A 144,179-nucleotide genomic window follows, 5' to 3' on the forward strand; every position below is an offset into this window, starting at 1 on the left:
GAACTTGAATTTCAAGTCACTGGCCCCTGTGTGCTTGTTCCATGTGAATAGGTTTCATCTACAGAAATAATATTAATAATAATAATAACATATCTAAAGCTTATCTAGGGTTTCCAGAAATCCTTATGTTATCCGAGAGGCCCATTTTGTCCACAAAAATTATGATTTCCATAAGATCTTTGGTCTTGTACTTTTTGGAATATTGTTCTCCTGGATGGATATTTTAGAGTGGTGGTTTGCCAACAGTGGCACTCATGAATTAGACTATCAGCGGAAAATACGGGATCCTAATTGGCCATGGCCATCTTCCATAAACGCTAATACAATTAGGAACTCTAATAATCATGTTGAGTGCGTTTCCCAGGAATTAGCGTGAGCTACTCATTTTGCAGTGGCAGCATCCGTATTAGTGCAGCAGATAATTGCATATTTCATAAGAATCGTTCAGATAGTGAAACAAGCATGAAATTTTGCACAAGTGCTCTTTAAAGTTCCTCTATCAGAAAAGGGCGCTGGCCACGCAAAAATTTAATATGGCGGCCAAATTCCAAGATGGCGGCCAGTATCGACAGATTTTGGCTAATTTTTTCACTAGAATGGCATGTATTTGCTTCTAGCAATATGGTAAAAAGCTCTTCCATACTATTTCTTGTGAATATTATGTTTCTGTAGCTTCCCAGTACAGTTTACCTTTAAATATGGGGGCTATATGGCTGCCAAAAAGGTAGAAACAATAATTATAATGAGAAATAATGCCCGTTCAACAATTATCGTTTTAAGCATGGATCTTGGTTTCTGTGGTTTTAGATCCTAATGAGGCCATCTCTTTGAATAACTCATCAATTTTGAAGGAAAATTAATAAATGTAAAAGAGTGTATGTCTGCACACAACCAGGGCACACTGGTGACATCACTGCTGTGTAACTCAGCATGGGGTTCAGTGCCAGCTAATCCAGCTTTACTAATCCTGTAGTCTTAGACTAGTAGTTGTAGTATAGTTTAGTTTAGTGTCCCAAATGCTTTCTAACAGCCCCAGACCAGCTAGGTTAGATAGCCGCACCTGAATAGACAGGATGTGCCAGCGGGAGAGCCGAGCTAAGGGTATGGGGGCTGTACATGATGGTTCATGTGTACTTACCCGGATGGTGTACAGATCACACGGGACTTAAATGGCACTGGATGAATGATCGGGCTAGGTGTAGGGAGACCGAACCTAGTTGAATCCCATACAGGAATGTGTGCTTTGTTTAAGGTGGTAAAAGGATAACCCTCGGCCTTAATCAAAAGTGAAATCATGGCAGAATGTGATGCCAATCCAATATTGAGCAGTAGAAAAACAAACTGAGTTTGTGTTGTCTTTGTCAGAAGGACAAAAGAGGTGAGCATGACATCACCTCCAAGTCATCATGTCCTAGACCATGATGGTACACAATGCTGGCAAGGAACATTCCCATGTTCAGTGAAATTAATGAAATGCCATGATAATGGATCCAGCAAGGCTGGATGAAGGTGATGGCATAGAGGCCACTCAGGAAAAATGCAGCAAAATACCATGTGAACTGTCGCTTGTTGTTTAACAACACTAAACTGGACCGTGAAAGCGACAATCCAATGACCAGACCAGCAACACTGAGACTAGTCGTGCAAAACTGCGCCGAACCAGTCATGACAATGAAGTTTGCATTTTCTGTGAGAAAGTGGCACCTGCATCTGATCTCAGACAGGCTAGTACTAAGGGCCTTGACTTGAAATTGCGTGAATGTGCAGAGATACTTAGTGATGGCAAGCTCCTTGCTAAGTTGACTGGTGGGGATGTCATTGCACAGGAGTTTAAGTATCACCATGCCTGTCTTTGTGCCCTCTACAACAGAAAAAGGTCCTACCTGAGGAGCCTTGAGAAAGACCAAGGTAGCACTGAGTCAGAATCAGATGTGTATCCACTAGTTCTGTCAGAACTGATGACATACATTGTTGAAAACAACCTTTGTTCAGATGATCCAGTCACATTTCGGCTAGCAGATATTTGCCACCTCTACCAACAACGTCTGGAACAATTAGGTGTAGAGTCACCAAGTGTAAATTCCACGAGACTCAAAGACAAACTTCTGGCAGAAATTCCAGAACTTGAGGCTCATAAATCTGGCAGAGATGTATTACTTGCATTTCAAAGGATGTGGGAAAAGCACTTGCTCAATCATCTGATCTTTCAGAGGCAGTTATCATTGCTAAAGCAGCAAATATTCTCAGAAAGTCTATACTTGATCATCAGTCACGGTTTGATGGCACATTTTCTGAGGCTTGTGTACGAAATTCTGTGCCTCCTCTCCTGCTCCAGTTTGTAGGGATGGTTGAGCATGGGGCTGACATCAAGTCACAGTTACGATTTGGAGCATCAAAGTCAGACCAGGCCATTGCACAGCTCATGCAGTTCAACTGCTACTCCCCGATACAAAGAGGGAGCAACAACTCATAGACACTCCAAAGACAGAGAAACACCATTCCCAGTCTACATGGGACTCTCAGTCTATGCCAAAACCAGGAAGAGAAACCTGGTTGAAATGCTACATCAGTATGGCCTCAGTATCTCTTATGACAGAGTACTGGAGGTCTCTGCACAGTTAGGAGATGCCACAGTTAGCAAATATGTGGAGGTGTGGTCTGTCCCCCAGTACTGCGAAAAGGGTTGTTCACCACTGCAGTGATGGACAACATCAACCACAACCCATCTGCAACTACTGCCACTACCTCCTTCCATGGAACTAGCATCTCTATATTTCAGCACCCCACCAAAGGAGAACACTGGACAGGAAAGACAGCAACTAAAGTTTGCACCTGAGAAAGTGAGGTCGGTACCTGAATTGCCGGACACATTCACAAACATCTCACCAGCTTCCTTTCAAACAAAGAACCCTGTGCCACCAAACACTGCAATACCAAAGCCACCCACAGATATCTTGGGGCCACAGCTTGCACTGGAGTATCAGTGGCTAGACAAGGTCATAGTCACCCAGGAAATAGATGATGCAGTGAATCTGACGTGGTCAGCTCATCACGCTTCAATGAAGAGAAGCCCAGAATTTGAAGTAACCATAACTTCATTGCTTCCTCTCCTGCGTGATCAGGCTCATTCTGTTGCTACGATCAAACACGTGATGCAGAAAGTGCAGGATGTCACTGATTTTCTGAACCCTGGCCAGATACCCATAATCACAGCTGATCAGCCAATCTATGCCGTAGCAAAGCAGGTGCAGTGGCAGTGGCCTGATCAGTATGGCGAAGACAAGTATCTGGTAATGTTTGGTGGTCTGCACATTGAGATGGCAGCAATGACATCTCTTGGTACTCTTCTTCATGGCAGTGGTTGGACAGGAGCTCTGGTGGAGGCAGGAGTTGCTTCATCTGGAACTGCAGAATCCTTCCTGTCAGCTGCAAGTGTAACCAGGACACGGCAGATGCACCAGGTTACAGCCTCTAGTTTGTACAAACTCCTGAGGACAGCATACACTGACTACTGTGCTGAGAAAGCAAACAACAATGAGCAGGCATTAGAGTTTGAGGAGTGGTGTGACCTTCGAAGACAGCAGAGTCCACAGTTCCACTTCTGGCACATGGTGTTGTCTATGGAACTTGTGATATTCCTACTGATCAGGTCCTTCCGTGAGGCCAATTTTGCCCCTCTACTGCCAGGCATTGCATGAGTTGATACCCTACTTCTTTTCCAACAAATACAAACTATGCTCGTTGGCTGCCTATTCACCTCAGGGACATGCTTACCCTAGAGAGTTCACACCCAGAGTTGCACAAGGAGTTCAAGGCTGGCAACTTTGTTGTGCACAAGACCAGTCGCCAGTTCTCGGCAATGGCTCTTGACCAAGCTCATGAGCAGACCAATGCCTTTATAAGGCTGATGGGAGAACCATTGGGCTGACTGAAGATCCGTCAGCACTCAGAAGATGGATGGTGGCTGGCCCAGAGATCATCCGCTTGGTGTCTGCATACGAAACAGAGGTTCAAAGTAAGGAGTCTAATGAGCAGACAACACACCATGAACAAACACCTCATGCGCAGAAGACATTCTTGGAGAGAGTCAGCAAGCTGTCATTGGCTTTGCAACACTTGGGAAGTCCTTTTCAGGAAGAGAGCCAGGATCTGTATTCCATTGACAACAAAGACATTGCCCACCCCAGCTCAGCAGAACTTCTACAGACACACCTTGACAGAGGCCGCACTAAATTTCAGAAGTTTTCAGACTCTTTGGCAAACAATGCAGTCTCCTTCTATGAGCCGATAAAGAAGAACAGAACTGACTTCTTCAGGCAAGAAGCTGCTCCTGTAGAACAGTCAAAGCAGAAACTTCTGAAGGAGGATTGCCAGCTTTTCTCAAAGCTATTTATATCCTGTCAGAGCCGTGAATGTGATCTGCAGGAATTCTTCAGCACGAGAATCAAACATTCCCAGCTTCCCTTAGTGAGGGTGGTAGGCTGTACACATGTCAGAAGTCTCAGCTGACCTCGGTCCTGGAGAGTCATGTTACACTAGAAGACAAAAGAACCAAAGACTGATGTCCTCATTGTAGATGGATCAGCTTTGGTCCATGCCTTGCCACCAAAGAAAGGAAAAGACCTTTGAGGGCTATGCACTTTGCGACTTCTTGCCTGTGATACAATCCTATAGCAGCAAGTACACATCATCACATCTTGTATTTGATGTATACAATACATCCAGCCTCAAAGCTGAGACCAGGCTCCAACGTGGTCAAGGAGGAAGGCGCAAGGTGACAGACAAGAACACAATTCCATCCAACTGGCGCAATTTCCTAAGACACGATGCCAACAAGACAGAGTTGTTCCAGTTCCTGGCAGACAAAGTTGCCCAGATGTCTGCCACAAATGTTGTCATTGCCACGAAAGGGTCTGCTGTCCTCAGCACTCATGAGGCTAGTCTTCAGGGACTGGAAAAAAGTGCTCTCATGAGGAAGCTGACACCGCATCTTTCTCCATGCCAAATATGCCACAGAACATGGAGCCAAGACCATCACGGTTAAAGCAAATGACACAGATGTTCTTGTCGTTGCAGTCAGTGCTTTCTCCACTCTCCACAATCTAGGGCTAGAGAAGCTATGGGTGGCATTTGGCCAAGGCCAGAGCCTGCGCTGGATTGCTGTGCATGACCTGTGCAACTCTCTGGGCCAGGAGAAGGTGAATGGCATGCTCTTCTTCCATGCGTTCACAGGCTGTGATACAGTGTCAGCCTTCCGGAGCAAGGGCAAGAAGACCGCCTGGCAGACATGGAACATCTTTCAGAGGCCTCCACTGTGTTCTCCAAACTGAGTCACTACCCTCTCAGAGTGGAAAGAGTGACCTGAAGGTCCTGGAGAGGTTTGTCATACTTATGTATGAAAGATCCAGCACTGCTGGCACTGTGGATGAGGCTAGACTTGATATGTTTGCCAGAAAACAAAGGGCATATGAGGCCATTCCACCAACCAGGAGCTCTCCTCCAACACACCAAGCGTGCTGCGTGCCAGGCTGGTTGTGTGTGTGGGGCAGGCCACCAGTGTCAGCCACAGCCAGAGAACCCTGCTGAGTGGGGATGGCAAAAGTCTGGTGAAGCATGGCAAGTCCTCTGGACAACCAACTCGCCCTTAGCCAAGAGTTGCCAACAGCTTACCAAATGTGGATGCAAAGCAGGCTGTCGGGAAAGGTGCAAGTGCTACAAGCTGGGTCTTCCTGCACAGCTCTGTGCACTTGCAAATGTGAAGTCTAGATAAATATTGCCTCTCTTCAGTAGATAATCTAGCTTGAGCATCCAACGTGTCATGCTATGCCTACCTTCTTATCCTCAATTTTTTTCAAAGGTGTAGGTTGAGAGACCTATACATAGATTGGTTGCATTTAGTCCGTATTTCTCTTCTTTTCTTTTTATGGTTACAGTCTTAGACACAATGTTGTATGTGACCATACCATTACTATTTCAGTTGAAAATAGCATATTAGTTAAACTGTCTGATCACATGAATATACCATTAAATAAAAACAGTTGGTCTCTATGTCTGCTAGCGCTGTGGATAGAAAAAAAACTTTTATGGCAACCATTTTGTACGCCATCTTGGTTACAATTCATTTAGTAAGGGTTTTCAATAAAAATGTGGTATGGAACATTTTATAACCTAAAAGTCGAGGTTTAAAAAAAAAAACTGGCATATTCCATCCAATAGATGCTCCCAAACCAGTGAATCTCAACATAGATGGTGGCCATTTTGAAAAATAGCCGCCATCTTGGATTTTCAGGTGGCCAGCGCCCTTTTCTAAGAGAGCGTAGTCTTAGGAATGTTTGTGCCAAATTTCATGCTTGTTTCACTATCTGAACGATTTTTACAGCAATCTGCTGCACTATATTCTGTAGAGGGGACCTGAATTTGCAGTACCTAGGATTTTTCCTCAAGATCCATTTTTCGTATTTTAGAGTTTTTCTGACTCTCTACTATTGCTTGTGAATTCTGTGTGCTGAATTTCTTTATTAATTGATGTATTTTCATCTGCTTTTCTCCCTTTCCACACACAGGTATTCTGTTCTTAGGAAGCTTGCTTTGCCAGCCAGTGGCTTTTTATTCTTGTTGCTTATGAATGTTTGCGTACCAAGAAGAATGTTAATGGTTACAATAGGGTGTTCAGTCGTGTATATGCTTTGCCATTCATTGCAGTCGCAAAGCAGTATTTGAAAACCAACACACTCAGATTTTCTTCTGATTTTTATGAAGGCTTATCAGCTTACGAACCTGAAGTTCAAGGTATTTGTAGTAACCATATAAAAGAATCAAATAGGCACTGTCAGTTCTGCACAGAAATTTGAGAACAGATAAGCACAAGAACTTGCAACAGATTAGAACTGGATAACGATGGTATAAGTAACTTGCTTCATCTACACACACACACACACACACACACACACACATATATATATATATATATATATATATATATATACTCGTATATATATATATATGTGTGTATATATATATATATATATATATATATATATATATATATATATATATATATATATATATATATAAAACATATTTTCCTCATGTGCTAGAGTTTGCAGGCAGGAGAGTGGCTGGTTTGATGTAAAAATGGGACTGAGACAAGGGTTTGATAAGGCTACATGATTGTTTATTATCCTGATGGGTGGAGTGATGGGAGGTGTTAAGGAAAGGACATGAAGTTGGAATATGAATAGTGTGAAATGGCTGATGTTTGTGGGTGATTGACTGAGGACAGTGAGGAGGAGTTGCAGAGATACGTGAAAGAGTTTGAAAGTGTTTAGATAGGGGATTAAGATGGTATATTTGCACTCACATATCACGCGTTCCGGTGATTTCAAGCACAATGTTCAGTAATAACCGACACAAATACATATTTGTATTTATATGAAAATTACGGCAATTTACTCATTTTAAACGGGATTTTCGTTATGTTTTTTCATAGTTCATAGACATCCTTCACACACACACACACACACACACCCACGCGACATACACACACACACACACACACACACACACACACATATATATATATATATATATATATATATATATATATATATATATATATATATATATATATATATGTATATATACATACATACATACATAGACATGCATATATATGTATATATTATATATATACATATATATATATATATATATATATATATATATATATATATATATATATATATATATATATATATATATATATATAAATTATATATATATGTGTGTGGGGTGTGTTTATGTGAGTATGTATGTATGAATGTAGATGCAATGGCGTTTATGTATGTACGCACATATAATTTATCTGACTGCCGTTTTTATATAATGACCACCTTAGAGAGAGAAAGAGAGAGACAAAGGCAGCCTTAAAATAATGATTATGGAACCAAAGAAATTTGTGATGTTAATGGAGATCATTAGCGACTCTCATTAAAACTTTCTCAGAAAACATCAAAGTCCTATTTCAAGTGCTTTTAATCACCCGTGTAACTGCTGTCTGTCACGGTAAATTCATTACAGGATTTCCAGTTCCCAGCGCCATTTTCCCGAGATGTAACCGAGGACTGGGACCTTTCCCTGAAAAAAGTGGGACGCCATATCTTAGAAACTAACCATAGAATTTTCTTGAAAATAATCTCATTATGTTTCCCACACCCTAATCTCGAGTGGGAAACTAATCTAATTTAACGTAACCCGACCTAACCTAACCTACCTAACCTAACCTACCTAACCTAACCTAACTAACCTAACCTAGGGCCATGGCGAAAAAAGGGGCTGGTGCAATACTGGCATACATCTCAGGAATTTGCTTCGAGGCGGCAACAATTTTCATCAGATATTTTGTCTCTATGTTGATGCTTGACTCGAGCAGGGGTTTGTTCGACGTGTTTACAATGAGGTACTTAATATTTAACAGGAGTAGAGTACTACACTCCTTTCTAGTGAGACTGTGTTCACAAATTATAATACTAAAGATTCGCTTTAACATAAATTAATTCAGGTTTCAACGAATGCCCAGTATTTATTGTAATAAACTATCATAACCAATGAGTCTTAACTTATATTTCAAATTAGATATAAAAATAATGCATGAATGGGTCGATAGCCTAATAACTCACAGGGGCACTTGAGTGGATGTAGGTTAGGTTCCATTCACTACAGTCACTTCCAGTTTAATATTATTATTATTCACAACATGAACTCTATTCATACGGAACAAGCCCACAGGGGCATTGACTTGAAATTCAAGCTTCCTAAGAATATGGTGTTAAATAGAAAGAAGTAACAGAAGGCAATTGGAAATACGGGAAAAAATGAGATCAGTTATTAGAAAAGAAAAAATTAATTAACAAATGAATAAATAAATAGATAAAAATATAAGTAAATCTTGAACTTTTGAAGTTCCAATTGCACGACATCCTCAGGGAGGCTGTTCCACGGTTGTTCCACAGCCCAACGGTGCCAGGAATGAGGGACCTCTGGAACTGAGAAGTTCGACAGTGAGGCACATTTACTGCATATTGATGCTGCTGTTCAGCAAATCTGGTTGCTTTCGGCAGGAAAAGAGGTCAGGTAGAAATTCTGAATGTGAAAATATACCTTTTGAAAAATTAACAACTTCTGAATGTTAAAATATACCTTATGAAAAATTAACAAATTCTGAATGTTAAAATATACCTTATGAAAAATTAACAAATTCTGAATGTTAAAATATACCTTATGAAAAATTAACAAATTCTGAATGTTAAAATATACCTTATGAAAAATTAACAAATTCTGAATGTTAGAATATACCTTATGAAAAATTAACAAACAAGAGACCATTCGTTGATGGTCCAAATCATAACTGCTTAAATTAGGAAACAGAAACATACCACCACCAACCACTTTATCTGAAAGAGATAAATCTCAGGCAGAAGTTAAGTTAAGTATATATCTTAGTTTAGCCAGCCACTGAGCTGATTAACAGCTCTCCTAGGGCTGGCCCGAAGGATTAGATTTATTTTACGTGGCTAAGAACCAATTGGTTACCTAGCAACGGGACCTACAGCTTAAATATTGTGGAATCCGAACCACATTATATTGAGAAATGAATTTCTGTCACCAGAAATAAATTCCTCTTATTCTTCACTCGCCGGTCGGAGATTCGAACTCGCGGCCAGCAGATTGCTAGCTGAGAACGGAACCCACTCTCCCATCGAAGAACTGTCTCTGGCAGAAGCAGACATCCACACCGAAGAGCAGTATTCTAGTAAAGGCAGGACAAATGACCCAAAACAAGTTGCATTGATTTCATCACTGTTATAAAGAGATCTTTTACACTCACAGTTGATCCCTGATCCCCTCTACCTGCCGAGAACAACCAGATTTACTGAACAGCAGCACCAATATGCAGTAAATGTGCTTCGCTGTCGAACTTCTCATTTCCAGAGGTCCTTCATTCCTCACACTGTTGGACTGTGGAACAGCCTCCCTACTGAGGATTTCGTGCAATAGGAACTTCAAAAGTTCAAGTGAAGATGCAGTGCATTACTACCCGAATACTAATCTTGCGTTTTAAAACATTGTTATCTATTTATTAATTTATTATTAATTTTTTTCTTTTTTAATAAGTGAGATCTCTTCTTTCTGTATTTCCCTTTGCCTCCTCTTACTTCTTCCTAATGAACACCATATTCTTTGGAAGTTTGAATTTCAAGTCAATGGCCCCTGTGGGCTTGTTCCATATGAATAGGTTTCACCCTCTGAATAATAATGGTAAATATATGAGGCATTTCGTACAATACCTAACTTTTCGTACGGCATTTGCTGAAACTTTCATTAGATGTTTCTCAAAAGTAAGCTGCGGATCAAAAGTTACATCTAGAATAGTTACAGCTTCAGACTCATTCAAAAGAGTCCCATCCACCTGAACGGGAGGATGGGGCGGAAAATCTGTACGAGATCTGCTAATCAATAGTGTTTTCGTTTTACTGGAGTTCAGCCGACTGCACCATTGAGTAATCCGCTCCATGACAAGAAAAAAAAAACTCCTTGTGTTACCGTTTTCACAATGTGGTGAATATCGGTGAAGTTAATTAAAATGAATATGTTCGTCTTGAAAGCGTCTTAAGTTGTTGCTTTAGCTTTTCTGATTTATGTTGCTGTTTATATAAGTGTATTTGTGTTTGAGGTTGTAACTTGATTCATGCGGTTTTCTTATACTTTTTTTCTTTTAATATATGGGCATACACCTTCTCCCTTAATATTTTTGACAGTCGCTATCTATTACCCGTACCTTTATACGATGGAACACTTATTCTTTCATCAATTTCTCTGTCATCTCATAGTTTCATATTCAGAATCGTGCCATTCCCAAGTATACTAAGTAAGTCTGTGTCCCTATATTTCTTATTTTAGCCTCTTACTCTTACTTTTCGTATTGTGTAGCAATTATTCCGCCCATGCATACCTTCGAAGCCTTTTTCATTTACAGACCCTTTCAAACTGCAGTCAACCACTCAATCCCATCAGCTGTTGCCTTTTCTTACTTCTGCCTTCTAATTGCTTTCCTTGCGTCCTTAGCAATCAGCTTAAATCTACAGTATATCAACATATAACTATTTTATATACATATACATATGTTGTGATACTTGGTAATCACGTACACAGTTTATACCAAAAACAAACCGGATAATTATTTTATATACATGTACACATGTTGTGATACTTGGTAATCACGTACACAGTTTATACCAAAAACAAACCGGATAATTATTTTATATACATGTACGTATGTTGTGATACTTGGTAATCACATACACGGTTTATACCAAAAACAAACCGGATGATTGTTTTATATACATATACATATGTTGTGATACTTGGTAATCACGTACACAGTATATACAAAAAACAAACCGGAATATCAAAAGCCTTGAACACCTTGCCATGACAGATGCGTCTGGTGCTTTTTTTTTTTTTTTTTTTTTTTTTTTTTTTACATATGCTGAAAAAGAGCATTCAATTCTTACCGCACAATTATCCATAAAGTTTAAATGCATTTATCCACCACATTAGAACTAGAACTTCTAAGTTAATGGGAAAAGTTATTAGGCCAAAGTTAACAAGCATAATGAGTTTTTAGAATTTCTCTTGAAGTGTTTCTGGAGTTAGTACAGGCAAGGCTGGTGGCTGTTTTTAAACTAATTTTGCTTATTCATTCTGCTGGCTTTTGTGCCAGCCAGTTTTTGGTGCCTGTTTCAGCAACTCGTTATTTTACCAGAAATTTATTATTTTCAGTATTTTATGTAGAGTTTTATGGATACAAGGCGATGTATAAGTTAAATTATTGTTATTTGAAAGAAACTTTATATCAAGATTTTCAAGTACAAATAACCTAATTTAGGTAATGTTTTTTCCAGCGCCTGTGACACAGTTGGTCTTGGCTGGCTCATAGAATGAAATTAGTCACTAAATTCGCACAGATTTCACGCAACGGAAATTCATTCAAAAATGGCGCCAAAAAGATGAATAATCTCGCACCTTACCTGCCGGCTTTTTCGAGACTCAGTGAAATCAATGGCCGGCGGCAAATTCCTGAGATGATGCTAGTATTGCACTAGCCCCGGTTTTTTTGGCCATGCCCCTAACTTAGGTTAGGTTAAGTTGTTGATGAAGAGTAATTTGGGTGTGGCAAACATAATGAGATTATTTTCAAGAAAATTCTTTGGTTAGTTTTTAAGATATGGCGTCCCGCTTTTTGGCAGGGAAAGGTCTCGGTACTCAGTTACACCTCAGGAAAATGCTGCCCGGCGCTCCCACTAAACTCCTGCATTTTGTTGTAAAATTCCACACACCAAGAAGTCAGTCATTCATTGATGGTGACCCATCCAAATAACGACGAGACACGAATACTGCATAGCTTTGCAAATCAAGCGGCCGGCGGTGTATGGATGTCAGTTATAGACATTGTTTTTATTATAGAGAATTAAAAGATAGGAAAGAGAGTTGTGATCGTTTGTAAACAAGTTATCAAATTAGATGACCACGTTTTCATCAAGATCACGCACTAGAATGGTAAAACAGCGAAAACCAAGAAGGGCTTTGTTAAACGTATTTCAAAATAATATTTTATTATTTAAACGAAAGATTTATAATAGTTTTGATCCAAATAAATAAATAACTCAAAGGAAAAAACCTAACTATAAAGGAAAGGTACTGACACCCAAGAACTGTCGCCATATCTGTACGTAATGTGTCTTCATGTCATTCGGATGAAACATTTTACTCTGCTTTCGTCACAATAGGAAAGGGCTGCGCTTCATAAAAGAAAAGAGAAGCGAAGAAAGAAGAAGTAAAAGGGGAAAAACCATTCCTTCGACTCGTAGAGTCAATAATTGTTGGTCTGGAATGTCGCTCACCATTTGCGAAAAGTTAGATGGCGCAAAACTTATCCTCGAATCTCATTATCGTCTTGGCTTGGGAGGTCCCGCGTGGCAAGAAATACTTTGTTTACTCTGTCGGAGCCTATCTTACTCACTCTTCTTATTCTGTCGCAGTTTTCTGGGCGATTATTCACCCTTTCCCTCCAGCAAATCACTCGCTCGACTTGTTTCTCTGTGATTTTCTTCGGTCCTCCACTTTCTTTAATTTACGAAGTTCTTAACTTTGCGTTCTTTGTTTTCTCTTTGCTTCAGTTGACGGAGGTTACATACTCCTTTTTCTGGTTTTTTTTATTTTTTTTTTTGCTTGTTTTTTTATCTGTCCACAAGATATTTCAAATTTATTGGTGGATTTCCATAAAATTTTTGAAGTTAAGGATTGTGGGTCTATGAAACTTGATTGCATTTTGAAGTGGATCCGTGTCCGAATGAGAGTCAATGATTTATTTTTTACGGCGGAGGTATGCGCTCTTTGGTGGCTTCCAAGTTTCCCTCTTAACGCTTGGTCTTATCTTCTTTGAGATGCATTACCATATTGTTTATTTGTTGTATTTCTTCTTAGTTTTGGTTTTCTGTAAAAGAAAACTATTGCGATGACTCTCTTGTCTGTCTGTCCGCCCTCAGATCTTAAAAACTACTGAAGCTAGAGGCTGCAAATTAGGATGTTGATCATCCACTCTCCATTCATCAAACATACCAAATTGCAGCCCTCTAGCCTCAGTACTTTTTATTTTATTTACGGTTAAAGTTAGCCATGTTCGTGCGTCTGGCACCGGTATAGGTGCCCAAAAAAACATGCCACCACCGGGCCGCGGCTGAAAGTTTCATGGGCCACGGCTGAGAGTTTCATGGGCCGTTCCTTTACTGAAAACTCGATTGCGCCGGGGAAACTTCGGCGCATTTTTTACTTGTTTGTTTTTGTTTTGTTCCCTATCATTTAATCATCATCTTAAATTTGTGACATTTAATTTTGGAGGTTGATTGAAAGATAACTTCCACACCTTCATCGCTCTCTGTCTTATTTTTTCTTCGCAAATCTTACTTCAGAATGATAAATAATCTCCAGTTTGACGGTCTGATCTTAGAAGCACTCTTAAAACACATGCTTCCTTCCGCCAGCTTTAAAAAAAAAATGACCTGTAGTAACTCTTAGTGAGTCCCTGAGGCCAAAGGAGAAATCAAGCGAATTTACCAAATGATAAATTCAGTCAACTTTTTGTGACCTCCAGCCACCTTGATTGAATTGAGCTTCGCCAACAACACCCCCCAGGAATGGATGACCAGATGTGGATGAACGCGGGTAACAACATTCATTTGGTAAATCCTTCCGGTGAGTAACTTTTGGTGAAATGGAATGGAATATAGAGTTTAGGCCAAAGGCCAAGCGCTGGGACCTATGAGGTCATCCAGCCCTGAAAGGAAAATTGGAAGTAAAAGGTTACAAAGATGTAACAGGAGGAAAACCTCGCATTTGCACTAAGGAAACAATCGTTAGGAGGGAATGGATAGCAATATGGAAGAAAGAGAATATGAATGAGGCACAGTAAAAGGAATGATAAGGGTTGCAGCTAGGGGCCGAAGGGACGCGGCAGAGAACCTTTAATAATGCCTACAGTGCACCCGTTGAAGTGCACTGATGGCACTACCCAGCTACGGGGTTAACTTTTGGTGGACATCTTTGGAGATATGATCACTCGTCTCTCTGGAAATGATCCAATCTTTATTTTTTTCACCATAGTTTAAACGGAGGTTAAGGAATGAAATTAGGCAAACCTGCACCTCGGCTACGGTAACCAAAAAGTTTTTTGTTGATCCCTACAACTAGCTTAGGTGGATAAAATAAAGCCTTATTGTATGGAAGTCTGAGATTACATACGTTTTTAAGGCGTTTAGTGGAAAGAAATAGAATTATTTTCACCGTTCTTCCGAAGGTGTTGCTCATGACTGTACAGTACTACACTGTTGAATGCATTTCGAAGGGGATTTCCTCGAAACTCCATTACTGCATGTGGATTTATTCCGAGTTAAGTGAACCTCTTTGCTGCTTCGGGATTGGGTTTTTAACAGCAGAGCTTTTGTAAGTAATGCTAAGTGAGCTCTGCTTTAGGCATTGACAGATTTGATGTATGTCTTCATGCATCAAGAATTGAAAGTACCCTAGCCCTCGTTCCTCGTGTCAATTTGTTTTGTGCGTTCAACTGATCGGATAAAACAGACAGCGTTGCCACCGAAGTGCTGGGTAATATTTCATGTCAGGACTTTATTTTATTCTGTGTTTATTTACAATTATTTTCTTCTGTGTTTATTTATAATTCTTCAAGGTGTGTGGGTTGTTCTGTCACCTGTCATCTATGTCACTGTCGATTCCTTACCTTACTACCACTTCATAATTTACTGCGCGTAGGTTACACTCAGCCGAATGTTTCTCAATATTTAAGAGTATACTGTTATAATCCTTGACTCGGAGGTTTCTCATTTTTGTTATTTCAGAATAATATCAAATGCTACCACAAATACAGGTGTTCTCCGTTGGGTGATGGAAATAGTGTCACAGACTTCAAATCACTATTTCTAACATTCTTTAATTGAGTGGCTGGAGGTCAGGAACACCATGGAATTTACTTTCTTGAGCTGGAATTGATGATCGTTTTTACCAACGGTTGCCTTTGTATTAGGCTATTTCTAAAAATATCCTCCTTGCCCATGTATAATAAGCTTTATTATTCTGGACTGATCATTTATTTTTTCTTTATGTTTCAGCTTAATTATGCAAAGGGTTACGTGTAGATTTTTACGAAAATCTTACCAAAGGTTGCCTCTTGGTAGAGATAGGACTGTAACTTTTTCGTTGGATGGATGGTGTTGGGGCTTTGCAGTGTAACGTTTTGGGAGCCGAGACACTTTTGGGATGGTTAGGTTGCCCAACTTTTTCGGAGGTTTGCGGTCTTTAAACGCTATTTTTTCATCGAGGATTTTCCGTTATCCACTAAAGCGCTTGTTTCACTAGATTTGAATGATAATACTCTTATATTTCAAAGAGCTCACAGTGTTACTATAAACTGCCATACGTCTTTATTTTTTTTTTCTTACGTTCTTTTGTGTTTGTGCCTCCCGTTTTCAATCTGTTTTTCATTATTTTCCTGTGAAATTCGCCATGCTTCATTTTCTCTTTGCTACAACTTTGTTCGTTCACTATATTAATGATTTTTTTTAACATTAAGCCGTTTTCCGTTACAGATATGCTCTAGAGTAAAGAAAAGATATGGTCGCTAAAACATTCATACTTTAATTGCTAAATCACAGATGAAGAAAATTTCTGTAACATTGCCTGTTTCAAGCACTTGCCCAGAAGGCTCATCAGCAGTGCGTCAAACGCACATGACACCAATCACCTCTATCTTGCACGCATTCCCTTGATTCCAGGATGTTGAGGCCCTTCCTTTCAGCACCTGTTTATCAAGCCCTTTCAAGGTCTTCTCGCCCTTCTTCCTAACATTTCACAAACCTCCATTCTTCCACGTGACAAAAAACCTTAAGAACACTGATTCGCCTTTTGACACTTGTACCAGTCCTGCATATCTCCACATATCCCACCCATTCAGTTCTTCTTATGGCACATTTACTACATAAAAATTCATCTCTACAGCTTCTACATTTTCCTTTCATTCGCATTCACCATTCACATTTCATTTCAAAGAGGAGAGTTGGCTTAACAGTCCCCGCATACATTCCAACCTTGGCTTTCATGGGCACTCCAAGTTAACCCCCCGTGTTTGCACAATCTTAGTACCTTCTTTGCTTAACTTATTCTTTGACGAACTGCTTCTCTCATCCTTTCCGTCATTTGAAACATCTACTCCCAGATGCATGTTTTAATTAACTACTTACATTTCTCCACCATCCAGTTTAACATTCATCGCACAATTGTCCTCGTTCCCATTTGCCTGCCTAACCTTACTGTCTCTCGCATTTACCCGCAGCTTTCTCCTTTCACAAACATTTTCAAACTTTCATAAGTCTACAGTTTCTCTTTAATATCGCCAGTTAGTACTGTACCGTCAGTAAACATCGGCCATTCCACACTCCGTTCACAACCCATTCTCTCACCATACAACATTGCACCTGCATCTGTTGTTCTTTCTAAGAATTCTCGTTTCATTCCACCGTCAAGGATATTAAACAGCAGTGAAGACATAACGCATCCTTGTTTCAGCTCTATTTTTACACCAAACTAGTTACCCTGCTACCTACAAATTCCTGCTACCTACAAAACTCGTTAATACATACTTCACTTCCTCCATGAAACCCCTTTTTCCATCCATCTCATTCCACATTGCTTCTCTGTCAGCTCTATCTTAACTTTTTCTAAGTCCATGAATGCCACATACAGCTTTTTCTCTTTGCTTTCAAACTTCTTGCAAAACTATTTCATAGCAAACCTTTCATTCACAAATACTTTCCCTCGCATAAACTCCCACTGTTTTTCCCCACAAATCCTTCTGTCGTCTGTCTTACCACCTAAATTGAAATCCTATCTTACACCTTCTTGGGTATGCCAATTAATATTAAACTTCCATCATTCTTACAGCCTGCTCTATCACTTGTATCCTTAGACAAAGAAAAGTTATTCTTTTCACTCATTCCTTCAGAACCTTTCCCTCATCCATACATAAGTTACACCCCCTTGTCAGCCAATCATATGCACTTTCACCACCATATTGCCGCATCTCTCCCTGGTATCTTCAGTTTTCAGCCTCTTGATTGCCTCCTTACATCCTCAAAAAAGCATTCTTAAATGTACACTAACCTCCTCTACTCTCTCATCATTCAGTTTTGCCCCTCTTCTACTTCCACATTCATCAGATCCTCAAAATGTTTACCCTGTTGACCCAAGATTACATTTTCGTCATACAAAATCTCTCCATTTGCTTCCTTTAACCTTATATCCATTTGCCCATCTTTCTGTGTTTGCTTCCATGGAGAATAATGTTTTATTGCCGCAGTGAACCCCAAGCTTCTGGCAATTCCTTGGTTGAACAGATTGTGCCACTTACTACCAAAGCAGTAGCACTGTACAATGATAACTGACATCTCCCCTTCTCTCTTAAATGACACTTTTATTATGAAATACAATAAAATTTCTTTGTCATAAAAGTTTAGGATAAAGAAGGAAGAAGTAGTCGTAAATTTGAGGGAACTCCATCATTCTCAAAATTTTTTGCAACATTATGTCTAATCTTCATTTTCCCTAGTTATTTAAGTGCCAGAAAGTCATGTCAGTTCTAGATATTTAAATCTACACGTGACACTTCATATTACTTCACAATGCCATACATTAAAAGGAAAACAAAAAACTAAGGTAACTACAGTATAAACCAGAAATAACACTATTGGGAATATATTTAAGTGCTGAAACCTTTTAGTCAGCCTTTCCCCTTTATACTTATTTTTATCAGTAATTCAACCCTTTATACCTATTAATTACATGTATTGTACATCTCAGCCTGCCTTTGCTTTTCAGAACCAATACTGAATTGTCCTTCTTCATCTGTCAGAGTTTGTTTTGAGGGCAGGTTTGAATGGGGACCCAATTTAGTTAAGTCCAAAATCTTCGAGTAAAAGTTTTATTTTTCCACCCATGACTATCCAAGTTCAGTCTTCTATTTCTTTCATAATTGTGTATCAACCTGTCTTGTCTCAACAATTATTTAAACTTATAACAAAGTTCCAGTAGCTTTGCCCTAAAAGAATTCCTGGTATCGTTTTTTCTTGATGTTATAAATTCTTTTCATTCCTAACAGCATTGAACCAATGGCAATTTGTTTAATCAATAATTTTACCCTCATCTCATCTGTAGATCATCTTTCCCTTGTTCGCTCTCCTTCAGTACAGCATCATTACCTGTTTTTTTTCCTTTTTCTTGCAGGTACTGATCCAGCCACGTCTCAAAATTTTTACTTCCTCTTGGGCTGCTACATAAGACTTATCATGCAGCCACATCCTTTTCTTACTCTGAAAATCAGGACTGTAGTCTCGAGATTGCTAGTTCAATGAATGTTTCTTTTCCTCATTTGTAAATAACTGGTGTTCTTTTGATGCACTTGTTTTCCCCTGATTCCAATAACCTTCTCCCTCATTCAGGATGTTGGTCTGTTGTTTTCCTTTTTAAAATTTTCTTCGTGTTTAGCCTTGATATGAACATTATGGTGCGTTTCCCCTTCTCAGTAGTCGACCCCTGGTATTCACAGGGGATGCGTACCACTACCCGCACAAATAGCTAAAATCTGCGAATACTTAAAACCCCTCAAAAAATGCTTATAGCTGCTTATTTTGATAGTTCAAACACCATAAAACCCTCTAAAAGTGCTTATACCTGAATATTTTAATAGTTTTTTCACAAAAAGTGCAGTTAGTCATGAAAAAATATGAAAATACAGTAATCTGTCAATATTTCTCCGAGAGAAATACCGCGAATAGGCGAATTTTTCCACAGAGAAATCCGTGAATCCGGAACTACGGATAGGCGGGGGTCAACGTAGTATAGTCCTACATTGTATGGACCAAGGACAATCCCAGTGATGTTGGCTAGCCATGAGAATTGGAAACATTGAGGGATTGAGGCCAGTGACGAACATCACACAGGAAAATTCTAAGACAGGAAAATGATGACCACACAGGGTGCTTAACTACCTTCAGACTTTTGGACTGTATGAAAGAGAAGTGGCTTGGACAAGGAATTGTTCCTGTGACAACTTCTGAGACAAGGAGATGAAGGGATGCTGCAAAGACCACATGAGATGCACTGATGGCACTAGCCCCCCTACAGGGTACAGGACAGTGTTGAACCAGATTGACAACAAAAGAAGGAAGGCTCAGGATCTTCATAGTACCCATTTAAGGTCACATCAGGCTGAAGAAAACCTGACAATTGCATCAAGTACACCCCCTTCAAAATGGAGGTGGTGAAGTCAGTGCAGAACTGCATGGGGTCCGTATATCTTATCAGATGCCTACTTTCAGATACCAGTTCATCAGACCTCAAGGAAATACGTGGAAGTTCATATAGAAAGGAACAATGTACTGTATGTGAGCACAGTCGTACGCTTTGCTTAAATCTTTCCATGTCACCTCAGGTAGTGTTCATAAGAATAGTAGTACCTGTACCAGAACAGGCACACTCAGATTAAATATGGCTGCTTGATATGCATACGAGTTTATGGTTGATCCTTGCATAATTCAAGGAGAGTTTGGAGAAAGTCATGTACTGGAGAGTCAGATACCATAGATGTCTGGCGATTGTCATGAAACAAGACAGTACAATAAGGCCTTCAGTTTCAGTGTTAGATAAATTTATGGAGAAAGCTAATTGATTTATGGAAATTCATAGGACTCGGTGAAAGGTTTGGTCATAAAATAGTAATGTATTCCCATCAAATAAGTTAGTTCCTTAAAAACTTGTTACTTGATACAGTAATATGATTTTGGAGAATTTAAAAAGCTTAAAGATTTGGTCAAAATTTTCATTTGAAAGATTTGTTTCCAAACTTTGCATTGGTATAGGTTGAAATTAGGGCAACCATAAAACAAAAATTCCACTGCTAACGTTATATTATACACACTACTCATGGGAACTGGGTCATGTGGCATACCAGATTCATGAAATGTCCATGGGCCAGACAAGTGCGACTTATTTGATAATGTGAGAGGTACATCATCATGTCATTACTGAAATGATGAAAATCACCTCCTTTGGAGGAAGATTATAAAATATTCCTAATGGTGAGACAGTTCTTTGGCTCATGAGAAATTGCAAAAAACTTCCATGGTTTTGAAATAGTCACCTAACAAGAGTATGCCATGTTTATAGAGACTCAGTACCAAATATTATTGATGATTTAAGCACATTCTCGACAAGCTGTAGTTGAACAGGCTTGGGTGTACTTTGCAAACAGAGTTTACTTATTAATTTTATCACGTAAAAAGTTACCACAAGGTATGAGATGGAGTTATCTTATGGAAAGAATGAGCAGAGACATAATTCTTATAGATTCACCCTTCATATCATAATGCTCTGTAAATATAAGGCTTTCACTTATAAAACTAGCATCTTTATGATTAGAAAAAGGCTGTTATGTGCAGTATTAATAATATGTCAGTCTGTGACTGCCATGACTAACTGGTACTGTGGTAGAAGTAAAGGGCTCTAATGGAGACTGCTGCCATAGGAAGTACCAATGGCTTGAAAAAAGTATGTACACTGTTCCTGTGTAGAAAAGTCCCTTGTAAAGTACTTGAGGGTTTGACCTTAAAAAATTGTAATAAAAAATGGAACACTTAGATGTTGGAAAATTGGACAGTTGATTGTGAAGATAGGAAAAGATGGATTAAATGTGAAAGATGGGGAAAGAATATTTATCTTGGATTTTCTCTGAAGTTGCCAACTTATGGGAAATATTTTATTGGTGAAAAAAAAAAAGAAAGTTACATTCAAAATTTTCAGAGCTTTGCATAATGTGTACTGAATTATTACTTCATGAACAGTGCACATCAACTTTCGAAACTAAAAATAGTCAAGTTCACCAAAGGACTTTAAAACAAGTGATAGTGAGGCCAACATTAAAAATATATTTCCATATTCTTCTTTTGGAAAAAATACATTCATTAGGCTACATTCTTTGGTACAACAATCTAAGGACAATTGAGATTCTTTTAACAATCTAAGGACAATTGAGATTCTTTTAACAACAGTGTATGGTTACACAAGTAAATAAGATATGCTTTGTGATAATTTAAGTACATTGGAGATGAAATGATAACAATGCTACAAATGATAAAGAACCATAAAAGTATCATTGTTACATGCATTTGAACTGGCCAATATGATTGTAGTGTGCTACGTGCCATATTGTATGCTAAATTATGTTGGAAAGCCAATTTTCACTAAAGTTTACACAACATGCCTTTTAGTCAAAACTATAGAACAAGAAGCTGCTTTTCATGAAATGCCAATGTATACAATTTAACCCGGATACAGTATTAATTGAAAGAAACTTTAGTGTATTTTCCTAATAATGGCAATGTATAATGTTATTTACCTTGGCTGGGCTTATGGGTACAGAACTAAGGCATAATGTATCTAATGATACTAGGTTTTCCAGTACCCAAATTTAGCATTTACATCTAAAAAGCAGCCAAGCCCAGCACCCAGGAGGTACATGACCCAGCTGCCCTGGATTCTAACCTATGTGACTTCCTCACGTGCATTAGCTTTACATAGTGCCCATTACAACAATGAAACATATCCTAAATAAATACAACTGCAGTACAGTACTGTATGTCTCCAAAAGCTATGATAAACTACCATAAGGTAAATCTGTATATTTTTTCTATAAAGCACAAATGTATTTTTAGGAATTTAAGTTAGTCATTAACCTAGCTCTACACTTGAAAGCATGACTTTCAGCATCCATTATATCAATGGTTTCATTTTCTTTTGCAATTCTTGCTATCCTGTTCAATCCTGACATCAAATTACTCCAAATTATGCATAAAACTATTCCCATATTAATACTTATTAGTTTTGTTTTAATTAGTTTTGTTTTAATGAAACTTTGCAACATTTGAGAGTTTTGAACAATATTGAATGTTAGAATTATCACTTTAATATTGATAATTTTGGAATCATATGTTTTACAGTTAAACCTGCCTTGAAATGTTGTGGAAATGCAATTATCAAATAGTGTGACAATTTCACAAACATTGACCTGTGAAGTAAGTTACTAAAACTTTTCTAATGGAAATTGTTTACCCAATGAATATCAGTACAGTACTGCAGGGCTTAAAATCAGGTTTGGTAGAGATTCAAGTCCTTAAACCAAAGATTACATTATTAATTCATACTGGCCATGCAAGATCATGATGATTCATTTAAAAAACTTCAGCACCAAAAAAATTCCAGCAATATTTTGTATTTTGGTTCTCACTCACATACTTCATGTAAAGTCATGTCTTCAGACTATGTTTTTCATTTTATATACTAAAGCAGACTAGAATTACAGTTTCTTTTGGAGATTTATTATGACTAGCTACTTGTTAAAGAGCTTTTAATATTTTGAGACATTTTTGTTATCTGTCTCAGCAACAAAAGCTATCTGGATTCATTTACATGTATTATTAAGCATATAGAATGTAAATGCAAACCTTTGCTAAACTATACAGTGATTATTCTTCACAGAAACTACACAATGAAGACTTCAGAAAATAATGGAAGACTAAGTTTATGAATGTGAACATCCAATGCTTAAAAAACATTCAATGCTTAAAACATAAAATGGTTATGTAACAATATGGGCTAAATATTAAAACTTTTTCAAAATTAGTTCTGCACCATTGCAGGATTATTCTTAAAAATAAATCATACAGTACAAGTGTAAAGCAGCTGTGCAATTTTGAATGTCTGATGTTTATATTTAAAAAGAAAGATACAAATACTGTGCAATTTCCATTCTATGATGCTTTACAAATTTTCAGTTCGTGGATGTATGCTTACATTGTAAACATACTTCCATGAAATTCCTCTTTTCATACCCCCGCTCGAAGAAAAATATTGTAATATAATTCCTGCCTGCATTTTCTCATTAATTAATTCTACATTGAAATAATTCTACAATGTTTTTCACTATTTGTACTCATCAAATTCCCTTTCAAAAATATTAGTGACTTACTAATATTCAGCTGCATACAATGATATTTATGTTTATTATCCAGGTACAAGGAAAACATGTTTTAACCATTTGAGATTTTGGGGGTATTCAGAACCCCTTATTGGTTAAACATGCTCATTTCTTGATTACTGCTTATGAGCTTTAAAATCAGTTATTATCTTTTACTGCTTGCTGTAAACTTTTTTCCATCTATAATGCTGGGAGTGCTCATTTTGAAGCCAAATAATTTCAAATTATTGAAGTATCTATTAACCCAGAAGAGAAATTTCTTAACTCATTAGTAAATGTTTTTAAAAACATAGTAAAGATTCACAAAATATTTCTTCACTAGATACAGTATGATAACACTTCCATCCCAATTACAGATTTATTATTGCTAATTATTAGTTATTTCATCAGAATCTCCAAAAGGTTAAGAAAGCAAAATGTAAAAAACATTACAGAACACTTGCAAAACATTATGTCTCTAAGATACTTAATTTTAGTGAGATTATGATGCTGCCAAATGAATTACAGCAAAATTTCTATAACTCCTGTAAAAAGTCATATACTGTAATACATTTAAGGTAAATGAGATTATTAATAGGAGGGTAAGGTACTGCCATGCTAAACAATAAGTAAGCAGGTATAAGTAAGTTAATATTATGGAATGATATTAAAGGTACTTTTTATAATATTAAAATAACTCTCTAACATAACATTATTTGGCTACATATTCTCTGAATACAACAACAGTTTCAAGCACCTAAAAGAATGGTTTTTGTTCACCTTTGAAATTTAACTACAGTGTTTTCTGTTGGAAATGACCCTATTTGCCCTAGTCATGCCATGTTCAATGACAACAAATTTTAGTTGTAAAACCCACAAAATAAAATAATCTTGTTCCCATATGAAACACTTTTCCTGTAAAACATTTTTCATTCTTCTTTTTCCAGAGGCTGTGTGCTTTCGACAGAAAAGATAAGTACATGAACAAAAATTTTGCATAATTTTACTAGTAACTATATGGTATGCTAGATAGATGTTTTATAGTCATTTGTTAAAGTTAAAAACCTCCAGTTCTGTATAATTCCTATTATATGAGTTTTTGTGTGCCTTAGGTGAGATTAGAGTAGACACTGAACTTTGATGATACACCCATTCTTCTACCCGAGCCAGGGAGACCAGGCTTCATTAGTACTACAATGAAACAGAACACTTTGAATTGATAAGTAGCAAAGGTACCTACTTAATGCGTAAATATGTGACTATGGTGCTTAAGGACACGTAGTGGGTACATTTTTATATTAATAAACCAGTTTAGTGTGACTCCAGAAAGAAACTTAACCCCTCTAGCTGGGATGTAAATCCACAACTTTTTTTCTTTAATATTGGAATGTTCCAGTGTAAGTAGATATGCTGCTTATGTACCTGTTTCAAAAATGGTGGAGAGAGATTCAAATAAGCATTGTAACACAAGATACAGTTCTCACTATATCATAACAACACACCCGTGTAATGTAAAATACACAGGACAATGTATTATACTTATGCATCTGGTATACTGTACAGTATGTTTATCCATCAGTCAAAATAAAGTCAGGGGGTTACCAGACTTTCTTAACATGCAATCACAAATTATTAACATTATTTTCTCTAATTTATATGAGATGTTCAGAAGCAAAACAAAGCCGTGACATCCTAGTCAGTTACTGCATTTTTATACAGTATCACTATTTTAAACCTTCCTCCAACAGATTCAGCCAAGTTCACGTCAAAAGTTGAACTGCAAATAAGGTAAAAGTTCCGTACCAAACAATTCTTACCCTGAACTTTATGACTACCTAAGCACACGCATAAATCTTGGGAGCACAATATAGCAAATGTCCCCTCCTGGACAGGTGGTGGCATGAAAATTGTGGGAGGGTGTTGGTGGGGTTAGCCAAAAGCACACCAGCATTCTTGTCCCTGTAGTCAATTACCACACAGTATATTTGAGACACAATTACATTCTCCCTTTACTCTGTCCTTTCCCTTCTTGTCTTGGCACTGATTCTTCCATGAAAATACAGTATTTGCAGTTTTATATGTTTTTTACACATTATTTCGTCTGTTATTTTTCATCAAGATGAGTAGTGGAAGTCATAAAATGTATGCTCATGTAGAAATTGGCAAGGCTTTAGAGTTTAACATGAGAGAAAGTTGAAAAACTTCATACCTTGCTCACTCTTCACCTGATGACCTTTGCATTGATACTGCCATTACAGAGCTCTTATATTCAGAGAATACAGAATTAAGCCTTCAGTACATTGATTCTTCAGTGATTAATCTGTGTTTATTAGTACATATTATTTTTGGTTAAAACTAGTAGATTAGTCACTCATCATGACTACTTCCATAAAACTGTAACTACTTTGATTGGCTATAATCCAGTTTCAAGCATGGGTTAATCATTTAATAAGCATTGCATTTCTGTTATCAGTTTTTCCTGGTCTTGTATCGTCATTATTCTTACTCAGCTGTATTAAAGTTCTGGCCATGAAAAACATCTTTTTTTAAGCTATAGAACTGTTTTCTTGATTGTAAATGTCTTCTTTATGGGTACAGAAGTGTTAATAGCCTAATAAGTTTATATTGATAACCTTTCAAATTAAAAAAAATATATGGCTTCCAAAAATAAAATGTACACATTTTTCATTTTAAAAGTTTGCAAAACGTAAAGTTTTTTCCATTTTCAAATACAGTACCATAAAACTAAAAGTTTAAATTCCACGAAGTCTGGTTTCGTGCATAATAAACACAAGAATATACTTTCATTTGAAACAGAAAATACTTTCTACCTTTAAAAATAAGTTTATCACTGTTCAAAGTCAGCAGAACATGAAGTTCCTTTTCCTTCTACCTTCAGTTTTATTGCATTATAACCTGTTTTAAGTCAGCAAAATATTTGGTGCATTTTCTCTTAATGTCTTTTACAGTATCTTTGGTAGACTTTTTCCTACCTTATTTCTGTTTACTGCATTATATGTATCCTTTTATAAGCTATCCATTGGCAAAAAATTATAGTCTCTTACCACAAATAATAACAAAGTAATAACTATTGGAAGTTTGCAAAATCCCCAATACCTTTCCCAACATATTTTTAATAATCATTAGAAGAGTTTTCATCGCACCTAAGTTAGATTTAGACCATACATTATCCCTTTGAATATACTTTCATTAAAAAACCTAACTGTCTAATATCAAAATATAAAAATATCTCTTCAAACTTTGCAAAATATTTTAAGCTTTTTACAATAACTTTCACAGATCTTTCCAAAACTGTTTTTGCATACCGCTTACTGTCTTTTGATAAGCTTTTAACTGGAATAAAAATGAACTTTACAACATATATAATATGATAATAAGAAAGTTATTGCTGTTCACAGTGCGCAAAACCTTGAATGCGTTTGTCTCCATTTTTTAAAATGCCACTTTACTTTGTTTTGCTGCTGAGCGGCTCATGCATTTTCCAAAAACAAGATTACTTGGTATGTAATTGTGTTTTTGTTACTTTATATTTTATCTATGAATTGACTGATTACCAAAGAAAAATACAGTTTACACGTGAAATACACATTCAACTTACATCTCATAGAATACTATGTCATTCTGATTGTTATAACTTTCAATACAGTTTACTTGAGGTCTTTAAAGTTCTACAATAAAAAATAAAGATTTAAGTATCTTTAAGGCAATCAAGAATTACAGGTATTATGCTAGGGCTGCGATAAGCAATAAATCCCCCTTCATTGCACCATATTGGAGATGCAGTATTTGGCTTGTGATAATTCACTTGCAGGGCTTGTAATTCCTCCCTGGAAGGTTCCTGAAAAATGACAAACTCGTAAGCTTTGATAATCAATTTTTTATATTTGAATCATCTTGACACAGGGGAACCTTCAGCAACTGAGAAAATCTAAATTGCTCTGGAATATGAATGACAGAATAAATCACACAAACCATGAAGCCAGTTATATCCCCATATCATCTGTCCAACCAAAAGGAAAAAGGCTTGCCACTGACTGATGGAAGCTGCCCCGTGTCAAGATGGAAACTGTTAATAGTTGGATTTTTAATGCCAGCACTTAGAATACTGTACTGAAATATTTTGGATATAAACCGGGAAAGGAAACAATAAATGGGTCAAATGGTCTAGTGAGATATTTATCAACAGTATTCTATGATTATATTGATTTTACTGGAGACAATGTCACACAAGAAAAAGAATTCCAAGTAAACAAATCAAACCTAATGAGGAAATCACAGTATTCAAATAAAGGGATAAATTTTGTCAAACATCTGCAGTTTAATGTTCAGCTCTGCATTTGCTCAGATAGGTTCATAAGACAATATAGGTTTACTATTGAATTCAGACAGTTTGTTCACATACACTGTGGATAAAGGAGGTGGAGTCAGATATCCAAAACCATTTTTTTTAGTACAAAAAAGAACCATTTTAACAGTACTTGTATATCTAAATAGCAGTGCACTTGGGTAGCACTAAAGGTTTTAAACTGTATATCCTTCAGCTCCAGTTACATTACCTTCTGCCCTTATATTTTTCAAGAGCTCCCTTCGGTCTCTCTCCCTTTAGCTGTCAAACTTCTTTAGCTTTCTGTTGCCCAATTTGTTCCACTAATTTAAGAACAAATTCTGTAGGCAACCACTTTGAGATTCTAGAAGTGTCAGAATGGTCTGATTAAATCACTTTATAACAATACCATAAACAGTAAAGCCTTATTCAGGGCCAACTATTTTCACTTTCTCCCATATCCTTTTTAATGCTAGTTTAATGTGCCATCTCATATTCCACATTAAAAATGGAAGAGCTCCCACGTCTACAAATCCAGGCTCCAAAGTATCCTCTGAGGACAGTAAAACCATTCTTAGTGTGCCTTTTAGCACAGGCATTTTTCTTTGCTTCCAGGATTTTCAAACATCTAAGCTCATTTCACTTTGGTCATTCACATCTTTTCCCATTAAAATTATTAAAGATAAGTGTACTGACTGTTTTATATAGAGATGGTTACCAGTCAGTAGAAACTGGTCCAACTGAGAGGTGTCTTACCTTTATAACAATTGCTCTAATCAGCTTTGAGTAAAAGTGCAGAAAAGTTGTGCATGATAGGCCTATTTTGTCGGGTCGCAGTCTGCTTAAACGCAGATTGAAGTTTGTGGCTGGGAGAGCGCTCTTCTGCTTGGGAGCTTTTGCAGCTGTTATTAGTTCCCAAGTAACATCATATGTGTCATTTTATTTATTATCTTTCGACTGGCTGATAGAGATGGGTCATTATTACGTCGTAGAAGTTTCGTTCTCTCATTGCCTTCTTGTGAAGACACTCTACACACCTCAGTGCCTCTTCCGACAACTTCGCCACTTTATGACCTCATTTACCTTTATATGTATGTGTGTGTGTTTGAGTAAATTAAGCTATGCCATTATTCAAGAGACCTCACTCTCTACCTCTCTTCCATCTCCCCTGATTCCAATGGATAACTCTGACAGTGACAATCATTTTAGGAGTGCTTAAGTTTGCAAACAAAATGAAAACAAAGATCAGAATTGTATGTAAAGCTTCAAAGAACAGTTTTTCAAGAGATCATTGGGCTCATTTGTGAGTAATGATCTAAGGAAAGCAACCACAGCTCCTTTGTTGAACCCATCTTGTAGACAGAGTGAACGCAAGGGTTTGCTCCAGAGCTGAGAAAGTCATTCCGACCACTATGGTTGTCTTGGATCATGTTTACAGTCCAATCTACATATCAGAGGGTTCCCTACTATCACTGTCCAGCAGATTTAGCAAGCTACTACTGCCTCTGAAGTTGATACATCAGTCCGCAGACTTACAAACCACCTCCTCCTGAAGGAACTCCAACAAGAAGGTTCTTTCTTCCTGGATACCGAGTCAAGAGCCACACCTTCCTTTCAGCAAGCATTATGGTTTAACCTTCATTTGAACATGTTTGCTGACTCATCTGCTAATAGGGCAAAGTTCTGGAGGTTGTTGGTGTCAAATGGAAAGCACTGATTTTCATCTTGGACTAAATTGCAAGCTGTGGGCAACCTTTGTCTGGAGAAGATATGTACTTCTCCTGACAAGTTTGGCAGAGTTGTCTCAATCAGCAGAATGGATCAGTCTTGGGTTACTCTTTATGCTTTGTACGGAATTACGTTGAGGTAGCAGAGGGGAAGAGCCATTCTGATAGCCAAGACACCTTATGCAGTCCCCTTCAAGCCCTCCAGGGTATTGAAGGTACTGCAGCAAAGCCTTCAAAGGCATTCACATCTTCTGTACTTGGCATCAGTAGGGCTTAGACCACCTTGACTGTGACAGGGAGCTCAGGTTTCTTCTTCACCTTACCCTTTGTGTTTACAAGGATATACTAATTGATGATTGAAGGATAAGATTCTTTTTTACCAAGAATATTAGAACTGCTAAGGAGTTACAGCTAAAGAGTGCAGTGAGGTGAACATCCAAAACTGTTAGACATTTGATCATTCTTTTGATGCTGTAAAATTCTTATTCCATTTATAGATGGAGCATCTCTCTTTTCTTTTTAAATAAAATACAGTCAAGTCCGAATATCCTTGGCTGAATTGGAATTTCTGTGACTAACTGCCTGATTCCATGGTTATAATAAAAATTTTTTATGAACACACACACACATTATCTCATGCTGTAGCCATGGGCACCAACAATGTAAAACAAGCAGATGCAGTGTGACTATCTTGTCCCCCAACACCTGAGTCAATAGGACTATAATATTTCTCTTTCCCTGCAAGTTCTATGACATAATTCTCCCAGTTAGCAAATGGCATTCACAATGAGCCAGTCAAGACACAGCACTCAGCTCCACACACTGTACTGAACACAATGGCTGAATGGTAGTTATTGGTAATTCAGTCCAACCGCAGAATGCTGTGTACACATACAGTACTACTCAAGAGTACACTGAGGCTCTGTTGGTTATAAAATTGATGCTGAACATCCCAGATTACCAGAAACCAGAAAATTATCCATGGAGAAGGGCTTGTTCTCTAAATGTTTTGGTATCGTATCATAACTGATACAACTTAATTATAAGCAGAATATATAAAAAAGGGAAAAAGTATAGGCTACAGTAAGTGGCTTCCAAACTATTCCCAGTTGCACTTGCTAAGTACTCTTTATATTTAACTAATTTCTTAATCCTGAATTAATTACCTTTTAGTTCTTTACAAATTTTTCATCAATGACTGTAATTTCACTTGTATTCAGACTAAAATTTTGCAACAGTTTTTATATTGTTCAGACGAAAATTTTGCCAAATGCAGTATTGCAAAAAAATTTGTTTTGGGCAAATATGTAAAAAAAAAAAAAGCCTGCATTAATTTTCAGTGACCCATTATCTTTCCTTATTCTTTTACCAGTATAATTTGATAAGAGCATAAATTGAATGAAAATAATTCAATATATGACATTTAATTCTAATATGAAAAGATCTGCATGTGTAGTATTTGCATAGCTATAATGCAGCACTCCTAGGGTTAAGGTGTTTACACTATCATTACCTGTGATAAATGTCTCTTCAAAATTTCTTTGTACTTGACTACTCCACCTCCCTCTGCTGAAAGTATGCCATGTGGTGCTGCAGTGTCCCAACGAAATGTTGAATTCTATGGAGAATAAATAAATAATTTGTAAACATTTTGGTGACCAACAGACATGTTTAAACATATACTGTATTCATGTGTACTACAAATATTCATCAGTAAACACATAGGTTACTTAACATAAAATAACAAGCACATTTACTTATTTATAAAATTATGAGTAACTTATGTTTTTCAATTAAATACAGATAAGCTTTATTTTTAGCTTAAAATATAACATTATTCATGGGCTTCCTAAGTACATTACACAGAATCTATTTCACTTTGGGTAAATTATAAGCAAGAGAATTTATCTGTATTTTTGTAAAATTATGAGAGGGTTTTTGAGTCATAATTTAAAGTACCACTTTTCTTTACCTTGGAACAAATATAAGCAACAGCATGACCAAGTGCTACACTTAGTAGTTTGTAACCTGCTCCTGTTGCATGGACAACATCAAACTTCTTCTTCAACATCTCTTGGAAGCTGACACCTTCACTTGATGATATTACCACCACTTTATTCTCAGTTTCTGAACTGGGGCTTGAAACCTGAATGTTGTGGACATTTACTCCGCTGTGGCTTACACCCCAGTAAGCTTTTCCACGCCATCTGGTGATATATGGATAAGATAAGGTTTGTAAATGTGTATATACAGTAGGCAAACCACTGCCTTATATAAGATTTTACATATCCAGGCAAAAATAAGCTCCTGCTACCTGAAAAAGAAAGATCCCCTCTCTTATAGTGTATGACCCCTACATCTCTAGCCTCATTTTCTTCATCATTATTGCTTCCATTATCATGTGACACAAAGGACCTCTGTGAAATTCCTTCCCTTAGGTCTTCCACACACTCCACACATCTCTAGAGTCATAGTTCTCATCTAAGTAGGTTTGGATCTTCCAACTATAATGGTTCCCAGAGGAACCCAGCTGACTTTATCTCATGCTATTTTCTATCGGGCAGTGCTAGGGATGTGTCCAAGCCATCTCATCTACATTCATCAGTATTTCATCTACATATGTATCCAATTTTACACTGTTCTGCCATCAGACTCATAATCTTAAAAGCTTAATTCCATGAGATCTTATTTCAACCTACCCATTGTGTAACTGGCTTTTTATAGTCTTTCACTATATTCCAACTTATGATAACCTGTATAGGGTGTAGTTGTTCCTAAATACTTTGCTTGAAAGACTCATTATCCTTAATCCTTTCTTTTCTCCTCATATTGTTATCACATCCCTTAACGCACACTATGTCCTCATTATTTCTGCTTTTCTTATTTATCTTTGATCCAACTTCTCTAGATATATAATGCTTTCTGTTCAGCAAGCTTCATGAGGCATTTTGCTGCTTATGACAGCTTAATCTGCATATTCTAAATCTTTCAACTTTCTTTCATTGTCAAATCTAAATCTTACCCTCCACTTCTAGCCATGTCTTTCATTATGAAATCCATTAGGAGGGCAAGCAGTAAAGGTGACACAACATTTCCCTGTATTACCCCACTGTTTACAGCAAAATCACTTGACAGAACTCCATCAACATATACTTTGCATCTGCCTCATTCATGGTTACTTTCAATTGCCTTTATGTATTTAACAGGAATACTGCAGTCTTGCCTTGCCTACCATACTTTTGATCTGTGAACATTCCCATGTATTGTTGTAATAAATAAACCCGTAAGGGCATTTCTAAATTTCATACTTGGCTACCTGAAGTCTTGGCACAAATATGCAATAGGTAAAACTACCTTTTCTAAAACCATCTTATTCATCTTAAAGTGTTTTATCAATTTCATTTGTAGCCTTCCTGCATATAATTCACCTTTAGTCACTTGAATGTATTTGTCTGCATAAGCACTTTCATTTCTTAGAGTTCCTGTGTCCTCCATTTTTTCTTCCTCTTAGGGGTGCATGATGCTTGATTGCTCCCTGGCTTTATCACCATTGGCTTTATGCTATCTCCCAAAAATATTGGGCCTCCTGTGATTGGAAAAATGCTAATTTGGCTTTTAATTATGGCTGTAAACATGATTTTGTTTATGAAGAAACAAATTAGATAGTTCTTTCAGTTCTTCAGGAACCCAACAGAACTTGTTCAATATATTTGAGAAATAAACACAAGAATATTTTCTTGTGACACTATGCTGTAGTTGAGAAATGTCCAGGCCAGCTTGGCAGTTCATGCAAAACGTTTGCCATTTACTAAAACAAATCCTTATGAAACATTTCCTCAGTGGAGAGTGAATCACAGTGGTAAATCTTCCAGGTGTTGTGTGTCAACCATATTTAGAAAAATGAAGGCTGGTTTCTGAAAGCACAAATATATGTAGAATACTCATCCTCAAAGCTTTTTTGGAAATTATGATTTTGTAATTTTTTTTTTCTTTCTCTCCTTAGCAGTGTTCTGCTCTTGATCCTCCTGCTTCATTATAACTTCTGAATCCTTGGCCATTTAGTGCCTCCTCCCCTTATCTGAATTCTCAGTTCACAAGACTCATCTCATCCTTGCAAAGTTAGTACCTGTTTTCTAGCACATTTCCCTATCCTTATCTCAGGTATTAATTATCAAACCTCTTTCACTCCTTGTTATCTTTAAGACCACGTCCTACTCCCTGATGGATAAGTTTCACAGTAATTTCTACCTATCTTTTAGACTATCCTATCACTCATTTTCTGAATGTTGGCACTTTCCAGACTAGCAGAATAGTTTTCTCATTCCATATGAGACTTATATGACTACTAAAAAGCTTTTAGCAGTGATGGAAGTTGTTCTCTCCTTTTGAGCATTCACCTTTATAAAGTAATAATCATGACAGCCACTCTTCATTCTTCTTTTCTTTTAAGCATTTCCATCTGTATATGGCAGTGATCTAGACAACCACGCCTCTTCTACCTGGGCTGCTCACTACTTTGCCAGATGTGATGTTTGTCATACCTCTCATTTGGGTTCTTGTCTTTCCTTGGCCACACTGACCTGGCCACTACGAGTAATTGTGCTCCTGACAGGAGCTGTTCTTCCTGTGGAGAGAACTGCTCATCAGCTCTCAAAGATGAGTTTTATAGAAGGTACTCATTCCATTAATTGTTCTCTTTCCATTACCTATTATCTCTCCATCCAATGCTGAAAACACATAATGAAGGGAACCTCTGGTTTCTCTTTGGTCTCAGGATCTTCCCCCAATAATTACACCCTTTCTGGTTTTAATGATGAATTGTAACTTGGGTTTTTCTTATGTTACAGAGGCAATCAAGGAACTTTGTTCTCTCCAACCAGCATCTCTAATGTCTCCCCTGGTGTTGAGTATATTTTGGCTTCTGTTTTATCCCATCTTCCATTTTTTGGCCTTCCATGGTTCAAAGCTATTTAAAGTGTTTCCTTTACCATTAATGTGTTGCTGGTGGGCTTCTCTTCCTCCAAGAAACATTTTAATTCTGTTACACACTCACACTCACTCATCTAACTGCTGACCATGTCAATTACAGTACTGCAGAGCTTCCAAGTCCAAGACAGTTCCTTATCAAGTCCCTAAAAGTCTTAGTTCCATACTTTACAAGAAGGATGGACCCTGTCTAAAGCTCAAAAGGTCTGGTTCAGCTGCAGACAAGAAGAAATGCGATATTTAATTTGGCCTTCCTTGGAATCTCCTCTTCATAAAATTCATGCTCTGGATACGTCAGCTCTTTCAAATGCAGACAATTGCCCTTGCAATCAATCACCCTTGATTATCCTTCTGCTAACTCAAAGATGTTTCCTACAAATATCTTGGTATATTTTTTCTCAGCCCTGTACTTGTTGCCAGAAGGGAAGTTGAGTCATTTTATTACTTCACACTTTCGTCAACTTTCACTTGTCTCATCTGTTATGGAAGTCTACCCCATGCACCTCTCAGTGGGTATTTGGACCTCAACTCCAGCCTTAAGCCTGCTTGAGCATTTCTTCATCCTTGAGTGAGTTGACAGTATGACTAATTTCAGTACGTCTTCTTACTTGATGACATCATCCCTGTCAAAAAGTTGCTAGTATTCCCATCACTTTTCAGCCTACTTAGATATTCAGCATTCGGCAAGAGTTTGCCTTTTATACAAACAAATATTTTTAAAACATATTTTGTTTTATACATTAAGGTAATCATTTTATGTTGAGTTCCACCAACCTTTTCTCCCTTCCAACTAGGTGCAGACACTTTCTGCTGAATTAGAAGGCAAGATGTAGGGGTCTTACCTGACCTGAGGGAATCTATTGTTGGTAACAGAATCATTTTTGCAATCTATCCTGAGTTTCTTCCAGCAACAATGTCATAGAATAGATCCCATTAAAATGAAAATTTTAAGATTCACCCTTCAAAATACAGTTTTCAACCTAAATTTTATTTTTTTACCAGTTTAAGTTAAACAGTCTTTTTGGTGTAAGCAAAACTGGTAATTACAAACAACATATCAGTCAACAGACTGCTAAACAAAATTTGTCATTCCCCTTCGTAAAGTCAAATGCTACAGTAGCATCACTAACAACTGCAGATGTTCCTTTGATATAATATATTTACTTTTTAATTATGGTCCACTTTTTCCACCCATTATCAACTAAATGTAAATACCGTAGACTGTTGTATCCAACAAGTTATTTATAACTATTTCCCACCTCCAAAACCACAATAGTTTATGTTCACCTTTTAATCTATGATAATTTATATAAATACATGTTTAGCACTGAAGAACATAAAATTTTTAGGCTTACTATTACCTTTGGCTTTCCTCATCAAATACACCAAAGGGCTGGTTAACAACTCCACCAACTGGCAAGCCACTGACACGATCATAAATACCTATGAGGACTGTCACACATGGTAGGCCACTCTTGTATACTTTTCCCTGGCAGACGCCAGATTTGCCATTGACGTATTCCCCAGTTGAATCTGAAAACCAGTGTGAATTAGGTAGGCCTGCGGTTGCAATAAAATTTTCAATATGCAGATCTATGAGAGAAGGTACTTGCTCTTATACATATTGTGAGCCTTCACACATTATGCAAAAAACAGTATAAGCTTTCAGAAAAAAAATGTTCTCACATGGATTATTTTCTTACTGAAATCAAATCTATGCAAAAACTGCCACAGAAATAGATGGGATGTGAGATTTAAATTGTTTGCTATAAGATAGTTTATCAAATCACAAACTGTGGTGTACTGTAATATAATGTTTTGCAATTATGCAAAACCATAGATTAATAGTATTGCAGATGAACATTCCTTTTGTCAACAAAAATAAAATTACTACACCTGTTTAAATTCATGAATCAATTTTAAAAATGTAGTAATATTGCACAATAATATCTTTTGAAACCAAAGTAAAAGAACTTACCTATGGGATCTATCCAAATGCCTAGATTATTTATTGGCAATTCAGGTATTTTTGGTGCAAGCTCTGTTTCAAGTTGAAGCGTTATATCTGAATGAACAACAGCTGCTAAGAGCTCTGCAGCCTCTGCATTCCCATCAAGGACCTTAGTGAATTAGAAACATACTCTTAATTATCATGTGAAAGAAAACAAATTATATTTTCCAAACCATGAAAACAAACTTCATTACTGCACTAGTATTAACAGCACTTTGTACATGAAAGGCATAATTAATAAAATCCAAACATGATTTCAAATAACTAGATAGTACTGTATTTTTGAAGATGTACTAAAGCTCTGCAGTGTCCCTTCAGGCCCTGCTACAGTGATTTCAGTCTTTTACTTATCTATTTTAGTTTTCACTTGTTATTCAAGAGCAAATCCCATAGAAAACTTAATAATAATAATAACAATAATAATATTGTAATGTTAGCTTGAGAATCCTGCTTAAGCTTATTTTATTTGCAAAGTTGGTTTTTCCATTTTTTACTTGAATTTCAAAGAAATTTCAGAAGTTGAAAGTGCAAACAGTCATAGTACAGTGGGCCAGACATCAGGAATAGTCTTTACTGGAAAACAATCAGATAACTCTCCAGATGAATAGCATTTATTCAAAATTTTCATTACAATTGATACTCCCAGTACTTGTTGCACAATAAAACCTTGAAATTATGAGGAAGTTTGTGGATTACAGAAACTTTTGAAGAAGCATGCTCCTTACAGTATCTTGGAATGTGAACATTTTGCAGCAGAACTCTTCAGTTTATTATAAAATGTAATGCAAATGGAATTTGGTAGCCTCACCTTTGCAAGCAGATTGGCTGTTTCCTTCTCAGTTTCACAGATCTTAACTGTGATTTTTTCACCAAGTGTGTTTGTGAATTCTGCACTTTCTTCCCCTTGGACATAATCCTCCAGTGATGGTATCTGCAAAACAAACACAGTGCATTTTCAGTGTATCTTGTAAGTGCTATAAAATATTAAAATCTCATGAAAATAAATATTTTTTGTTGATAAAAACCACATTGTTACTGCAAATGACCAGCTAAGTTGGAGAATTTACAAACAATAAAATCTAGTGTTCTAAGGAATGTTGAGTTACCATTTAAATTAAGTGTTGACCTTTTATCCCCTCTTTTTCCCACTTAGTTTAATGGCTTGCTATCATGTTGACACTTCTTGTGGTCAAAATAGACACAAGTCAGATCTTGATGTAAATAAGTTCTTTCTAATTTTAAAGCAAGAAAATTTCTTAAATATCTTGATGTATTCATTCAAACCATTTTCTTTGAACCAAAAAGAGTAACCCCTCAAAGATACTGTATGCTCTAATAGCGCCAAAGGGGATACAACTTTGACGGGGAATAACTGGTCCATGTTCAACTCCTAGCTTGTGCCAGCTTACCCAAAAACCTTAGTGAACCATATACAAATATACACTGTGTCAGTAAAACCCAAAGAGTTCATAGAAGCAAGAATGATATACAACTGTAGTATAAATGCAGTCTGACGAACACTTTTTAATCAAACTGTACCCATAAACACTGCACTCCAGCAAGAAAAATGTCTCGGTCAAGATCATTGTCAAGATATTGTATTGTATAACCACAAGCAGATGATCAATAAAGTTTGCATAAAATACTGCGCATATTAAACTTTGACCAATATTATAGATGAAAAGCAAAGAACAAGAGGGTAAACACAAAACACACATCAAGTAGGAAAGCCATTACTGTACATGGGAACTCCAAAGACCCCTACAAAGACAGCCTCATCCACTCACCTACAGATAAAACAAAATAAAAATGGAGATAACACCCGAGCAAAAAATTGACAAAGGCATTTCCAAGTCTTAGAAAATTGTATTAAGCTGGCATATTAAAACTTGTTAACTAATGACAGTATAGGTGATATAAAAAAAAAAAAATGGGTTATGCCCCTAATTGAAGAGGAACTTTTGTGTGTTTCTCTTGTCTTAATTATCATCTAAATATCAAAGTAATATGCTCAAGTAAGACATTAATTTGTACTTCATATAAACACAATTTTGTTTGGATTTACTGTATTTTTAATCAGTTTTGATGTTTTTAATATTAAGTGGTTATACTATTTTTTTAAATACAATATTCTATCCATTTTAAGACAGTCAGCTTAGCTATGCCTGTCATAGTAGATGGGAAACATTAGACTAAAAAATAATTACTGCAATTAAGGTCAACAGCAAAATTTGATTAATCATCTGTATAACTGTTAATTATGGATGGGAATAGTTAAAATTACTTAGATGAAAACTTTGCACAACAACAGTGCAGCTGAACATTAAGTACAATATGAAATCAGTACAAATGTGACAAAAAAAAAGTTACCTCCTGAACCCATTATAGGGACAGTAAATTGGACTCACCATAGTTTTAATGTGATGCCTTAAAGCCTCTTGTATTAAAACATCTGCTAGGGTTTTAAAATCATGAGTAAATCGCTGATTTTTCTCCGTTTCTCCTTTTTCCTCTACCAGTAAAGAGAAAAGTTTTGGTTCTCTGCGAATTGACCGAGCTATCTCCCCCGCACGCTCAGAGAAACTCAGCAAGATTTGAAGCAATTCTGACATCTTGACTGTTTCATCAATATATTGTACAGTAGTGGTAAATCTGGGAAAAATTGGGGTTTTTAGTAATAAATTCACAGTAAGCAATCATTTCTCAAACAAGTATTATTATTCAAATTTAAATTCACTGCATATGCTTGGATGACAAAGCTGTGTTTGATTACATGATAAATCCTATCAAAAAATGTTATTGTATCCAGAACCTTACAGTATACAGTGGTATGAAAAAAACAAAAAGGCCAAGGAAGTAGAGCTATTTTATAGCCTATACTGTAAGGCTATCCGCAAAGCCAACCTGAAACTATAATGTAGTAACAAAAAGCATCATAGAAAAAGTGCACAGTACAGTACTTATTTTCTGTGTATAGTATGACAGCCAATAATCAGTAGGTTCAAATCAAGTACAGTACAGTAAGTCCCATTTTTTAAATAACCAACATACCTTATCATTGTACCATGCAGTGACAATATTTAATGGTTTTCATTGAAACTTCATCAAGTGGGAATTGAGAGAACTTCAGATCAGATAAAATCTCAAAATAAAACAGCTTCATCACACATAAGGCACTTCAAAATATGCAGAAGGCTTTTGAGGAAAACTTACAATATGTAAGTGACAGTAAAATAGTTTAATAGCAATGCAGTCTGTAGTATTGATGATAAAGTCATCTAGGGTAATAATGCAGAAGCGAATGTAAATAAGAATTTTGATAAAAAAATAAAGAATACACTCTTGGGATAGTAAGGGGACAATAATTACAATTTCTGTTTCCTCTGCATCACAATTTTTCTAAAAAAGCAGGAATGAAAGACTCAACCTGGACTTAATTTACAGGGATAATACAAGATTTGCAAAACACCAAAGTGGTCTGAGACTGGTCCTTTCACCAAACAATTAAGGTAATAGTTTTCCTTTAAGTTCAATTTGAATTTTAAAGGTGTTTAAACAAAAGCCCTTTTATTTTCAAAATGAAGTTTATTATTGATATACAGTATATATTGCAAATGAACATCTATTAAAATGTGGATCTGCCATATGAGTAGAAAACTATTTTCTTCATTTCATGTCTTGCATAGCTTTTGGTAATTTTAACATTCTGTTTTAGTTATGATAAGCTTTCTCAACCCATTTAAGATGAAGTTGTTTTATTGAAAACTGCAGTATCAAAAATAATGCCCACAAACTCTAATTTCTAAAAATTATTTTGTGATGCGAAATTAGTAAGATATAGTCTAATAAATTCAGAAAGTATTTGAAAGTTTTCTGATATTTTCATTCACAAACCAAATGTCAGAACCTCCTAAAACCACTTAGGTTTTTTTCTGAAAGCTCACTTTCAAGTACTCCTAAAAAATATTTTATATACAACTGTTCAAAATAAGAACAACAGATTAGTTTTAAAGATCACTTCAATTGATTGGGTAAATATTTGTTAAAGATCACTTCACTTGATTGGGTAAATATTTGTATATCAGGTAAACATTGCAGATTAGGCTAGGCTAAATCAAATACAGTACCTGTATAATAAAGAATACTGAATAATTTTTACATACCTTAACAATGCTGCTAAATATCTGATGGAAGGTACCTGACACTTTTAAGGTACATATACAATTATACTGGCATGTATTGCTATTTGTTAGGAAAATCACTAAAACAATTTACTGTATTGGAAATGTATGTAATTTTAACACTCACTAACTGTAAATATCAGAATTTCACAGTGTATTTCTTGTACAGTATTAGGAGCTCAGGATATATGAAAACTCATATAATACTGACTGAGCACCTCTGGCACCTCTGAGCACTTGAGAGACAACTGGAAGCCATAAAAATTTCATCATACAGTGAAACCTCTCAATATCCTTATGTGAAAGTTAAGACAAATCAGATAAAGCTATTACAAATGAAACAATGTGTAAAGGGGCTTTTCATGGTTGCATAAATATACCATCTCCACTAATTAGAAAAATATTGAAATTCTAATTTTTCACCCTAGATTTCCTAAAAATATACTAGAGGAAAATAAATGCAAACTGAAAAGTTAAAATAAAAGAGAAATTATGATCACTTTTTTGCACTTAGGCTATGCGTTACCACTCACAGATGAGAGAAATACTAGCTGTTTTTCAGATGGAGCACCCATACAGCAGTATTACCCATCAAGCTGCTCTAACATTCAACCATTTCTCATTTAGTGCCTTTGCGTTCAACCGGTTGTATTATTGCTCATCCCGCCTATAGACTGCTTTTGTGACTAGCTTAATGCAGTAAAAGGCTAAATGCAGTTCCATAACGTATGTCATTATGGTTGCTTAATGCTTACTTCGTGAGAATTCATGCAACCTATCCAGTTGTTTAATGTACCACTCTGGTGTAAGTGTAAGTAGGAATGTTGCATAACTGCTATTTTGCACTGGTCTAACCAATGCTGACTAGCCTTTGAAGTTGTGCTGAAATAATCCACAGCTGCAAAACAGTTTATCAACTTGGTATGTTATATGTTCACTTGGTTTGCCCTTGTCACTATCAAAGGAAATGGAATTTAAACACAAAATTTTGGTGTTGTTCTGCATGGCATGACTATGTCATGAGTCTATTAACTAGAACTCCTCCATTACCAGTCAACTTTGTCATTTACAAAGATAACCAGTGCACATTTTTCATTGAAATTGTCTTTTTTGAGGTTTTGCTATTGTGGGCACCTGCTTTTATATGGTTTTCCATGAGGTACCACACTCTAATTTATATTGCAATTTTGTGACTCGTCCAATACTGACCTACTATCTGCCATGGTACACTTTGTACATATATTGCACATTGTTATTCTTGGTACTGTACCCAAAATGGGCATAAAATTGTCTTTGTGTATGTGTGTGTGTGAGAGAGTTTGTTTGATATGATTTCATGAAATTTAGGCTGTCAAGCCAAGCACTAAAGCACTTTTGGCCATTTACGGATTAAGATAGTGAAAAGAGTGAGTTGGAGTGGTTGGACAGCACAATAAAAGATATCCAGAAAATAAATGAAATGAGATACAACAAGGATCTAAAGGTGGAACTGGGAGAAAACCCAAACAGTTGTACTAAGAGTATCAGTTAGAGAGGTTGACTAGCAAGATTTATGTGAGGAGAGTAAAAGAATAAAGAGCTGGGGCCAAAGGGACACTGTAAACACCCTTTAGTAATGCCTACAGTGCACTAAGTGATGGCATTACACCTATATGAGAGTGTGTGTCTCTGTGCTGTAGAAACACAATTAGTTTCCAATGGGACACGGTCAGCTAAATTAAAGTTTGGGCTTATCTGCAGCTTAAGAACACTAACAGGAACCATAGGACCATAATTTGTCATATACTCATGACTATCTGTAGTTACTTTCTTTGAATTTTAGGCAAATAATACTTTGTTTTCACTGTCTTCACCTCAAAAGCATTTCTAATCAAGCACTCAGGTATCTCAATATCATATACAGTGAACCCCCGTATTCGCAGGGGATCGTCCCACACACCCCCGAACAGGTCAAATCCATGCAATGCTTAAAACCCTCGAAAAACACTTAGAACTGCCCATTTTGATAGCTTAAAACCAAGAAAAACCCTGTAAAAATGCTTATACCCGAGTATTTTAATAGTTTTGTCACAAAAGTGCATTTATTCATGAAAATTATATGAAAATACAGTAATTAGTGAATATTTCTCAGTGAAAAATACATGAATGGCGAATTTTTCCGCGAAAAAATGGCTAGATATGTTCCACAGAGAAACCCGCTGAATGCGTGAGTCCACGAACCATGAGAACGCGAATACGGGGGGTTTACTGTAGTACAGAAATATACCAAATTAAAAAGAAATTTGTATTTTTCCTAACATATGAACCTATGTTTTCATATATAGAGTACTCGACTGTTCTTGACTTGTCTCTGAAAACAAAATACTAATGCTAACTGGGTCATGTGGGTTGACCTGACGCCGATATCTTCTTCCCATTGTTTTCGCAGTTGCACTCGCTAATGTGGTAGTATGTAATTACTACAGGAATATAACCCAATTTAAGTAACTGCATCTTGCTAAACAAGGTGGGGGATGATTCCCCTGGAAATCCACGCCCTCTAAACTTTGCTTGAAAGTTATGCCATTAGTACTTGCAGGGTACACCTTGGGCACAGCATCCTACCTGACTTGACGGAGGGGCCTTTGTTCCCTGGATTCCCTTCCCTTTTAACCTTCCATACACACTTTACCATACCTTAAACTTGGGAGGTTAAAGGCTGTGGTTCTCTTTAGCATTAGGGTCTACTATCCTAGGAAGGTTGGGGTAATGGGGTTGGGAGTATAGTTTTGTAGATTTGAGCAAACGATAGTGGCATCACTCCTTTCTTTTGTGTCACTGGATATGACATGCATGACTCATTACTGAAAGAAGTGACTTGTGATGAGAATATCCCATGCCTAAACTTGAGCTGTTTTCCAAAATGTTTCCTTAAAGGCAATCATGGAAAACTATATACTGTAAATGTTCTGCCTTCTTAGGAACCCTTATGTATGTAAAGATCACATCTCCACTAATTCACTTGAGTTATTATTGATTTAAAGCTTTAGAAAGAAGGCCACATTCTGTTGCCTAAGGAATTAGCCAGTGATCTTATAGAATTATAATTTTTGCTTCATTTTTATTGACTAGAAATAATTACAAATAGTATCTGTACAACCAGAACATAAAGAAGTCATTGCAGAATTGAATTTTGGGTAGCAGAAAGTGTATATAGGTACAGTAGTCTTAAAATATCAGGAACTTAACTATGTGAAATTTTGAAGTTTTTATTGACTAAAAAAAGGATTTTGACAAAGGAAAATCTATTTCTGGAGAGGGGCCCGTGTCACCCGGTGAAATAGTCCATTCAGCACTTATTTCTAGGTAATTCCGTTTGCACTAGATACCAGAAAGCTAAATGAAATGCTGGAGTTACTACCCCAGAGCGAAAGCTCACTAGATGGAGTCGTGTATGGAAAAGGGTGAACTACAAAAACACGGAACCTTATCCTATAGAGATTCCCAATGTCAAAAGTCCCAACGAGAGAGAGGTGCGATACAAGCCCATGCACTACTCATGGACTGAATACAAGGCAACACTAGCCGCATTCCATGTTAGCACCCACCTCACTAGAATGAAGTTTATCAAAGGGAGAGAATGAAAAACAGGTGGGTGGTCACCGGGTGACACGGGCCCTCTCCAGAAATAGATTTTTCCTTTGTCAAAATCCTTTTCTGGATCGGGGTCCCAATGTGTCACTTGGTGAAATAGTAACAGAGAAATAAACATCATTCTTATGCTATTAAAGACTTAAATAGAAACGTTGAAAACTAGAAGAATTCTACCCCTGAACATTAGTAAGGTCCTCTAAGTTCATGTAATGAAAATAATGTAAGTGGTCACCGTCTAAGATCATGAGCTTAGAATAGCACCTGAATAGGCTTGTATTAAGAAAATACTTCCTGCCTAATAGCAGACCCCATGACAGTGCCCCCTTTTTAAAGGAGAGGACCTGACAAAATTGGGAGGGCCTGTCTAAAAAGCCTGAAAGGAGAAAACTGGACACAGAAACAGACCTTGTAAAAGGGGAGTACTTTCCAAGGTGACCACCGAAAATGAGGACCTTCAATTGAGGATAGAAAGTTAGGGTGAGGAATTCACAACACTTACCCTGATGAGAACAAACTGGGAAACCAAACTAAACTGATTGGTTCCGCCAGACAGGGCAGACAGTACAGGAAAACTAACACTAGAAGCTAAGCTGATTAAAATTTTGGGACTTCCTTAACAAGGAAAGGTAAGAACAAGATGATTGTTGGTTACCAAGCTAACCCGATACATTACTCAAAGACCAGGAAACCGAATGTGGACGGAGTACTGTTCTTAGACGAACACAGACCTTAGGGATGAAAGTTAAGGGCCTGTGAGTCTGGTTCCAACAAAACACTTTCCTCGAGGCCAATGCGACGCATCAGTACTGTAGCTTCGAAAACTATGTGAAGAGTGCTAGTTACTTAACTGCAGAACCATACTGCAGTAGAGTAGGATCCCCTTAACTGATTTCAGGAAAACAGTAATAACAGGACCAATATCAGTTTCCTCCTAAACTGTAAGATTCACAAAGACCACAAAGCCAGGACATCAGAGTTTGAGGGGCTGACGCGGGCTGAGTTTATACCAGACGGGACAGCTTGATAGTTGTGGCTGAATTGGGTTGCAAACAGACCTACTTCCAGGCCCAGGAAAAGGTCACAAGGCTACCTGAATGACGCTCCGTCTGGGACTATTCCGACACCAGGGGGAGGCCCTGGATAGGGAAAAGCAGTGACCTTTTGGACCCCTACGAGAAGGGTGGTAGACAGAAGCACCTGCGTCTGTTGGTTATGGAGAAGAATGAACCATAACTGAACGTAAGCAATTGAGTCCAAAACCACTTGTTTACGCAGCACAGTATTGCTGTTTTGTTCAGAACCAGCCTAAAAGGAAACCTCTTGGGGGGAAGAAGTTTCCCAAGGACAGGAAGACTGTCACCGCCCTCCAAAGCGTTGATATGGAACTGCCGGAACGTGACCGACTAAGTACCATGTACTTCATTGGGCCAAAAAAAAATCCACCTCACCCGCCCAGAGAGGTGACGGTGTGGAATACTGAGGCCGGAGGGGAAAGCTGGAGAGGAACTGACTTCGTAAGCACTTGACAGTTGTGCAAGGCCGGAGGCCACTATTCAAGCAGGAGGAATCAGGAGACACGTCCCCGACTCCACCATACCCAGTCATAAACTCCAGCTTTGACTTCAGAAGGAGAACCGTCACTGAAGCAAACTGGAGAAACCCAGAACCTTTTCTTGGGCACAGGGAGAGGTATGCTTGAGATGATGAAATGATAGGATGTCCTTGCTATCTCTTTCCACTTCCACTGGATTCATAACTACGAAGGCTACCCTCCTGAATCAGGTGGGATTCCTTCCTGGTTACTTAGAAGCCCAAAGACTCTAGAAACCGATTATAATGACCGGCGCCCTCAGGCAATTCCCACGCTGGGTGCCCAAATGAGCCCAGGCAACTAGATATGTAGCTAGCATAGCCTCCTAATACCGGAGCTGTTGAACTACGGTACTGTTCAAACTGGCAAAGACTCTGGAGCCGCATTGAGGAGGGCATGAACCTGAAGGGGCACGCCTGCTCCCGAGTCTGAATCCCAAGAAGGGATAGGACCTTTCTGCAACCAAGATGTGAAAGGAAAAGCGTCGGAAAGGTCTATAAGGTGGTTACGGCCCACGGTAGCAGTAGGATCCGAACACACAAGACTGTAAGCAACCGAGACTTGTCGCATGAATAAGGAAAACAAGCGGACACGCCGGAAAAATTTTCCTGTGGAAGGGAACTTCCTTGGCAGACTGAAAAATCCTGACAGGCCATTCACAAGACCCCCAGAACTCTGGCCGGAGGCTGATTGAACCTGATGGGGAACAACAGTCCAGCCCCACCGGGCCCTGATAACTATACTCTGGGCCCAGGAACTGAAGTTCCAGTGGCCCCGAAAAATGGTACAGCCTCCCACCCATATGAGAAATACTACAGGGAGGAGGCTTGATTGCCTCCGTGAAGCGAATGCCTTCCCAATTTCTCGGAGAGAGTAGGATGCATCCCTGCTCCTATGATAACCCGAGGGTCAGAGCCTCTGGCCAAATGTCTAGTGAAAATTCTTTCCTTAGGTTTTCGTATGAAGCAAAAGAAAACTCGGCATTAGGCGTGGGGGAGGCAGAGACACGGGGGTGTTACAAAGGGGCTGATGTGTTGGCTGAACCCGCACACATCGAGGTGGAGGCTGGGGTGAGAGCTGACGGCTGTCTAGGGGCAGAGACCTGAAGAGCCTGCACCACCGCCTGAGCAGGGGGCTCTTGAACTACATGAACTTCTTGCCGGACTTGGGGCAGGTCGGCAAGATCAGACCGTTTCTGCTCGTGGGTAGACACCCATGAGAACGGAGGCTCTGGGTAACAATAGTAGCCCCAGACGGGCCGTAACAACGCCCACCTGGGAAAGATTAATTCTCCAGGTGAAACTGTTCATAAGATTTTTCAGCTCAAGGCGGAACAGGCAAACCTGACTTACCCTGTTTCAGCTTCCGAAAATTGAGTCCGAAGCTTAGGGAGCTGTACGCTGAATAAATTAGAAGCGTAGCCTGGGGTTAGAAGATTCACTGTGAATGCATCTGTGATATCTGTCTCCTGGAAATGCCTCAGCGATACATTTTCAAAACAAGCCTGTTGATAAGAGGGCTACATTCTGAGCACAAGGGGTAGAAACAGGGCTCTCAAAGAGAGCACAGTAAGACCCCCACAGCTGGCGTGAACTTGGGATTCTCCCTGCCACTCCGTTAGAGTTCTCAGGAGACGATGTGTGTCCAGCCCCTAGCTGAGGGGCTCACTTATGGATCCTGCCAGACAGATGCCATGCTCGTTCTGACAGTCTGGTAAAACCGGATAAGAGGATGCCAGACCGGAAGGGAAGAAATGCCCTTCCACCAACCTCCGTGTGCCCACACCCCGACAGGAGGGTGCCTTCATGCTGGGAAGCATAAAGGGAAGGCACCAAGATTCCCCAGACTGGAGAGGAAAAGAGGTGGAGATGTCCGAACGATAGAATTCGGAACGGGAGCAGGACTTAACAGGTGATCCATTGACAATGAGTCTTGAGAATAATCACTTGGGATTTAAGCTCCTGGGAAAGGGAAGGCATGGACCATGAGGTAGATAGTTATTTTAATAGGTTGACAATGACCCTCAAATCGAGCTCCTTATAAGGAGACCCCGTAAAAGTTTTCAACAAAGGAAGAAGTGGGTAACCGCCTTGCTTTGCTTTGGGCGTGTCCCTTTCAGAAGACGAGGCCAAACTCGTAGATGGCACCGGATTAGAGATCCGAGACGTCCTTCAGGGGGCCCCTGAGCGTGGTCTTCTTAGGTTAAAGGGTCTTTTTTTTTTTTTTTTTTTTTACCTTAGGGACGGTAGACCAGAAACCGTCGAAAAGGGATGAGAAGGTAACGAATCCCTAAAGGAAAAGTTTGCCTCACCTAATTCCGAGCTAAGCGGAAAAGGTTTGCCTCATTATTCCGCACCTACTTATCGCTCGGGACGATGTTCACAGGTCCGAGAAGCGAGACAGAAGGCATAACGTCTTCAGAAAACTCTCCGTAAACAATTAACTTGAGGCGAAGAGTTACGAGACTTGCGGCCGGCCAGGAGGAGGAAAAAATAGGACCCCAGACACCGGAGGAACAACTATTAATAAGTTATATAAGACGGAGTTTGCGAAGGAAAAACCGATAGGTGTATATGAAACCTACCAATTTACCGAGAATCTCGCCGAAACGGAGTTTGGCGGAGGAAATCGATAGGCGTATATGAAACCTACCGATCCACCGAGAATCTCGCGGACAGAGCCCAAACACTGAAAGATTAACTATTAATAAGCCACAAGAGGCGGAGAACCGATAGGTTTATATGAAACCCTACCAGTGAGGAATCCGCCGGAGGCGGAGTTTGGCGGAGTGAAATCGGCGTATGTGAAACCTACCGATTTATCGCTTGGAAAGAGCGACTATTAATAAGCCACATGAGGCGGAGCTTGATGGAGAGTAAAACCGACAGGGTATATATGAAAACCTCACGGATTCATCAGGTAGCCTGCTCGGAGAGCATAGCGTACAACATAATCTGCCGGGTGCCAAACGACTAATAGTAAGCCAAAAGCGGCGTTTGGCGGCGATAAAACCGACTGGTGTAAATAAAACCTAGGGATTCATCCGTAGCCTGCTCGGAAAGAGCATAGCGTACTTACAACCTTCCAAGTCAAGAATAAGTCACATGAGGCGGAGTTTGGCGGAGACGAAACCGACAGGTATATATAAAACCTACGGGTTCATCAAAGTCTGCTCGAGAGAGCATAGCGTACTTCATAACCTTCCGTGCCAAACTATAAATCCAAAACAGACTGCGCACCGGAATGGAGCTATAGACTCCGTGACCGCTGGTTTGTTGCAGGATAGCGGAGCATTCCTGCGCTTGGACAAAACCAGCGAAAAGCGTATGAAAAGGGCATGCTGGAGCGGATGCGGAGCAGAGTACCGTAGCAGATCACAGCCTAGTCAGACCAGGAAACCCCGAGAAAACCGGAGAAAACCGGGCTAACAGGACAAAACTCATAGACACAAAAACAGAGTCAACGGAACATTCGAAGCGATCATGTTTGAATAAAATGTGGAAGGTTATGAACTGTTCGGAAGTGGGCGCACTCGAGCCAAAGAGGAAAACCTCCGGGGGATATCCTGAGCGAAGTGATAGCGGTGGGGAATAAACGCCGACCACTAAACACTAAAACCACCCGTAGCAGTAAGCAGAGGCGCCCAACAAGATAACGAAACACCGAACAGGTAGTAGCAAAGAGGAGGGGCGAGTAAAGTAAATAAAGCAGAGAAGACAGTTAGGTGGAGAAGCTAACTGGCCTCGTATGAGATCCCAACAGTGAGGTGCGAACATGTAGGGAAGCACCTGAAGAGGGAAATAGTCGGCGTAAAGGAAGGGGAAGGATAGGCCAGGAGGTTGGTAACCCAAAGCAGTGACCAGGGTGGGACAGCACTCCCGGGCGCAGAGATTCTCATAGATCCTCGCTGTAAGCTGTGTTGCCACGACAAGAGAGAGAAAAGGAGGAAGGCAAAACCTCTACGGCCAGGGAGCAATGAAAGATAAAAGGAGTGTGAACGGGGAGTGGGGAGAGCACTCCTGGTCACTTCCAGGTCCAGGTGGAGTGCCAACTCAGACACACCGAGGACAATCAATCAATGCAGAGAGGAGGATGTAGGCTACAACATAAAATAAGGATAATTGCTCTCAAACCTTGGAAAGTTAACAAACTTTGAAAACAAACCAAGGGGAGAGAGAGCAAAGGATAAAAGGGAGAGAAGGGGACTCTCGAAACCACAAATAACATATATATAGTCGGTAAAAGAAGTGTGAACAGGAGTGGGGAGAGCACTCCCGGTCACCATTGGTAAACAACCAAAGAAGGATTGAACTAGGATAGGCTACGCAGGTAAACCCTCACTATTCCAGCTTAACTTATTAGGAACATTAGCCTAAGTGAAAAGCCGAAACAGGGAGAGGGGGTGGGCGTAGGCAATATATCCAAGCCAAAAAACCAAACAAAGGGAAGCACCAGACATAAAACACACATGTACAGAACGAGATCACCGACATGAAACTCATACGTACAGATCGAGATCATCCCTCCTTAACGAATTTTTCCCCCGAAGGGAAAAAGTGTTACAGCCAACCCCTAGGCTAACCTAACTGAGGCGATGTAAAGGAAGGAAGCCTAGGAGAGGTAAAAGGCTAACCAATAACTCAAAAAAATCATAATAAAACAAAAATTGTCTATAAGGTACATGTAGGAGGATAGGCAGGCCCAACACAACATGGACGTGAAGGGACATGACCGACCTCCAGTTAAATGAAAGTATCCCAAAATTAACAAAATTAAAAAGCATCCAAGCACAAGGTCAAAAATTAAATGTAAAAATGAAAATCATGTTCCCATACACTTAGAGAAGTGAGTCTCAAACAAGGCAAAATAAAGCCAAAATAAGAAGCGAATAGGCCCGAGGGGAACCACGTAGCCTAAACAGCAAGACAGCACTTGACCAGGAAGGGAACACAAAATTCACAAAATAAACAAAATTATAAAAACAAAGTAAAAACCGTAACAGTACCAATGAAAATAAGATCCCCAAAGGCTAAGAGAAGTGAGTGACAAAAATAAAGCATAATGAGGCCATGATAATGCGAATGGGCTCGAGGGGGAAGCTCGTAGCCTAAACGCTCAACAACACTTCTCGTAATGAAGCCACGATAAAAAGCGCGAATGGGCCGAGGGGGTAGCTGGTAGGCCTAAACGCCTAAACATCACTCCCGCAATGAAGCCATGATAAAAGGCGAATGGGCTCGAGGGTAGCTCGTAGCCTAAACGCTAAACATCACTTCCGTAATAAAAATCACTCTCGTAATAAAGCCATGATAAAAAAGCGAATGGGCCCGAGGGGGTAGCTCATAGCCTAAACGCTAAACAGCACTTTCGTAGTAAATGGGTACAGAACAAACAAAAATTAATCAAACCCACTAAAGTTAGGGATCATTAAGGTAAAATATCCCAAATAAAAGGGATACAAATAAAAAACACAAAACAAACATGCCGACCCAAGACCAAGAGAGGTCAAGAGACGACGTGAGAGGAGATCGAGACGCAGCGTATAAATCCCTTTAATTATTAAACTAAAGGAAAATAAGAAGCCTCAATTGCTAAAAAACAACAAAACACTGGTACTCAAGTAATTGAAGAAGAACCTTGCGAGGATGCCATAAAAAAATCCAAAATAGAGCACAAAATAAGGATCACAACGAATTACGTGTGAACGAAAAAACGTGCTAAAATGGAATGCGGCTAGTGTTGCCTTGTATACAGTCCATGAGTAGTGCATGGGCTTGTATCGCACCTCTCTCGTTGGGACTTTTGACATTGGGAATCTCTATAGGATAAGGTTCCGTGTTTTTGTAGTTCACCCTTTTCCATACACGACTCCATCTAGTGGAGCTCAGCTCTTGGGGTAGTAACTCCAGCATTTCATTTAGCTTTCTCTGGTATCTAGCAACGGAATTACCTAGAAATAAGTGCTGAATGGACTATTTCACCGGGTGACACGGGACCCCGATCCAGAAATGTTACCAAAGTATGTAAGAAATGAGATCATAAAGAGGATGGATAAAAGAATATGAAGAGTGATTGTACTTGCGCTACATTCTCAAACAAGTGCCATACACCGAAGATCTTTTAAGGACCTCAGAGAGGTACCAGAAGACACTATTGCTCAAATAAGAAACTAGAAAGGTATTATTTTATTATAACACAGGGATGGCACGCAATATTTCTGCATTATTTTTCCTTTCTTGTCAATTCAACAACTTTTATGAAAAAATCATCACAATACATATCAAAGTTATGATTTGTTATAATTATTTATGCATACTTCTATACCCTTCATCCAAGTACCCAGATTATATCCACCTCAAAGGGAGATTACAAGACCTGACTCACAAGATTAGATAAGGAATCTGATGACAATGACAATGACTACCATGTTTCATTAGCCATTAGGCTTAAGGTATGAGATTAACTTTGGTGGGAGGGGGGTTCCTACAGTTAAATAAAGGACCAGGCTACTGCATCATTAAGTTAGGCTAGTTAGTATGAATCCCTTAATTACCAGTCATAAATGATTTTAACAAAGTAAGACTAGCACTTGGTCTAGATTCTTCTCATAATATCTAGTGATATCCACCAAAATTACACAATCCCCATGTTTCCCTTCATTATTGGTAACACTTGTAGATGCTGAATTATAATTTATTGAGTATATCTTCATGGGTTTTGAATGATTTTGACACTGTTGGAATTTGATGGTTTCTTGAGTCTTGTGGTTAACCATCCTTACTCAGAAATTACCCAATAGATTTCTGATACATATCACTAATGAAAGCAACAGCCCAGAATGCACTAGGCATATATATAAATAATTATTTAAAAAACCATAACTGTTAAAGTGCATTTTCGATGAAAGAAGATAAGTTGCTGTAAATGGCAAGATTGAAAAGAAACAGACCTAATATAGTAATACTGTTTACCCATCTTGATGTTATAATTTAACCCTTAGAAAGTTTAAAGAGCCTTGTTACATTTAAGAATATCTCAATTGTTATGAAACTTTTGGATTGCTTATGACTAACTGACAAGTTATCAAGAATCTACCATCATATTCAGTTATTTTCAACTTGTGATTTCGAAATTTTGTTTTGTTTCTCTCCATTCTTTTAGCATACTGACCTACCAAATGTTCTGAATTAAAATGACACCTGAATGAACATTTAACATCAGCGATAAATTCACAGACAGTGAAAAAGAAAAACATTGCCAGTCACAGCTCTAGCTGTGAGACAGGCAGGATTTGCAAAGTCTTTGTGACTGAAAGGAGTCACTTAGTCTCCACACTCCATGAAAAACATAAATGTCAGGAATGAATGCAAAGTGACAGGTCAGGGCTACTATAGGCTGTAGGAGGCATATCAGAGAGGCTATGACTTGACTTACCTCAACCCAATCTAACCTTGGATCCTGTTCCCCAACCTGGCTGGGGGAGGAGGGGCTCTTCACACCCCCTGGAGACCCCCCATGTAAGTTGCCACCCCTCACTCAGCAGATAATTCTAAGCCAGCTGTCCGCGGTGAGCTAGACTATGGCAATTGACATTTTCCTATGTTATTTTACTTGCTTTACAAGAATTTAAAGTCATAATTTGTCAGCCGGCTGTAACTAAACTGTAATCGACCTTTGAAGACTACACTACCGACAGGGTAGATCTAAGCTGGCATTCCATGGCAAGCCCCCCACCCCACCTCCATAGCTAATACGGCAAAATTGTAAACAGTAAACACCCCTAAAAATACCAACCTAACGTACCGTAGGGGTGTTTACTGGTTAAAAAACTTGTGCCGTATTAGCTATGGAGGGGATTGGTGGGCTCACCACGGGATTCCGGCTTAGACCTACCCCGCGTTAGGTAATTCAAGTCGTGAAGTCTTCGAAGGTCAATTACAGTTCAGTTACAGCCGGCCGACAAAATATTATTTGAAATTTTTGTAAAGCAAGTAAAATAACATAGAAAAACGTCAATTGCCATAGTCTAACTCACCGCGGACAGCCAGCTTAGAATTACCGGTAGACACTATAGGGTAGCTCCGCGTCACCGACAGCACTATAACTTGACTTTTACTAGTTTTGGTTGCCAATTATGAATTTAGCTTTCATTTTTGGCGCTCGAGTCTAATTAACATTTAATTAACCCCCGAAGTCCATCCAACAAGGGGTTTTCATACGCAATCTTCACAAGACAGAGCACAGGTACGTCTGTTTCGAATGGTTCATATCCTGTCCGGCAAGTGCAATAACTTGTTAACGTATGGGTAACCCGCCCCCCCCCGGGCTGGTACTAAACACAGCGAAGGGACATTCCATTTGGCTGACAACAAACAGATGAACCGCCAGTATCAGAACCCCTAACAATGTAGAAAAAACCAGTTGAAAAGGTAAAAACAGGCGCAGAGCTAATATACAGAACTACCGAATTACCACTCAGCATTCTACCCTGGACCAGATGCAGAGTAGGGAGACAGGGGTAGGGGTCAGGACTACTGTAGGCCCAGTAGGCATTTCCCTAGTGGTCATTTCAGAGGGAATATGGGTAATTCTAAGCCGGCTGTCCACGGTGAGCTAGACTGTGGCAATTGGCGTTTTTCTATGTTATTTTACTTGCTTTACAAGAATTTAAAGTAATATTTTGTCTGCGGTTGTAACTAAACTAAACTTTGAAGACTACACAACTTGAATTACCTAACGCAGGGTAGGTCTAAGACGGCATTCCGCGCCAAGCCCACACCCCGACCTCCATAGCTAATACGGCAAAATTGTAACCAGTAAACACCTCTAGGGTATGTTATGTTGATATTTTTAGGGGTGTTTCCTGGTTACAATTTTGCCATATTAACTATGGAGGGGTGGGGGGATTGCCGCAGAATGCTGGCTTAGACCTACCTGCCTTAGGCAATTCAAGCCGCATAGTCTTCAAAAGTCAATGACAGATTAGTTACAGCCGGCCGACAAAATATTACTTTAAATTTTTGTAAAGCAAGTAAAATAACATAGGAAAACGTCAATTGCCATAGTCTAGCTCACCGCGGACAGCCAGCTTAGAATTACCGGAATATGACCTAGCCAGACCTACCTTCACCAAATCTAACCCCAGACGCTGTGTCTAACCTGACCTAGGGGGCTTCGACCCCTATGGACCCCCTCAAAGTAATTCGTGACCCCTTAGGCTACTCTACATTCTACTCATAAATTTATTTGTTATAATGTACCCTTTCGGCATCTTTTGCACCTGTTAACTACAACTTTGATGAAAAAAAAATGGAAGTGCCAATACACCCAAATCTTCCAATGGTTCTCATTTCTTCCTGCGTCGTAAAGCCTCGCAACATAATCGAGCCTTTATAATATGATTTATGCCACTTTACAAATGAGTAAACCAAAGGCTAAACTACCTTAGCCCATAATACAGATTTCTGGCCTCCATAGCCTACAGTTTAATATTTAATATGAGTTTTGAACGTAACAATAGTCAAAGTAGCCCTTTACCTCTACACTTGATGTGTCCAATACCTTCGTCCTCCACAGAATGTCCCTGATGAAATGCGATTGTAGGAAATTGATATAAACAAATAGTAAAGATTTCTACTTTCTAGCATGAGAGGTGGTGTTTCTTTTCATATTCAGTAGGGTGCTTTTGAATGTGGATTAGTATTGTTTCCGAATAACTTCCACTGATTTTATAGTTGATATATATACATTATTTGCATATTAGTTTATTTTTTTAGGATTACATATTATCATCTTCTCGTCGATTTATTCCCTTTAATATATGAATATTCCATTATGTAGAAGCTTTGTGCATTTTTTTGGAAATGTGTTACCTTTTATTTCGTCTTCCATAATTAAGTTCGCACGTTTTAAATAATAATAATAGTAATAATAATAATAATAATAATAATAATAATAATAATAATAATGTACCACTGGACACCTTTCAATAACATCTTTTGGATAATCTTCCCCTCATTTTGAAGGCATGCCAATAATAACTTTTAAAGACAACTCGCTTCCGTATTCTTGGTGAATCAGTAATTGCAAGAAAGCCAAAGAAATTAGTAAAACGACTAAGATTTGCGCGCCATTTGGTTGAAGCTTTCGTGGTGTGAAATCAGCCTAGCTTTTTTAGATGACAAGGGAACTGAAGAGTGAAGTTCTACATTGCGTCTAGGATTACCATTGTATCGTACACAAAGCTATAAGTCATTGCCTTTTCATTCTGTATTTTAGAGCGAGAAAGTAAAATTGCACAAACGAAATCTATGAAAACATGATGTAGAGGGGGCGATGTAAAACAAAAATAAATTTATCATCTCAGATACCCATATGTACCAGGGTGTGGTCGTTTTCATTCCGCAGCCAACTGGACTGGTACAGTATCTTGTAGTACTAGAAGTTAGCAGTTCCTGTTATGTTCAGCTTTTATTGTTGATCTCCTTGTTTCTGCCTTTGGGCATTTTGATTTTCTCTTACAGTTTTAACGTTTCAGTTGTAAATTTACCGTGATTATATTTAACCTCTTCTAAGTCAGATTAGGATTTTTTACATTTCGACTATCGCAAATAATAATAATAATAATAATATTATTATTATTATTATTATTATTATTATTATTATTATTATTATTATTATCCTTCAAAAGAAGGCATCGTGCTTACCCCATACAAAAATGGGAATAAAAGCACGTTAAAAGAAAAAGAAGAAGAAAGATTATTATTATTATTATTATTATTATTATTATTATTATTATTATTATTATTATTATTATTATTATTTGCTTAACAGATTCTTATTGTTCTGTATTTGACTATCGCAGTGGGCCAATGTAAGGACTATCTCCTAAGTGGTATGTGTAATGCACAACTTGTTAATATACCTTTTCTAAGGAGAAATTTTACACAAAGCAGCTGTCTACTGTGAAAGCGTGCGATCTGCTAGATCACACACACACACACACACACACACACACACACACACACACACACACACACACACACACACACACACACACACACACACACACACACACATATATATATATATATATATATATATATATATATATATATATATATATATATATATATATACATATACATTACAAACAGGTTAAGGAAGGACACGTAAAGTCTATTTATGATTGCAAGAACTCAAAGTTTACGGATGGATTTAATAACACTATAATATTGAAGGGGGTTTTTATGCTGAGCTGTACTAGATAACGTAATTAAGTTTTATATTCTACTTTAGAAAATCCTCTCTCTTGAGTAAAATGTTTGTAAAGTCTGCCAGAACAACGTTCAGGGCGGAGTAAGTGGTTTCTGTAGCAAAGCAGTTTTAGCTCGATCACAGTATGGTAGTGAATGGTGGTGATGCAGTAATTCGGCTGGCTTTTATATCGATTTCTGAATGCCCGGAAGCATTTTCCCAAGATATAACAGAGTACCGAGACCTTTCCATGAGAAAAGCGGGACGCCATATCTTAAAAACTAACCACAGAATTTACTTGAAAAGAATTTCATTATGTTCCCCACACCCAAATTTCTACATGTTAACCTAACCTAACCTAGGGGCATGGCAAAAAAAACCGGGACTGGTGTAATACTAGCATACATGTCAGGAATTTGCAGCCCAGAACGTAACAGGACGGAAAAAGAACCCCAAAATCATGTTCAGTAACTATGAGGGTAACAACAAGGCAGTTATGGATCTAACGAATGTCAATAATCGATTGGTGGGTTCATACGAAAAACAGCTGACACTGCGCTGTACTTGTATCGATGCTGAATAAAATATAAAACAACTTCGTCTATAGGATTTCACAGAGTTTATTTGGTATATTTATTCATATATTGAATTTCGTAAAATATTATGATGTAAATTGCTTTTCTGGACGATTTATTGAAGCTTGTTAATATAATAACGGTAGGGGACGTGAATCTTCCCGAGATTTCCGTGAAATTATATATTCTATCCTTAAATTGAGGAAATTTCATGAGGAGACTCAGTCTAGGGTTTGAGAAAACTGCATCACATCTTGAGTTGTATGTTATGTTGAAAATTTCATGTTTAATTCATATATTGAACACTTTTATATCTGAAAATTTTGTGCTAGTGTCATGTAACTATATGTTGTATAGTGTCAGTCATCTAAAAATTAATTTGAATAGGAGTCTGTTTGTTTTACCTTTGATTTGCGGAAAATGCAAAATGACGTTTTCTGCGCCAAGTAAGACTGAAAAATCCATTATTTTTTGGGAATAGGTTTCATAAAATACGTTTTAAATCATTTTGGAAAATTGAGTTATGAGAATTTTATTGAAACTATAAACTTCACTATTCAGACCATTTATCAGTTTCACGAAATCTGGTGATGGTCTGAGAACGAACAGGTATACGAAGGTAACTGAAAAATCATTGGCCGGAGAAAATAAAATGTATTTTTATGAGAACCATCGAAATACATAATCAGTTAGACTTGACTTGAAGTAATTCTCGCATAAACCACCTGGATTCTGTATCTGAAGATGTAGATCGAGGAGAGTCTTCTACAAAGGGTCGCTGATTTATTGATTGACTGATGCATTCTTCAACATTTTCGTATTAAATCGAAAATCAGTTGGCTTGTTCAGGAACACTCGAATTGCAGAGTAGACGAATTAAGCAAATTCGTTAACCAGCTCTCAAAGCAACTAGCACTGAATTGCGCCAGCTGCTACCCATCGTCACCAGTCAGAAGCTGAATTGTGCTTGGAGACCTGAATGCGGGTCTCTGGTTGATCATGAAGGTTTATGGTTGAATGCTTCATAGAACTGTCTTGGGATGGCGCAATTGAAGGGGATTTCACTCCTTATCCTCATACTCATGTTCATTCTTTATGATGCTGATCAGTACCACTAGTGTTATTTTTCTCTTCGACTACCAGTTTCTGTTCTACAAATCACATGAGATGATCGTATGGTGAATCGAAAGTGACAGATGTTGAGGGCTCTTCATTTGTCTGTGGATGAAGGAGAGAAGAAAAGTGATTATTTCTAGTAAATCAAAGGCCTGTTTCCTAAATGGCCCAGTTTTACTATTTTGAGCTGAAATATTTAAATGTCCAGATAAAGATTGTCCCATGTTTTATGCTGAAATAGGTAAATTCAGATAGCATAAATTTGAACAGCTGCATTCATTAAATGTAAATACCATTCTGAATTTTCGACATTTGAATGCAGATGAAAACTCTTCAGTTTGTGATATTAAACCAAGTGTTCATTTCATCAGAGGAAAACTTGAAAGATTTAATGTGCTTTATAAGAACAACATTGAAGGATTCTCTCATTTCGCTATCAACTGTAACATTGTAACGCTATATTCTCTCTCTCTCTCTCTCTCTCTCTCTCTCTCTCTCTCTCTCATGATGATTTTTATACAGTACACACATTCATGCATACATTACGTATATTGTATATATATAAATATACATATATATATATATATATATATATATATATATATATATATATATATATATATACACAGTATATACATACAAGCTTGCTTGCATGTACCTTCCTGTGATACTTACAGATTGATCCATCCACCAAAGACACGCAGCTACAAGAAGGACTGTGCCAATTCCAGGCATTGCCTCGAGCGAGACAACTTGTCATGCTATATTCAGGGCACCTGCACTCACACTTATCCTCGTCAAACTCCTGAAGGACAAGAAATGATAACACCAAAGGGATTAGATGTTAATTACTCGATCAGTTTAAAATATGTTGATGTCAAACTCTCATCAAAGACCCTAAAGAGAGACTTGGAGACTAAATCACGTTTCAAAGTAACAGAAGTAAATTTGAGATATAGGCTATTCCTGAGGTGGTCAGAGCTAGCGAGTGCGTTTTGTGCTCAGACGAACATACAAACGATTGATATTTTAAGTAGAACAAGTATAAATTTTTAGTTTAGAATGAATTGTATTGCTGTATGCAAATGAAACCTGGTATGACTGTTAAGCTATATCTGAAAGATTTTGGTGTAGGTATGCCGTGTGCTCATTGCTGAAGATGAGGCGTTATAGAGTCTGGCTCAGTCCTTTTAATCTATCTTTTTATGACTGAGTTACATACAATAGTTCTGTTTGAAGCATATCGTTACAATACGCGTTGGTTGACTGAGTTACATACAATAGTTTTGTTTGAAGCATATCGTTACAAAATGCGTTGGATTGTGATGGAAGATAGCGATGTAAGTGATATTTTCTCAGTACAGACCAAGAATCACAAGCTTGTAGCTGAAAACTCTTGGAAATAAAAGTCCACTCTGTGTACAACTTTCGTTCGTCTAGATGAGCAGTAAATCCCTACATCTGATGAGCAGTAGTTTAGGAAGGCTACCTATCACTGGGAGGGAAGGTCCTGTGCAAATGTGAAATATATTATCGATCTTACCTCGTATTCCCTGCATTGTTCCTTTCCGACGATGCATTGGCAACCGCACTCCCGATGTTCCTCCACGCGAACATAATCGCACTTTGCAGCGTCGCCAGATTTCAGTACCACCTGTAACGGACGGAAATTAATCATAATTCATGATCGATATTACTGTAGTTACAAGAGAGATTTCAGAGCATTCAATCCCTTTTTGCCTTAAAGAAAAATGATTTCACTTCTGTTTTGTTCCTTTTCACCGTATTCTTGAATCCAGAGACACTGCTTTGCTTCGACTGAAAAGTTGGTGTTTGTTGCTATCAAGAGTCTTGTGTTTGCTTGTGTGCTTTAGCTGATTTTGTTCTTTTAAGTTTTACTCTCATTTTGTTCGTAACCTCGCAATATAAAGAATAGCTTTGTTCCATTGTCGGTTGTATTCTTGTTCTTTAGTATCAAGATAATGTATATTCAGTATAGTTTTATAATTTTCTATCAAGATAATTTATATTTATATATATATTATATATATATATATATTATATATATATACAGATAGATAGATAGATAGGTAGATAGACAGATACGTAGGTAGGTAGATAGGTAAATAGATATATTTGTATATGAATATTTTATATACATATATATATATAGATAGATAGATAGGTAAATAGATATATTTATATATAAGATATTTTATATATACAGTATGTATATATATATATATATATATATATATATATATATATATATATATATATATATATATATATATATATATATAGGTTATCTAGAGAGAGAGAGAGAAAGAGAGGTACAAAACAACATACTCGTCATGTGTCAGTGACGTCAGTGGCAACATCTTTTCTTCCGTGTCATATTATGTCAGTGCAAAGGGAAAGTGAGCGATGCACCTCTACTAACCTTTACGTATCTCGTGCTGACGTTCGTAGCAACGCACCACTTTTTCTCAGAACAGAGCGATCCACTGCAACGGCGCGCAATCGTTACCGACGGCACCACCTGTGGGGGGAATTGGGTATAATTCGTTGTGACTTCTACTTTTTATTTTTCGTCAGGCAGTCTTGCCGTCTCGGTCGCAACACCATAAAAAAAATTATGATAATGTCACGTACTTAAAAATAATCGGTAACTTTTAGCAAGTAGATGCAGCCAAAGAAGATCAATTTATTTTCTATTTTAGGTTTCTGTAAAAGAAAGCTGTTGTGCCGGCTTTGTCTGCCCGTCCGCACTTTTTTGTCTGCACTTTTCCTGTCCGCCCTTAGATCTTAAAAACTACTAAGGCTATAGGGCTGCAAATTAGGATGCTGATCATCCACCCTCCAATCATCAAACATACTAAATTTCGGCCCTCTAGCCTCAGTGGTTTTTATTTTAATTAAGGTTAAAGTTAGCCATAATTGTGCTTCTGGCAACGATATAGGAGAGGCCTATACACCGGGCCGCGGTTAAAGTTTTATGGGCCGCGGCTCATACAGCATTATACCGAGACCGCCGAAAGACAGATCTATTTTCGGTGGCCTTGATTATACGCTGTAGCGGCTGAACAGAAAACTCGATTGCGCCGAAGAAACTTCGGCGCATTTTTTTTTTTTTTTTTTTTTTTTTTTTACTCACGCTGTCATATCCCTCAGGTACTGGCAAAGGTACCAGTTGTCGGGCAGATGCGTTGCAGGGCATCTCCGTCTCCTTCACCTTTTGCAAGTGCCCCTGTTCTTTCCTCGTCTTGAGACAACCTCTTCCATCTTGAAAAGAAAATAAAGAAAATGTACCTCATTTTGGTGTCTCTGTGTCGTTGATGAATCTGTATGTTTTGTTTTCATTTCACATTCATTGATATACAGTACATCTAGATGTCTGTAACACGGCTTAACAGAAGATGAAAATCAAGACAAGATACTTTACAAGCTTGGTTTCAGTAGTTTTGAAGATGTATGCATCAGGTTTGAAATTCGGAAAGGCCAGAAAAACAGAAAACTTCAAGATGGTTAATGCACAGCTTCCGTTTGCCTGACTTTAGCGCTCCCACGAGAGGCACAAGTAGCCAAAAAAAAAACCTTAAATGCTTAAAGAACCGAGTAGACATTGTCTTTTTTTTTTCTTCCCTTGCCGAGTATTTTACTCACTTTCAGTTCATCTGCCCCACCCCCTATTTTACCCTTCATTTATCCTACCTTTCTTTTTATATGAGTACCATAGAACATTTAATGAATCATTCTGTAACAGTTTCACTCTTATAGAAATTCTATTTTATTGTAATGTAGAGGCCGAGAGTCAAGGCTGTTTAATATTGCTATCTAGCCTAGGGCCGAATTGAGCAAGAAACGAGGAGAAAGAAAAAAAAAAAAAAAAGAGTTCGTTTTAACCCTTTATGTTATGTTAAGTTAAAAGGGCCTGGGAAAATGGAAGCAAGAGGAAAATTCCAGAGCTGTGCCAGCTGAGGAAAAGAAACAGTCACCGAACCGTAAAATCACAAGCATACCTGTTGCAGTCGCGTTCCACAGAGTGATCAGCACTAGCGCAGCGGCGAATGTCTTCATTTTTCAAAATATTCTCCAAAAGAAGCAAAATTCCAACTATTATTTTCGCTCTTCTTCTTCTTCTTCTTCTTCTTCTTCTATTTGTGGAAATGGAAATGGGGCTTTCTCGAGGCCTTCGGGCTTTGTAAAGCTTTGAAGCCAGAGATTGCTTGCGAGGGAATGTGCCATCCACGATACTCACTCCCGGTTATATAGCATTTGGTCAACGTTTCGTCTCAACGCAATTACCGGGGGACGAGCGATTAACGTCATCCTCCGTAAGGAAATGCTTTCGGACGATCCCGGCGCCGCGCCGTTCAGAGAACTCTTCCGAAGCCTAAAATTTGGACCGCCCCGAAAACGGCTAAGGAGTTGGCGGGATTCCCCGCCGGAAGACGAGAGTAGCATTTATCGACGACTGTCGTCTTGATTCCGACCAAATGACTATATACGTATATGTCTTGGCTGTACCCGTGTATTTACAAAACAAGAGATTAAGAGATGTCAAAGGAATTTTATTTTTTAATGAATATTCAAATGCATTGAGATTTTCTTTTTTCCAATTCCAGTTAACTTATATAGATAATTATGGAGGAATGGACTTTCCTTCTATTTTTTCGTTGGCCGTTAAGTGCATCGAGGTTTTTGCAACGTTATTATTCCATAGTAGTACTACAACGTCAAAATGATGGTCAATGGCTTTATTTCATCATGGTGATTCCCATCACGGAAATCTGTGACATAACGACCGCTGTAATGTGAATGCCCATTTCCGTTCACTCCCAGGATGGCGCCACATTCCGCCAGCTTCGTCTTTCCTAATCCGCTCTTGGCCCGGACTTCCTGTCTTGTTAAATAGTCTGTCCGTAACCTGCCTTCTAATCGAGTTAGTTGTTAAATGCAGAGGCCCTCAAAAAATAAGAGATATAAAGGTAACAGAACACTGCCCACTGAATAAAATCTTCAAGGTCATTCGTGGCACTGAAATAGCGGAGTCTTCCAGTTCTAAAAATAGCTCACATCGAGACGTCATTGCGAGCATCCGGACATCGTAAACTGAGCGAAAGAAGGCCACGGACCGAAAGCATTCGCACCTTTTACTCAGAATTGTTTTCACTAGATGACAGACGCTGCAGGCCATACCATTTTTAGTCATAGAATTTCAAACAGACAAGGAAAAGTTGTGTGCGCAGATGTATGCGTATGCTTTTTATTGTCGGTGAGGTTGCTAATTATGGCGTTAGATTCATTTTGCCATGTTTGTCAAAAGACTAGGTGGCCATGCTTAAAGATTTTCCTTATGAAAAACACATACGTACACACACATCTAATCTATGCTTGCGCGCACGCACAGTTAATATATATTATATATATATATATATATATATATATATATATATATATATATATATATATATATATATATACATACACACACACACACACACACACACACACACACACAAAACATTAGCATGTAAGGATGTTAAATTGTAAAATATGATCTTGTATTCTTCATACAAGGAAATTATATATCTGAAAAGGCTGTGAAAGTAGATAATTGTCTTAAACTGAGAGCAGATAAATAAGATATATTCATATGAAACAAGATTTAGTTTATAAATTCTGAAATAGTCTTTCACTGCCTTTTTTTAAATCATTTACAAAGTGCCTTTTGCAGTTTAAAATTATGAAGCACAAGAAATCTTGAACAAATGAAGATCTTCGGGAATTTGAAGTATAAAGTAGTTATTCGGTTGTATTTCGTCAGGAAATAAAAAAAAACATTGTTATGTATATCTATGTTACACTAGGGCGTTTCTGAAGTCTTTTAAATTCATGCCTCCAAACTTTATACCAAGTAGTCTATGCTAATGTCAGGTTGAAAGTTGTTCACACACTAGAGATGGACTACTCTGATTCTCCCCAGTTCAGTAGAAGATATCTTATACTTGGTACAGTCTTACTGACTGCAAGATGATACGGCTTCCGTCAGGAAACGTGCTAATGACCTGCGTTTGAAAATTTCTTATTAAAAATGGACAAAATTGCCTAGGCGATGGCTGCATAGTTTTCTCCATCTCTTCCTGATTAATTTTACTTATCTCTTATATTAATTATCATCTCTAATTTCCTTGTATTCCCATATGGACATATATCCATGAATGTTTGCATATTTTATATGATGATGATATAATCATAATAATAGTTTTTAGCCGTGTGGTATATATTTATGCAAAAAAATATCCATAACCCCTGTGTGAATGGCACTCGGGTTCAAAACTGGCCACCATGTTATTTTTAAATACTACAGTGTTTATGTCTTAGACGATTGGGAAAAAACTTACATCAGAATATTAATATGTGTTGACGATGATGATGATGATGCTTAGAATCATGATTATAATTATTATTATTAATCAAACTGCGTAAACATTTGATACAGAAAAGGCATAAAAAATCATTAACTTGTAAAGAATGCCAAACATACTTCGGATGAATAAGGACAAGTCAACAAAAAAGTAAGTATACCTTAGTTTAACCAGACCACTGAGCTGATTAACAGCTCTCTTAGGGCTGGCCTGGAAGGATTTGACTTATTTTACGTGGCTAAGAACCAATTGGTTACCTAGCAACGGGACCTACAGCTTATTGTGGAATCCGGAACCATGTTATAATGAGTAATTTCTGTCACCAGAAATAAATTCCTCCAATTCTTCATTAGCCGGCCGGAGACTCGAACGCGGGCCCAGCAAAGTGCTATCCGAGAACTATACCGCCCAGTCCAACGAGGAACTGGACGAGTCAACAAACATGCATATATCGCTTCCGGAATTTTTTTTTTTCTTAACACTTGGCCACACAAGGAATAAATGCGTATATTTTCTCACGTTCTGAATTTTAGAACGTGAATTCGTCGTATCGTTAAATAATGTAAAGTACTTATGCCCAAATATTAACTTTGTGGACAGATGTAAGAGAAAATTGGTGAAATAATATACAAAAAGGATAAATCTGGTAATGTTTTTATTCCTTAAAATATTATGTCTTATATCTCCACTGTTTCTTTTATATTGTGACATAGATTTGAAGCTATAATTGTCTAAGTGGATCCAGGTTTAAAGAGGTCTTTTCTGTAGGGGGATTAATTGTTTACATACGTTATATATATATATATATATATATATATATATATATATATATATATATATATATATATATATATATATATATATATATATTATATATATATACTGTATATATATACACATCTGGGTGTGTACATTGTGTTTTCAAAGTACGCGTATATTATTATATGTTGAATTTTTGAGATGTGTATGTATTTTTGTTTAGAAAAAGAGGAGAGAGAGAGAGAGAGAGAGAGAGAGAGAGAGAGAGAGGAGAGAGAGAGAGAGTGAGAGAAATGATTACTTAGTCCGCGTGACATGCAATTACAGATGATGAGTGGTGCCTGCGTAACCCATGATCAAGGCATTGCCGACTTCCCCTTGTTAACATAGCCCGAGGCAATAGTATTTCAAATTCATCGACGTCAAGCCAAGCCCTTGCTCCCTCGAAATTGATGGCTGGGTTTTTCCACTTTTAACAGCATGTGAATGAAAGTAAAATTCATAGTTCCCTTTTTTTTTTTTTTTTTTTTTACAGAGGCCAGTGGGACCGGCAACCCGATGCACTTGTCTAGTCTAGGCCAGAAAATAAAAGAAAAAAGTGGAGCTTAATCTCGTCCCTCCCGTTTCTTTTCAAATTTTGGATTTTCACCCTGAGGATCAATAACCCCTCTTAGAGGATTTTCACAGAGAGAGAGAGAGAGAATGGTGTGACACTAGTGGTTAACGGCGCAAGAAAATATTTGGTCTTGCCAATTGTAATACTGTTGTATGCTTAATTAGTCATAATTTATGAAATACTTTAAAAGTGTTATGTCATTTGGGGTACGAGTACTGTGGCCTGGTAACTCAGGTAGTATTATGGCAATATTGCAGTGAAAGAGACCTTCAATTAGTTTTTATCACACGCTCAAGGCTCATTGAGTGAGAAAATCCTGTCAAGGCTTAAGGAGTTATCTTCGCTATCCGGCGGCTTGAGAAGAGGAATCCGCCCATACATGTCACTAACGCTTTATTCTTGTAACAGATAATTAGCAGAACTTGCTGCATACTGTAACGGTCTGTTGCAAGCGGTTAGAGGTCTCAGTGAGGTCCGAGACGGTCTCTCTGGACCGAGAGACCGCAAAGTAGCATTTTTCAAGTTCAGTGTGTAACAAGCAGAGGCAAAGGAACATAAAATTTACCTTTCATTTTTATAAAAAAAAAAAAAAAAATAGTGGCCGCAAAATCCTATTCCCATAAAATACGAGACCAGAAACTTCCTAATTAAATCTTTCCTTACTTTTCACAATAGCGTTGATGTATTTAGCAAAATTAAGTGGCGGGATGGGCCGTAATAGACAACGAGAATAGATTAGAAACAATTATATATTTTTTTCTTGGGGTGCGGGCGGGGGAGTTTGGAAGCTGTGCGCTGTTTTGAAGGTTATCTTGTTTACTGATTTTGAACTGAATACAACTGGAGAGAGAACGAGTGTTTCATGGGTTAGATACAAGGTACTGCGTGAATTTTGATGATTGCTTTCGCCAGTCACACCTTTTAATTGTGTTAAGATAGAGTTAAAAATGAAAAATATGCAGTTAACAAAGAATTAAAAATGAAAAATATGCAGTTAACAAAGAGTTAAAAATGAAAAATATGCAGTTAACAGAGTTAAAAATGAAAAATATGCAGTTAACAAAGAGTTAAAAATGAAAAATATGCAGTTAACAAAGAGTTAAAAACGAAAAATATGCAGTTAACAAAGAGTTAAAAATGAAAAATATGCAGTTAACAAGGAGTTAAAAATGAAAAATATGCAGTTAACAAAAAGTTAACAATGAAAAATATGCAGTTAACAGAGAGTTAAAAATGAAAAATATGCAGTTAACAAAGAGTTAAAAATGAAAAATATGCAGTTAACAAAGAGTTAAAAATGAAAAATATGCAGTTAACAAAAGTTAAAAATGAAAAATATGCAGTTAACAGAGTTAAAAATGAAAAATATGCAGTTAACAAAGAGTTAAAAATGAAAAATATGCAGTTAACCATGCAGTTATGCAGTTAACACAATGAAAAATATGCAGTTAACAAAAAAAATGAAAAATATGCAGTTAACAAAAGTTAAAAATGAAAAATATGCAGTTAACAGAGTTAAAAAATGTTAACAGAGTTAAAAAATGAAAAACATGCAGTTAACAACAGCTTCAGTGCATTTCAAGTGGGTTATGTCGTAACAAGTCTTGATGTCCCGGGAGAACCCACTTGCGTTATGAGTCTCGTTGAATTCCCAAAGAGACTTCTTGGAAACAGTTAACTCGACTATTAACCGGTCTGATTCGCTCTTCTTCCCATTTTCTTCTAGAATATGGATGTCTCTGCCTCATGCATGTTTCTCGATTGCTTTTATGCTTTAGCGTGTTAAGGTATTTCGCTAGAAGAAGAGGGAATCATTGATGCTTTTGTACATAATTTCATTTCTTTTCTTCCGACAATATTATATATATATATATATATATATATATATATATATATATATATATATATATATATATATATATATATATATATATATCTGCCAGCCCGTCTGTTTCCCCTGTTTTGTGGAAGAGTATAACGACCCTATTAAAAAAAAGTGTGGAGTTTTGAGTCCCAGTAAGGTCGGAAAGCAAGTGGAGTGAAAGAATATTACATTATAGCTTTCACGGTAAAATTGTCCGTAACTTTGGAAAGCTATTATATCTATTCATGCAGGATGAAATGCAGAAGAGAAAAAAATCGGGATGGTATTTTTCAGCTGGTCATTACTATAAGTACTTTTTCATTCGAGTTCCTTCCTCAGACATGCTACAGCGCAAAGTCTAGAGTATCTAGACTCTAGACCTTGCTACAGCGTTTGCCCATCAAGTAAGGGTGAGTCATTTTATTTCTCTAAAATAAACTCACCGACGAAGATGTTACAGTAAAGCGTGGACTTTTATCTCAAAAAAAAAAAAAAAAGAAACTTCCAGCCAGCTCCTGCTCCCTCCAGTGCCAAGAAAACATTATTGATCCCCACCAGAATCCAGCTCCTTCTCAAAATCCAATCAGCGTGTCCCATGGCCCTTGACGAAATTTCACTTACATTCGACACTGAAAAGAAAATCCTGAAGCAGTATCTGTATCTCTCTCGAAATCAAATTCATTGATCCATCCCGAAAATTCTATCGTATGGAATGGAACATAGAATTTTGACCAAAAAGCCAATCGCTGGTACTTATAAGGTCATTCAGCGCTGAAATGGAAATTGATAGTAAAAAGATTTGAAAGGTGTAACAGGAGGAAAACCTCGAAGTTGCACCATGAGATAATTGTTAGGAGAGGGTGGAAAGTAAGATGGAAGAGAGAGAATATGAACGGAGGTGGAGTAAAAGGAATGAAAGGGGTTGCAGCCAGGGGCCGAAGGGACACTGCAAAGAACCTTAAGCACTGCGTGCGGTGCACTAACGGCAATACTCTCCTACGGGGGAAAATTTCCTTGTAATCCATGGGTAGGTTTTGAGGCACCTTATGGGCAGAGTGACATTAATACAAAAACCTCTCGCAGTTTCAATGGTAAAGTAATGAAATGTGTGAGCAAACGAGGTATCACAGGTGCAGTTCCGATGGCTTATGTAGACGCAATTTTTGACGGATGATTCTTATCAGCATTACAGTAAGTTACTTGTTTTATGTGTTGTCAAGTTCATGTATAGTAGAGAATCCGGTAGATCATAAGTTTTACGTTGATAGTTTTTTCACCTTTCTACATTCTGTTTTCATTAATAACCAGAGCATCTTTACGGGCGTTACATACTTATGTCGGTCTCCAAGCCTGGATAAAAGAGGTGGGCAGTAAGTAAGTGGGTCACAGTAAGGTCTGAGAGCTCCGTAAGGTCTGAGAGCCGCTGGAGTCATTATGAGTAAGTCAAAACCTTGTCAGTCATGTCACTTCCCTCTCTTTCCTTTACTATGCTTTTCTGTCTCCTTTTACATCTTATTCTTGAGATTATCCGCTTCCATGTCATTTTCAAAGAAAATAACTTTCATTCATTTAAATCACTTCATTCTTGCTTGCTGTATTCCCCGTGAAGAGTCAATTTTTGTCTACTGACGCGAGGTTCAAATACCTTTTTCGTATCTCGGCTGTTATGGTACTTCGTAGTAAATCTCCTCCTGTCTTATATTCATATGAGTTATAATCCCTTTTTTTTGTTTAACAACCCTCCAAAGTATGTTCCCTGTTATATGCAGAGGTCAATGGGACGAGCAACCCAGTACCATTTTCTAGCCCAGGCCTGAAGGAACCTTGATAGCAAGGCAGAAGGGAGAAGCTTGGGCTTTGGCCCAAAGCAAGCGATAGGTTAGGTTTCTTAAAGAAGGAAGATTTTGAGTCGAGAAAACAGATTAGCAAAGTGCATGCCAACGTTTGGCAGCGGAACGAAAGTAGGAATGGAATGGAATATAAAATTTAGGCCAAAGTCAAAGCTCTGGGACCTGTGAGGTCATTCAGTGTTGAAAAGAAAATTGACAGTAAAAAGGTTTTAAAGTTGCAGTATGGACCAACTGTTGGGAGAGGGTGGAAAGTAAGATGGAAGAAAGAGAATATGAACGGAGGTACAGTAGAAGGAATGACAGGGCTTGCAGCTAGGGACCGAAGTGACCCTGCAAAGAACCTTAAGTAATGCCTGTGTGGCGGCACTACTTCCCTATGGGCGGGAATGAAAGTAATCATGAGATAACTGGTTTACACCAATTTCTAAATGATTGCATTCACATTTCCTAATGTTTTCATGTCACACCGAGATGCTGCTGCTTATATCAGTGTTGACTGGGATCCTCTTCCTTATGTTATTGTAGTCATGAAGAAGAAAAACTGGGTCAAATTTAGTTGTTTTTTCCTCGCATTTCTTAACTGTCATGTTTCACGCCACCTCATCACTCGTCCTCATTTCCTGATTTTATTTTCCTTTCTTTTCAGTCGAGCGTGCCATCCGTCCTTCGGTTGAAATTGATAATTGTATTATCATCTTCAACTAGCAGAGGTGGGGGGCATTTTTCTGTGTAATATGGATGTAATGAAGAAGTAATAGTTTACATATCTGTAGATATTTTACATAATGCTCTTACCCTGAAAATACATCAATTCCCAGAAGTGATCATAATGATGTCATGTTGGAATATAGCAAGACTGAAATGCTTGTAAATTTAATCCTATATATACAAAACATGAGTTACTAATTAGTACAGTATGTTGCAATTAGAAAGTTTTTGGTTAATTGAATATAGAATTTAGGCCAATGGCCAAGCGCTGGGACCTGTGAGGTCATTCAGTGCTGAAACGGAACTTGGCAGTAAAAGATTTGAAAGGTGTAACAGGAGGAAAACCTCACAGTTGCACTATGAATCAATTTTTAGGATAGGGTGGAAAGTAAGATGGAAGAAAGAGAATATGAAAGAGGGTACAGTAAAAGGAAAGACAGGGGTTGCAAGCTAGGGGCCGAAGACACGCTGCTAAGAACCTTACATAGTGCCTACAGTACACCGCATGAGGTGCAGTGACAGCACTACCGTCTGCCAGGGTATTTGGTTAGCAACCTCACCTCAGAAATTAATACTTGGCTACCAATTCAAGACCTAATGAAAATATAAAAGAGGTGTGCCAGGTTTTACGGTCAGGTACCTTCATTAAGATTCTTAGGAAGAAATTGTAACTAGTATTAAGGGGTCTGGCTTGAGCGGCTTTAGTTTACAGTGAAGCCTCAAAAGCAAGCTTACATAGTAATGCTTTATATCCAAACTGATTTGATTTAAGAAATATAGTAACAAATTAAATACACTGAAATTTTTAGTAACAAGTTGAATATTGCGATACACGGAATATTGCTTGAAAAGATAAATGAGCAGCTTTTCCTGAGAGTTCCGGCAATAACTTAATTCTATTACACGAATCTGTTTTCGTATGTTGGTAACTTTGTAGTTTTCACACGAAAAGCTTTCGCTGTGACAACAAAAGAATTTTAACAACGAATACTACTCAAACTTTTATTTGATAGTCGATCCAGGACTCAAAGCTGCAGAAATTTGCATGAAATGTGACTGAATCCAGTAACTGTTTGTCATGACAAACCTTAAAATAATATAAATGCGGCACAAAATATTCAACTATATCATAGGTGATCGTGTGCATATTGGAGTACAAAATTCAGATAATTACAGGCCAATCACCTACAGAATCCCCGATAAGTTGTGATAAAAATGATCCAGCTCCATTTTAAACATATAACGCTTTGTGAAATATCTATATATTTTTTTTTTCAATCGCGATACTGTATGTATAAAAAAACCAGCAAAGATGTTTCATCCGCTCTTAAAGTTCTTTTAAATCTTTTGTTTACATTGTGAGAACGTAAAGTAATCACTATTTTCAGCGTATAACGTGGTGTTAATAAATGAGGCGAGAGAATTTGGCAAGATGGTGCAATTTCCTTCCAGCAGGCACTCTGCAATCATAAACTTGTTAAATTGAATTTTAATTCATCTATTAGTCCAATAAATCATATTTTGTTTTGATCAAAATACTCCGTATTTTATTCAAAGCAAACCGATGAGACGTTTTTCAGGTATTTATCACATTGTGCAACACTGCTAAGTATAAAGACCGTTCAGTGTTGTGCTGCCTTACTCTTCATAGGATCTCGTTTCGGTGTGCATTGGCACTGTGTCGTAGTGATTCAGTTCCCACATACTAAAGAGAGTGAATCATTCTGGCAACAGTTTGTGTCCGCAGAGTGCAGTAATTAACCCTTCATCCAGACAAGAGCTTTTTCAGTCTTAGATTATTCAGCTCTTAGAGTTAATCCAAAATGTAAGTAGTATAAATCAAACATACTGATTTGTAGTGTGAAATATATGAGTTACCTTCTTATAGTGTATTTTGTTGATAAGGAAGGCACATTAATAGCACTACTTCCCTCCATTGTATACATAGTGTATATATATACATACACACACACACATACACACACACACACACACACACACACACATATATATATATATATATATATATATATATATATATATATATATATATATATATATATATATATATGTGTGTGTGTGTGTGTGTGTGTGTGTGTGTGTGTGTGCATGCACATACTTTATATAAGTATTTTCAGGCAGTGTTAGCTTTCCTCAACTCAGCATCAAGACGTGTTGCTAATTTCATTAGTATTATTTTGTTTTATTTTTAGCCTTTTGTTGTGTTTAGCCCTTGGCAGTTGAAAGAGGCATACACTTTGCGTTCGTATTTTCAGATTTCATCATTGTTTTGATAAAAGTAGAAATGCTCAGTTAGTTTGTAATAACTTGGAACGTCGTTTTAAAATCCATGGTCACTTAAACAGACAAAGTTAATCAGGCACTTAGCCCGACATACAAAGTCGAAGCTAACAGTTTTCCTTGAAATCTGAAGATAAGATTCTTCATAAACATTTTAACTTATTATAAAACAGTCACTGATAACAGTTTAGTTCATTGTTACTGATAGCGTAGATTACAGGTTGGGCTGGTAGTCCAACATTGATCGAGGGAGGAGTTGGTTTTTCCAATTGATTGTTCAGTTAATATTAAAAAAGAAATCCAAGGCGATAGGAAGAGCAAAATGTTAACGTTAGATATTTCAAGACAGTTATTATTAATCTCTCGAGGATTTAATTATAGGAAGTGTTACTTTTGAAGCACGTTCTTTTTGTGTAAGAGGTAATTCTTAAACACGAAATCGTAGCACTCGTATGTGTTTGCTGATTTACTGCTTGCGGAATATGTGCGACGACTTCGCAGTTAAGAACAATAACAAATACATGACAAACTTTGCTACCAGGTATGTTAAAGTGTCCGATTTTATATTCCACATCAATTGTAGCTTGTATTATCCTCCAGGAAGTGTCGTAACTACTTCCACTGATATTTACGTACTGTAAGAAACAGAATGAAAATCCCGCCATTTTATTAAGACAAGGAGTAACACAGGCTACCTCCCAGCTTTAAGGTCAAAGAGTACCCTAGGGAACACCATGCTGTTTGCGATGCTGTTGGGAAAACGGGTCCTCCCTGGCCATTTAGGGTCTGGTGTGCATGGTTAGCTCGAGATTTATTGCTCTATTTCATTTTTAGGCATGCTATGCCTAGGTGAGGTTAAGTTAGGCTATGGACAGTGGGTAGTTTGCAGAACAACGGGATCAGGCGCTAGCACACCTCCAAACGGAAGCTTATTCCAGGTCCCCGATGGTTAGTTTTATGTCGGGGGTCCAGAGGGGTGAAGCCCCCTGGCCAGGTCAGTGCACGGCACACCAAGTGAGGTTAGGAAGGTAATGTCTACAAAGGTTGCACATCCCATATCTCGGTAAATGTTAAGGAGACGGCTCCACAAGGATATCGTATATTAATATAATTTTTGACCGAACAATGCAGGAAATTATGTATATTATGCAGTAACAGGTGAGATAATTTGAGAAGTTTACCGAGCTAATGGAAAATTTGCCATCATGCGTATTTTTTATTTTACATGGAGCTGTTAATTAACAAGGCAACTTGTGGAACTTTAACCCTGTTTAGTCCCAGCCCCTCAGGGATGAACATATAAAGAAAAGAAAAAGATAGTAAATTATTTGTTATGTCGGTAGGTTTATGAAATTATTTCACCTTTGCTATATTATATATATCCTTTTCTATATTGTAGAGTCAAGAAATTATTTAAATAAACAATACCTTTGTGCAGTTGTCTCTTTACATTTACTGTACCCAATGACTGTGGGGCTTTCAGTAAAAGTAGGTTTTGAGAGAGGGGTCCCTGCCAGGTAATTACCTGATGTACTAGGTTAGGTTAGTTAAAATAAGATTAGGATACATCTTTGTAGCGCAATTGGCCCTTTGACATATTTCTCCATTATATTGTGCTTTTTGTTTGGTACTTATTAAGGACATGAAACATGTATTTTTCTGTCAACTTAACTTGTGGTTTACCTATTTAAACAGTTGCTGTTTATTGCATTTCTCTCAATTTTTTTTTTTATTTTTTTATCAAAAAAGAGAGCCAGACAGTTTCCAAGGTTGGACCAGGAGGATTGGAGGTGGGAGTGGTTTCCCAACAGAGAAAACAAGGAAATGAGTTGGCTCCACCCTCCCCTTTATAAACCTTTGTACCCCACTGGGGTTCCTCAAAATTGTTATATGAGCAGCTTCAGAAATTGGTAAAAGGTGATTTGCACCAATAAAAATAACTAGAAATACATCATTCACAAGATAAGGATTCTGAAAAAAAATGGTTTATGTATTTTGTGAGGAGTTATATATATACCTAGTATTACCAGCTTCCCTTTTTGGTGGAGAAGTAGCCTAAGCCTAGGATTTTGGTATATCTGAGGTAATGTTGAATTCTAAAGTGAGAGGTGCAAACTGGAACAAAAAGGAGAGCTTATTTACTATTCAACTGTAAAATTTAAAAAATTTATGAAATGTTTTTTATGCTAAGCAGGTGAATTTAATATATATTACTACTGGATATTCTAGGTATTGTTTTTTATGCTAAGCAGGTAAAGTTGATATGTATTACTGCTGGATATTGTAGGTATACCCCATATCTAATTATAGTTGGGCCCTCCTTGGGAAACCCCCACACTCACTTAACCTGCCCTGAAGGTAGCCTATAAGCTCTTACTGTACTAGTGTTTCCTCTGTATTTTCAGCAGATATTGGCCAGTTGTAACGGGTCAACTGAGCATTTCTGATGGAAATTAATATCACTGTCATCAGAAGCCAGCAGAAAAACTATTTTACTTGTTTTGGAATGAACAGTTAACTTTTCCTCCAAGAATACAACCTTTAGCTGTTTATATAGGATATCCCAGGCGTGAGCTAGAATGGTTGATGAAGCATTGCGGTGGTAGACAGGGGAGTGGCAGGGCACTACCCATTCATCTGTCAGTAACCCTGCAGTTTTTCTTTTCCACTGTCCTGTGCAGACATCATGCTTGACCTTTACTGACTTTATTGAAGATTTTTTTTAATGCTGTCAAATCATTCTAATTCTTTTATGCCTGATGGCCCCAGTGTTTTCATTGCTCTTTCTGCTCACTCTTCCCTGGCATCCTGGTCTTATAAGGGGTACCTGTGTGGAAGTGTCCCAGCACTCATCAGTTCATTGCAGCCACAATACCTTCTGCACATGCTTGTGGTCTGTCCATGATTACTGATGCAATGCTAGCTGTTCTGGGTATGACTCATAAGTCCCTTAAGACAGTGTATCCTGCTTTGAGTATTCTATTGACCCTTTGCACTTGTTCTTGGACCGCTTTACTTCAACTAAGATGTCTGCTGTTCTTCATGTACCTGGTGCTCTGCTCAAGAATTTAGTGCTGTTGAACTGTGCATTGCTATGGTACTTTCTGTAAGAGAAACCTCTGTGGTTGCTCTGTTTCTGGTTCCTGAATTTTGTTTTTAATCTGCCTTGGCCTTGATTTCCGACATTGCAAGAGAGAAGCATGAGACTTGGGATTGGAGTAAGGTGAAAAAATTTAATCAGGCTTCCTCCTCCTCCTCCTTCCAAGAAGTCTGAATAAGTGTGAATTTCTCCAAAGGTAGACAATAGTGTATGCTCACCCACACAAGACTATTTTGGGTCTAGTTTATTGAAAAGTTTACAAATGTGCTTCAACCCCATTTCTTTAAGTTTTCCTTAGGAGTGGAGGACTGCCCTGGACTCACCCTTTGCTGCTTATGCTTCTTTGGTGTAATGCAGAGAGTCAGCATTGCCCATAGATTCCACATGTTCACATTTTTTAGAACCTTATCATAAAGAATGAGGGATCATGGATAACAGGTTTTCATGGCACAGCACTGTATTCATAAGTGTTGTGTTGTGACCATGGCATGCGTGATCGTGCACCCACACTGAGTATCAGCTGAGTTCTTTTTCATCTTGTTCTATGCATATACATGATACAGTAGCAATTCTACTAGCACCTAGACATTTTGTTTGTTCAGTTTTAGCTGTTCATAAGGAATTGTCCAGGTCGTTGGACAATGATTGTGATAGTTTGCAATCAGTTCTGGCTTCCAGGGTTGGTTTTATGCCTAGATCTGTTGTCTGAGCATCCCAGCCACAGTCCCAAAGGCATAACCAGTTCAGGCTGGTATGTCAGCCTCCTCTCGTCTGGAAGGGGACTGTTCTTGAGTTGCTAGGAATCTGCTAGGAACGTGAGGGTCTTTCTCTTTCAGAAGCCATGCAGGCTGAGTTTGAGAGGCACTTGTCCAAAATTGTTAGCCTCATTTGTGAAAACAGTGATATTTTGGAAGTGACCAAGGTGCCTTCATTAAACCCAATCTCATTGACTGAATGTGCCATGTTCTGTACTTACTGGGTATCTTGGATTAGGTAAAGTCTGATCACAGATCAGAAATCTCCCTGACCTCTAGCTGATCTAGAAAGCTGCTTTCCCCCTATCTATGATGCTCCAGAGGAGGTTCTGTGTGCCACAGAATAGCAGAGGTAGAATCCAAGGGGTTGGTCATCAAGGCTCCTTCCAAGCAGCATTGCAGCCCCAACCTTATTGAACATATTACTGTATATTGTTATACTATATAAGGTAAAAATACTTTTTAAGCATATTCATAGTTCACAAGTCACATTATGAGTTAGGCAAATATTCATTTACAAACTAAATGCATGGTATTTTGTTATATTGTTTTTCATACATGGGATTTGACATTACATACAATTTCAGAGTCTTGAATAAGTTACAATTTTTATATGTTTGGTTTTAAGAATTGTTTCCAGACTTGTAGATAAGAATTTTATTGTTTAGAAGGCTTCAAATAATTTTCTAAGAATTTGAGTGTTTGAAACCAAAAACAAATCTTTCAGTCTGTTGGATTTTTTCTAAGTGTTTAAAGCTGCGGATAAGTCTTCCAGTCTTTTGGCATTGTTTCTAAGTCTACTATTTTGTCCATAGGTAGAGTAGTAGCAAGTAATGTCTGAGATACCACCCAGGAAGAAATTGCGTCAGACTAGTCTTACTGATATGTTCAAACCAGTGAAGAAAGGTAAGTTTGAGGTTTTAAGACATTTTTTCTTTTAAGAATGCAATTGTAACATCGGTAAACTTTCCATTTATCAAGAAAAGTGATGCAGTATAAAGCATTAGTTGCTTAGTGCAAAGAATTCTGAATAATTTGTTCACATATTTTCTCTTAGAATATACTGTACAGTATGTACATTCAGTAACCTGTCAATATGTGGATGAAGTTATTAAGTAATATTTTTCCAGACATAAAAGCTGTGGAAACTGAAGCTGATATGCAAGAAGCAAATTTGGGACATTCTTCTACACTTTCCATTGATCCCAACTCCACATCTAGTGCAATGTTCTCAGGGGAAGAAGAAGCATTTGGTGATAGTTTTACCTTAAAGGAAAAGAGCCCTCAGAAACATGGTTCAAAGAAACACCTCATTGGTAAACTTAAAAAGAAACGCAAACACATAGCTGATCCAAATTTGAACTCTGTTTCCAGAGGGTCAGCAGGAGTATCAGGGGAGTCACATAAAGAGTCGTCTGATTTATCACCGTCCAAGGTAAAATGATCAAATTATGAGTTATTGTAGTTTATTTTACTGTTTCAAAATCTCTCTCAAAATTTATTTTTATGTAATCCAAAGTAGTGGGCATATCTGAATAATGAGAGTATTTATTCTAATCCTAATACTGTATATTCATTAACCCTTAAGGGATGGGCTAAATATATATCAAGCACACCCCCAGACCGGGCTAACTTTAAGGTTGGCCAGTTTAAGAAAAAACATCAAATGCACATGGTGTAAGAAAAAAATTCTAAAAATTTTTCTCTATCTTCCACGGGAAGTTGAAAGTGGCTATTTACAACAATGTGTGGGGCCTCTTTTACAAGACACTCATAAAAATATGTTAATTTTACCAAGTTATGCATGGTTTTTCTAATAATTTATTTTATTTTTGTAAAATTATAGTTACAGCTCACACAATATCATAACAGATAAGAACTAAAATCAGTAACAAATTCTGAGTACTGTATATTTGTTGTAAAATATTTACAAGATTTACCAAGATGGGGAGATGCAGTAACTTTTTGTGAGGTATTCATGTTTTTTCCTAATTTTGCTTTCCACTTTTCTTTGCAAAATTACAATTATAGATGACATGTTATCATAAAAGATAAGAACTAAAACCAACAACAATCCCTGGTATATTTTTGAGCAAATAAATAAAAAGACGTCCTGGAGCTGCAGAGATACAGAACATTCCCCTCTGAAATCTCAAGGCATACTGAATGATGTCTCTCCCATGCCAAGCTGATAGTTGCCATAAGTCATTTATGGACCATTGAAGTGCTATGAACATCTTTCCCACTAAATTCATTCAAACAGTATGGTACAGAATATGATTGCGTATATGAGGATTCCCATCCATCATCCAAAACCTATTATAGATACTCATATGAGGATTCCTGTCCATTAAGAGTTAATTAAATTTAGTTTGCTAGCCTTGTTCAGAAATTCATTGTTTTATGATTTAGGATACTTCAGCACTATACGTAATTATTAGTTGATTTTAAGTGGAACGAGTTATTGTGATTGACATTACATATTTTATTGGTATTTTAGTTTAATTCCAGTGTTTCCCTTCAGGTATCATGGAGAGGTTGTGCTCTGTCATCTTTACAAGTCCTGAATAACTGTGGCCGTCATGTTCCTACCGTGCATCCTGCTTCAGACCACACTGTAATGGTTAAATTACCTCTACCAGACACTGGACCTCCTGAGCCTCATCCCTCATCTTATTCAGATATTTGGGACCAACATCATGTCCGTATGCCCTGTTCTCCAAAGAGTCTTTATCCAATCTCATCTGTAAGTATTTTAACCCTTCATCTTTTGGTGTTCCATAGTTGGAACCACTTTGATGCCGGAATGTCGATGCTAGATGATATTGCTGATTGTTGACCATTGAGTTTTTATAAAAGGTTAAAATCACTTATTCACTTTGTATCCCAATAATCTGTCTATATTACAGAGTGGAATAGTTTTATGAGAAACTAAAGGAAGCATTTCAAATGTGAGAAAGAAATAGTCCAACATCTTAGGGATTTATAGGAAATATATACAATTTATGTGTGCTTTTTATTCATTAAAACTGCTATTGTAAGAGGTATTAATCAGTAAGTTTGTAACTACAGTGAGAAGGGGAGAGAAGCAATTAGTCTGAAAAATAGTACCCAAGAATGAAGTAGCATAAATGGAAAGGACGAGCAGCATCATTTATGTTTAGAGAGGATGAAGGTTAGTCACAGAATGGAAACAAGGAAAGTGGAAAAAAATATTTTAAAAGAATTTTCAGTTAAATTTGTGCAGGTCCACAGTTTCAGTAGTGTATGACCAAAAAAAGAATAGAGGATGAAGATTTAGTCACAGAATGAAAAAAGTTATAGAAAAAAAATGTCAGATTTTTTAACATTATTATTTCAGTACTCTATGATCCAGAAAGGAAGATTAGCATTATTTATAACTATGAGGATGAAGATTTAGTCACAGAATGAAAGATAAGGACAAGTGTAGAAAAAATTTACAACAATTTTCAGGCATTTCCACAGGTCTGCATATATAAAAAGTCAAATTTTCCAGTATTTTAATTTCAGTATTCTATGACCCAGAAAGGAAGATGAACATTAGTTACGTACAGTGAGAGTAAACATTAAGTAAGAGAATGAAATATAAGAATCTTGTAGAAAAAACTTATAAGAAATTTTGGCCAAAACTTCCATAGGTCCATGTATTGAAAAGAGGTCCAATTTTTTAGTTTTCATTTTAATATTCTGTGAACGAGAAAGGAAGATAATCATTCATGCTCTGTCAGAACGGAAATTTAGTCGGAAAATGAAATTAACGAAATTGTGGACAAAATTTTACAGCTAGAAAAAAATTAAGTTTTTCAGCATTTCAGTTTCAGGAAAAGTAGATTAGAATTATTTTTGCAGTATGAATATGAAGATTTAGTCACAATGCATTATTAAGAATTGGAGGAAAAAATTACAAGAATTATCAGTCAGATTTCATCAAATTTTTATACAGTATAGAAAAAAGCCAAATCTTCTACCATTTCTATTTCAGTATTCTGTGACCAATGTCCCTTATAACTGATAGAATGATTTAGACAGAATGAAATACTGTATAAGGAAATTGGAGAAAAAATATTTTACCAGAATTTTTAATGAAATATCTGCAGGGAAGACCATTGTTATTTATTCACTGTGAGGATGAGGATGGGCGAAAAAAATCTGTGAATTTTCAGTGGAATATAGTGTATAAAATACAAAATTGTAATACAGTGTGTTAATGAAATGAAGATGCAACAGTGTATGAAAAGTATCAGAAAGCAAGCAGGGTTGTTCTTTGTAAATCTGATCAGCTGATATAGTCATATAATTATGATTTTGTTTGTTTTGTACCTTATAGGCTGTGTATCTCTAGACTGGGCTAGCCTTAAAGTAGTGTGATAATTTGCTGTATAGCTCAGTACAGTAGTTGTGTTTGGTATTGTTGTTATTATCACATTTAAAATGAAGGATAGAGTCGTAATGCATTACATTCTTCATGCATTGTAGCTTCCTGTTAATGATTACTTATTTTGTGGTAATACTTGCTTTATGCAAATAAGTGTGATGCTACTGTAGTGTGAATTTATTAGTGAGTTATTCTGATTTCCAATTGTTCATATTGTTCAGCATGAATTTTCTTTGCTGTGTCTGGGAGATAGAGAAAAGATTACCAGGAAAATTGAAAAAAGAATGAATTAATTTTTTTAATTGTTTACTTTCAGGGAAACGAGTCTTTGGTTGTGAGATGGTCTGTTATAAGTAAAGTACTTAGGAGGGAGATGAAATGTGTTAATGACCTACAGAGAACAATTTTAGAATACAATACCAGATATGCAGAGAAGTGGAATTTCAAAGGGCTTCATGAACTTTTAGATGAGGTATGAGCTGAGAATCATATCCATTTTTCATAGAATAATGCTAATTATGATTTAAAGGTTTTGTATAAAAGCTTGTTTTGCATTGAAAAGATAGTCTTTCTGTTGTTGTTAAAAAAACTCGTAAAACAAACTCAACTCATGCATTTATGTTAAAATCAATATTATTTTGTGCTTCTTGCTAATCTGTCTCATACAGCACATATACTGTACCATACTTCTGGTAAAACATGTAATCAACTAACCATCATAAAGACTTGATTAAATGTATTCTGTTTGAAAAAGTGAAATTGACAGAATTGTTTTGTCAAAATCTTGATTCATATTTTTATTTCATGATTAATTCAGATGCTATTTAAAATCTGATAGGTCAGTGTGTCGGTGTTTGAATTTTAGGACATATTTTTCTCATAAACATTGTTTCCTAACTAATATGATCTCATGACAGATTTTTAATTGATGAAATATGAACACAAAATGAGTCTTAACGTATAATGCACTGCATTTAGGCGATACTGTATATTTTTGCTTTATAGTAGTGAAAGTAAATAAAGATATTAATGCTAAATTTCTCAAATTAGCCTAGCCATTTTGTCAGTATCACATTATTGTTGCAATTATTGTACGATATCAATATGAAAAACACTTTGTCAGGGACTGTATTCTTTTTTACATAACCTTTTTGTTATTTAATGTGTGTGTGCTTTTTTAAAAAATAAACTATATGATGGAGAGAGAGAGAGAATCACTACAGCGCAGTGCAAGTACTCCTTTTCTTATGTGGATTCCTCTTAGATTTTTTAAGTTACTAAAGTACAATATCAATACACAGTCTATAGACTCCATACTTAAAAGTTTCAGTTTCACTCTTATTTTATGCTTGTGATATATAACTACTCTCATCTGATGCTAGTTGATGGCACCAAGCTGCAGCGTCCACTAAACTGTGCCCTTAGTCTGCAAAAATTACTCCAAAGGACTGTGAACAACCCAGACTATTTTTATTTTAATAATATATATAGGCAACTATTTTGTAAGTGTTCATACTGTAATTACATTTTGGAATGTAGGACTAAAATTTTGTTTTGTAGTGGATTCTAACATGATTTACATGGATAGTCTAATACCTCACCTGAAAACTTTTCCTGATTAATGGTCAACTTGTAAAATATTTGTATACATTAGTGTGGAAAGTTGTATTTATCATTGTAACATGTCTATTGTTGTTAATACCATTTCTCTTTTTCAGGAATTTGAAGATGAAGAACGTGCTTACTTTTTCCATCACACTTTACCAGCAATAGCTGATTTAGCATTGGATCTACCCAATCTTGTTACGCAACCTCCTCCCCTACTTACCCGTCATTCTACGCAGTCTATTACGCTTTCTCAGATTCAGGTCAGTTATATAGGATTCCAGGAAATGGGAAAGGATGATTTTTGTGTTGTTTAGAAGTTATGTATAGTATCTTCCTTTTTTGCCTCTTATTTCATAGTATGTATGGAAATTATTTATTTAGTTACAGGAATTAGATTCCTGGAATTGTGTTTTGATTACCAGGGTTATGCGCAATAAATTTGCTAGGACTGATTGGTAAATCTCATGGTTAAACTTTCTGTGACTAAGTAACTGTGAACCATAGCTGTAATTGACATGAGTTTGTTGTTGAACATAACTATTTCATAAATAAAGTATTTTAGTTTTGAGGTCACTAATCTAAAGCCTTTAAGAATGGCATCATGAAAAAGTACGTATTTTACCAAATATACATTCAATATTAGCCCATTTTAGGGTAAATAAGTAATAGTAAATCAGTAAATTTATACAGCAAATTCCATTAATAATTGTAATTTATGTCATACACCAGAATTCAGTACGCTTCATACTTCCTTTGTGAATTGTTAGTATGCATCTTATACAAAAAATAGTGCTGTTGGTGAACAAATATAATAAAAAGTTGGCTTATGAAGGGTGCTCTGCATCTGAGACTATTCAGGACAGTGGTGTAAATAGTCATTTTAGATACTCACCAATGCAAGCCATATAATTACAGTACAGTACTTAGAACTGAGGTTTGTCTTCCTGGAATCCAGCATGCATGTTAAGTTTAGTACAGTACTTGTCGTAAATAATTTAGATACTACCATTAGCTATCAGATGTTTTAAAGTTTTATCCAAGACAATATAACCTTTGCAGTGGATGTTAGTCTTCACTTATTAAAATTGATTTAATGACGTTCCTTATTTAATTATCTGTTAAGAAGCTTACATAAAAAAAAGGTTCACTCTTAATGTTTTGTCTGATTTGTGCAACCTTCCTACATTTAAATCTGTTTATGTAGTTCATGCTTTTGTGTTCTTTGATAATTTTCCCACGTAGCTGTTCGACTTCTTGAACTTGGTCTTACTCCAATTTTCATCTTTTTTTTTCTGAGAACAAATCTTGTTAATGATGGGTTCTACTTAACCCCTTGGGAGTGGGCCTCGTCAAGTAACAACTATTTATAGCTGTAGGGTAAATTCTGGGTTTCTGTGAAATTAGGAGACTTGTACTTGAATTTTGTGCCATACAGTTTGAACAAATTTTGCAGGAAAAGTGTTCAGATCACTTCCATGGTCCATAAGTAACTCATGTCAACCTTTACAGCAACTCTAATAGAGTCAGTACAGGAGAGAGAGATCAGTTTGCCGTGAGATTTAATGGGGGGGAATGTACTGCAGCTCCCCATCCCTGGATGTCTCATAAATATTTTACAATAAACACACTCAGAATTTGTTTATAATTTTAGTTCTTATCTGTTATGATATTGTGTGAGCTGTAATTGTAATTTTACAAAGTGAAATAAAAAAAAAATCATAGAAAAACATTTATAACTTGGTAAAATTAGCATATTTATTATGATTGTCTTGGTAAAGAGGCTCTGCACAGGGTTGGAAATATTTACTTTCAACTTCCCTTAGAAGGTACAGAAATTTTTTTAGAATTTTTTTCTTAAGCCTTGTGCATATGCATATCTTCCTCTTTCCATTTATTTTTTTTTTTAAATTGACCATCCTTAAATTTAGCCTGGTTTAGGAGTGTGCTTAATATATATTTTAGCCTTGACTCTGAGGGTTAAACTACTTCTATATAATAATACAGTACATTAATCAAGCAGGAATAGGCCATAATCTTTTTCCTCCATTTTTGTCAAACATTCTGGTGGTTCCATTGCTTGTACAGTTAGTTTTCACATTTTAACTGAGAAAAATGAGTGAATATGTACTGCATGATAATAAATAAACTTTTCAAGGTAAGTGAGTATACAAGGAGAATTAAGTTTAAATTTTAAAAAAGTTATTATGAACTGAAATTATTAAGAGTTTTTCTTTTGTTTATAGATTGCATCCCTTCTTGCAAATGCATTCTTTTGCACTTTTCCACGGAGGAACGCCAAAGGAGGAGATACTGAGTATGCTAGCTATCCAGATATTAACTTTAATAGGTACGTTAATGGCTGTTATGTTTTTACTTTATCGTAAACATCCTTTTGTAATGTAGGGAGCATCTTTTGTAATATGCATGATCATGTTAGTAAATTGTTTAATTGTAAGGAAAAAGAAAATCAGTTTATGGCTTTGAAATAGATTTTTTCTGTATTGCTGTGTTTCTGTGAAATTGGGAGGCTTGTACTTGAATTTATCATTGCTTTTGCAGTACAATTACAGTAGTAAAGTGAGCTCAAATTATGCATTTCTTTGTTTTTGTTTTGTTATTGTACATCTTTCTCTGTGTCAGTATGTGCATCAGAAATGAATTAACAAAAGGCTGGGAAACAAAGGTATTAGCCAAATGCCATTAAATATTTGGCTGTACTTCTCTGAAAACTATTTACAGTACTATTGGACAGTCTGTTTAATTCATTGAAACTGTTAGTGACAAAAGATAAACACCAGACATAGTACTGTTACCATATGCAGTAGTATTAATGCTTAGTGTCACTGTTTTCCATCACATTTTTAAGTTTGAGATCTAACCTAAACTCTTGCAGATATTTCATCATCATCATGATCCTTGTTTATTTTTGGAGGCCTTCATTTGGTCCATCAGGCCAGCCCCCTTTATTTGCAGTTTTATTTATTTTCTTTTAATAACTAGTTTATCTATGTCATAACTGTTGAATAGACAAGGTTTTCTGTTCTTGGATTACCAAGTTTTTACGTCTTTTGAGTTGTACAATCAGGATCCATGTGGTCAAGTCTGCTTTTCAGTGTTTGTGTTGCATATTTATCCATGTTCCTTCAAGTAGGGGTCTTCTGAATATTTTGGTTTCAAATTGTGTATTGTGATTTATGTCAAAACATCTACAGTACAGTATTTTTTGTTTTCAAATGAGACTTACAATGTAACCAGTGAAAGTTAGTTAGGATTCATGTGACCATTGGTAGTTTGGCAGCCTTATTAATTTAAGTGTACAACTTGATTTACTGTAATGTAGACTTAAAAGTTGTGTATTCTTGTTGGGGGCAAAGCTATTTCACTGTATACATATTTTAACTTTTCTATATGAAAGCTACACATTGTAGGTGAAAACAGCCTATTTTCAGTATGTTTGGTATTTCATCTGTCATTTGTTCACTACAGCCTCATTAATCATATGATGCCTTACTCCCATGCAACAGAATTACAATTGCACCCACTTGTTTTTGTTAATTTTTATAAATTAGTTTTAGTTTATGAGTTTCCCCTTTCCCCTCAGACCGGGGCAGTTCTTTTCCATTGTTATTGCATAGTTTTCTTTGATGTTTTCAGCTTCACAGTAACCTGTCCTTCAGTTCTCTGTTATTTTGTCATGAAATTTATATTTAATATAATGTGAATTCATTTTTTTTTTGTAAGTGTTATGGTTTTGTGTTTCAATTACTTTACCAATAAATTTGTATATGACCCTAGCACTGTTAGTTTATTGCACTGTTTTGTCGTATTTTTATTTACCATGCTTCAGTATCCTTGTTACGGTCTGCCTGAGCAGCCTTTTCGAGTGTTTTGTCCTCCCTAGATTAAGAACCCTTGATTCCTCTGCCCATTATGTTGAGGTCAACAATGCTTGTCCCAGCTTACTTGCAATTGTACTTGCTATAATTTTTCATTGATCAGTGGTGGTTGTTCACTCAGAAGAGATTGCTCAGTTGCTCAACCACTATTTTCTGAGCCCCTCAGTCGATGCATTTCTGGATTCCTATGCTTCAGGTCTGGCCTTCATGCCCCATTTTTCTGTTCCATACATCAGAAATGGATCTCTGGACAATGATTCAGTCATCTATATGAGGCAGGTGATCGTTGGGTTCCTGAGAGCCCATGTGGTTAATGTGCCAGTTTTTTTTTAACCAGTTTCTTCTCTCCCTTAGACAAAAAGTGTAGTGTTTGAGGACACTCCAATCATAAATGTGGGCATATAAATATTTTTCTGTTCTCGCTTGAAAGAAAATAGCAGATTTATATTTTTTTAATGAATTTTTTTTGTAATGAATGAAACTTTTATTTTCAGACTATTTTCACATAAGGAGAAGCGATCATTAGAGAAACTGAAATGCCTCATCAACTACTTCCGTAGAGTAACAAAAAAGAGTAAGTTTTTATATTGCACATCCATTCGTACCAACTTCATGCTAAAATTATTCTTGTTGAACAGTGCCTGTTGTATTTCATGTGATGATTTTACATGTTTAGATCTTTGCATGTTACTATTGTGTATGCTGAAGGTTAATCACGTTGATGTGAATTTATGCTGTGTTAGCTTTGGGAGAGATAACATTTTTATATAGTACTTGAATGAACAACAATAAAACAAAATTCAAGCAACTTACTGGAGTTTCATATTGTTTGTGTAAACCTTTGTTTCTGAGGTATATAAACCATTTTTGAAACCATTGGGATAAGTGTTTACACAGTTGCAAACCTTTTCTTTTTTTTTTTGCCAAACTCCATCATCCTTCAGACATCACCATTATTGAATTTGCATCATGGAATTTAGTCATTTTGGCTTCATTCAGTTTATCTTACTATATTTGAGTGAGCCTTTATTTTTCTTTTACTTTCATCTATTCATATAGGTTCTTCTTTCCTTTTATCGCTACTTTTACTGCTATTCTTGCTTTTTAATAGTTACTCTTGAACAAATGCTGTGGAATAAACCAGTGAGTGCGAAATGTAATTTACTGGTCTGGTTAAACTACCATATAAAGTAGTTTAACCAGACCAGTAAATTACATTTCTACAGTCACTGGAGTTATTCCACAGTATTTGTTCAAGAGTGGCTATTAAAAAAAGCAAGAATAGCAGTAAAAGTTGCTGATAACTAGGAAAGAAGAACCTAAATGGAACAGATGAAAGTAAAAGAAAATAGCAAGGCTCACTGTTATATACAGTAGCACTAACTAATGACCAGTAATGACTAAATTCCATGGGTAAATTTCAGTGCAGTGGCTGATGTCTGAAGGATGGTGGGTTTGACAAAAAAAAAGGTTTGCAATTGTGTAAACACTCATCCTCGTTTCAAATGGTTATATACCTCAGAAACACAAAGGTTTACACACAAACAATTATAAGGCTCCAATAAAGAAGTTTGCTTGGGGCTACTGTAATGCAGTAGTCCCATTTAAATGGTTTTCATTAACACAAAACCTCCAACCATTGAAACTTGCTTCTTAAGCTGTTAGTTCAGATTTTTGCCACACCATGCCCCACTTACTTTTGCATGCTTGTATGTACACAACCATATTGACAGAAACTTACTTATTTGGGATGAACCTTACCTACTGTTAAACTGACTTATATCCTGCGCCGTTAGGCAAGTCAACAAGGAGAATTCTGTCAATTTAACAGTAGGTAAGTATCCAAATAAGAAATTTTATTATGAAAATTGACGTTATTTGGGATGAACCTTACCTACTGTTAAATTAGCAGAATTCTCCTTGCTGACTCACCTGTTGGCACAGGAGATAGAAGTCAATTTAACAGTAGGTAAGTATCCAAATAAGAAATTTTATTATGAAAATTTATATTATTGCTGTAATCAGTGAAGTGACATAGCCATCCAAGAAATAGTATATTTTAGTCTGAAAAAAAGTTTTATTTGTAATGATCTTAATAGTTGTTGTGAATTAAACCATTGCTATTCCAACGATGAAAAGTGACATTATGTAAATTCATCCTTGAGATTGCGGTGATGTTTCCCATAGAAGTAGGAACTATTCAAATAAAATTATTATTGAATCAGTCTAAAATGGAAAATCACAAAATTATTTTTCCTATTTTTATCTTAATTTTTTTATGCAATAAGTGGAATAAATAATAGTAATCACTGGAAAGAAATTTGTTCTTGGCTGACTTCAGCACATCATTCTGTATATAATTTTACTGTTTTTAATTTTCAGAAATAAATATAATACGCTAATAATAGGCTAATTACCTATTGAAGACTTCAGTTACACAGCTTATTTGTTACTTGTACAGTGCCAAGTGGCTCTTTGATGGAAATGTCACAGAAATCTATCATTAATTAAAGATTTTAATTGAAAGATGTAAATTGCTTCATCTATGATGAAAATGTATGGGGATATAAATATGCAAAAAAAAAAAAAGTTAGAATTTAAGTCAGAAGTTCTGCATTCAGGCAGACAAGTGAGCTGCTGAAAGTCTTATTTCAATTCGCACAAATCTCATATTTATACATGCACTTATAAATGGGAATCCACCTACTTAACTGTAACAAGAAGCGTAAACTAGGAACTTAATTCCAAAGAAAGAGGAGCTTACAAAATGTGTATCATCCAGTTGTAAGATTGGAATTGGAAACAGGATATTTATACTGATTAGAATGTTAAAAGTAATCACATCTCAGAGCTTTTTGTTACCATTTCTATGTTATGTCTTACTGTCCAAAGGTATTTGGGAATAGATCTTGATTTTTTCCATATACCAGAAGCATATTATTGTAAAATGCCTCCACAGGACCAGAAGGATTGGTGACTTTTACAAGGCAGTACATCAGTGTTAGTGAGTTACCCTCTTGGGAAAGCTCATCACATCATCTTCCTGATCTTCACTTGGATTCTAGTGGTCTAATAGAGGAAAAGGAAGGACTTCTGCAAGTTGATTTTGCTAACAAGTGAGAATGTATTTTTCATTACTTTTTCAAAGAATTCAAGATATCTTGGTTGTTTCTTCAATAAAGCAAAAATTTAATGTCACCCTGTTAAAAAACAGAAATAAAGTTTACTGGTCATTCAATCTGGTTTATTGTTTACAGACTCACAGATTCTAATATCTTCAGTATTTCAGTATTTCTGCATTAGAATTTATTAGGCTTGTAGCATTTTTATGAAGTAGAGATTAAAGTATAACATCATTTTGTATGGCTCAAGTAGCCAGCTTTGTCATAATCTTTATCCACATTTTTCCAAGTATCTAAGCAGTCATTAGACATATTACTTTAGGTTGATCAAGTAATTAGTGAGTCGATAATTGATTATGATTTATTGTACAGGCAGTCCCCGGTTAACGGCAGGCTCAGTTAACAGCGATTCGGTTTTATGGGGCTTGTCTAGCGACGAAAATCGGCAATTTTCGGCGCAGAAAATCGCCGATTTCCGCTTATCGGTGCCGATAATTGGGTATTAGCACCGGTATACACCTAACAGAGCCCCCGATAACCGAAAATCAGTGCTTTTTGGCGCCGATAACCCCCCGAAATCGCTGATTTTCAGTTAGCGGCAATTTTCGGTTATCATCACACCCTCAGAAACGGAACCCCACCGAGGACTGCCTGTATTACCTGTGAGTACACAATCAAAGAGGGGGATTGAACTAAGTTTGTAGCATAGGCAAACCATTGCCTTAGAGAGCCTTGACACTTACATTTTGTGGTCATAGTGACTTCATAACCATTTTTTTTTCTATTTTTCAGGTTTATTGGAGGAGGTGTTCTTGGTCTTGGATGTGTACAAGAAGAGATACGTTTTGTTCTGTCACCAGAATTAATAGTGTCACGCCTCTTCACACAATTCTTAGACAAGACAGAAGCCCTTATTATCACAGGTTAGCAAATGGTATTTTTATTTAAACTTAAGCCCTTAATTTTTAATATGTAACTTACCAAGTAATTACATTGCTTATAGTTTCACTCACCAGCAGCTTAAAAATTTTGAAGTTCGTGATAGCGCTAGTTTTGGTGTAGGTGACTAGTCCCTGCCTACTTTCGGGGTACGAGAGGAGCGACTTCAACAGCATGATTCAGTTGTTTTTCTGCTGGCTCCGACAGTGGTTCAGTTATGAGCAGTCAGCTTAAATTTCGGCTTTCTTCGCTTTTCCTTTTGAGATTCTTCTTTGGGTGAAATACTGGTAGCCTACAGCTTTTGTATTTATGTTAGGTTCTTTCTTAGCGAGACTTAATTTTCAATTTAGGACTTCTTTTCTTTTTTTTCTTCAATTTGACTCACATTATAACTTGATTGTTTACTTCTCAGACTTAGTCTAGGATGTCCGACTCTAGTGCTGCTAGCCTACGCTATTGCAGCAAAGGCTGCAATACTAGGCTCACTAAAGAGAAATATGACTCTCACTGTATGTGTGTAGAATGTAGGGGACAAGAGTGTTTAGTTGACCAAGCATGTGACGAATGTTCAGGGTGGGTTGCTAGAAAATGGAAGGTTTTGGGGTCTCATTTAGCAAAATTAGACAGAGGCAGGAAATAAGGCAACCCTTAGAGCTGAAAAACAGACAGTAGATAGCAAGACCGTAGTTAGTTCTGCTGATGACGATACTCCTGCTTTACCTTTACCTGCTTCAGCTGTGTCACCTGTTCTCAATTCTCCGACTGTTCATCCTACTCCTTTACCCAGCTCCCTCAGTTCCGAACCTGACCCCTTGCCAGCCTCGAGTCGAAACTCGTAGGTAATTTTTATGTCAAAATGGGGTTAATTGTGGGTACTATGACCCAGTTGGGTGCTTCAGTGTGTGTCCTTATGGACAAAGTGGAAAAAAGTGCTAGTGTTAGTGAAGTGTTAGTGGAGCTGGCGGCTGCTCGTCCCACTGACCCTCCTAGGCAAAGGTCACTGGCTTACTCCCCTACACCTGGGAGCAGTCATACCGGAGGCCCAAGGGAGGTCGGTAGGGTCTGCCCACGGCCAGTCGTCACCTCAGTTGGACCTGTTGGAACTTCCCAGGTCGCGGCAAAGGATAGCCGTTGGAAAGGTATCCAAACGGAAGTGAGTAGGCTGTCCTCGAGTTCTGAGGCTTCCAGCCCTGAAAATAGGCGCCACTGGCACTTTAGTGATGAATCACGGCCACTGAAAAGGCCCGTGGCGGACACGGTCCGCTCCCCTCCAGTGCCTTACAAGAAATTTAGGGAGTCCCTGCACCAGCCTTCTTTTAGTTTCTGGGATTCCCTGGAATGCTTTTCTCCAGTGTATCCTGTGCGTGAGGCCAATCGTTTGTCTGCTTTCGAGATGCTCTTCGTTGTCTCACGAGCACCCAGTAGCACCCAAGCTCCCAAGAGCAACCGATCTCCCAGCAATGCCCAGATGTCCGGTAGTTCCCGAGCGCCCGTTAGTGCCCATTCCTCCAGTTACGCCTGAGCGCCCATCATCGCACAAGCACCCTTCAGCGCCCAAGACTCCAGCTCAGACACCTTCTGCAGACACAATGGACCCATCGCTAGCTCCCATTGAGTGTCAGCTGGCGGACATCTTAAATTTGCTCAAGAGAGCCTTCTTTAGCCCAGGCCCCTCAAGATTTGCTTCTATCCCCCGTTTCGTTGGAGGATGAAGGTGAAGTGGATCAGGGCTCCCCCCGACAGCTTATTTAGCTTTATTGATGTACTTGCTGCAGAACTTTCCGGGATTCTTCTCGCCTACAGCCCTGACCTCCCCAGCTTCAACGTTTTTCATCAGTGACAAGCCTTCTGACTCCTCCAGGTTACTGAAGATGGTGCTTTCATCTTCCGCTAGGAAGGCTCTTAATGATCTGGACAGCTGGCCCTCAGAGAAGAGAGAGCAGAGGAAGTCTTCTTTCAGCTATCCTCCCTCTCGCTTGTGCACTGGAGGTATTCTTCGTACAAGACTGGAGAAGCTTCCTCACTGGGAGTGGCTGCTTCCTCCTAGGGGGACTTCTCAGGACTTATTGACTCGTCTGGGAGGTCAGCCTTTGCCGCTGCTAAGGTGATGTTCTCCCCTACAGAACTCAACCACCTTTTGAAGAACTTGTTCAGGATTTTTGAAGTTTTAAGCTTTTTAGACTGGTCGGTGAGGCCCTTAGCTTGTAAGATTAAGAATTGCTCTTCACTCCCTGAGGAGGTCGCATCAGATTGGCTTAATGTCCTGTCGTGCACAGATAGGGGCATCAGAGATGGCTCTCAAGAGTTAGCCTCTCTCTATGCAGTGGGAGTTTTGAAGAAGAGAGAGCTCTGGTGCTTGTTTACTACAAAGAGTGTCACGGCTTCTCAGAAGTTTGCCCTGTTGTATTCTCCTCTCGATCACCAGCAACCTCTTCCCTCAGTCTACTGTCAGCGGCATTTCTTCAGAACTTCGAAAGAAAAGTACAGTACACAGAACCTTTTAGCTTGCTTGTCTAGACATCCCAGGGAATCTCATCGACAAGTACCAGAACCCATTCTCCACTTCAGCCTCTGTCCTTTCGAGGTGGCAGACCCAGAGCCCAGTCTAGGCCTAGGACAAACCTGCCCTTCTTGTCCCAACCTTTTAAGAAGCCCTCTTCCAGGCCTGTTGCTCGGAAGTGAGGATCCTTTCCTCCATGCACCAGTAGGAGCCAGGCTCCTCCATTACTGACTGGGAGAGGTGGAGCACAAGAGGAGCGGAGTGGATTTTTTCAGTGTTGAAACAGGGCTACTCCATCTCATTCAGGGAGAAGCCCTCGTTAGTCAACACGCCCATCATGTTGACCGCCTACTCGGTAGGATCCAAGAAATATTTGGCCCTCTCCAACGAAGTGTCAGCCCTCCTCGAGAAGACAGCCATCGAGGAAGTCAAAGAAATCCAGTCGGATGGTTTTTACAACCGTCACCAAGGCATCAGGGGGGTTGAAGGCCACTGCTGTACGTAAGCGCCTTGAATTTTTTTGTTGAAAAGACAAAATTCAAGATGGAAACAAGTCACTCTGTCATGTCATCCATTCACCTGGGCGACTGGATGACTACTATAGGCATGCAAGTTGCCTATTTCCACATTCCTATACATCCGGAATCCAGGAAATATCTATGTTTTGTGTTTTGCAACAAAGTTTCCCAGTTTCGGGCCTTATGCTTCAGTCTTTCAACTGCTCCGCAAGTGTTCACCCATGTCCTTGCTCCGCTCGCCAAGTAGCTTCTTCTGATGGGGATAAACATCTCCCTCTTTGTAGACAATTAGCTCCTATTGCTGTTGAAGGAGAGGTACAAGGAGGACCTTCAGAAGTCCCAGCTGGTTCCATCACAGACAAATCTCTGTTTGGGGATGACAATAAACTCAGAGTTTTCAGGTTTTTTTGTCACCCAGAAGAGTTCAGTCATGCCTGAAGAAAGTCGACGAGTTCCTCGCCCCCCATACTGTTTGGCGAACCAATGGATAGGCCTTTTAGGTACCTTAGCCTCCATAGAGCAGTTTGATTCCCTAGGAAGGCTACATATGAGAACTCTTCAGTTTTATCTGCAGGCCAGCTGGGACAGGAAAGATCATACACACATTCATCTTCCCGATATCTGAAGAAATCAAGGAGGATCTCCGGTGGTGGCAGTCAGAAGGCAGGCTTTCAGAAGGGAAGTTCCTTCTTCCTTTGAACCCTAACCTAGGCTTATGCAGGCTTGTCGGATCTGGGTTGGGGAGCGCTTCTAGGCACCCAAGAAGTGTCAGGAACTTTGTCCCAGGAGCAGATTCACTGGCGCATCAACCTCAAGGAGCTGACGGCAGTTTGGCTGGGCCTTCAGCATTTTGCTTCAGTGGTCTGCAATCAAATAGTGACCGTGCACTCGGACAATACTATGGCCCTGACGTATATAAAGAAGCAAGGGGGACTCATTCATTCTCCCTTTGCGAAGCAGCGAGAACCCTCCTTTTATGGGCAGATCACAACCGGACCAAGTTGATGACGCAGTTCATCCAGGGCAAACTCAATGTTCTTGTGGACTGGTTGAGTCGTCAGTCAGGTGCTCCCCACAGAGTGGACTCTTCATCTGCAGGTGTGTGCAGATCTGTGAAAACTGTGGGAAAGGCCTCTTACAGATCTGTTTGTGACGTCCAAGAATCATTGTCCACCAGTCTTTTGCTCTCCAGTACCAGACCCTGTAGCATGGGCGACAGACGCCATGCTACAAGACTGGTTGAACAAGGAACTCTACACCTTCCCACCATTCTGCATGATATGAGAAGTCCTCAGCAAGTTCTGCAACCACATGAATGTACCGATGACTCTAGTGGCCCCATTCTGGCCGCAACAGGAATAGTTGCTGGATCTCCTCAGGCTGCTGATGGACTTCCCGAGGTTGTTACCACGGCGACCAAGTCTGCTCAGACAACCCCACTTCAGGCAATCCCATCAAGGATTGTCCACTCTGGCCCTGACAGGGTTCAGACTGTCAGGAAACTCCTCAGACAGAAGGGGTTTTCAAGAGCAGCTTCAGAGGCTATTGCCAAGTGTAGGTGCTCCTCTTCGGACAAAGTCTATCAAGCCAAGTGGACAATCTTCAGAGCCTGGTGCAGAAGACATGACATCTCATCTTCTAAGACGTCTGTAGCAGACATTGCCGAATTTCTCCTATGCTTGATGACATCTAGGAGCCTGTCCTCCTCTACGATCAGAGGATGCAGGTCTATGTCGAGTTCAGTGTTTCGGCACAGAGGTATGGATATCTCTGCTAATCAAGACCTGTCCAATCTCATAAAATCCTTTGATACCTCCAGATCCAAGGGGCAAGAGGCCGCCTCTTGGAAATTGGATGTAGTTTTGAAGTGGCTCTCCGGACCCCGTTTCGAGCCTCTTGGTTCTGCTTCATTACGAGATCCTACCAGGAAGACCCTCTTTCTTGTGACGTTAGCAACTGCCAAAAGGGTCAGTGAAGTGCATGCTCTTGACAAGAGAGTGGGATTTTCCCAAGCTGTTGCCGTTATGTTCCTTCACCCTGGGTTTTTTAGCAGAGAATGAAGACCCAACCAAGCCCTGGCCTCATTCCTTCACTATTAAAAGCCTGATGGAAATACTAGGCTCAGATGAGGAGGAGAGAGTTCTGTGCTCAGTGAGAGCACTGAGGTACTACTTGCACAGAATGGAAAAGATTCGAGGTCCTACAGGTAATTTGTGGTGCTCGGTTAGGAATCCGTCTCGTGCCCTATCAAAGAACGGCTTGTCTTTCTTCTTGAAGGATCTGATCTGTGAGGCCCCTTCTCAGGTTGGAGAAGAGGCTTTAACATCTGTCAAAGCTAAAGCTCACGAGATCAGAGCTGTCTCCACATCTTTATCCTTCAAGCACAACCTGTCTCTTGTCGCCAATTCTTCAAGCGACTTACTGGAGGTGCAAGTCTATCTTCGCAACCCATTATCTTCGTGATGTGGAAACTACTTTTGAAAATTGTAGTGCTTTAGGGCCGTGATCCGTGGCTGGCATGGTGTTGTGGGAGGAAGCATAGGAAGCGTTTCTTCCTTCCTTTTCTCTTCGCCTTGAACTTGGGTGTTGAGTCATAAGGGGAGCCTGGGGGTACTGTGTACCTGGAGACCCACCAATCTTAGTTTTAATGGGTGGGTGGTGGTTTTATATTGTGTGGTGTAGGTGATGTTCATGTTCATTGATTCTGGTCATTGGGTTGGTTATTATGAGCCCAGGCCATGGACAACTGGCTTCTTGTATACTTTGTTAGTCACCGGGTTCATCCCTTGCTGCAAAGTGCCCACTGATGTAGAGGTGGTCTGTCCAACTCGCCACACCCTACATGGTTAAGATGAGCACCGACCAGAGGCAGTATCTACCTGCAGCAGCTCTCTTACCAGGTAAGGAACGACAAGCATTGTACCAGTGCTAATGTTGCTGTCCTCTTAACTCATTATCATCCACAATGTTTTGGGGTAGTTAATCCATATATCCCACCTCTGTATCAATTTGCGATTCAGCAGTGTAATTACTTGGTAAGTTACACATATAAAAATGACATTTTTATGATAAAATAAAGTTTTATATATACTTACCAAGTAATTATGAATCAAGCCCTCCCTCTTCCCCTCATATGGAAAGAATGGCAAAAAAACAACTGAATCATGCTGTTGAAGTCACTCCTCTCATACCCCAAAAGTGGGTAGAGACTAGTCACCTACACCAACACTAGCACTACTGCGAATTTCAAAATTTTTAAGCTGCCAGTGAGTGAAACTATAAGCAATGTAATTACTTGGTAAGTATATATAAAACTTTATTTTTTCATAAAAATGTCATTTTTCACATCAAACAAACAAGTTATTAATTAGATGTACTATATATAACATCTAATTGAGAGGTGAAGTAGGGATGAAATGGATCCATCACTTTATCACTTTTAAGAGTCCTGTGATGGTCATTTACATTGCTGTTGACATTTGCGTCTAGATATGTTTATGCAAACTTTATTTTATATATATATATGGAAATTGCTGTTTTTGAAGGGGGAAGCTTACTGAGAAGTTCAGGAGCACTCATTAATGGTAATGCTAACCCTTAAAGAAATATAATAATAAAAGAATTCAGATGCTGATTTTGATAGGCAGTCTTAACTGATAAGCACAAAAGTAGCTCATCCATATTTTATAACAAGTACCAGAGAGAAAAGCTGTTCTGCAAAATTTCAGGCACAACTCTGCAGGAAGTTTTGAAAAGCCAAATTCAGCTAAGTTTGACCGAGTGGTTTATTCAGACTAAGGAGTACAACAAGATTTCTAGTTTAAGTTCATGTTTGTCCAATTCAAGTTTTTATGTCTGGATGGCCTTGCAATAAATAAGAAGTTATGGCAGGAAACATGTAAATGTTATTTTACAATTACATGATGATTGCTAATTCTATTTAAGGAATTCTAGGTCAGAAAGATATTATATGACTTCCTTTAAAAATGTGTACACTGTTCAGTAGCTTTTTTGATGGTGCATTTAAGTGGGAAATGCTTATCCCACATTGTGAATACCGCTTATGTAATTACAGTTATTGTTTCTATTTTGTAGGTGCTGAGCAATACAATCAGGGAAGTGGTTATGCATCTACCTTTTGTTGGACAAGTAACCACCAAGATTCAACCAAATGCGATATTTGGAGGCGTCGTTTATGTCAGGTTGTTGCAATTGATGCCTTACGGTTTACTCGCCCGAAAGTTCAGTACAGGCCACCACTCATTTTACGTGAACTTAATAAGGTAAGGGATTCATATTTTTACTCAAAAAAAGTTTAGTGTATGTTTTTATATTTTCATACTAATTCTAGGTATGGGACTCATGATATTAACTCTGTATACACACAGAATGGAAAATTATTTTATAATGCATTATGCCTTGTCATGGTTTGTATTTTTTGTAACTTATTTTGATATACAATAAACCCATTAATTATAATTAGCCCACACTTGTGCTCTTCACAAATCCTTGAAACTTTATTTCTGATTCAAAAGAAAATTTGTTTCACAGTACAGTGTTTGTCCTTACACCTTTCTTACAACAGCAGTATGGACTCCTGATTGTACTTTTTCCTTAGCCTCCTTTCCAGTCACCATAAGCTTTGCTTTATCTACATGGGTTTTCATTTCTCTCCAATCCATTCCCCACTTCCTCCTTGTAAGTATTTCCAGGTCATCTGCATAAAGTAGCTCCCAGGTTTTCCCTTTTTGTGCTCTCTCTTTTAGCTTCTTCCATTACTGTGGTAAACTTACCACTTCTTCCACATAGATCCATTGTTATGATGGAGTAACATGACTAGCTGCCATTCTACCCCATTTAATTAATTTTCTTGATACTCTGTCAGATGCTTTTTCTATATCCATAATTATGTGATATAATCTTTTTCTCACAATTATGTAGTATAATCTCTTCCTCTGTGCATGGTATGGTCCATTTTCTTCATTCAAAAGGTTTTCAGAATGCTGCTTCCATTGTTTCAGTATCTATAGTCTCATCTTTAATTCTCAGTTGTCATCTGTGTACTTCCCAGTTTACATATTTTTCAGCTACCCATAGTTGCTCTGCTATCCTGAGTATTATATCTTTGCTGATTTGAGTTTCTGATTCTATTCCTCCCAGTTCCCCTTAGCATTCGCCACCAAACTTACCCTCCATTTCTCTTTTCCTTGTATACATCATTGTTTTTTACCATCCCTACCTGCCCTCTGCTAGAGTTTGAAGGCTCTCTTTGCTTCAGTTGCCCTGTATGCATCTTGATTCCACTACTGTATCCCTTTCTCTTTGTCTTTATAACTCTTCTCCAGTGTAGTTGTGCAAGCTTGTTTTGTCTCTTGTTTGTTTTTTTAGTTTTCTGTAAAAGAAAACTATCGAGATGGCTATTTGTCTGTTCGTCCACACTTTTTCTGTCCACCGTCAGATGTTAAAAACTACTGAGGCTAGAGGGCTGCAAATTGGTATATTGATCATCCACCCTCCAGTCATCAAACTTACCAAATTGCAGCTCCCTAGCCTCAGTAATTTTTATTTTATTTAGGTTAACATTAGCCGTGATCATGTATCTGGCATTGCTATAGATGCCAACAACACAGTCCACCACTGGGCTGTGGCTGAGAGTTTCATGGTCTGCAGCTAAGAGTTTCATGGGCTGTGGTTGAAAGTTTCATGGTCTACAGCTAAGAGTTTAATGGGATGTGGCTTTGAGTTTCATAAAGCATTATACGCTGTACGTTTCTTAGGCACATTTTTACTTGTTTTTATGGTTTCCACCAATCAGTTTTGGATGCTTTATGTGTTTCAACTCTCTTGATACTCGTTATTGACTTCTTCATGTTTTAGTTTTCTTGTCTTTATTATTTTTAAGGGCTCATTTTTTCATGTTCTTATTATCCCTCACTCTTAAGTTAGCTTGCTTCAATCTCTGCTGTGTTAAGTCAGCCTCACCCACTATAACATAACAGTACAATAATTTTTTTTTGAGATGCTATCGGTACTTTTTATCATAGTAAAGTTAATCTTCATTTTAGCTTCTCCACTTTTGATTTTTATCAACTTCTCTGTGGATTTTTTAAACGTTGTGTTCAGCTACTTTAATCCTTGGCTTTGGCAAAATTTCATATTGCTTCTCTCTTCATATTTCATTTTCCCAAGTCATATCTATCCATGACATCCTCCAGACCAGCTCTTAGCATTCTTGTGCTGTTCCTGTAGGCCTCCTCATATTAGTATCACATCTGACTGTGGCACTTGTCACTGTATCTGATAGCATTTCCAAATTCTTACTGTTCTTCTCCTGGTCTTCCTGGTGAGGATGAGTAAACTGAAATCTCATGGATAACCTTTTTCCCTAAGATCATATTGGCACTTCCCTTGCACTTAAATACTGCCTGGAACTGAGGGCCGTTTCTCTGGGCTTGAGATCAGCTGTTTACTGGTCATTAAGATTAAGTCACTTTTAGTTGTATAACTTAAAGTATGGGCATTTTTATGAGGATGGAGGAAAGAAAAGAATTGTTATATACTCAATGGTATCCAAAGTGTAGAGAAATATGAAAGTGCATAGAAAACGCCACAGTACAGGTATTCATTGTATGTGTAGGAAAATGGAGTACTGAACTTGGTGTAAGGGGTCCTACATCAGACATCTGGAAAATCTTAGAAAGTTCCCATTTCCTCTAGTGGTAATATCTCAATTGGTGACTGTTACCTTGTTCATCTTCCTCATAATAATAATAATAATAATAATAATAAATCTACCACTGGTAGGTATATGTAAAATATGGGTGTGTAGATTGCAAGTCATTAAAGATTTCTTATTTCAAATATTTTCTTAAAATTACTGTACAGGGAAGTTACCTAAGGTATGTAACTATGATACAGACCAAAATGCGGTATTTGTACCTTACTGAAAGATGGTTTTTAAAAATTTTTTCGGCCCTTTAATTATTATGCATATGCAAAAGCATTTTAATAATTTCTTGGTATTGGAAATAATTTTACTGCAAGAAAAACTCTTACATTACTTGTGTTAGCCATTACACAAGTTTTATTGTGTGTTTTATCAGTGTAATTTCCTATGAACCTCCTGGATTTTTAATTGTTTATATATGCTTAAAAGACTTCAATTTTCAGGCATATGCTGGATTTAGAGCTTTAAAGGGAAGCGTTAGCACTCCCATAGCCGTTGCTACGGGAAATTGGGGCTGTGGTGCTTTTAATGGCAATGCAAGATTAAAGGTAAGAATTTAAAAATATTGTATTTTAGAAATATTCTGTTAAGTATTTTAGTATGATATTGATCATTTGAAATGACTTGTTTTATTGTTCAGGTAGATTGTCAAAACAGTGTACCATAATTTTTTTTTTTTTTTTTTTTTTTTTTTTTTTTTTTTGAAAGAGAAACATACAGTATATGGTTATAGTAAATAGCTTTATGTAAGCATAAATTAATGATTAGTCATTCATTGTTATACTGATTGCCTTGTGTAAAAGGATCCCAAAAAGGACATAACCATAGTTAGTAACAGACTTTCAATAGGAAGCAAAGAGTTTGTTATGAGTTAGCAATGTACAAGATACACAGCAAAGGGTTTGCTTAGTAACTCGTGGTATGCAGATGTAATCCATCCTTTCACCTACTATATACATAAGATTCCCATTGAAAATTTATGTAATTTATTGATCGGGTGCTGGATGTGGTTCTGAGTGAGGGTTAACTGTTTTGGAGGGGAGATACATAGTCTCCTCATTTATTGTAAGTGCTCACTTATATACCAATCCTTTTTGCAAGTAGACATATTTTAATTTTTAGAGAATTTACTTTTCTCATTATTCAGTCCCATTTACTAAAGCTTTTTGTTGGCCCCAACTGTTTCCATTTGGGTTATTGTTCATGTACTTTGATGCGCTAAATCTTTTATCAACTTTCCCAGTAGAATTGAATTAAATTCAGTTTGTCTGATGAGTGGCCCTGTCAGCACTTCTTCTCTGGTGCTTCTGTCTGTCAGATGTTTCCTCTGTTTTATGACAGGTATTTTTTTGAAAACTTGTAAAGTTTATCTCTTCTAACATTTGCTGTAAGTAAATCAACTTGAAAATTCAGGGTTTAGTGATTTTATTTTCCCTTCATTAGCAAGCTAGGTAACTTTCTTCTGGTATCCATTTTCCTCTGAGTATTATCAGGGGAATAAGCTTCTGTCCTTCAAGAAACATATTAAAGCCAGACCAGTAAACCACAAGCAAAATAAGAACTCCAGGGAATATTTTTCAGATATTTAACTGTAACTTTACTCCTTAAGGTGGCTTTTGGTAAGACCAGCATGGATCTCCTTAGTTTTTGGCTCATCTCCTCATAGCATTGATGCAGCCATGATCATTGACTCCACAGATAAACAAGGAAGAAATCCTTGTCTGCATAATTTGGAAAACTTACAGTGCAAACTAGATATTTGGAAAACCAATGTTTTTTTGGTAAAACTTTTTCTACAGATTAATTAATTTTAGATAGCCTTATTCTGTAAGCTTGAAAGTCCATAAAGGAGGAGACCTCATTGTACATATTCAGACTGTGATACACTGTCTTGCAAGCCATCCTCTCGTTCCTTCCTGCCAACATCTGTCTTAAAATTTAAGAGTATGGGGAAAGGGAAAGGGAGGACGGTACTAAAAGATTATGATTAGTGGGTTTATAGAAAAGCCTGTTTTATTATAAAAACACTTTGTGTTTATACAAACCCATTAATCATAAATAGCCTGTCTCATTTTAGGAGGGAAGGTGATTACAAAGAAGCCATGGAATAGAAGGGTAGTAGGCAAGAAGTCTATGTCCTCTCCCAAAGTCCAGCAGTTAAGCAATAGTTGAGTCATATAGAACCATGGGAGCTTTCGTAAAGTAACTGATTTTCAGTGGAAAACTTCAGTCTCAAAATAGTACATTCATCAGGTATATGAATCTTGGCAGGTACCCTGGAAAACACATGCCTCCATGTGTACCATTTTCTTGAAGAATGCAGTTCATGAGGAGAAAGATGATTGCCTCATATTATCCCCCATTGGTAAGGCATTTTCCACTGTGACAATTGGTTCCAACAAATAAACATCAGGCATTATTGGTAAAATCATGTAAATAAAACCTGGTTACAGCTGCTTCAAACAGAACAGTGGTAGTCTGATATTTGAAAACTGAGTCCCCCTACCTGCCAGAGACTACATTAAAGGAAGGATCTAAGAACCTTACTGACTGCATCAAAGGAAGGATTAAAGAACCCTGCTGACTACATCAAAGGAAGGATCTAAAGAACCCTACTGACTACATCAAAGGAAGGATCTAATGAACCCTACTAGGAGTGTCTGCCAATTCACTAAATTAACCTTGGCACAATGGTAACCTCATTCTGCTCTGCCAAAGCAAAGATCTCTAATGCCACCTTGTTCATCCATGATTTCTCAGATAAGGTATGACATTGGTGTTGTTTGCCATAGCCGTGGTGCAGTGACCAAGGATGGTCATAAGTGCTTAAAGGCTTAAGAAAACTGCCTGTAAATCTCTCATTGTCTGAAAGTTTCAGAAGATGGGCACTCCAACCCTCATTAGAAGGGTCTGAAACACATGGCTCTTATGATCTGGCAGAACCCCTCAACAGAGTCCACTGATCATACCACCACTAGAGATTGTGAAGGACAGGCTTCATTGGCTGGAGTCAGGGCTGTCTGCCAGCACCAAGCCAACTACGTTTGGAGAGAACAAATAGAAAAGTAACTTTGTGGAATCAGCTTCTAAGACAATACCTTGGGTTGTTACTGGCTTTCTCTTTTGGATGCATGGTCTTGTTGGGCAGCTGGTGATGTGAATTGCAGTTAAAAAGGTGTTTAATGGTTGGGAGGAGAAATTTTTCTGCCTTGCTTCCAAGTCAGGTTTCTCCTTCATGATGTGAAGAGCCTCTAACATCTGTAGCTATTTCACTTTGAGGATACTGCTTATTATCCTGATGTCACAGATAATGACTGGAGATTCTCTTTGCCAGGCACATCATCATCATGATCCCAACATGGGAACCAGGGCATCCAACAGACATGATGTGTTTTGGTAAACAATGTTTCTTTTGAGAGAATCATGTTAAAGAGGGGCAGGGTTATTTTTCAAAAATTAAATCTTTTTTTCCGTTATTTTACCAATAAAATACAAAATTAATTTTATGTTGTACACTAGAATTTAGAATTTGTGGTAACTATGGAATTAAAAATGAAAATATGTTCTCAGAGATCAGGCTGTGTGAAAAAATTCTATTACCAAATTGTTTTAAACAATCTGTTGCCACTGCTTCCTTACTTTTCTTAGTTTGTTTTTGTATAATTAATTTTTACGTCTGATGGACTGAATATGTAATGTTACTAATTCAGTTACTATAGTGACTTTTTCTTTGTTTTCCACAGGCATTAATTCAGTTAGCTGCCTGTGGCTTTACAGGCCGGAATGTTGCCTATTTCACTTTTGGTGATGAAAAATTACGTAATGATTTGTCTACAATGCACATTTTTCTCAAGGAAAACAATATTACCGTAGGTAAGTTAAATATGTGTGAGGTAAAATTATTTACTTTTATTCAGATAGCATCATTGTACCCATAGTCTTTTTATGGTAAGTAAGGAATTTTAGAAGGCATTTCCATAGTTGTGAAAGATTTTTTCCAAACACAAAGCTTTATATCAGATCTTAATCAGGTGTATGATTTGCAGCCATATCATCTAGTAAAATCAATTCTTACCAAAAAATGCTTCTGTTTTTACAGCAGAACTGTATGCAGTTAATTTAGGAATCATTATTTTTTAAAATATGCCACCACAGACATTCTTAATCTTTGATGGCTCTAGACGTACTGTAGAAGCCCTTCAAAAGATTTGTCCTAAAATTTCTCTGGTACAAAAAATAAGGTTTTACTAGTTTAATGTATGAATTTAGTGTAAATATTGAAATGTATTGGGTCCCTGCTCATGTAGGCATACTGGAAATACAGATGCATATAAAGCAGCCATGTGGTCTGCTGTGTAGCATAAATACAAAAGGTAAAAATCAAGATGGGGATTTCACCCTCGAGAATATGGTAAATCAGCATGTTAAAAAGAAGGAATGCCTTGTGTGAATCAATGAAATTAGAAGCATGGAGAAAATTACATTGTTGACCAGCACAGGAAAAAAAACAGTCCTGATAGGCTAGGAGTTGTAGACTGTCCCAAATTGTGAATATATAATATCATAGCTACAATTAGGGCCTTAGAATGTCAGAATTTATGGACAGAATGAAGTTGGAAGACCATATGAATAAGGAAGTTGCAGAGATATGTGATGTCCAGTAGCTGGAAAACAGTCTGAGATCTCTAAGATGGAGAGGGTTTGGACATTAGAAGGAAGGTTAACAGTCGGTCAGAATGCAGTAATGCTGAAGTAGTTGGCATAAGACCTGTAGGAAGGCCCAGAAAATCATGGAAAGAGGGGATTAATCTATCCAGAGTTAGCCCGCCTAGGAGTCAATACGGAAAGAGCACAGAATAAAGTAGAAGTGACTCATTTTATTTATTCACATGAAGCTAAAGCTTAGCAGGCATGTCTTCTTCATTAGTGATACTGAAGCTGAAACGATATAAAGGACTAGTTTGACCTTATTGTACCTGTAATAACAATTTAAAGAATAAAGAATTATTAAAATTATCTAACTTCTAAAACAGTTTGATGTTCTGTCAGGTTGTGAAAGGAATATGTGTAATAAGAGTTGTTTGATGCTAATTTGAAATACAAGGTTGTATCCATAAATTTTCTTTTTCCCAGGGGAACTGGTACAAGTGTTACTGCATTATGGGCAAAAAGAGTGGGCAGATGGCTCTGACTTGTATCATTATATATACCATAGCCTGGGATCGTTTGATTCTGATACAGATGAAGAAAATGGAGATTTTAGTGGTAAGTATTCTTAGTGCTGTCTAGTTTATCTGCTCAGTACTAATGTTATCTGTATTTTTTATCATTTCTTTTGTCCTTTGTAATGTGAACAGTTTCTTTTTGATCTTGAGCCAAGTTTTTTTCACATAAGTACTGTGTAGGAGACTAATAAATTGTACTTTATTGTATGGTTTATAGTAGAAAACAAATGCCTGATTGGATTGGAATTATCTGTTATCAGTCCACAAATTTTTAGTAATGCTATCAGTTTTACTTCCTAAAAATATATTTAAAGGCATATTCAGTACTTTAAGATTTTATATTAGTGAATGGTTGGGTGATGTATTTATTAATGCTTGGTAACTTACGCTATGAAACACAACATTTGCTATTTGTAGAGAGCTCATGATCATTTGTTTTGGAAATCATTAACTTTATACGCCTGATTCCAATAGCTTCATGGCATATTGTTTGAATCATTCAGAAGATGAATAGTTAATTTTTTTTATGAAAAGCATAAATTAAAAATGGGGATCTAACTGAATAACATATGCTGTAAATTTTAGAAGCATTAGTACTTTTTTATAGAATATGAAGAATGCAGTGATAGTATTTAAGCCATATTTATGAACCCTACAAGAAAAATTAGTGAGATCAGTAGTCTCCTGGTGTTACTAATGTATCAGTGATGTATAATGAGTAAAGGTTCATTTATTCATCATAAAATAGTTTGATGTGACCACTGAGTCAGATTTTATAACTCTTAGGATCCATTTCAGTACTCATAAGGTTTGCCCATAGAGTTTGTTCTCAGATGACTACTTAAAGTTGGAGCAAGGTAAAGTTGAAGAAGTTGAACAGCTAACTTGAAAGAAACCAAAGGGAATGGATAATAAGTTAGTACTGTATTTAAATAAATCTTATAGCAGGCTACTAATCTTTATGTAGTGAAAACCTTCCAGTCATCAGGTTAGGAGCAGAGGGAATATCTTACAGTAAATCACTTACCACTCTGTGGGTGGGTACACAGATTACAAAAAAAAATTAAAATGAAAAATGAGTTATAAGGCAATCCAGTGAATTTGTAACATTAGTGACCTCTATCAGAGATGAATGAATAATGACCATTGTGACTGCCTTAGAAATTGAGGTCTGCCAATGCATGCACAAAGGATCGGGAAAGTTTGAAATGATTTTGTGGCACATGAAAAGCTAGATATAAGTAATGAGTTTGTGATGAAACAAGCATACTTCTTTGAGTAACTATCTAAAGATGTGGGTCTTTGCCACTTAGATAATGTACAGATGGGGGGCTTAATTCATTACGAAGTCATGTTTTGTTTGAATGGTATAAGGAATTCTTTATCCTTTTTCATACTTAGAATTACTTCTAACTCCTTAAAAATATATTTCTAGGATCTACTGCAAAAAATGAAAGGACTGATGCATCCCAAAAGTCATCTAACACAGAGCCCAAGTGCACAAAGCCCAGCCATCCTAAAAAAAATGGTAGTCAACATAGCTTAGCATCTAGTTCAAGTTATGGAGAACCATGTAACAACTCTGCATCATCAAGCACCTTACCACAAATTACAGCTCAATCATCACACAAGAAAGAGGAAAATTTAACAGAAGAAAAAATTGTCCAGGTTTTGATGGAATGTGACCGTTTAGTTGAAGGCCAGAAATGGAAGAACCCTGAAAAAACTTTTTCTGATGGAGTGGAAGTGCATGAGGATAATAAATTTCTTTCAGAGAGCAGTGAAGGCAAATCACAATTAAGCAAAGATTCCGGTGACATCACAACAAAGAATCATGAGAAGAGTATTGATAAAGCTAGTAAAAGTTTAAGTGAACCAATCAGCCTATTAGCTTCTTTAGATGACATTGATAAGCAGGCTGTTACTTAGTTCTTATGTTTTAGAACTGTTTGTCATTTACACTTTTCTTTGTCTGTCAGGTCGTAAATATTTAATAATTTTCTCTTATTTGATTCGTAATGGATGCGTTGTAAGAGAATGAATGTTGGCACAGGTTCATTTACACTGTGATACAGAATGATACAGAAAGAGTGAAATAGGAATGATCTTTTAAGTAAATGAATTGTGAATTTCAAATATGGATTTCTGAAATTGAAGTTTTTCCAAAAAAGGAAGTACTTAGACATATTTCGAGTATTGTTTAATATGGAAAATAGTTGACATCATAAACATGAATATTATTTGAAGGCCTTTTACTCAGTATTAGGTAGCAGACAATTTATTAAGTACTGGGTGGCATGTGCGACAATTATATAGTTAGTGTTGCAGTAAAGACTGATTTTAAATCCTTGTGTGATGAAACCTTCTAAATTTTACTACAGTGACAGTATTTATATTTGCCTTAGGCACTCAGTATTATTTTAGAGACCCTCCCTCAAACTGTAAAGGACATTTTGATAGCACTGAATTGTCATTGTTTCTACCATCTGTAGATGCAAGTAAAGAATTATTGAAGAATGTATTTTAATTGTTTATGAAGAGTGATAGGGAAATTTTCTCTTGTTAGAAAGCCAACATAAACTTGAATAGCATTGCTTCAGGAAAGCGTTGATTAAGCATTATTGAGACACTCACAATAAGAACTGCAGTTTGCTTAAGTCTCATAGCCAGATGCTTTGGATACTGTATTGTGTGATCTTGCTAGCTGTACAAAAAATCTTTTTTCCAATTATATTTTTGAGTTTAAATTTAAGCCTGGAAAAGTAATTGTAAACTTAACTTCTGTGTACTTTAGTGTAAAACAGAATAATGAAATACAGTAATTCCAAAAAATATTTTGGGTGCACATTGATGTGAACATTAAATGAAAGATGTTAATTTTAAAATTGTGTTTTGATTTTTCTTTAAACAAATAGAAGTTGATTCTTAAGGTGACTCCCTGTTGGGATTACCATTTACTGTTTTGTGCATCAGCACTCTGGATAGTACTAAAGGTCCCTTTCAGCGTCCTATAACCAAGCTGCATTGCTCCGTGCGTTTTACGTGTCATCTGTTCCCTTTGACCTCTAGTTATGTAACAGTCTAACTTCAGCTTTGCCTTATGACACTTTTAATTCTCATTTATGAACAAATCTTTTGGGCAAGCTTAGCAATGTGACCCACTGGTCTCATTGATCTACTTTATAATCAGTGATGGAAATGTGTTTGGAAAGTAGGTACACAATAAATCGGCATCAAGGCGAGAGAGTGAGACCCACATTAAATTATTCTTCTCTTTTTGATAAAAAATGTGGGAAATCTAGATTTTTCTTTGTATATGGTAGTGTAGTCTGTAAACCTCTTAATACCATATAAAGATTGGTACTGTACATGTATTGGTACTGTACATGTATTATCTGGAACAGCCACCAAAGCTAACTTTAGTGGTGTTCTTGTGTCTGGTGGTATATAATTTTTCTAAAGTCATTTATCACTACTTAATCCCTAGAGGCAGACCTTGGCCTTGCATGCAAACTAACAAGTGGTTGCAAGACATCTTATCACACAAGTATGTTTCCCAGAAGTTAGTGTTTAGTACCCCATATGAAGTCTGAAGAATGTTTTGGTTTTTTTGCTGCTTTTATTAGCATGCAGATTTTGGGTGTGTAGCCAGAAGTGATTGAAGTTGGAACCAATAGAAAGTGATTTTAATTTTAACTGCATAGTTTTCCCTGGGAAAAGCAGTGTTTTGTTATTCTGGAGAGAGAGAGTGAGTTGCTAAGTACAAATATGAATGTTATATAATTCTAATAGCCATAATGCCCTCTTAACTTGTCTGGTAAAAGTGACCAGTAGATTCTACATATGAATGTTATGTTTGGAAGAATTTTTAGTGATACAGTATTTTTTAGTAAAATAGTGCAATGAAGATTACACTAGATTCAATAATAAAAATACCCGTCACAATTTAAACCAATCTCTTACATCCATTGTAAAATAGTTATTTATCAGTCAGTTTATGAGGCAAAACTTGATGTACATCAGGCCAACAGGTGGGCAACCTTTATCAGGATTTAAAATGTCTCCTATGATTTTCCAAGAGGTTTTTGACCAAGTATAAATTAACTGATTGTAGGACTGAAGATCTTTTTGCTCCATGATTCAAATTTGCTCATTCTACTTATTCTTCCAAGATTTTTAAACAGCGTTAGTTTAATAATTAAAATCTAAGCTTTATCATTAGTAAAGACAACTCCCTCAGGCCAGCCCTGTAAGACCTAAATAAAATAGTTCAATGGTCTGGTTAAACTTCTGAGTAATAATTATAATATTGCTACTAGTACTTAGTAGCAGTACAGTGAACCCCCCGTATTCACGGGGGATGCGTCCCACACATAGCTAAAATCCGCGAATACTTAAAACCCCTCTAAAAACACTTAGAACTGCCCATTTTGATAGTTTAAACACAAAAACCCTGTAAAAATGCATATACCTGAGTATTTTAATAGTTTTATCACAAAAAGTGCATTTATTCATGAAAAATACTGCGAATGGGCGAATTTTCTGCGAATAATGACTAGATATGTTCCACAGAGAAACCAGTGAATGCGTGAGTCCGCGAATCATGAGAACGCGAATACGGGGGGTTTATTAATTGATAGTAATTAGATGAAATACACCAGTTTAGTCTGCCAAAGCTATATATACATGGAAATTTCCTCAAATAAGTCTTTATTTTGGGTTTCCCTACTCCTTACCCAGTGGCCACTCATGCTAACCGGAACACCAGATTACTTATACTTTATAGTAGTATACATTATTGTAAATTACTGTAGTCTTTTGTTTTTTGCATAATAGATTAACAAGAACATTTTGTTAATAGCAAACATTTCCATTAGTAGAGACTGATCTTATAAAAAAAAAAATCCTGGAACTGAGGAGTTATATGCGGTATCCCCATGTATGTCACAGTTCTTAAAATAATGATCCAAAATTATAATACACTACTAAGCTTTTGGGTGGATAAACTATTAGATACAAGTTGCCAAGCATTAGGTGTTGTTTAGAACCCATTTTAATTGTCTGTGTAAAACATCAAGAGGAGTATAACTATAGAAGAAGGCAGCATCGTAATAATTTCTGTGACTGGTTTTTCCCACAGACTTCTATCACCTTGCCATCAGAAAGGGGTTTCAGAGAGCAGCTACTTAGGATCAGCTCATAGCTTGGTCTTTAGTAGTTTCCCTTTAACATATTAGCTAGGCTTTCTTACCTTTTCACTGTTCCTTTAATCCCAGTTACTTTATCAGGATTAATTTACAGATAACTTTGAATACAGTTCCAATCACTCTTAGACCATGAAGGGGGATGGAGGCTGAACAGGATGAAAGTCTAATACTAAGCTCAGCTCTTCATGCTGGATCCAATCTCAGTGGACTGGAAATGTTCCAGGCATTAAGAGTATTGTGTATACAGTATTCAAATACCCCAAATGTTGGAAACATAATTACAGAAATGGACATTTATTATGCCACTTCCAGAAACCATATCTAACAAGACATTTCATGTAAGACACTGAGGCCTTACATGCTAAGAAAGCTAATGGAAACAGAAAATTTCAGGCAAAATCCAACCCTGATTAATTTAGATTTCCTCTATTGGAATAAAAATTGTCAAGATTTCTAATTGATACCATCACCTGAACTTGTAAATCATCTGTTATCCAGATGTCCAACAAAGGAAGTGTAATTTAAGACAAAACTATCGAATGGTTGAAATCAAAACTAAAAATCAGGCTGAAACCTGTGGTGACTAAAAACCTAACATCGGCGTGAAAACTACCAAACATGCATTATGTGTGCAGGATACAGCAATTTTACCTCTAAGTGAAGATGAAGTAATAGCTAGAAGTAAGATTATAAACTTTGTTCAGTGAGGGTACGAACACTTTTAATATTATGAAATATTCAACATTTCCCGACAAAACCGATGGCTACCAGTGAGAATTATTTTTAAGCAATACAAACAACTGAAGCTCTTCTTCACATAGTCCTAGAGCACACAATACCCAGGCTACTCAGTGAGCTGCCCCAAGAATTGAAGGGATGTGAAAACTTGGAGACACTGAAGATGCAAACGTGAAAATTTTAAGAATTTGCATCCAGTCAAAGGCAGACAAATATAATTTACCACATTGTTCCCAAAGTTAATCCTGTACATTTTGCAAATAAATATTTCGTTACTGACTGTGTACAGTAAATCAAGATAGAGCTTAATGGAGGTAAACTTAAGGAGCTGCAAAATACACTAAAACACAGTGGCAAGATTAATACAAAGGGTATCGCAATGTGGGATAGAATTATCCTTGTACTGAGTTGCATTGGTTGCCTATCTAAGGTAAGATAATGTCCAAAAAATTTGGAAGCTTTGCTTTGCACAACACAACTAATGAATTGAGTCAGTGCAAGACTAGCTACAGATGTTCCAAGTTATTTAAGCCAATAGTCACTTCATATGTTTTTAGAGCCTTCAAATTTGCAGCTCACACACATTATTAGGACTTAAAATATCAAATCTGTCAAGGAAAAAGATAAAAGGCATTTTTAATTTGTGAGTCTTTTGATAGTGCGGATTTGTCAATAATTATGGAGCACGCCTTAAGACTTAAAATGTATAAAATTTTGTATAGAGCGAAAGTGAATAATTTTGTGGGTCCCGTAGCCCCTTAGGTGGAGCGGGACCGGAGCAGAAGTCACTTGTATTAAAATAACTGTAAGTGAATAGTACCCTGTTCATATTCGAAGCGTTGTCCATTCCTTACCTTGTGAATTTCATCATAAGTGTCCAACCCAAAGAATTATCAGAGTTGTATTAGAATTACGCAACTACCTGATTTGGAATGGTAACAGCAGACAATGAACCTAGAGCTTTATTTGATGGAGTCTTTTTCGATTGCAGCTTAGCTCTTTTAGTTATAAGATCGCCTCAGGCAGCCCTGCATATCCACATGTGATCATAAGGCAGAATATTGCCATTCTCTCTTTTCCATTCTTCAGTTTAGAGGTTGTTTTTCAGTCAATGAAACTAAATGAGATGGCCATCGCGCTACGTCCAAATTACGCTGTTCGAAACAACACAAGAAATGAATGAGCAACTTCCAAGAAAAGAAATCCAGGTCTGTCTGGCTGAAATTTGGAAACAAGTCATACAGCTTAGGAAAATATGTTTGCCTATTTTTCTCATTTAATTTTGAGTGTTTTCACGCAAATAATGTATATAAGAAAGGGACAGAGTTTTATCAGTAACGCATTCTTCTCATTCTGTACATTAGTTGCTTTTAAGAGGGGATGCATTTTATCAGTTCAAGTGTTTAGTTTAGTAGTGGTCTAATGACGTCGTTATGAGATATTTAATTTTTATACCAGTAAATTACAGATTAATGTTACCTTGCCTTACCTTTTTGCTCTTTTGCATGTTCTCGATAAAGAATTATAGCTAACGACTGTAAGGGCTATTTTTCGTGTATTATCCTGAAGTCTCAGCCTAACATTCGTTATAAAACTGACCTTAGGAGCATGTACAGTCAGCGACACAAAGCTTTAGTCATTTTGTTAACTTTGCAAATATACATTCAGAGACAGATTTTCAGTATAGGGGCCGTTCAAAAATTACGTAACGCCTTTGGGGCGAGTGGGGTATGGTGAGGTGTTATGAGTGTGACAGGGGTGAGGGGGGTGCAGCCATAAGTTACATAACATTTTCAGATTTTTTTTACTTTGTTTCTTTTGAAAGGATGTAAATGTAGGACAAAAGAGAGAGAGAGTAAAGATTCTGCAATAGACTTTTATTGTGTTTTAGTAATATTGAGAATATGGTATTTATTTATTTTTTGCATAATTATATGTTTAAAAAATATCAGACTCAACCCTTGTTTGTAGTTCAACATTTTCTACTATACGTATGACATGCTATAGAATAATATCACAAACTCATCGCGTTTCTGAGCTCCGACATTCTCTACTTTAAGCTTAAATATGACTTAGAAAAATATCACAAATTAAATTAATCCTCTTCTAAACTTAGGCATAGTCTACTTTGTGTATTATGATAAACTTAAAGAATATCACAAACTGGCGACCTCTCAGAGTTTCCAATTAAATTACTTAGGAAATTAAGTACAATAAAGCTCTTGTGCAGCAAATTCCAGGGGACTGCTGTCTGCAATTCGTTATAGGCATCATTCGTTATAAACCGAGATACTTGAAATGACTGCATTATATACCTCCCTTGTTTTGATACAGAATGAAATCCAGACGATCAAGTTAGCATCGATCCTCCCAAGTGTATGATGATTTCTAATATACTGTATATTTCAATAAAAGTCATTATTTGTTTAAGAACTGGATATGTATTTTATTTTTAAAACAAAATTAAAGTTATGTTTGTAGTTTTTTCTTTATTAATAACCTTTAAATGAGAATGTAACTCAGCATATCAATTCTTCTGCTTCACTGGGATAACAGTTGTTTGATGTTTGTTTAACAATTAAATTATCACTTCGTTACAACAGGTATTTTTTTTTTTACTAATGGAACTGTCACCGGGACGTACAAAATATTTCCTACCTGAATTCGTAATAAAGAATTCGTGACATACCTACAATTTTAAGTTCATTTATTTGAATTGAGACCGAGGAATTCACTTTCATTCGTTATAAGCCCGAATTCGTTACAAGCCTATACGTTATAATCGAACTTGGCTGTAAATGGCATACGAGAACTTTTTCATCTCAAATTTATTTGTGATTCTTTAATATCATTTAAAAATGTGAAGAAAAACATAAAGGTAATAACTTTCAGGTATTAAGCCAGACTTTAATATATTATTGCATTAAAAAAGGAAACAGACTAATTCAGCGGGGTTGGGGAGTGGCCACTAACGGATGTTGCATGATTGTCTAGGGGAGGGTCTGGACATGTGTTATGAGGCGTGGCAAGGGGGGTGGGGATTACCAAAAAAAGTGTTACATCATTTTTGAACGGCCCCATAGTATAAATTAAATACCGGTACTCAAATCGTTACTAAGATTGTTGCTACTGTGAGCAGCCAATATTTTATTTGATGCGTGAAACACCCAAATATGGGTATCAATTTTAACGCTTTGGAATGTGCTCTTCATTCGTATTATGAAAATCATACTAATGAACCAAGAAAATAGTTTCAGGGAAATTAAAAGAAAATATGGCAACTTTTCCAAGGATATACGTTGTTTGCCATGAAAATGGTGGTAGCACCCAGTCGCTGATCCTTGGCATTTGTAAACCTAGTGGCCACAGTTGGTGTACTGAGCTGGTTACGTTAAATATCAACTGGCTTGGTATCCTCCGTTACATTTTAAAGGTAAAAACTTTTAAAAATATTGTTTGGTTGATGAGAAATATCTCGGGTTGGAGCTGGAAAAGAGCTGCCATGTCATATCATGATTCAGTGAGGAAAATTGTGATAGGCCCAGCTTATTAGCCTCCCTGTTGAACATCACGTGACTTAGGGACGGGTTAGTGAAGTATTCGTAGGTCTTACAGCATTAGTTAAATGTTTTTTTTTTATACTTATAGGAACATCACTGCAAGGCTGTGGAGCTGTTGTCCTTTTGTTTCTCTGGAGTAGTTATGGAATTTTAATAAATGCTTCTGTAGAAGCGTTTGTATGTTCAAATTGAAATCATGTTGTTAGTTTAATGGTAATCAAGAACTTTATTAATTACCCGACTGTATGGTACATGATTTGCATGGGCTAATTTTAATTCTCTAATTGAGTACAAATATTATGTAGTATTTGATACCACAGAGGAATTAGACTAGCGTACCTCGAGAAAATAGGCCTAGGGAATAAATTTTGAATAGTTTTAGTCGTCGCCAATACTGCAAAATAACTAGCCATGTTGGAAAGGCGTATATTATTGAGTGGTAATTCTAAGCCGGCTGTCCGCGGTGAGCTAGACTATGGCAATTGACGTTTTTCTATGTTATTTTACTTGCTTTACAAGAATTTAGCGTAATATTTTGTCGCCCGGCTGTAACTAAACTGTAATTGACCTTTGAAGACTACCGACTTGAACTACCTAACACAGGGTAGGTCTAAGCGACAGTCCGCAGTGAGCCACCAACCCCTCCATGGCTAATACGGCAAAATTGTAACCAGTAAACATCCCTACGGTACGTTGGGTTGGTATTTTTAGGGGTGTTTACTGGTTGCAATTTTGCCGTATTGCTATGGAAGGGGTGGTGAGCTCTTCGTCATGACTGCCCGGTTTAGACTACCCAGCGTTAGGTAATTCAAGTCGTGTACTAAAGGTCATTACAGTTTAGTTACAGCCGGCCGACTAAATATTTTTAAATTCTTGTAAAACAAGTAAAATAACATAGAAAAACGTCACCTGCCATAGTCTAGCTCACCGCTCGACAACCGCTTAGGATTTACCGTTCTTTGTAGCATCCCTTCGGCCCTAGCAGAAACACCCGAAACCCTTTCGGTAGTCAGTGCCGAATGACCTTATAGGTCCCAGCACTAGACTTTTGGCCTAAATACTATATTCCATTCCAAAAAACGGGAGAAACTGATTAAATAGTAAGATTGGGCAAGAGGTTTGGATACACATCTATAGGCTTAAACTCATAAACAGTGCAGACCAAACCGTAAATGAAATATATGACAATGTAATTCCTAGGCTGTCAGTCACCGACTTTTTAGCAAATGGCGAACATGGTAATTCTAAGCCATGTTTCTGCGGTGAGCTAGACTATGGCAATTGACGTTTTCCTATGGTATTTTACTTGCTGTACAAGAATTAAAGTAATATTTTGTTTCCGGCTGTAACTAAACTGTAGGCTAATTGACCTTTGAAGACTACCCGACTGGGTATTTCTAAGCCTGCATTGCGCAGCAAGCCCCCACCCCCCTTCATAGCTAATACAGCAAAATTGTAACCAGTAAACACCCCAAGAGTAGGTTAGGTTGGTATTTTTAGGGGTGTTTACTGGTTACAATTTTGCCATATTAGCTATGGAGGAGGGTGGGGGGCTCGCCGCGGAATGCCGGCTTAGATCTACCCCATCGGTAGTGTAGTCTTCAAAGGTCAATTACAGTTTAGTTACAGCCGGCCAGCAAAATATTACTTTAAATTCTTGTAAAGCAAGTAAAATAACATAGGAAAACGTCTGTTTGCCATAGTCTAGCTCACTGGAACTACAGCTTAGAATTACCAGGAACATAATAGCAAGTGAATGTTTTGTATTTGCTAATGGTTTTTTGGTAATTCTATATGTTAGCTCCATGCCTGTTTTTACCTTTTCAACTGGTTTTTTCTACACTTTTAGGGGTTCTGACACTGTCAGTGCATCTGTTTGTTGTCGGCCAAATGGAATGTCCCTTCACCGTGTTTAGTACTGGCCCAGGGGGGTTGGGTACCCATACGTTAACAAGTTATTGCACTTGCCGGACGTGATAACAGACATACCCATGCTCTGTCTTGTTGGATGGACTTCGGGGGTTAATTACAGGTTAATTAGAATCGAGCGCCAAAAATGAAAGGTAAATTCATAATTAGCAACCAAAAAACTGTAGAAAAAGTCAAGTTATAGTGCCATCGGACTACCCTATAGTTCTACCGGTTTTTTAAGGTGTTCTGTAAGGTCATGGAAATTGTTTCAGAGGCAATATGTGTTTGATGTAAGGTGCTGTAAAATTGTTAGCTCTACCCAAGGGTGCCTCCCTCCCCCAACCAGTTAGCTAGGCCTAGTGTCCTTGAATCATGAATTAATCATTCTGCTTAAACATTGGTTATTTACCTTCCGCTCCCTTGATATTGGTTATTTACCTTCCGCTCCCTTGATATCCACTAAGATGACTAGCCTCTGGTTCTCCCCCAAGCTTATAATGACTGCTTCAGAAATGTCAGGAACTGTCTCTCACTGCCACTTGGCTGATTAAAGTTCAGAGCTCCATGCTGGAACAAGACCATCTTTAATCTGAACAAAAACTACCTTCAGCTCAGTTCCCAGCCTCCCCTATTTAGCCTAATTGTTTTGTGCAGTGATCAATAATTTCGATAGAACTATAGGGTAGCTCTGCGTCGCCAACAGCGCTATAACTTGACTTTTTCTACAGTTTTTTTGGTTGCTAATTATGAATTTACCTTTAATTTTTGGCGCTCGAGTCTAATTAACCTGTAATTAAACCAAAGTCCATCCAACAAAGGGGTTTCCATCTGCCGATCTTCACAAGACAAGAGCACGGGCACGTCTGTTTCGAACAGTTCATATTCCGTCGGTAAGTGCAATAACTTGTTAGCAATGTTGGTACCCAAACCCCCGGGGCCAGTACTAAATCTGACAAAGGAGATTCCATTTGTACGACAACAAACAGATGCACCGCCAGTATCAGAACCCTAAAGTGTTGAAAAAACCAGTTGAAAAGGTAAAAACAGGTGCGAATCTAATATATAGAATTACCATAACTTCTGCTGTTGTATCTTTAGTGCAATACAGATGCTCCCCTACTTAAGAACTAGTTACATTCCGAACGGCTGTTTGTGTCTTGATCTGTGCGTTAGTTGGTCCTTATGCCTATTTTAAGTACAATATGATATAAAGTTAGTACAGTACTGTGTTTTATAGGGGCATAACGTTCCTGGTCAACTTTTTACTTAGGGCTTCTCTGGAAATTTTTGGCTGCTGCTTTGTCAGTGCTCGCTGCCTCACCACTAACGGACACATGATGCAAGGTAGCATGTGTTATTGAAGCAATGAAACCATCCATAACACGCAAAATGTTTCGTCTTCAGCGCTTTTGCCAGCCTTAGCCTTGAAGTCATTGAATTTTCCTTTTCCTGAATCAGCACGAGGCTAAGCGGTACAGACTCTTGTCTCTGGTGTTCCATCTAGATACCAGAAGTTTTTCCATTTCTTCTACCCCCTCCCCCCTTCTTTTGATTTTAATTGTTGACTCTGTAGGCACAAAACTTTTTACATGTTACATAATTCTGTCTGTTCTTAAAGATTGTGCCAACAGTTGAACGATTCATATTATATTGGTGTGCTACCTCCACCATTTTTTCACCACTAAGTTCTGTACAATTGCCACCTTAGTTTCCATTGAGATAGCTTGTTGCTTTTTACTACTGCCACTTTCTTCACTGACCTTTCACTTGCCATTAGCCATGATAGAAAAAGGATGGGCTCGATATTTCCTAATAAAATCACCTAAATAGTTCAGAGCACAACAGATGACATCTTAATACTTGCTTAGGTTTGAGAGGTTGGGGCAATGTATTGGCATCAACCTCAGTGTTGTACAGCGTGGTTAGTGGCAAAAATTGTAACTAATCAGAATAGGCACGCAGTACAAAAGTTGGGTATTATTGCAGTAAGAGGCAACACGCCATAATGACAAAAATATGTTTTCTGACTGATTTTGATGTGTTTAGTGCAATTTCACCTTCAATTTGGTGGAAATTAACGGTTTTGGAGCTAACTCCATGTACATAAGTGGACCAAAAACCATCAATTTCCGACGAAATTCAAGGTGAAGTTGTGCTAATACATCAAATCAATCGAAATAACATATTTCATAACAGTGAAACCCACACAACCTAACATAACCTCTCACAGAAGTTGCCGGGTCACAGCCTAACTTATGCATGACCAAAGGACGAAAAATAAGGTTCATATCCCGTCCGGCAAGTGCAATAACTTGTTAATGTATGGTGACCCCGGGCCAGTACTAAACACGGCGAAGGGACATTCCATTTGGCCGACAACAAACACATGCACCGCCAGTATCAGAACCCCTAAAAGTGTTAAATGGGAGTAAATAATCCAGGTATTTCTAAGAAACTATCAATTTCCGACGAATTTTAATGTGAAATTTGTGCAAAACACATCAAAATGACCTAGAAAAGTGTATTTCCTTGCCATTTGGCTGTGTTACCTTTTACTGCAATTTTACCAAAATTTGAACTTATGGGTGGAAAAGGGAGCAGTCCGAACACAATTTTAATTTATGATCACGTTTGTTCGTATCTCTGAAAGTTCCTAAGTATGGTAGTGCCTTATAACCACAAAACATGAATTTGATCATCACCCTGAAACATAAAGCTAGGTCTGTTTAAAGCACTTCCAGTAGACCAGAGATAGTGGAGACTAGAGAAGAAAGTATTGAGTTGTTAGACTTGCTGTATTCTGGTGGCTTGTATGTTCAAGTAGTCCACTATTGCGGCAGCTTGACTATAAGGTACTGTGGTTGCTCGAGAGAGAAGAAATTAATTGTGAAGCTGCTGTTCGCAGCTAGCCCAGCAGGTGCAGAAACATTGGTATATATAGCCTATGAAAATTCTCTCTCTCTCTCTCTCTCTCTCTCTCTCTCTCTCTCTCTCTCTCTCTCTCTCTCTCTCTCTCTCTCTCTCTCTCTCTCTCTCTCTCAGAAGAAAACAGTGTTGTGTAGGATTGCAAAAAAAATATAAAAGGCACCCCAGTAGACTAAAACTAAACATGGTTTCTCTCTCTCTCTCTCTCTCTCTCTCTCTCTCTCTCTCTCTCTCTCTCTCTCTCTCTCTCTCTCTCTCAGAAAACAGTGTTGTGTAGGATTGCAAAAAAAAAAAAAAATATAAAAGGCATCCCAGTAGACTAAAACTAAACATGGTTCAAGAAAGATAATTCCTTTTACAAATCTAAGTCCAGATATAGTGAGTTATCTAGGTTTGGTGATTTCAAAGCTAACAAAGACTGTGTTTATTTCAGGTGGTGGTTTGGACTGCAGAATGCAAGGATTACGAGAAACTCGGGTTTTGCTGGCGGGGAGCAAACCAAAATATTTGTAGAGGGCAAAGAATATTTAACCTGTACTGGATGGACATGATCGTGTGAGGCACAATAATAGTTCTAGAGTGGGGAGCCGACTGCCTCAGGTGAGAACCAGTATTTCGTGCCATATAGTTTGAAAGAATTTTATGGTTAATAAAATGTTCATATCACTTCAGTGGGCCATAAGTGACTTATGGCAACTCTGCTCAGTACAGGATTTAGGTGTGACTTGAGATTTCGTTGGGGAATGTACTCCACCTCCTTATACCTGGATGTGTCCATATATTTATTTGCTCATAAATATACCCAGGGATTGCTGTTGACTTTAGTTCTTATCTTTTATGATAGTTGTATATGTCAGCTATTATTGTAATCTTGCAGAGCAAAGTGCAAAGAAATTTAGAATAAACAAGTGTACCTCACTAAAAGGTACTGCATCTCCCCCTCTCAGTACATCTGGTAAATATTTTACCATGAATATGTTGTGGTGTAGAATATATAGGGAAATTAGATAGAAAAGAGAAAAAGAAGAGAGAGAGAGAGAGAGAAATATAGAAAGAGAAAAAGTTGAGAGAGAAGTAAGAATAAAGAGAGAGGCAAAGAACACAGTGGTAATGCCCAAAAGCTGTTGTTGTTATCGTGATTCCAATACGCTGATCGAGGCAGAATTTGTTAATGATTTTAGTTCATATCTGATATATTATGTGAGCTGTAATTATTTTAATATGTAGAAAATTATTAGAAAAAAGCATGTCTAACTTTACAAAATTAGCATACTGTATTTTTATGAATCCAGTGTTGGAAATAGTGCGGGGCCAGAAATATTCACTTTCAACTTCTTGTGGAAGGTACAGAAAATTTGTTAAATTTTTTTCTTACACCATGTGCATTTGCGTATCTTCCTCTGTCCATTGATTTTTTTCTTTTTTCTTTAACTGGCCAATCTTAAAGTTTGCCCGGTCTAGAGTCGTGCTTTATATATATTTTGTCCCAGCCTATAACGGTTAACAGTACAAGTATTGTGTTAATGCAATTTTTTTTTTTTTGAGGAGGGAGGGAAATGCTACTGATGCCATTAGCAAAGATAGTCAAACAGTAGGTTTTAGGCAAGAAAAGGGAGAGTTTTTAATGCTGCCACTTTGTATGAAAACCATCCCGGTTATGATGTGGCAGCCCTGGTTTATAAAGCTGCTGAACACCAAGTCTTGAGGGGGGGGGAGATAAATTCCATTAGCCAGTCTTTTGAATATGTAATAAGCAGGTATGCACTATAAGGACACGTACAAGGGTGGTTCCATTAGTGCTTTGGCCCAGAATTTTATACATTGCCAGTAAGAGATTGCCTTGCAAAGTTTTTTTTGTTTTTTTATGACAGTGCCCCCACAAGCACCCAAAACCCCTTGAGTTTAGTACTGAAGGCATCAAAGTTTACATGGTCCCCAATGCAACATACCTAATCCAGTCTTAAATGAGGGAGTTAAAAGGACAAAGGTCCATCACACACTTTATTATCAAGAGAATATCCAGGCTAGAAAAAATTCTCCAAAATGGGAAAATTTTAATTGTAGATGATATAAATACCCAAAGAGCCATAAAGTTATTGGTATAAGCTTGAAACTATAAACTCAATCTAGAAAAACTTTGGATTGATTTAGATACGCACCAGACAAAGAGACTGCAGCAGTACCAGAGAATAAGCTAACTTTAGATAGCTTAATATTGCAGCCTGTTCCAAATGTTGACCATTTCTGTACAGAGTACAACAATATGCCTGCTAACTTTTCCAGCTTAGTCTGCAACTAATGCCAGTGTCTAGTCCATTCGGCACTTTCTGTGTAAAGGTGGTTGCTACTGCAAGTGGTAGCATGTGCTGCAGTATTGCTTCACTTGATCTGCCCATATACTTGACTCATAAGTCTGTCATCAGGTCCTCTTTTACACATGATTTGCTTGTTGCTCAGTTACCTGCACAGTGGCTGTCTGCTGTGTTGCTGACAGGCATTTCCTTGTTGCAAATTCTCTTACCCTTGGTTGACCAATGTCTTACACACACAAACATGAAATAAGATAAGAAAAGGGATTTGCTGATGTGGCATACTATACAACAGTCAGAGCCAACTGCTCCTATGTCCAACAATGTGGCTGTTGTCTATTGGTGGTGATTGTTGGTCAGCACAATCCTGAGGGGGTCAGGAAACTGGTATTTCTCAGTATGTTTATTGTTGTGCTTAAGAACTCAAACTCTATTGCTGATATCTGTTCAGTGGATACAAATGATTTTGTTTTCCTCTTAGCCACTTGGTCTTTGCTCTTGAAGTCAAGTGTCCTGATAAGGAAGGAGATTTGATGTGAAATACATAAGCAGAAGCACCCATGTATTCTTCCTGAGAAAGAGAACAATGGATCATTTGCAAATAAAATTCTGAGTTTGAGTTACTGTAAAAGCATTTATGGAAGCAGTACTGTAAAGATATTGGCAATACATGTTCTGTTTGTGGACTAACACAGAAACTGCCACACTGGATAGTTTATCAGATTATCTCTTTTCTTACTTTACAGAACTGAGATTTTGGTGTAAGTAGTGTCATTTGAACTAATGGAAACATTTTCCCAAAAGGACAAAAAAATTTAACAATTACCTCCAACACTTGGGAGATAAGTATCACACCTAAGAAGCTTACTACATGGCTGTAAATAAGCCATGTCCAGAAGTTTCCACCATTTACAGACTTCCACTAGAAGTTAGTCATTGATTGACTCAAGCCTGTTTGTATATCGGTCATTCAACTGATATGCACAGATGTGGAAATGACATGAATTACCTGTTGTTAGGATGAAGAAGACAGTTGTTCATAGAAGGATGCAAATCCTAGTGTTTATTTATAGCCTACTTGTGCGTGCAGATATTTAGTTAGTTCCCAGAAAGCAGACTATGGGCAAGTTTTCATTAGGTTCCTTTACATAGGCTGGTGTCCACTTTAGCCTGTTATTTGTTCAATCTATCCAAACACATGACTTAGTCCCACTTTATTTGTTCAGGTATCTTGACACCAAACCTAGTCTCAGTCTTTTTAGAGTTAGCTATTTATTATTTAGTCTTAATTGTCTTCATTTAACACACTTGGCTTGCTACTTTTCACAATAGTTTGGGTCCTTGGTGTGACAGATTGTAGTCATCTGAATGTCTCCAACAAAGCACTGAGACCTATGTTAGGCTAGAGTCCGCTTGACCCTCGATGCCATAGGTCTGAAGATGGATACAGTCCCCAGTCCTTGAGTAAGAGGGTTTTGACTTCCACAAAACACACTTTGAAGTGCCAGTAGGCCTATGTCTTCTGCTTCTTCAGCAAACTGTTGCTGGCTGTGTATTATTTTTTAATTCTGTTATGTAAAAGATCATATATATCAAGAATATGGCCAAATGCAGTCTCCCAAGGTCCAAGAATGGATAGCCCAATTTTGTGTATGTTTATGATAAAATAGTGGTGGTTTTTTCAATCAAGAATGAGTTCTCTGGGTTTACACACAGTACAGTATAGGAATTTGATCTTTGTAAGAATCACCAGAGTTCTTGACATAAAAGAATCAAGCTTGACTGTTTGTCCATGGTGCATCCATGTAGATCATTAGGTGATCATGGGATGTGTGGTTTGTTTCTCTTGCTTGTACAGTATTTTGTCATGAGAGGGCATGTTTGGATCAGAATGCTCCACATGAATTAATTGTATGAATTACTGTGCAACCAATTTGAATCTACTCAAGGAAGAGACATAATACAAATTAAGTGTTGGGGTTGAAGTTGGGATGGGAAAGTAATTATTATTGTAAAGTATTTAATGCAGCTTTCAAAATAACATGGTGCAATAAGGTCCCTTTATACACAAAGTTACACAGTCCAAGACCCTCCATGCATCCTTGAAACCATACATGATCACAAACCCTGTCATAAAAAAAAACCCATAAAAATAAAACTAGAAAATGAAAATATATAAAAATAGAAAAAAAAAATAAAAACATTACAGAGTACTGTACAGTACACTACACATTACAGTCATAGAAGCAACTTCTTGATGCCTGCATAAACCTGGTGCATACCTCTTTTAATAAGCATTATTGATTCTAATATGCAAAGAATAATTTTTAAAATTTTGCATGCAGTATTTCCTATACAGTACAATATTGATAAGGGAAAAATTTTAAAACTAAATGTAAATGATTACATATGTACCCAACTGTACAGTTTGTAGCCCTAAATGTGTATTACCTTGGACAGGGAGCAATGATACAGGAGAGAGAGGTAAGTTGAGTGTGTGTGCATGTGAGCTTGCACAGTACAGGTATACAGAGTTTGTTACTGCAGTACAATGTATATGAATGCGCTCTCTCTCTCTCTCTCTCTCTCTCTCTCTCTCTCTCTCTCTCTCTCTCTCCTCAATAGCTTAATGTACATAAAGGTTGGAAATGGAAGGATTTTAGTGTTGTAGCATGTGCAATGTGAGTTGTATGAATTTTTTGTTGTTCCCCATGGTAACTACATACGAGCGGATCAGTGCAAAGATCCATGTATAATGAGGCTGACTGTATTATTCAGCATTGTTTGTACTTAGAAGAAAAACATACTAGCATTGGATATGTGAGGAAAAAGTTATAAGACCCATATTAAAAAGTAAAGATTTATTTATTGCACTTAAGCACTTGTAAATGTTAGTTTATGTAATGTGACTTTGATTTGACCCGTATTATATTTATTTCAGATGTGTTGCAGAAGTCTAGCACAGTACTACTACAAAGATGTACACAACAGCATTGAACTGGGGATTTTCCAAGCTTCGATTATCCTCGTGCAGAGTGTTGATTGTAAAGGTAAGTTAGAAATTTTGGTTTGAACTAGTTACATGTGCAGTTCATAACTAGATGTATAATGAAACAATTTCTCTCTCTCTCTCTCAAGGTAATTCATTGATAGATGTCAAGTTATTCTTGTAAGGCACAGGCTTGATAGACACCCTGGAGGTTGCACTAGAATGCTTAGGGTGTTTGGGTGTAAGCTCTTATAAGTGAAGGAATTTTCTGTAATTTATCCCCCCCCATTTGCAGACGGGTCTAGGCGAATTTACTGACAACAATTCACCGACAACAGTTCATCGACATGCTCAGTTTGCTCAGTGCACAATTCACCGACAACAATTGATAGAAAATAAAAAAAAGTCTTAAAACAAAATTCAATCGGACTAGTGGAAAATAAAATATTTTCATTGTCTTATAATTGGTGACAAATTCAGATTGCAGCCTTAGTTAATGTTTCATTACTTATTGGTTGTTTCGGCATTTAACCTTTATCTTTGATATATGAAATAATTACTTGCTAGTCTTTATTTAGGATATTAGAAAACGATGTAGATTTTTTAGTATTTATTAAACATGTTTAAAATATACAGTAAATAAAGCAACTGTACAGTCATGGGCAAAATATTTAAGACACAAAATATTTCAGAAATAGATGTATAAAAAACCACAAATTATTTTATTTAAAATCAGAAAGCTAGATTATGGGCTATGGCCCGTGAATAATCAATGACATCGCTATATGAAGAGTATTTTTCAACAATCCGTTTTATTCGTTCAGAACAATCGCGGTATTTCTTTCTTGATGGTTGAGATGAAGTACCAGCTAAAATTGGTCAACTTTACATCATTATAATTTTGTTCCTTCTTCAAGAAGTCGAAAAATTTCCATATATTAGGTGGTGCCCCAACTTGTTTCAAAAAGTTCGGTGCCAGCCTTCTACCGCATTATTTGTCTTCGGTAGGGATAGTACAGCAGATTCATAAACATTCACATCTCGATCTCAAATTTGGGAGGTCTCGACGGTTTTCTTCTGTCAGGACGGCTATCCGTATCTTCAAAATAGTCCCTCACGCTTCTGCTTCACTCGGGAGGATATCAGCATCACATAGTAATTCAAATGCACTGACTACCAAATCAACAGGCACATATGCTATGGCGGGCAAATAACGGAGATTGAGAGCAAATTCTGCATCCTCTTCATATCTTCTTTTCAGTCCATTAGCCTGGATGGCCGAAAGATACACTGCGAAAAATGGAAGAAACATCCTTTTAATACCACGCAGAATTCTTTTTGCATGCCTTTATCATTGCGTGTTCAAAATCAATAGTTATCGAGGGAAGGAGACGAAAAAATGTGTATTGATCTTAATCTTCTAGTAGCGTATTGTAAGATGCTTCTGACTTATCTGGTAGTAATGCATAGACAAGCGGAATTGCTCTATTTTCTTGAAATCCATGGAATGTATATAGCTGATAAAAAACAATGAACGGTTTTGAATGTTCCGTCCCCATACCAATGATCACTATTTGCTAGAAGATGAGTGTTACGCGGAAGTAGCAAAAATTAATATGCGATTTTCAGTTGGTCCAGAATCCAAAAATTAAAAATTTTTCACCTGGAAACGTTTTTTATACTCGCTAGTAAGAGTCAATTCACTTTGTGAGCAATTATTCTCAAATCTGATACTTCTTATTGTCCTTTTCATCGTCTGTGTTTTCGAAGCCTACAAGCAGCTGCTTCGCTGCAATTCTTAAGCTTCGTTTGATATTGGTGCATGAGGTGCTTCTGTGGAAGATTTGGCTTTTTACGTATGTTTTCCACAATTTTTGTGCTTCACTCTCGGCTGCATCACAAACATGATTATGCTCAGTCACTTCTGCTACAATTTCACCGTCACACGTAGTTACTCGCGCTTTGCACCTTATTTTGTGATATTTGTCACATTTCAGTATATCTTATCTTCACGCTCCTTGTCTTTATAAAAAAATAGCCATGAACAACAAGCTGCTTCTTTCCTTTTTCGGATTCTATAAAATGGAGAGGCATGATGGGCTATGTAGTGAAAATCCTTGTTAACTAGACCATTTATATTTCTTACTGAAGCAAGAAATACACTGTTATTATTTTGAAACTCAAGCTAATTTGGTAATTTAGTGCATCGGCTGTTTCTAAACTACCTGTTTAGTATTAAAACCTTATTTGTGATTTATTGCCTCGGTTATTTCATAACTACCAGTTTAGTATTCAAACCTTTATTTTATATGTGGCTGGTACAGTCTTGTCAATGGTCTTTCCTTTTTTATCTTAGCTTAATTGTTGTCGGTGAACTGATCAGTCACAATGTCGGTAAATTATTGTCGGTGAATTGTTGTCGGTAAATTCGCCGGATCCCTTTGCAGACAGGGTAACAGCATTTTTTTTATAAGAATTAGCTTATAATGCAAAGATAGTACAGATGTGATAAGACTTTTCATTTTACTGTTGTGAAAAACACAGTGCTTTACTAACTCTTATCAAATTGTACTTAAACTGAAAAGGTGCCACGTTATTGTGTAAATAGAACACATGCCATACCCTGGATCTAAAGTATTTTGTTTTACTTTTCTTCTATCTATGGAAATTTTTCTGTTTTGAGTACAATATTTTAGTTTCTCATTTAAGTTAGTCTATGCTCAGTAGATTCTTATTTCCCTTTTGTTCATGTCTTATGAGTACACATTCAGATTTGTTGGAGCTTAGGACTGATTTAGTTTGCAGTTTAAGAAAATTAGCTTTGTGTACTGTATTTTTTATAATTGCATAATTTGTCTTTTACAAGGAATGTCATACAAATGCATAAAGGCTTTATTTTTATACGGAATAAAACTTGGTCTTAACGTAAGGATAAATTCTCTGACACCAGCTGGAGTCCAGTTTAAAAAAAGCTGAATGAATTGATGGCAATTGACATCGGCCAGTAGCAGAGGAGAAGGAAGCTGCGCAACATGCTTTACCCCAGCTACGCATCATCAATTCAGTTATTTTCTTAACTGTCTTTTTAGCAAGATGGTTCAGTGCTCATCTTTCACAAGAAGCTGGTTATTTTACACTTCCTGCCCGCACGCACCTACAGTATTCTGGTTTTTTCTTCCTGTTTTTGTTGTGGGTATTTTGTGTACTTTTCATCTGTGTTTTGCATTTCCCAAACGCAGGCATGTGTTTCAGGTAAGCCTACCAGGCGAAAGAGACATCATCCTGGAGATGGTAACAACCCCTGTTCCCATTACTTGTCTTTGTCTACTGACCCTCACCCCACTTGTAGTAGGTCAGATCTAACACTTGCAACATAAATAACCCTAGGTCTGTGTGTTCTCTTTAGTCTCCTGAGCAACAGAAGAGATTTGCTGATAAAAGGCAGTATAAGAGGAGATCAGTGACACCATCAAAGGAAGGCTTCTCATCTCCCTTAATGGCCAGCATTCCTATTCGTTCTTGTTCAGCCTCTTCCTTACCAAGTCTCCTCTCACAAAGATTATTCTCCATCTCATTCTTCTTTGGCTTCATCCTTAAAAGATTTGAGGGGGAGGTCATGTTTGTAATGTTGTTGCCCCTGTTCTTTCAAGCAACCCCTCATTTTTTCCTGGGCTAGAAGAAAACTGAATTAGTGATGCAGAGCTGGGGTGAAGCCAGTTGTGTAGCTTCCCCCTCCTCTCCTATTGGCTGATGCCAGTTGCCACCAATTCCTTGCGTTGTTTTTAACCAGACTCCAGCTAGCACCAGAGAATTTATCTTTTTGTTAAGACTGAAGGTTTGTAAGTTATGAAAAATACAAATTGATTTAAAATTTATCAGTAATTAAAATGCATGCTAGATGATTCTTCCAAAAGGATTAGCATTAGGAAAAGGGGGTTTGAAGTAGATGCAGCAGAGTATGTGCTTAAATGCACAAAAGAGGAAATAGTCACCTGAAGATGTCATAGTGTGAAACGAAGGAACAGCAAGAGCTACTTCAGTCATTAGAGGAAGTGGTCATTGCTTTGAGGTATTAAAATGTGGATTTAGTTAGTTGAAGTATTAAAAACTACCTTTAAAAATGAAATGATCTACTTTCTTTCCATTTACTGAACTAGAGCTTTTTAGTGCATATTTTTATGTTGCATTCATTTAACTTGTTGCACTTCTACCTCGTCTTAATGTCATAATGTTGAAGTAGTTATGCATAAATTAATTGTATTTTGCATAATGAACATCTGAAGAGATCAGTTGGTTAATTTTAATAGATAAATGTGAATGGCAAGGTGTTATAGATGCCTACTTGCCCTACACTATCATATACACAATTTTGAGCCATTTATATCACTCCACTTATTGGTATGTTGAGATTGTGTTTTAAGAGATCAGTGGTTATTTTAATTTAGTGAGTGACATGGTACATATATGTTACACTAGTAATTCAGTGTGCCATTTTGAGTCTTACAAACCTCAAAACTTTGGTTAGAACACACCAATGTGGATTATAAGTTAAAATGTATACAATACTGAAAGAAGCCAGTTTGTTCCATCATGAAAACCACTGGTTAATTATGGGTAACCACAATGTAGTTAAGTATACTGTGTTTGTAATTTTCAAGTTTGCTGTGATTATTGATATGAATCAGTTTCTATTTTGAAGTTGGTATTGATTTTGTAGTGTACTTTGTAATAAGGTTTCTCATGTTTTACAGAACAGAGGGGAGGGTGTAGGAGAAACAGCCATGAAAAACTTCAGCATGAGGCATAAAAAGGAACATCCAAGAAGAAAGAAAATATAGAATAAAAACTTTCTGGAAATGCCAAATTTTTAAAAGGTTGGATCTTTTTTTAGTTTGCATGCTGGAGAGCTTATATTTTGAAAATATAGTATTTAAAAAACAGGACAAAGCAGTTGAAGTATTAAAAAGTTATTTTAATTTTTACAGTGCATTAATATATATGTATAGTCTTGTTTATGTAGTGTATTGATGAGAGGTCTTACATTTCACAGAACAAGAGGATGATAGAGCAGCGTAGAAGAAAGGCATCCAGTGCACATTGTAGAAGCTGGTAATCCAGGGCATTATTAATGAAAAATTCTGGGCACCCAAATTATTTTATTAGGATGATTTTTTTTTGTGTGGGGGATTTATTGGGTTGCTTAAAAGCAGGGCTTTAATTACATTTGTGGAACAAATAATATAGTTTTCACTCTACTGTAATCTTTATTTTTAAACCTTAAAATTGGACAAAAAGGTATCCTCCTAAGCTAAACTCAAATTACTATATAGGCTTTTTATATTATATATATACTGTAAGCTATATATACCCTGGTAGTATATAGTCTATAAGACATCCCCCCCCTCCCCCAAGAATCTTCAGTATGATCTTGCCCCGCATATGAAATTTATAACCTAGTAGTATAGTCCATAAGACATCCCCCACCAAGAGTCTTCAGTATGATCTTGCCCCACATGTATGAAAGTCTCTCTCCTCCGTCACAGGAACCAGTGGTGCTCCAGAAAAGATCAGTTAACTGATGAGTTTAACATTGGTTAAAACAATTTACATCAAATTCTGAAGTAATTTTGTCATTCATTTCTGTTTATCGCTGATACCCTATCATAAAGTGACAGTGTGTGTTGGATCATAAGCTGCTTACATATTGGCTGCCAACTGTGGCCAGACAATCTCACCATGAATTTTTTATTAATTGAACATTTTGAAAGCTGAGTTAATTATACTGTAAAAAGTAGTGGAAATTATTTTTCGCTATAAAGAATAGCAATAGTACATGGTACAAATGTTTTGTTAGTAATATTCTGTATACCAAACTAAATGTTATGTTCTATCGCAGTATGCAGTGCAGACTAGAGAAACTGAACCACCGTGAGTTCTATGCGTGCTACATACTGTACCATTTGTAAAGATGAGAATCCAAATATATAACAATTTAATTACACGTTCACTATTACCACTTCATTTAAATGTTGCAATTCTTTCCAATATTTAAGATTCACTTAAAAGTGAAATTTACCATATAATTTAAAAAATCTAAATTGCTTGTATATAAACTAGACTCATTCTCGTTAGTATTCTTGAAAAATTGTCCTAGAATTCCACTGTAATTTTTCACTGATGACAGCTTTAGAGTTTTTGTACAATTCATTTTTGTTGTAGCTCGCTACTGAAATACATTTAGGAATTGATGGGGTTAAATGAAATAAATCGCACAATAACTCGGTCACCAGTTCATGTACAGTATCTATGATATTAATGCACTTTCCATAGTACTCTGTACCTTGTTACCAAGGGAGGGATATCTAACTTTTAAGCTAAATACTGTATATCTCTGTATTACTCTGCCATTTACCTACCATGAACTTCACATTCTTCAAAATATACACAAGAGCACTTTCATCATTCCATGGACAAATATGCAGCCAAGGGGCACATAAAAACAAAATTTTATTTTTTTCTACAGCTATGTCACTATTTAAACTGAAGCCCTAGTTTCTGTCACTGTATTTAAACTGAAGCCATAGTTTGTCAACAGCTCTGCCATTCCTTCGCTCAGTTTCAAATCTGTAATGCATATTGCAATAGAAAGTAAGATCGTTTTGTATGGTATAAGGAATATGATTAATTCCTTAAAATATTTGTAATGTATTATTGCTGTTCATCACAATGGAAAATAATTTCCACAATTTTTTACAGTTTTAGAATTTAAGCAGTTTTCAAGGTGTTCAATTAATCAAAAAATATTTACAGTGATGATTGTCTGGCTAAAGTGGGCAGCCAATATGTGAGCAGCTTCATATTCCAACACATGAGCTGTCACTTTACGATAGGGTATCTTTGTGAAGCGATGGTAAACAAAAATATATATCTCAAGTCCCCATTGCTGGTTTTATTTTAGAAAATTACTTTACATTTCATATAAACTACCAAAAGCATTTAAGTACTTTATCTTTGCAGAAACAGTGAATGATGCCCCTATTAAAACTTGAGCTAGACACACACCATTGCTGATGTACCATAGTTTACACCGAGTAAAACTAATTTCATTTTGTTGCCTTTATGGAAATGATAAATCCAGCAAAAAAAGAACTTGGTACCTGAGAGCAGCCCTAAAATGAACAAGCTTTGGCACATGAGTTGCGAATTAAATGTATAATACTGTCTGTAAATCATACCAATTAGTAATGAAGCTTTGGAGATAAATGACATTTGGGCTCATCTGGACACATTTTCAAAGGTTAAAACCTAATTATGGAAAGGGGAAGTTTGAATTCTTCCACCCGATACGTATCTGAAAAAAATTACAATTTTCTAAGTGAGATTACCTTCCAGAGAGAAATTAATTTAGTAAATGTTTACTGGACATAAAGAACATACTTCAAAACTAAGGCAGAGTAGTCAAGTACCCAGAGAATGGACAAGCTCATTCCAATGGGAAAAATCATCAGTCACAAACTAAACCTAAACCACTGAAGAATCAGCACAGAATACCATTAAGATTAACAGTCCTAATGTGAAATGTATATGGTCTACTTTAAACTCTTACAATCCCAGCTTGATATGGAATGTAATGGAAAAAACATTTCAACAACGATGGTGAAAGAACTATACAAATACAAGACCCATGTACAGTAAATGTCAAATGATAAAGTTTATTAAATAATCTGAGAAGTTAGTTTTCTAACTTTGCAATACCACCGTAAGAATATTAGGGTGAATTAAGCAAATAAAGGATGAATCATTTTGCTTGTCCAACTAAGTCGGTTCTGGGTAGGCTATTAATTACCAAGACATTTTGACATCTTTGAGGCAGACCATTAATGATAAAGAACGGTGTATAACTCAAGGTCATATTTTCTTCACCTCTGCTTGTTATACTTTGTAACTGGCTACTCCAGTTATAATACGCCATCTCTCCAATTGGTACTTTGTGTCTAATTCCAGATCACGATAAAAAAAAAAAACTCGACAATGTTTTTCTACAGCGTGATAATTCAAGTTTAATATAATTCAGCTAATAACTTTACTGAATTGTGTAGGAGTACAGTCCCTGTGGACCAAATTTCGCTGTGGGTCTTCTAAGGAAACGTGGGCATTGTCTTGTAGCCATACCAAATCTTAGTTCGTTATCACTTAATATCATATGGATAACTGAATAACAGCTCATTAGATAAATAATCTTAATTGTATGCTGTACTTATTATATCTAACCAGTCTTTTGAATATCAAAAAACAAATTTCAGTGCAAAATTCGTTTATTTTATAGATTAACATGACATTAGGATTTAGTATCCCACTGGTATTCCGAGGTGGTTGCATTATTAAATTTTTCTTATAGTTACCCGGTCTTATGGATATAAAAAGAAAATTCATACTCGATTCTATGATATAGATTATTAACGCAGATGCCTAAATTGCTAGCGTGAGGTTGATGGAGAAACACTCTGGCCAACGAAATATTTCAGTTATATCATATGTACGGTTTATGAAGACCAATTACATTCCCACAATAGCTAGCAGTAAAATTCTTGAAAAATACGATACAGCGTTACCAAAATTATTAGGTATATATATATGAAGATTAGGCTTACAATAATGGTAAAATTTCAAGTGGATTTGCGATTTACGTTTGCATGATATTTTTGGGGACATTAGGTACATTACAGTGGATAAATTCAGCAAATTATTTATTATAATGCAACCAGAATTCACATTTACCTTGCTTTATTTACCATATAATAAGCATTTTCTATCACGATGCGAAATGATTCTTTGAAGTGCTGCTATCCGATGAATAGACATGCAACTAGACAAAATCAAATGTAATATAACAAATCAATATTCAAGCAGCACAGATATATATTTAAGCACAAAATGTAAAAATATCATCCATCCCTTCCACCTATGGCATGCCACCAAAATGTCTCCAAGTACTGTTGACACACCTCCAAAATGTCTCAAAGTATTGTTATAAGCTCATTCTATTTCAGGAGGAGTGTATGACTGAATTCACAGAAAACTTGATAATAGCCATATGTTATCTACAATACAATCCCCACCGTTAATCTAAAAATGTCTGGAAGCACTAACGTATTGTAGCTCGTGAAGGGCTATGCATGATCCAAGGGCGCTAACTATGACGGCCATAATGACTCTCTAAAAAATAGAGAAAAAAATATTAAAGTTTTACTCAATTCAAAATTTCTGTACTCGGAGTTAGCATCTGTCCCAGTTAACTAAAATCACTCTGAGAAGTTTCTAGCCTGCAATATGCAACCCCACCTTACAAAATGTGGTGGTATAACACACCACTACAGCTTATAACCGCTATTGAATTACAAACTCATCCATCAGAAACAAGTGTGCTTTAAGTTGAATGTATTTAGGCCTTTTCCCCAACCCTTGAAAGTTTTCTGAAAACTTCCTAACCAACATATACTTACTACTGGCTAGAATGAAACATCCAGATTTGGTACCTACTTACCAACGCAGTATTATTCCATTCCACAAAGCCTATAAAACGATATTTATGAATAGATCCATGAATAAAAGTCCCTTCCACAAAGCCTTAGAAAAGAAACTCACAAAAAATGACTAAGAATTTTCAAAAATTCATAGCTTACTCTAACACACATTTCCTAGACTTCATTCTGGACTGCTCATTCAACACAATCTTTACCCTAACACTAACAAATTAGTTATGGAAGACTGAGTTTGTATTGACTGATTGGTGAGAAACTGGAAATATTGGCCAAAAAAATGATGGAACCCCAAAATTGAATGAATAGTACTAAGAGGAGTTGGTTAGGTCGAAAATTGTTTTAAGTTTTATTTCTGGCCGGATGGACTTTTTTTAATTAACACGTTTTTCCTACATTTTCAGCATTCTAGCCATCCGCATTAACACAAGTGAGTTTCCTACGACTTTGGATGCGGGAGATTCGATGAAAATAAGCAAGAAACCGAGCCATATAATTTTTAATTTAAACTGGACGTATATTATACCACGCCATCTATAAAAACACTTTTCTGAATAATAATCCAAGAGAAGTTATGGTTTCGAGACTATTAACAACATATTTAGAACAGCTTGAATGAGTATTGCTATGCACTTGTGCATTAAGCAGACTCTAGGCCAATTAAAACTTCATCCACCTAATCAAAAGTCTTTTTTAGTCTTGCAGCAGTTTAGAATGGAAAGTATTACGTGGTTATCCCACTAAACTGCCTTTCGGCCCCATACTACTGCTCCTTTGCAGAGAGATGAACGTTATGGGAAGCCCTCCACTAGATTTTTTAAGCCTTCTAAGGACCACTTACCAGCAATGGAAGCCTAAATTTGGAGGGCAATTGTTCAGCCGAAGATTATGCACCTATCAGTTTATTTTTATTGCCAGAAACATGGACATAACCACCTAGCGACATACTTAGTGGCAGTGTAGACGTTGGCACGCACCTCGATAATGTTTTTATTAGCTTTGAAAAGGCGACCAATCACGCCTTAATTCCTGAATTACACTTTGCCGCATCATACCTGGTCAAAAAGTCTGAAGCCTGGTTTGAACAAAACTACGTACGAAACAATTACACTGCCCTTTTCCAACGCCAAGAACATCGACAATGGCAGCCGCAGCTCCAAAAACCCTTATCGGCCTAAGACAGTGGACATGGCTACACTCAAAACCTCCAGCAGGAAAAATATCGAAACCAACACTTGCACTTGCAATAATTCCCTTACTTCCTCCCAGAAGTCACCTCCCGATGCAAATGACTACTGCATAACTGCAAATATGAGTGGCAATTCAAGAAAACTACATCTGCTACAAAATACTGATTACGAACAAAAGTATAGACACTGCATTTGCAGAATAGAATTATGCAAAGAAGCGACTAAGTAAACCATCTCTGTTCGAAATCAAATTCCTTAGTTTCAGCAGCCACTTCTACTTACTAATGCTTGAACTTGATTGGACGGGTGTTGAAAGAGTCAAAGGAATTACGATACACTTTTTTTTTACTTGAAGTTCTCCTCCACAGGAGCAAGGACCAATGTTGTCATGTAATCAGACTAAATAGAAAGTAGTCATCTATGTTAACATTATTTTTAGCGCCCATTAAATTAAGACTTGGCGTTCTTGTATAAACTGTCTGTGCAAACTTTATACCATCATTACTAAATACTGCTCTATGTTTGCCACTACGATGTTACGTTTAAGTAAATCACCCAGAGAGAACTACCCCTATTGTCTTAAGTGCTGTGGACAACTTTGTTTATAAGGGATGAATCTATTTCTTTCAAAATACCTGCTCTGTAATACTTAAAATTCATGTAATATACAAAACTCTGCTTATGTATTGAAGACGTCATTAAAACCTTTAGACAGATACATGTAACTTTTCTGTGGCCAAAGTGCTATACTTATTAGGAGCAAGGAGGTTGTCAATTAGTTAAGATTTAGTTACTGCTATTTACTCCCAATACCAATTACTTCCAATACCAGAGAGTTCCCATAGTCAAATGTTAGGGATAAAGAAAATCAAGATTTACCAAACTAGCACTCAAAATCAAGTGTCAAGTTCTTACTTCATACACTGGACAATTTTGAACTTAACAGCCGTTCTAAGCATTGTAGTCAGTGTTTCAACGAAATTCCTCTTGACGTCAGTATTTTGAAATGGCAAGTGTTTCGGTATGAGGGTAACATCCCTTGAAATGTTCTGAACGATACCAGTCTTCGTAAACGTTCAAAATCTGAAAAAAATCAACAATTAACTCTTGCAAGGAAAAGTGCCTAACTATATTTTCTTTACCAAACCTTCCAATCATTAACACCTACACTTTACTGAATATTTTACTGAACTACAAAATTCCTTGCATAAACCACTCCAGTTACCAGATTAATTTAAAAGTTTACAAACACTTGTAATCTTAAGGTAAAATTTATGTTGGAAAACTAGGTAAGGAGTAGTGGAATGAAGTAATTAAAATATATGGACGAATATATCTGCAACTATTCAATTAAAATAATTATGTTTTTGTATAAAGTCAGAGAAAATTTCCATTACCTTTCGACTCTGTCAACAGTAAAATCCATCATCCTTTGAAGACCGTCGTTCGTCCACTAGACACAATTATAGTCACACAACTGCCTGGATGCACCTGCAAACACAAATAACCTATTACTAACACAACATAACTATACACGTTATACTTTCATCCAATTATGAAACATTGGACTGCATTGCCCTAAGTCAAAATTGAAGTAGGTGACTACTGGTAATATTTCTAAATGTATTTCTGTAATTGTTGGTGATGGTAAGACGCATCAGCCATTATTTTTCAAACTATAGCTCCTCCGCCTTAGTCCTAATAAAATTATGCCAGTTGTTCCTACAGGACACATCCTAACCTACAACCTACCGTCCAGCTTCGTACTTTTAAGCTGGGTAGGACGACTCGCTTAGTCTAGCACATGCAAAGTGTATTGTTTACCTAAAGCTCAGGATGTTGATGCATACTGGCGACCTCGAATTAAATATTAAAATTACCATTCGACATCAGTAGTCGAGAGAGAACGGTCAATGACAATATAGCTTAAAACTTCCAAGACCATTAGTCATTAAAAGAAAAAATTCCATTAAACATTTTTAGGAACATGCACTGAACGATACATCCCAGCTGATTCCAACAGCTTCTACATACTGCTGCGACTTTCAGCAAGTCATGGATTCCAAGTTCTCCAGTAAATTTTTTTTTTATTATTTAACTTAGTATCGAGCAAATTTTAAGTTGTCTAAAGTGAAAAATTTCTACCATGAGATTTTGAAGTTTTCAAAATCTCATGGTAGAAATTTTTCACTTTAGACAACTTAAAATTACGATACCGATAAAAAATTTAGAACTTTGGAATAATGACTTGCTGAAAGTCGCAGCAGTATGTAATAAACGCAAATCGAAGCTGTTTCAACTGTACCAAGAATAAAGAAAAGCCTCAGACCAAAAGTGATGAAACACTACAATAAGTCCAAAGTCAGGAGCGCCTGCAGTTTACGTTGACGCGGGTGTCGTCTGCCAATTTTCTAGTCGCGGAGGAATACCAACATACGAAATCGGTACTAAAATGACGAAACCATAACTAACCAACCTAACCTAACCTAGTGCGGCGTGCCCTTAACCTACAGCCACCCAGAACGATAGAGAACATGGTGTTTCGTGTGGAACTACTTACCTTGGCGGATACCTTGGCGAACGGGACAAACGGCGTTACGTGGCGTCAACGGAAACTGCAAATTACCCTCTAACTGAATATAGAATTTAGGCCAAAGGACAAGCAGCGGGACCTATGAGGCAAGATGTGGAGCCCGTAGCCTTTTCCTATTTTCTTATGTACAAAACTTGTTTTCAGTACAAGATCAAAGTGGCATAATAAAGCTTTGACATTTCTGCCGTCAACGCTTCAGTGTCTAGCCTAACTAAACACGCACTTGGCAAAAGAAAAAAAAACTTTTATGGGATTAACGAAACCCAACGGTCACATTACGTCAAGTCAAATTACAATAAATTAGATGTTTATTGCACCATTATTTGCACAGCTACAAATTATAGCAATAACTACGACGAGGGATAAAATCCATTCGCAAGAACGAAACAAAAAAAAAAAATCGCTAACGTGGTTAATTAGGCCTTCACAGTTTAAATGTTTTGACGAAACTGATATAGTTGTCTGCCTGCTATACCATCCCATGAAATCCTCCGACTAAATGAACTATCAGGAACCAGAGAATGGGTCTTTGGATGGGAAAACACTTTAGTAAAAAAAAAAAAAAATTATTATTACTAACCAAAGCAACACTGCGGCAGTACATTTTACCTGCCCGGTGGAGGGAGGGGAAAGACCCTTGACAACCCTGCCCAACACTCTCCCCTCAAAAAAAAAATAAAATAAAATAAAATTCACTTCCTTCCCCATTATTGTTACACATGGGTGGTTGTAGAGGTTTGACCAGAACTATCAAACTGGTCTAATTCAAAAATCCAAATTTGACACTTAAAATTACTTTTATGTAATGGAGGGCTGGGAATCTTGACGCCACCAAAACAGTTTTCCCACAAAGAGGGCACCAAGTAAATTGTAACTAAGAAGAAAGCCATAACTAAACCTGTTATTCTATAAAACCGGGCTCTCATAAGGTCACATTAATAAAATTAAAACAATGGTGATAATGTATTCGTGCTGGTATCCGCGTAACGAAAGTATCAGCCATTTAAGGAATTTGTTTTGGATAATTCGGTTACGGGTAACTTAGCATTGCTGATTTATGGTTTATCACTGAATAAAATGGAATATGCAAATCCACATTCATATTGTTAACGTACAAATGCTGCGATATACATAATTTGGGAAGTTGAACATGCAGTGAAATGTCATGTAGGCCTATATACACGAATGTGACCTGAAACACTGGTCCTGTAGAGCGCTTTCGGAGAGGACGAGACCTGATAAAACCAGGTATGTACAGTAAATGTTAAACTTGTCGTTTAACGGTATATAATATTAGGAAAATGTGGGTCACACCAATGTTTAACTCCAAGCACTCTCCAAATGGGAAATATGTATACCAACTGTATCTGCATCCTACCTATTTCAGTGTCCAACGAATTTTGTGCAAAAAAATAAAATTTTGCTTGCTGATTATTGGTTTAAAAGTAAAATACCAATACTTCCCCTATCTTTAAACCTACCACGACAAAAGCTAACAGATTGAGTCAAGCGAAATCAGCCGTGCAGATACTATCACAATAATTATCCATAAAATAACGCAAAATGACTACGAGATTCTGAAAAGGTATTTCTAAGTAATAGATACACGGCGGGTATTTAGCGAGAAATAGCAGTTTCTTGTAGTATTTTGGTTGCTTATTTACAATTTAACGTTATTTGGGGGGGGGGTCGGCTGTAATTAACCTGTAATTAACCCCTGAAGTCCATCCAACAAGGGGTTTCCATACGCGATCTTCGTAAGAGAGCACGGGTACGTCTGTTTCGAACGGTTCATAACCGGTCCGCAAGTGCAATACCCTGGAAACTGGTTTTTCTGCACTTTTAGGGCCTTTTGACACTGGCGGTGCATTATTTTGTTGTTGACAAAATGGAATGTCCCTTCGCCAAAGTAAAATACCAATACTTCCCCTATCTTTAAACCTAGCACAACAACAACTAACAGATTGAGTGAAGCAAAATCAGCCGTGCAGATACTATCACAACAATTATCCATAAAATACCGCAAAATAGCTACGAGATTCTGAAAACTGGAGGGGCTTTAAAACTTCAATTATGAAAACTAGAAACAACAGTACCACATTTTCAGGAAGCTTAATACCTGTTCCAATGGCGTCTATATGGCTACCCAATTTCTTGAAACCAGAAAGGCCTTTGTACGTATCTAGCAAGGAAAACGGCAAGAAATTCTGGTTTGCTTTTCAAAGGATTTTATGCAAGATATATTTAGTCACTTCCCAACTTACCAGTCTAAAATTTTCCAATCAACGAGTTTAAACTTATCTTGACCACATTTGCGAATGCCATGGATATCACTTCATGTAAATCACACAGCCACTTACAGAACTAAAACCATTAACTAGACCTAAATCAGGAGGAAATATGCATAAGCCATAAAAGACGATTACACACTCACCATCATCTCTTGGAAGATGTTTAGTACCTCAGTGCCAAGAACCAAATGAGTAACAAAAATTTTGTAACTTTCGTTTACAGCTTTAAAAATCGAAGGACACTGGAGTACAAGTCAAACAGTTATGGTTTTAGATATCTTTGCTCTAGAGTGTTTGTAAAATAGATGGCGCCATCTGCGATGAGACCAAGAATACCAAGGATTTTTTTTCCTTGAAATTAATTTGCAAAGAAAATTTTCCATTGCTAGCGGTCGAGCTATTGTTGCTCAGAATTTGTGTTAATGAACAATAAGACCTCGGAGTCATACTTCACAGTGTTCGTATATTATCCTCAAGTTTACTTATGGTTTAAAAATCTTGAATTAAACCAGCATTTAACAAGCAGCAGTGTTCATTTTTGCTATTCTTCACGACGACATAGGTTATGGAAAGTATCAGACTGCTTGAATATCATGCATGTGGTTTTTGTTCTGTCAGTTATATTTAGCTTGAAATTAACCTAATACTTATTCTGATTTATATCAATTTTAATTAGGGGAATATTAGAAAAGCCGGGTCACTTATGTTACAAAGATCATCGGCCAAGAAATTATGAAAATGGTTTTTATAGAAAGGTAACCTTTGTTTTAATTAGAAAATTATTTCTTGTCGTGTTATACTTGCGCATTTTCTAAACATGCACAAACATAACACAACATTTAGACTTCCTTTACGTTACTTGGTAATTATTAAAGAAAACTGAAACCTTCCTTACTCTTTAACTTCGTGGCTAAAATGTATTTTTCAACCATTAACACGTCCCCTAAATTAAGAGGTAAATGAAAATATGTATTTCATAAGTCTTTATTACATCATTCGTGTAAAGACACGGTTTTTTTTTTATACAGATGACAAATTTACGGTGACTATCTGCGGAGCCACCCTGATGTGAAGTACTTTACCATATGTGTGCTGGTAAGCATCTTTAAAAAGGAACATACAGTATCAAAGTCTAACTTGAGGAAGATAGAACATTACTGCAAACAAGTGCAATGATTCTGAAGGCGACATACTGCTGAAAAGTGCATCTGATTTTGTGTACATGTAACATGACATCATAGGAAAAAATTCTTTACTTGAATGGCTAAACATATGGGCAGCAGTGAGTGATGATGAATGTTATTTTTGGTACTTTTGCGAGTTCCAAAGAAAAAAAAATATTGTTGCGGGCAGCTCTGTTAATTTATGGAGTCACTAACTGTTATTCATGAAGGGGTCAAACATTGACCTCCAGCGATTCACTGTATTAATTAAAAAATTTATGTTATATAATGACAACCCATGATGCATAGATTATCTTTTACACCCACTTCCTGGATTATCTGCAAAATGTGTGATATTGAAATACGGTTGACTGTTGGTGGGAGACTGTTTGAGAGAAGAATGAACAAGAACAGAAAGCTGAAGGTTTGCTGATGAAGGAAATTTGATCTATTTTATTATTTTATTTTTCTTTGAAACTTGAAACCAGGAGAATTAACCATATTCCTTAATGCCTGCATTTATGGCTATTCAAATACTCAATTTTGTCATATACATGAACTACGATATACTGTTTATACTACTGACAATTTTGTTATATACATGAACTACGATATACTGTTTATGAGTTTATTGCCGGGGCAAGATAACGAAGCCCTCAGACTCGGTTGTATAATCCATCATTATTCCTAATTTTACTTTACTCTCAGTCTTTTCCTCCTATGTATGCAAAAAAAAAAAAAAAAAAAGCTGGCAAGTCTGATAAGTATACATGTGGCGGGGAAAGGTAGAGTGTTCTTCAAAAACTATCCCACTACCTGGTCACGAAAGGTCTATAGGTACTCATTATGCCTCTGACTGCCTTATACAGTATATTTTGTAAACTGTACTCAATTTGTATCGTGTTATTTAATAAATGTAATAGTTTCTTGACTTTTCCTTTTCTGTCTTTCCCTGTTTCTACCTTGCTGTGTACTGTATCTATAAATCACACTAGGCTCCAAGTCTTTACCTCTGTTGGCTCGTCAGATCTAATTGTGGTTCACTGCCACTCACACCAGATGTCAAAGGTCTATTACAAAGCTAATGGTGCTTTGTGTTCTACAAAGCATGGGCATTAACTGCTCACTTTCTTATCCATTTTTACCCCGACAATTTTTTGGTTTCTTATGGTGCTGTGCTGCCAATAGTGGAGCCAGGGTGTTCATGCTGTCACACAGCTGAATGATTTTGCCATGAGCAGGCATTTTCTTCAGGGAATAGTCAATAAGCTTTTACTAGAAACAGCAAGGATGTCACAAATGAATGCAAGTAAATCAAAGACAAGAAAAAACA

At 37.2% G+C, this 144,179-nt stretch overlaps 4 protein-coding genes and 1 long non-coding RNA gene across 13 annotated transcripts in view; 2 read left to right on the top strand and 3 right to left on the bottom strand.

Moving 5' to 3' along the window:
- Positions 1 to 21,587: 21,587 nt before the first annotated feature.
- Ipp (inositol polyphosphate 1-phosphatase) lies at positions 21,588 to 55,824 on the bottom strand. 2 transcript variants are annotated; one of them, XM_067103605.1, is made up of 8 exons: positions 55,707 to 55,824; positions 39,173 to 39,416; positions 37,573 to 37,695; positions 36,732 to 36,873; positions 36,115 to 36,286; positions 31,740 to 31,974; positions 31,281 to 31,385; positions 21,588 to 27,554 (listed from the first exon to the last, which is right to left on the bottom strand). In XM_067103605.1, exons 2-8 carry the CDS (start codon positions 39,374 to 39,376, stop codon positions 27,405 to 27,407), a joined length of 1,131 nt encoding a protein of 376 aa, XP_066959706.1. In that variant the 5' UTR covers positions 39,377 to 39,416; positions 55,707 to 55,824; the 3' UTR covers positions 21,588 to 27,404. The 2 variants fall into 2 exon arrangements, with proteins under 2 accessions (XP_066959706.1, XP_066959707.1); XM_067103606.1 differs by having other exon boundaries at positions 55,731 to 55,759.
- Positions 55,825 to 58,503: 2,679 nt separating this feature from the next.
- LOC136838984 (balbiani ring protein 3-like) lies at positions 58,504 to 63,359 on the bottom strand. Of its 2 annotated transcripts, XM_067104669.1 has the most exons (6): positions 63,139 to 63,359; positions 62,274 to 62,401; positions 61,560 to 61,658; positions 60,660 to 60,770; positions 59,792 to 59,921; positions 58,504 to 59,218 (listed from the first exon to the last, which is right to left on the bottom strand). In XM_067104669.1, the coding sequence occupies exons 1-6, from the start codon at positions 63,194 to 63,196 to the stop codon at positions 59,211 to 59,213; spliced, it is 534 nt and encodes a 177-aa protein (XP_066960770.1). In that variant the 5' UTR covers positions 63,197 to 63,359; the 3' UTR covers positions 58,504 to 59,210. The 2 variants fall into 2 exon arrangements, with proteins under 2 accessions (XP_066960770.1, XP_066960771.1); XM_067104670.1 differs by lacking the exon at positions 59,792 to 59,921 and having other exon boundaries at positions 58,638 to 59,218.
- A 9,411-nt stretch (positions 63,360 to 72,770) lies between these two features.
- On the top strand, positions 72,771 to 109,316 carry Parg (Poly(ADP-ribose) glycohydrolase). Of its 2 annotated transcripts, none has more exons than XM_067103608.1 (15): positions 72,771 to 73,169; positions 78,316 to 78,406; positions 78,631 to 78,935; positions 80,025 to 80,246; positions 82,213 to 82,368; positions 83,615 to 83,764; positions 85,748 to 85,851; positions 87,895 to 87,974; positions 90,360 to 90,516; positions 91,315 to 91,445; positions 98,575 to 98,762; positions 101,650 to 101,754; positions 104,950 to 105,079; positions 106,340 to 106,471; positions 107,867 to 109,316. In XM_067103608.1, exons 2-15 carry the CDS (start codon positions 78,334 to 78,336, stop codon positions 108,358 to 108,360), a joined length of 2,427 nt encoding a protein of 808 aa, XP_066959709.1. In that variant the 5' UTR covers positions 72,771 to 73,169; positions 78,316 to 78,333; the 3' UTR covers positions 108,361 to 109,316. The 2 variants fall into 2 exon arrangements, with proteins under 2 accessions (XP_066959709.1, XP_066959708.1); XM_067103607.1 differs by lacking the exon at positions 72,771 to 73,169 and adding an exon at positions 73,497 to 74,186.
- Positions 109,317 to 115,635: 6,319 nt separating this feature from the next.
- LOC136838521 (uncharacterized) lies at positions 115,636 to 131,337 on the top strand. 4 transcript variants are annotated; one of them, XR_010853017.1, is made up of 5 exons: positions 115,665 to 115,809; positions 121,206 to 121,372; positions 126,023 to 126,131; positions 130,827 to 130,944; positions 131,121 to 131,337. XR_010853017.1 is itself a non-coding variant. In XM_067103610.1 (4 exons), the coding sequence occupies exons 1-3, from the start codon at positions 115,651 to 115,653 to the stop codon at positions 130,875 to 130,877; spliced, it is 324 nt and encodes a 107-aa protein (XP_066959711.1). In that variant the 5' UTR covers positions 115,636 to 115,650; the 3' UTR covers positions 130,878 to 130,944; positions 131,121 to 131,337. The 4 variants fall into 4 exon arrangements, 1 of the variants encoding a protein (XP_066959711.1); XR_010853015.1 differs by having other exon boundaries at positions 115,666 to 115,809; positions 130,822 to 130,944; XR_010853016.1 differs by lacking the exon at positions 115,665 to 115,809 and adding an exon at positions 115,942 to 115,963 and having other exon boundaries at positions 130,822 to 130,944.
- A 143-nt stretch (positions 131,338 to 131,480) lies between these two features.
- LOC136838522 (uncharacterized) overlaps positions 131,481 to 144,179 on the bottom strand; it is a 142,514-nt gene continuing 129,815 nt past the window's right edge. Inside the window, exons 4-7 of one of the 3 annotated variants that reach the window (XR_010853019.1) lie at positions 138,197 to 138,290; positions 137,715 to 137,882; positions 135,190 to 135,284; positions 131,481 to 133,421 (exon numbers count right to left, since the gene is read on the bottom strand). This is a non-coding gene — a long non-coding RNA (uncharacterized lncRNA). Of the gene's footprint in view, positions 133,422 to 134,367; positions 135,285 to 137,714; positions 137,883 to 138,196; positions 138,291 to 144,179 lie in introns of those variants that run through there. The other 2 variants (XR_010853020.1, XR_010853018.1) reach the window with 2 other exon arrangements.

The sequence above is a fragment of the Macrobrachium rosenbergii genome, chromosome 5 (genome assembly GCF_040412425.1).
Source record: "Macrobrachium rosenbergii isolate ZJJX-2024 chromosome 5, ASM4041242v1, whole genome shotgun sequence".
Lineage (NCBI taxonomy): Eukaryota > Metazoa > Arthropoda > Malacostraca > Decapoda > Palaemonidae > Macrobrachium > Macrobrachium rosenbergii.

What these genes read in the sequence shown, in the direction of transcription:
- Ipp (XM_067103605.1), bottom strand. Translation starts at nt 39,376, where the DNA reads ATGTCAGAATTGCTTCAAATCTTGCTGAGTTTCTCTGAGCGTGCGGGG. An exon ending in CAGCCAATCTGCTTGCAAAG is followed by an intron (nt 36,874 to 37,572) that starts GTGAGGCTACCA and finishes TAATTCACTAAG; the next exon opens with GTCCTTGATGGGAATGCAGA. An exon ending in TTGCTTATATTTGTTCCAAG is followed by an intron (nt 31,386 to 31,739) that starts GTAAAGAAAAGT and finishes TATTCTCCATAG; the next exon opens with AATTCAACATTTCGTTGGGA.
- LOC136838984 (XM_067104669.1), bottom strand. Translation starts at nt 63,196, where the DNA reads ATGAAGACATTCGCCGCTGCGCTAGTGCTGATCACTCTGTGGAACGCG. An exon ending in TACCTGAGGGATATGACAGC is followed by an intron (nt 61,659 to 62,273) that starts GTGAGTAAAAAA and finishes TTCCCCCCACAG; the next exon opens with GTGGTGCCGTCGGTAACGAT. An exon ending in TCAGCACGAGATACGTAAAG is followed by an intron (nt 60,771 to 61,559) that starts GTTAGTAGAGGT and finishes CGTCCGTTACAG; the next exon opens with GTGGTACTGAAATCTGGCGA.
- Parg (XM_067103608.1), top strand. Translation starts at nt 78,334, where the DNA reads ATGTCTGAGATACCACCCAGGAAGAAATTGCGTCAGACTAGTCTTACT. An exon ending in CCGTAGAGTAACAAAAAAGA is followed by an intron (nt 87,975 to 90,359) that starts GTAAGTTTTTAT and finishes ATGCCTCCACAG; the next exon opens with GACCAGAAGGATTGGTGACT. An exon ending in ATGGCAATGCAAGATTAAAG is followed by an intron (nt 101,755 to 104,949) that starts GTAAGAATTTAA and finishes TGTTTTCCACAG; the next exon opens with GCATTAATTCAGTTAGCTGC.
- LOC136838521 (XM_067103610.1), top strand. Translation starts at nt 115,651, where the DNA reads ATGGCAACTTTTCCAAGGATATACGTTGTTTGCCATGAAAATGGTGGT. An exon ending in TCCTCCGTTACATTTTAAAG is followed by an intron (nt 115,810 to 126,022) that starts GTAAAAACTTTT and finishes TATTTATTTCAG; the next exon opens with ATGTGTTGCAGAAGTCTAGC. An exon ending in GCAGAGTGTTGATTGTAAAG is followed by an intron (nt 126,132 to 130,821) that starts GTAAGTTAGAAA and finishes CATGTTTTACAG; the next exon opens with AACAGAGGGGAGGGTGTAGG.